Genomic DNA, 144179 nt, shown 5'->3' with positions numbered 1-144179 from the left:
TTAGTTGGTAAGTATTTTGTGAACTTGTGAATTTCTCAAGAGCTCAAGTTGTATATTATATGAGTTAAGTTTAATTGGTAAATAAACATTAAACATAGCTTTGTTGTTAGAAAGTTTTTAAGTTATGGTCGAGGTCGACATAAATTATTTATTGGTTATGTGGAGTATAATTGATCAATAACGAAGGTTATAAGATTAGAGGAATGTAAGTTGTGGAATAACTTAAAGGTCAAAGAATTTGTAGGTTGTGGAACTTATGAAATGCAATAGGATGACGCTCGTATGTTTGAAATTTAGATCAAAGGTAATTTGGTGCAGCGATAAAATTTAATTTTGAATAAGATTACTCGGGAACAAATAAGAACTAGGAATTTATAGGACAATAAGAGTTAGTTGGACCCTTGGTGATATATTGATATTAATAAGTATCAGAGTGCAAATCGAAAGCTAATTAGCGTCAACTCTTGTGGGTGCGAGGTAAGAAGATTTAGTGTTATTATGGTCTAAGATATTCGAACCTGGTTAGCAAGTTTTGAATTTTGAGGACGAAATTCCATTTAAGGATGAAATGAATTGTAGCACCTAAAATCCAATCTATTAAATTGCATGCATTAAAATAAATAAATATTATGATTATTATTTGGGCAATTTGCTCAAAAATCCCCAAATGCAAACACATTTTGCTTTGGGGTCCCTAGTCATAAAATGTGATACAAAACAATACAATATGTGGTACAAAACCATAAAAGATGTGGTACAAATTAACAAAAATTTTAGAACAAAAAAGTGTCTAGGGAGTGCAGAGCAAAACATGTTTGTATTGGGGATTTTTGAGCAATTTGCACTTATTATTTTTAAGTTTAATCGATTTAAAATTATTTATCTTAATTATTTGTTAATAAAATATTAATTATTTATTTAAGTGTTTCTATTGTACTAACTATTTAATTAATACTTTTAATTATCTAAGTTTAATTGCCAAAATGATTTTTATTGTGCAACTTATTTGTTTTAAATATTTTAAATGTTTAAGTTTGCTTAATTAAATAATTCTAATTATTTAGTTTATTCGTTTAAATGATCCTAACTGTCCCACTTATTTATTTAAAATTATTTAAGTTTATTGGATAGTTATTTAAATGATTTTAACTGTTAAGCTTATTTATTTAAATATTTTTGGATTGTCCAGCTTATTTGTTGTAAATAACTTAAGTTTAGCGCACTACTAGAAAATATGCGTTTAATGACATTTAAAAGTGTCATTGTATACTATTTATCCTGACATTTTTTATATAGTGACATTAAGTTAAAATGTCGTCTATTGTGATGTCGTCCAAAGGTTTGTGACATTTCCTAGTGTCATTATAACATAAAAATAGTTACACCACTAATGTCATGAATAATTGCTATAATGAAAAAAAAGTGTCACAATAAGATTTGTAATGACATTTGTAAATGTCATCTTTTCGTATATATAAATACACTATAAAATTTATAATGACATTTATAAATGTTATATTTTCATATATATAAATACACTATAAGATTTATAATGACATTTATAAATGTCATCTTTTCATATATGTAAATGCATTACAAATTTTTAGGTCATTTATATCTTTTAATATTTTTTAAATACATAAAAAAAATTTAATATTTAAAAGCAACTCAAAATTCTAAAAATTATAAATTATTGAAATTTATCGAAACACTTAATAAACACAATATGAAAACACAATATATTAACAACCAAAGTTGAGATACTTAAAATTCATACAACATTCTCATAATACATCAACAAACTACCTTTCCTTCTCATAATGTAACATCAAGCTAAGTACAAAAAAATCAAATGACTTAATAATAACAACAGAAACCAACGTTGTTCTTCAGAGCGTAAATCCTTCACAATCTGAACAATCTTGAGTAAATCAACTAGTTTGACCGTTCCAGAACTTTGATTACAGATTTGTTTTCCACCCACTCCCGAAACAAGCCCAAACTCTACATGACTAGCTTTAGGCTATCCATCGTCTTTCCCTGGAAGCCAACCAGCTTGTCTGGTAGCCTGAAAGACCAGTCAATAAAGCTCTGTAGACTTAAACTCTAATACAGGAAAAATGAGAACATAGTGCTAATGATATAGACAGAACACAAACCAGAAACCAAACGTTCAAACTTACTACGAAGAACATTTCGAACTGCTCATCTTGGCCAACATCAGTTACATAAATAATCCAATCCAATCAGCCTTTTCTTCATACAGTCGGTACCTGTAAAGTGCACGTAGGAATCACTAAAAAACCCATCTCACATTTGCATGGAAGAAGTACAAACATTACAGTTCAAGTTTCGAACAACAGACTAACGATTGATTTAGTTAATCACAGTTACATTTAATATACTACATCACTAAAAATGTGAAAGTAGTGGTAAAATATTCAGATAATGATCTGCAAAATGTTTCAAACCAAGAAAAGCATGGTCGTAACAAATCATCAGAAAATCTAAAACTCTTAAAAAGTTAACAAGACTCATAATCTGTAGTTCTACTATCAAACATGAGTAGCCCGAGAATTAAAACAAACTTACAAGAAAGAGCAAAAGAAATGAAACATATGAAGCCTTAAAAGTTAAAAAAATAAAATAAAGTCAGAACCAACATGGTTAAGCAAAAATAATGAGATAAAGCATCAAAGCTACCTACATGTAGTGATTTTGACACTCTGTACAGCAAAAGTAGACTAAAAATGTCCAAATTTTAAGCATTTGCATTTCAAATACCCATAAGTTTAGAACAAGGGGTTAATCAAACATAAAACCCTTTCGGTCTTCGGCATAGAAGTAATCTTATTCCTTAGTCTATTATCTATGACAACATGCTTCCTTGGAATCCCCATTTAGTCTTCCAAATGAGCTTCTCTTACATAAGCTGAGAGTACCAAAACTCGTCTGTTCAAGAGAATCGTCTTCTTGAAACCTAAATATCTGGGCAGTTTTAACAGATAACATAATCTTTATTATTCCAGATGTAATGAATCAAGCCTAAATGAGATATTGTGTTAAGTAGCAACACAAGATTTTGAAAGAATTGATCCAAGAATACATAAGAGAACAGAACTGTGACGCCCTTCAACATGTTTAGCCATATTTCCATCATAAGTGGTAACAAGTACATCACTTTCCAAAGATATAAAATAATCTAGAGCAACCATTTGAGATGAGTGGTTATTGAAAAATTTCAGGTCAAATGGTTCTAGCAATCCCTTAATTTTCTTTTTATTAATACAGTTGTACAGTTAGTTTATTCTAGAAAGTTTTAATCATTCAACTATCTATTATAATGTCTTACAAGTATACATACCCAAAGATGAAAACATACGGTGGAAAATATTAGAGTATGCATGAACAAAAATAATAATAAACAACGCAATACACAAAGAATGAATGAACAAATGAACTATATGCATTCTGATCCATAGTCTAACTGCAATGTTCGCTAGAAAGCTTCACTATGTATATCACAACTAAAGTAGCCTCATATCATTACACTAATTAATTTTACAAAAAATTATAAGTAGTTGAAAATGTACCTCGAACTCCACCGAACCCGATGCCTAACACATTAACACAAATATCAGTCAATATTAATGTGATATGATTGACGAAACGAATTTAAATCGAAGAGATTGAATTTTACCCTTGGGAAAGGTATGAAAGACGATGAAACGCGATGAAAAATTGATGAAAAGAGAAAATGTTTAACTCATAAGCCAAATGCAACCATTTTTAACTAAATTTTTATTTCGGAGCAATTCCAATCAATCTGTCTGAACAATTTCCTGAATGTATCTTCCTTAGAAATCGAAGAGAACCAATTCAAGCAGGTTTCTAATTCAAAAATAAAACACGTTGAGATTGAGATTAATTTTTTTTATTTAGTGAATATATATGAGTTCTAAAACCACTACCAAAGGTACTACAAACATTGAGAAAAACATGAGAATAAAGAAAGAAAGTTCTATCATCAATTGAGTGATGAGTTCGTAATGAAAACTCTAGCTAAAGGAAAAATAATACCTTAAACTGCATATTCAAGTATTTTGGCAAATTGATCGATTTTGACCTTAAAACACACTATAGAAGAATGAAAACAAGAAAAAGGAAAAAAAAAAAAAGTGACAGATGATCAATGGACATGAACCAGAATTCTTCAATCAAGAAAATAACTAGAATAAACAATTAAAATAAAAAATTAACAGGAATAAACGATAAAGATTCAAGACAATATAAGTTCCGATTCAAAAGACAATACCCCGCACCCATGCCCAAAAAAGAAGTCATCTTCAAGAAATGAAAACCTAACAAACCTCAACAACCCCTGAGGCATAGAAAACAAAGGGTTAAATCCAAGCAATGGATGTAGGTGCTACTGGCCGGTAAAGCTAAAGATTTTGGAGGAGAAAAGAGATTGGGGGTTTGATCGAGGGGAGAGGAGCGCTACCCTAGCTATCTCCGATATTCCAATTTCTGTCCAAAAAGTGTCTATTATCTATTATTTATTTTATTTATTTAACATTAAAATATTTTAGGAGGGAAAAAATAACTTATCAAAATTACAAAGTGGGAAAAATTCCCTCAATGAATAAAGTGACATTTATTAAAAGTGTCATTATAATTAATCTAATAAGTTTTTTTATTTTTTAAAATGAGAGTCTTTTGCCAGTGTTAGTGTAAAGTTTTTGTAACAACATTTTTTTAGTGTCATTATAATTAATCTAATAAGTTTTTTTATTTTTTAAAATGAGAGTTTTTTGCAAGTGTCAGTGTAAAGTTTTTGTAACAACATTTTTTTAAAAATGTCAACAAAAAAGTGTCACGATAGCCATTTTTTCTAGTAGTGGAGGTTAGTTATTTTAAATTATTTTAAATGTCTAATTTATTTATTTAAATTCTCTCAATTGTTCAAGTAGTTTTAAAGATTTTTATTTCGCTTGTGTATTTATTTAGGTGACTTTTAAGCAATCGTTTAATTTATTTAAATTATTTTAATCGCTCAGTTTAATATTTAAATATTTTATTTAACATTGTGACATAGAAATAACTAAATTATTGATTTTAATTTTTAAGTTAGTGTTTAAATTCCTTGAAATGTTTATTTGTTTTTGTGAAACCTAAGTTCCATAATTTAAACTCCATGTATAATTTAGCCTGGATATTTAAACTCCTAAATCCATGATGATTTAAATGCCTTAAAATTTCCTTAGAATTTAATTGCTCAAATATTTAAATTTATTTACTTGAGATATTTGAAATTTGTGTCATTCGGCTCCAGCACGCGGCAAAGGTGGTCACGGCGGAAAAAATCTCTTATTTAAAATTTGGATGGCCAAAAATTCTTGAGAGTTGAAGAAAATAAAAATAAAATTTTATTTTAAATTTTTCGGGTAAAGAAAATCGCGTAAGCGCATTCTTGCTCGTAATTTCCAATATTTCTCAAAATTAGCCTTTTTGGACCCAGACTAATGAAATTCTATTTTTATTATTTAAATTGAATATTTTAGACTTATAAATTTAAAATGAGTGAAAAATTTTAAAACATAAAGTTGCAATAATAAAAGTAGCACTTTTACTAGTGAAAAAGCACTTTTGTGCACATCCTACACTCACACCATCTACCTATACATACACCACACTTAAATATAACAAACACAATACAAAATAACCCTAAAATCCTAACCAAACAGCCGCCCCTTCCCCTTTCTCTCCTCAACTACACGATTCTCTCCATTTTCCCTTATTAAACCTCACGGCCTTCCACCATTTCTCTTCTCCTTCCACTCCGGCCACTGTCCGGCCACGTAGCCACCATCGTGCCGCCCCAAGGACCATCTTAGGAGGGTGAAAGAGCTGCTGGTCGTGACTCCTTGCAGCTGGCCGCCCTTTTTCTCCTCTTGGTTTCCAAGTCTAGGCAAGATGAAACTTCTTCTCTTTTTTAAAACCCAAGCATAGATTATAGTGTTTTCTTGGTTCCACCTCTTTAAAATTCGAAATTTCAGATTCACATGGTGTTAATATGGTGTGTATGGGTTCGGTTTTTAGCTAGGTATGAGGTGGGAGTTGATTTTATGCATCATGCTATGCTAGCTTACTTATTGAGTCGAAATGAGTGAGTTTCATGTAAATAATTGAAAGTTTGGGTGTGTATCTTGAAAAATCAGATTTTTCCCTATTGCAATTGATCCATTTTCATGTGTGTTTGATTGGTTTTAAGCCTCTCATTGTGTTAGGCAAGTCTTATAATGCATATGCTTTGAATTTTGTAAATTGAATCGAGTTTGCGGCGTTGGATTGAAATATTTTGTATGAATGGATGGAAGGAGTGGAGGGGCTGCCTTTGTATGTTCTTTGGGATTAAGCAGAGACAATTCCTAAATATATCCCTGTATCTTTTTTATTTTCCGTATTATATTCCTTTCACTTTTCATGTTCCAAATATATCCCCGATTCATTAAATAGTTTCTTGAATTTGTCCTTAAAACTAAATAATGCCCATTCTACCCTTTATTTCCCTATTTAAAATTTAAAGGCTTAATCTCATCATGCTTTCGTCAGTAAATTAAAGCAGAATACCTCTTTGACCACACTGTTGCCGGGTTATGTCCACCGGGTTTTACAGGTAGTTCCTCACAACCAAACCACGCGATCGCAACCGATGGTTCCTGACACAGACTCCTTCAGCAGTAGCTAGCACAACCCTATTTCGTTTCCTACCTTATGGCGTATAGTAAAAGCTTAGTTTTTTAAAGGGCTAATTGCATTCACACCCCCTGTGAAAAGTCTAAAAGGCATAAAACCCCCTAAGAAATATTAATAGGCTAATGCATCCCTCAGTTTTTTAAAATGTAGCACATTTCACCCCTATGTTATACAAACTCGGGCACATTTATACCCTCTCATAGGGGTTTTTATGCTAATTTTTTTAAAACATAGGGTCTAACATGCTATTAATTTTACACATGGTGTTTTATGCCTTTTAGACTTTTCATAGGGGGTGTGAATGCAATTAGCCCGTTTTTTAAATAAAATTACATTATAGAGAAGAGCTTCGGAAATTTATTCATACAACATATTATTACATAAATCAACCTCTTTGAAGAGGAGGAGATAACTTGTTTAGCTACTCATAGTAGTCTTGTTCTTGAAATACATAAAAGTAAAACTTAATACAATAGAAAGAGAAATATTACAATGTTTTATTTGTAAGAAAACTGAAGGAAATGATCGATGTCTTCAGCTTCCTTAAAATCCCGTATTTATTGCCGAAGTTTCACTCGTTTCACCGAGAAACTTCAGGGAATCTTACAGCTGTCTTGAATTCTTTATGCCATTATTGATGGCATCTTTTGCTAGTGGTAGTCACATGCCCGATGACATCTTTTACTAGTGGAGGAGTCACATGCTTGACTTTTTTTTTTGGATTTATTCTCCTCACATGCCTTCTTTATTGTTGTCGGGACATCTTTTGCTTTTGCAGTGGGCCCCTGGGAAATCACGATTTTGGTGGTCCCTGTCCACCTTTGCTTGTCTCAGAAAAATCTTTTCGATCCATTCGGGGTTTGAAGGTTTTTCCGAATTCTGGCTCCTTCTGGTTTGGACATTCTGGGCAGATATTCTCTGACCATCTCCCGATATGAGCCATGTTACAAAATTTTCGGCGAGTTTCTTTACTCCCTGGCAGCTTGTTGTTCCACAAAAAGTTCCTCTTCTTTTCGAAGAGTTCTTCCGCAAAAGCCGTAGTTTTTCCTGTCATTGTGTTTAACAGGAATGATCCTTTCACATAATTTTGATAAAATTTGAACGGAAACTTGACCTTATCCATCTCGGTGAGACAAACCCAAATACCCCATGCCCTTTGATAAGTGTATTTTATACACTTAATTTGTATATGATTTTAATTATTAATTGTTTGTTTCGAGCAGATTTATGTGGGTTTTTTGTTGTATTTGTGTTTACAGTGAATTATGGAATTTGGTGGAGAAAATAAGAAATTAATGGAAAAGAAGAATTATTGTGGAAGAAAATAACAAATAAGAATTTAGAAGAGAAAAGAAGAGAAAATAAAAGAAATGATTAAAAGAAAAGAAAGAAAAGAACGATCAGACAAGAGCAAGAGAGGTTAATGGGCTTTTTCTTATTGGGTCTTGTTAGCGCTAAAGAAGCGCTAAAGATTACTAAGTCAAGCGCTATCGCGCTTGTCAAGAGAAGCAAGAGAATTGAATATCAGAGAGCTATGCGCGCCCGCGTGAGTCTTGGAGCGGGCGCGCGTCGCTAAATTTCTGTGGGAATTTTTTATCGGGAAAGGAAAGTTTCTATTTTCTTAGGCTTTATTCGTGGGCTTTTGTGTACGATATAAAAAGGTAATTCTTATCAAAATTAGGAGAGGCCGCCACACATACACGATATATCAGATAAGAGATTTTTGGGTTTGAACGTGTGATTTTTGGAGGATTTCTAGAGCTTTAATTGATGAACGAAGACGGAGCTCGATAGACCGGACACGGCGTCGACGACGGATTTGTTCCTTTATCTTTTATTTATTTAATTCTGAATTCATGTCTAGATTTTTGAATATATTTTGGTTTTATTTGAATTCAGTTATGAACTAATTTTTTAGAGTCTATAGGTCGGATGGAACCTGGTGTAGACGCTTTCATGAATTTTTGATTTTATTGAATTGAGTTTCTTCTAGATTAATTATTTTTCTAGAATTGATTGTCTTTTCAATTATCTGATCAATAATTTATTTGTTCTATTTATTTGAAATCTGGCACTCGGGAGAGGAGATTTTGAATAGGACCATTGGAAAATACACTGTTAATTATTTTTATCGCTCGGGAGAGTGTATAATTTTAATAGAGCTTTTTTAAAAAAACATTTTTTCGAATTGATCACTGCAAGTAGATTCTTAATAGGGATATTGGAATTGAATTGTAGTTGATATATTTTATTTGGCACTCGGGAGAGGAAATAATACACTTAAGTGTTCTTGGCTATTAATTGACTGGAATTCATGAAGATTAATTAATTAGGATTGATTGCTGTTGAAACCAGGTGAAATCTAAACCTCTAGACCATTATTCTCTGATTGATTTTTTTTTAAAAGTTGTGTGTGTGCTTATCAAAAATATCTTGCTATTTTATTTTTCTGAAAAATTCTGAGATTTTGATTTTCTAGATAAAGTTTGGACTATTTTAATTACAAGCACTAAATATTTTTATTTTACTCCCTGTGGGATCGATATCTGATTTAAATCACTATATTAAAACTTGACACTCGTACGCTTGCAAGAATTTTCACAAGAAGTTTTTGGCGCCGTTGCCATGGAGTAAATTTTGATTATTTTTTAGTCTTGTTATCAATTAGTCTAGATTTTAATTTAGAGTTCTTTTTATTTTATTTTTAAGTTACTAATTAATTTTTTCTTATTTTTAATTGCAGTCTATGCGACGATCTCAAAGTGAGAATTCTCTACTTTTTGATCCTGAGATCGAACGAACTGCACGTGCTTTAAGAAAAGCTAGAAGAGAAGAAATTGAAAGAATGGCTGAACAAGAAGCACAACAAGCTCCCTTGGTGCCAATTAGAGATCACTTTAGGCCAGTAATCCAGGTTCACTACTCTGGAATAGATCGTGGAACTATCAACGCAAACAATTTTGAGCTGAAGCCGGCCTTGATCAATATGGTTCAACAGAACCAATTTAATGGGAGCACCACTGCTGATGTAGTAGCCCGTAACCTAATTGAGTAATTAAAGGATTAATGCTAATTAATTGAATTGGGTATTGGACGGATCGGAAGCTCCGAAGGCACGATCGGAAGCTCCGAATAGGATCGGAAGCTCCGATGAGCGATCGGAGGCACCGATGTTATTACGTCAGGCATGACGTGTGGTTGGATCGGAAGCTCCGATCAGGACCGGAGGCTCCGATCACCCCTATCCGGAGTCAACAAGTGATATTTTGACACGTGGCAGATCAGGATCTTCGGAAGCTCCGATGGCAGGATCGGACGTTCCGATCGGGGTTCGGACGTTCCGATCAAGGATCGGAAGTTCCGATCGTTGTCTATAAATAGAAGGCCGAGGCTTCACTTTCAATTGCCAATTCCGAGTTCTCCTTTCCTTTCTAGTCCTTTTGGAACTGTTCTAGTCTTCTTAGGCTTGGTCCGGAGGTCGGCGAGGCGTTCAGTAGTCGTAGCGGAGTTGTGCCCAAGTTCTGGAGGCACCGACATCAAAGGGCTAACGACGGACGAAGGTATAGCTTTTGCTTCCTATAAATATTTAGGAGTATGCAATAGCTTAGTTAAGGCTTTTAGAGAACTTTAATGATAGTAGTATCATTTGGCAGTGTAGAGCAGACTATAGGCGTGGACCTAGAGTTGGTAGAGCTTGCACTGTATTGAGGTACGAAAGTACTGTTCGAGATATCCTGACTGAGTATGCATGTATTATGTGACTACATGATTTATATGACATGATATTATGCTGCATTCATTTGCATCTTGCTGTATCTCTTTCGAGATGTCTGTTAGTAGGGTTGTACCCTATCCTGTTAGTGGATGGACTTCCATCGATTTGGGTCCGGCGTATCCACGGTTATCTCGGTATGGGAGCCACCTCCTAAAGCGACGGCACAGCGTGCTACATACCAGGGCCCGGTTTGTCTCTGTTATCTGATCCTTGACCTCGAATCTATAGGGAGTTCAATTTGCATGCATGTATACTCATACTCTCGCACTGAGCGTTTTATGCTCACATCTCGTACTCTGTATTTTCTGGACACCCTATCCCATGGGGCAGGTTTGCGATTGGATGAGGAGGGTGGATCCAGGAGGGGCTAGTCAGTGGTTGGCCAGCTGGAGCTTCGCTTAAGTTTTTATCACTGTTGTTTGGGTTTATACAGCTATTCGATTTGGTTGTATATTATTGGATAAATTACAGATTCCTTACTTGGGATTGTATTTGTTTCTGATTTCCGCAGTTTTATTCTGATATTTGTTTAATTAAGTTAATTGCATGCATAAGTTCTGTTTAGTAGGTGATCCGGGTAAGGGTCACTACAGCTGATCCTCACCTACACCTACACACTTTCTTGGAGATAACCGATACGGTAAAAATTAATGGTGTATCTGAGAATATTATTCGTTTACGCTTGTTTCTTTTTTCTCTCAGTGATCAAGCAAGGAGTCGGTTGCAATCATTGCCGCTAGGAAGCATCACTACTTGGGAGGGGATGGCAGAAAAATTTCTTGCAAAATATTTTCCACCTGCCAAATCCACCCAACTGAAGATAGAGATCAGCACTTTCTGGCAGATGGACACTGAACAACTATACGAGGCGTGGGAAAGGTACAAAAAATTACTTAGGCGTTGTCCTAACCACAATTTTGCAGATTGGGAACAGATCGAGTGGTTTTACAACGGACTGAATGCGCCTACGAGGATGAATGTGGATTCTGTGGCTGGAGGTACTATATTTGCAAAAGACCATGTACAGGACTATGATATGCTGGAACAGATGACGATCAACAGTTTTCAATGGCCATCTGAGCGTATGGGAGTAAAGAAGCCAGCTGGAGTGTAAGCAGTGGATCCTCTAAAATCCATTACTGCTCAATTATCTGCGCTGACTACACAGGTAGCTGCATTGAATAAAGTGAGTGTTACAGAACCAGCAGGTGTTCCGGGTGCAGTGGATGAATCTCACTATCATGAACAAGCTCAGTACATAAATCAGAGAGGTTATGGAGGCTATCGAGGTAACCCTGTCCCAAATACTTATCATCCTAGCTTACGTAATCATGAAAATTTTTCGTATGCTAACAATAGAAATGTGTTGAATCCTCCGAGGTTCATTGGAAACAAGGATAAGGGTAAGCAGTCTTTGGAGGATGTTGTTAGTACCTTTGTGCAGGAATCAGGTAAGAGGATGGCGAGAACTGAGTCTCGCCTAGACAGCTTAGAGATGCACATGGCCAACATGGGTACTGTACTTCAATCCATGGAGACTAGCATTGGGCAGTTAGCAAACGCACTGAAGGATAACAACCGCGGCCAGTTCCCTAGTAAAACTGAGGTGAATCCTAAGGAACAGTGCAATGCTATTACGTTGAGGAGTGGGAAGCAAGTAGATAGAGAAGAGTGCCAACCTGAGAGCAAGACGCCTGAAAAAGCTGTTGTTGAAGAGAAGAAAGTTGAGGAGAAGGAGATTGAAGCTGAGCCAAAACCGATGTACAAGCCTCCACTGCCCTACCCGCAGAGGTTCAAGAAGAAAGCTTTAGATGAGCAGTTCTCCAAATTCTTGGAGATTTTCGAGAAGATTCATATCAACATCCCCTTTGCTGATGCTTTGGAACAAATGCCGAACTACGCAAAATTCATCAAGGAGATGATGTCCAAGAAAAGGAGACTGCTAGAGAATGAGATGGTGAATCTAACTGAAGAGTGCAGTGCGGTGCTACAAAAGAAAATGCCACAAAAGCTTAAGGATCCAGGGAGTTTTACTATTCCTTGTTCTATTGGTGGTTCTCATTTTAATAATGCACTTTGTGATTTAGGGGTCAATATTAATTTAATGTCATTATCTATTTACAGGGCCTTGGAGTTGGGAGAGATGAAATTGACTATGATTTCATTGCAGTTGGCGGATCGAAGCATTACATATCCATTGGGAATTGTTGAAGATGTTCTAGTCAAGGTAGATAAATTCATCTTCCCAGCGCATTTTGTGATATTGGATATTGAAGCGGATCATGGTGCTCCGTTGATTTTTGGACGCCCGTTTTTGGCTACTGCTGATGCCAAAATTGATGTCAAGAAGGGTGAATTATCGATGGGTGTGGAGTACGAACGAGTGGTCTTCAACTTATTCACGAAAGCACCCAATCCACCCATAGAAGAATTGTGCTTAATTGAACCGATTGTGAAGTTGGAAAGCTGTCCAAGAGCTGATTTTGAGATTGAATCAAAGAGTAAAGCGCCAAATTTATCGATGACGAAAACCACGAAGAACAAGAAAGAAAAATTTAAAAGGCGGTTCGTGGAATTTATTTGGCGAGTGAAAGAGAAAGGAAAGATTTAACACCGGTGAAAGTCGGGCTGACGACTCTAAACCAAGCGCTTTTTGAGATGCAACCCAAAAATTTTTGTTTTTTTTATTATTTATTTAATTTATTTTATGCTTTTATTTTTATTTTTGTTCTTCAATTAATTTTTTTTTAAAATTTATTATTGGGAATTTTGGAGGCCTAATTTTATAAATGTGTATTTTTTTCAGGATTCTGGTCTTCTGGCAGCGACTTATGCGCGCTTGGCCAAAGATTTGAGGGCGCCCGCTCAAGATTTGGGAGTTGATGACAGAGGCTCATGCGCGCCCCCGCACTCTCTACGCCAACAGATATCACCAACCGCGCATGCCATAGCGCTAACGCACTCCTGAAGGGAGCCTACCTAAGCGCTATCGCGCCACCACCACCAACTCACCCTGATTAACGCATCAACAAGCGCTATCGCGCCTCAGATCTCCCCAACCGTGCAAACAATAGCGATATCGCGCTCCAACCCGCGCCCTTCAGAAGCTCTATCGCGCTACAACTCCTCCTCTGCGCTTCAATTAAGCGCCATCGCGCGTCCCACCCTCCAACAGCGCAGCAAATCTCTGCCCTCCAGCTAGCGCGATAGCGCATCCTAGTCCCCATCAGCGCAAGCCATGTATTAGCCCAATTCCAATTTACAAGATTAATTGGTTAATTATATTTTATTAACAAGAGCACAAGTTAAGATCAAGAACACATGACATGAGTAGCTCGGGTCGGTCATGAGTAGCTCGGGTCGGTCATGGTTGTTCAACAATAGCTCGGGCATTGAGCAAGAGCTCGGGCATTGAGCTAGAGCTCGGGTTTGGAGCTAGGGCTCGGGAATGTGTTAGTGCTCGGCTTGGGTCAGGGCTTAGGGTGCTCAAGAAAGTGATGTGCAAGGACAGGGTAGTGTTCGGTCATGGGAAGAACACATGGTATTCAGGTCGGGAATGGACACGTGGCTGGAGCTATAACACGATTAGTGTCCTGCTAGGTGTCATGCACTCGATTGACACCTGTCCCGGCTCATCCTCTATAAATAAGAGTCGAGGTTTCGGTCATTTTACACCATTTCATCTCACTTCTTAGTTCTACTCGAACCAAGGAGTAGCTCGGGAGCTCGGGAAAGAGTAGCTGTTTGGGAAGGAGTAGCTCGGGGCTTGACCAGGAGCAGTTCAGGTCGGGCTTGACCAGGAGTAGTTCAGGTCGGGCTTGAAGGGAGAGGTCAGGTCGGGTCAGTCTTGAGACCAGGTCGGGTCGGGACTTGGACCTAAGGCAGCTAGGGGTTGTCTTCTTCCAGCTTAGTTCAGACTTCGGTGTTAGGTACGATAGTACTGTTCGAGATATCCTGACTGAGTATGAATGTACTATGTGACTGCATGATTTATATGTCATTGATTTATGCTGCATTCACACCATATCAAAGATTTCAGTATTTGATGTACTCAGTTATTGTTGTATTGTACATCTTTCAGTGTAATCTTTTGATTAAGTTATGTATTACATGGGATTGTAATAAAGATTGTATTAGAACCTGGATTTGTGGTTCAAGTGTTGTAATCTTTGAGATTAACTTGGTTATTTTGAATAAAAGACTGATCATTGTTTTAAATGAGTACTTGGGAATTTTGCATGTTTTCAATGAATAGTTCTAGATGTTTTACCTAGAATATTCTATTAAGCCATGTGTTTGCCAGGGATGATGTGACTCATCAAGACGCATGAATGTTTGTTCTAGACGTATTTTCTTAGAACAGTTGGCTGCTTTGATCCTTTTAGGTTGTTACCTAGTGATGATGGATTTTCATCAGGATGACAGATTAACTAATACCAAGAGTTGTGGATTGTGACCAGTACTAGACATGAGGGGGCGCCACCCTTAGTCGGTTATTCCTTTGGAAGTTTCTATACTTCGGAGATTGTTTGGAGGCCTTGGTGCTCCAGGGACTATATAGGGAAGGCAACTCATTTTAGAAATTTGGAAACAGTCACAACAGGGTATGACTTTGGATAGGACAGATACCAGGTGTGGTATCAAGGTTTAGTTATCGTTTATTTGAGATAAAGATGTTCCGTTGTCAGAACAGTCTTGGAATGGATTTTTTCTTGACAAGTAATTGTTCTGAGTAGATAAGTTTTTGATCTTGATTTGTGATATCGGGATTTAATCCAGGAGATTAGTTGAATTGATATTCAACAGGATTTAATTATCAGATTCTTGCAGACTCGGGATTTGAGTTGTGCCTCTACAGAGAATTTTCCTTGACCAATGATTTTGGTCCAGAAAGGAATGATTGCATAATATCAGAGACTCAGGGATGAGTTATGCCAGGGTGCTCTTGACTGTCGGGTTCCGAGATGGTATAGTAAGTGCGACCTTATGCCGGTGTACTCTGGAAGGATTCTTTTGTTCCAGTTTGGCATTATAGGAAGACTTACCTCAGTCTCGTTGTTTGTATAGTCATAGCAATAGGTATAGTTATTAGGAAAATATTCAGTATTTATTTGAGTCTTCTGGAGTTATACTTGGTACTGGATTAGTTCCAAGGGATTTGAGGTATCGTCTGACTTCATCAGAGATTCAGACTTTCATTTTCGTGGACAGAATAGTCTTGGAAAGGATTCCTTGACAAGTGAATATTCTGGACAGGTAGTTCTCGCACGTGATACTGGGGGAGAACCAGGAGGTTTTACCAGTATTGTCTGATTCTATCAGAGGTATTTTAGTGATCAGGATCTTGATTACGAGATGAACAGGAAATTCTAAGTGATGAGTTTACTTATGTGAATTTTCCTGTAAGAATTGGAATTCAATCGATGGATTGTCAAGCAAAGAAGAATTTTATCAGGGCACTGTGATGACTTATACTAGGAGACGTGAACTGTGATCAACGGTAGACATGGGAGAGTATATTTCCATTGATATTCTGGAAGTCTTTTGTACTTCAGGAAAGGATGGAAAATTTACTCAGTCTAGAGATCATTGCAACAATTACGTTAAAAATATAGTTTGGTGTCAGTTTGATAACCTTGAAAAGATACTCGATTCTATTGACAGATGTCATGAGCCTACTAAATTACATCATGGATTCATCAGTATGAGAATTCACTTGGTTAGTGAAAGCTGGGCACTTAGGTGTTCATGTATGTTTTGAAATGGTCAGTTAAACTGGTGCAAGTTTGGTGCCCAGTGACTATTTGCAATTTTATCTGAGCCAGCTTTGTATTCGCGAATTCGAGATGCTCAGATGTCTGATTCGAAGACCCAACGTTTGGCTTGCCTAGCCAACGAGGGTAGTACGTCTGGATTTCACTATCAGTCAGATGGTTTTCTGTGTTTGTCTAGTAGGCTTGTGATTCCGGAGGATAAAGAGTTGCGAGATGATATTTTGTCTCAGGCGCATCGCACTAAGTTGAGTATTCATCCAGGAAGCAACAAGATGTAAAAGGATCTACGTACTCGTTTTTGGTGGAAAGGAATGAAACGCAGTGTGTATCAGTATGTTTTGAGATGCTTGGTTTGTCAGCAGGTCAAGGCAGAACACCGACGACCTGGAGGTTTGCTTCACAGTTTGCCTATGCCTGAGTGGAAATGGGAGTTGATCACGATGGATTTTGTGACCCATTTGCCAATGACCTCGTGGAACTGTGATGCTATCTGGGTGGTGGTAGACCGACTCACCAAGTCAGCACATTTCATTTCCTATAGCCGAGAGTATTCTGTGGATCGTATGGCACGGTTGTACATTCAGGAGATCGTTCGACTTCATGGAGTGCCTGTGAGCATTGTCAGTGATCGAGACCCCAGGTTTACTTCTAGGTTCTGAGGGAGTGTTCAGAGTGCGATGGGTACTACTCTCAGTTTGAGTACTGCTTATCACCCGGAGACAGATGGTCAGTTAGAGCGCACTATCTGTACTTTGGAGGATATGCTTCGAGCGTGTACTATGGACTTTGGTTCAGCCTGGAAAGATCATTTGCCTTTGATTGAGTTCGCGTACAACAACAGCTATCATACTAGTATTGGGATGACACCTTTTGAGGCGTTGTACGGGCGACGTTGTCGTACTCCACTCTTCTAGGAAGAAGTGGGGGAGAGACAGGCTGAGAGACCGGAGTTTATCCAGTAAGTGGTAGACATTGTTGATCAGATCAAGAAACGGATTAAGACTGCACAGGATCGTCAGGCTAGCTATGCTAACACCAAGCGTAGGCCTTTGCAGTTCGATGTCGGGGAGAAAGTGTTTCTGAGAGTGTCACCTTTTCGCAAAATTCTTAGATTTGGCCTTAAGGGCAAGTTGTCTCCCAGGTTTATCGGTCCGTTTGAAATCTTGGAGAGCATTGGCGATTTGGCTTATCGACTAACTTTGCCACCGCATCTTTCCAGTATTCACGGCGTGTTCCACGTATCTCTATTGCGATGGTATGTGGCGGATGAGTCTCATATTCTGCAGCGGTCTAAGGTTCAGGTGAGCAAGGATTTGACCTATGTTGAGAAACCTATTCGTATCCTGGATCATAAGGATAAGGTTTTGCGGAACAAAGTCATTCCTCTGGTTTTAGTTCAGTGGCAGTGTTGAGGCACTGAGGAAACTACTTGGGAACTCGAAGACTGGATGCGCACAGAATATCCTGAGTTGTTTTGATTTCATTTTCGAGTTGTATTCAGTTGTAAACATTTGATTAGAATAAAGAATGTTTCTGATTTATGTATTACATTCAGTACTTAAGATCTTATTTCGAGGACGAAATATCTTAAGTGGAGGAGAATGTAGAAGCCCAGTTCCAATTTACAAGATTAATTGGTTAATTATATTTTATTAACAAGAGCACAAGTTAAGATCAAGAACACATGACATGAGTAGCTCAGGTCGGTCATGGTTGTTCAACAATAGCTCGGGCATTAAACAAGAGCTCGGGCATTGAGCTAGAGCTCGGGCTTGGAGCTAGGGCTCGGGAATGTGTTAGTGCTTGGCTCGGGTCAGGGCTTAGGGTGCTCAAGAAAGTGATGTGCAAGGTCAGGGTATTGTTCGGTCATGGGAAGAACACATGGTATTCAGGTCGGGAATGAACACGTGGCTGGAGCTATAACACGATTAGTGTCCTGCTAGGTGTCATGCACTTGATTGACACCTGTCCCGGCTCATCCTCTATAAATAGGAGTCGAGGTTTCGGTCATTTTACACCATTTCATCTCACTTCTTAGTTCTACTCGGACCAAGGAGTAGCTCGGGAGCTCGGGAAAGAGTAGCTCGGGAGTTTGGGAAGGAGTAGCTCGAGGCTTGACCAGGAGCAGTTCAGGTCAGGCTTGACCAGGAGCAGTTCAGGTCGGGCTTGAAGGGAGAGGTCAGGTCGGGTCAGTCTTGAGACCAGGTCGGGTCGGGACTTGGACCTAAGGCAGCTAGGGGTTGTCTTCTTCCATCTTAGTTCAAACTTCGGTGTTAGGTACGATAGTACTGTTCGAGATATCCTGACTGAGTATGCATGTATTATGTGACTGCATGATTTATATGTCATTGATTTATGATGCATTCATCTGCATATTGAGCTATCTTCTTCGAGATGTATATTAGTACGGTTGTACCCTATCCTGTTAGTGGATGGACTTCCATCGATTTGGGTCCGGCATATCCACTGGTATATTGGTATGGGAGCCACCTCCTGCAACGACGGCACAGCGTGCTACATACAAGGGTCCGGTCTGTCTCTGTTATCTGATCTTTGACCTCGAGTTATAGGGAGTTCACTTTGCATGCATGTATACTCATACTCTCGTACTGAGCGTTTTATGCTCACGTCTCGTACTTTGTGTTTCTGTACACCCTATTCCACGGGGCAGGTTTGCGATTGGACGAGGCGGGTGGTTCCAGGAGGGGCTAGGCAGCGGTTGGTCAGCTGGAGCTTTGCTTAGGTTTTTATTTCTGTTGTTATCGGATTGATACAGCTTTTCGATATGGTTGTATAATCTAATTGGATTTTTACAGATTCCTTGCCTTGGGATTGTAGTATTTGTAATTTTTCCGTAGTTTATTCGGATATCTGTTTAATTAAGTTAATTACATGCCTAAGTTCTGTTTAGTAGGTGATCCGGGTAAGGGTCGCTACAAGCCATCATCAGTGTCTTCCTCTTGAGCAATCACATGTCTCAGCTGCTGCACTCATGCGTGAACAATCCCCTTGCATCCCATCTGCTCTGCCAATAATCACCAACAGCTTAACATGTGATCTTGCGCTCCTACTTAATCAGAAACATTGTGCAAACGTGCCACTTCCTAGAACCTCCACCATGCACCAAACATCTCTCCATTAGCGCAGGCCATCTTCCCTATTTATGCGCTAACCATCTCCCATAAGCACTAGAAAAAGAGCAATCGCGTCACTAGCCATCCCCTACAATGCGCAGCTTGCATGTCCAGCAGTCCCATGATCTTCTCCTTGCGCAAACAACATCCCCTGTTCTTGATCACCCATGCACGATCGTTTTTTTTCCTTAGCCATTAAGAGTTTGATATTGTATTTATTACTTTGGGGATTCACTATTGTTTCTTATCGTGTGCATATATTATTTTCAGGTTCATTTGGATGTTCATGTCGTGCTTCTCAATCCCTTCCACCATGGTATTGCGGCTGCAGATTATTTTTCTTGGTGATGAAGTTGATAACATCGAGTAGTGATGCTCGGTGTCGAAGTTATGTGTCTCGTGTTATTTTTCTAGTTTTTAATCATTAGGGACAATGATTATATTAAGTTTGGGGGGGTGAATTAGTGTTTGATTTAGTTGGTTGGTTGATAGTTGTTTCGTTGAGTTTTATTGTGCTTCATAGATAAAATTTTTGTTGAGTTTAGTAGTGTTAGTAGTAGAGTTTGAAAAGAAGTCGAGAAAGAAATGGATGCGTGGCTGATGAAAAAATATTTTTTGTGCTATAACTGAAATCCATGATTGTCTGCCTATCTGACAAATATTTTTGAAAAAATTGAACCAATTGAATGAACAATTTTCTATATACTCTATGATTAATACTTGAATCTGATTTTTGAGACATACTGACATAGATATGATTGAGGCATTGTTTGGATTTTTTTGGGCTTAATTTTCATTGAAAAAAAATTATCCTTAGTTGTCATTTGAGCTTACACGTATATTACTACTTTGAGGTACGGAAAATCTGAATTTGTTGAAAATCATCATTTACTGCTGATGATTATTCTTTTCTGCACTGATTGGATATTTGTATGAATTAATTGTGGATTGAGACTTGTCTAGAACTAGTTCGAACACTCTTCGAGGAGAAATACGGGCAAAACTGTGATTAGGAATGATTTAGGCAATTTTTCTGAATTCGTTTGAGCCTTTCAAGCTACCTAATTAATGTATTTTATCCCTAATACCTTGTTTGAGCTTTATTGAAAATCAAATGGCATGCGTGTAGACGTGTGATAAACCTCCATTCGTCATTATTTCAAGGTCCTACATTGACTACCTGAATAGCCTAAACACTATTTTCTACCTTTAAGGGAGTAATTTGAATGCTAAAATATTATATGCTCCTAGTTAATATTTGTGAAAAATGGAATGGTGTGGTGGATAAATTGAAAATATGAAAAGAGGTAGTAGAAAAAAGAGTTGAAAAGGTTGTGAAAAGAAAGGAAAATTTGTGAAAAAAGTTGAAGAAGTTGTGAAAAAGTTGAAAAATCAATGAAGTGAAAAAGAGTGTGAAATTGTGAATGAAAAGGAGTCGAAATTAAATCATAACTATGAATTACTCATTATTTTGATTTCTAATCCTTCGTTTGTAGCCATGAGCCAGGCCTTACACTATAAGCTAATTAAGTCCTATTGACCGAGTCTCAGTTGCCCAATATACTAGTGGAGAAGAGTTGCGAGAATTTAGCCTATGGACTGTTGATTGATGCTTTTAATGATTATGAATTTTGATCGAAACACGCACACACTATTATTCGTTGCATTTACCTGATTGTGAGCATTTTTTATAATTATCCTATTTTTGATCCCTAGCTACCTTGAAAAGTCCTCATGATCTATGAATGTGTGAATTGAATTTGGATAAGAGTGTTTTGAACGTGAGTTGCGGAGATTGTGATTTATGCGGTTATTTTGTTATGACTGAAAACTTTAAGTGTTATTTGGGTATGATATGATTGGATTTGAAAATTTTTTGAAATCATTGCCGAGGCCGTTGCTCCATAGTATTTCTTGGCGATTCTTGTTGGTTTTGGTGATATGAAGTTTTTTGGAATTTATTTGTTTGGAATAGTTTTGCTCGGGACTAGCAAAAGTCTAAGTTTAGGGGTATTTGATAAGTGTATTTTATACACTTAATTTGTATATGATTTTAATTATTAATTGTTTGTTTCGAACTGATTTATGTGGGTATTTTGTTGTATTTGTGTTTACAGTGAATTATGGAATTTGGTGGAGAAAAGAAGAAATTAATGGAAAAGAAGAATTATTGTGGAAGAAAATAAGAAATAAGAATTTAGAAGAGAAAAGAAGAGAAAATAAAAGAAAGGATTAAAAGAAAAGAAAGAAAAGAACGATCAGACAAGAGCAAGAGAGGTTAATGGGCTTTTCCTTATTGGGCCTGTTAGCGCTAAAGAAGCACTAAAGATTACTAAGTCAAGCGCTATCGCGCTTGTCAAGAGAAGCGAGAGAATTGAATATCAGAGAGCTATGCGCGCCCGCGTGAGTCCTGGAGCGGGCGCGCGTCGCTAAATTTCTGTGGGAATTTTTTATCGGGAAAGGAAAGTTTCTATTTTCTTGGGCTTTACTCATGGGCTTTTGTGTACGATATAAAAAGGTAATTCTTATCAGAATTAGGAGAGGTCGCCACACATACACGATATATCAGAGAAGAGATTTCTGGGTTTGAACGTTGATTTCTGGAGGATTTCTGGAGCTTTAAATGAAGAACGAAGACGGAGCTCGATAGAACGGACACGGCGTCGATGAAGGATTTGTTCCTTTATCTTTTATTTATTTAATTCTAAATTCATGTCTAGATTTTTGAATATATTTTGGTTTTATTTGAATTCAGTTATGAACTAATTTTTTAGAGTCTAGAGGTCGGATGGAACCTGGTGTAGACTCTTTCATGAATTTTTGATTTTATTGAATTGAGTTTCTTCTAGATTAATTGTTTTCTAGAATTGATTGTCTTTTCAATTATCTGATCAATAATTGATTTGTTATATTTATTTGAAATCTGGCACTCGGGAGAGAGATTTTGAATAGGACCATTGAAAAATACACTGTTAATTATTTATATCGCTCGGGAGAGTGTATAATTTTAACAGAGCTTTTTAAAAAGAACATTGTTTCGAATTGATCACTGCAAGTAGATTCTTAATAAGGATATTGAAATTGAATTGTAGTTGATATATTTTATTTGGCACTCGGGAGAGGGAATAATACACTTAAGTGTTCTTGGCTATTAATTGACTGGAATTCATGAAGATTAATTAATTAGGATTGATTGCTGTTGAAACCAAGTGAAATCTAAACCTCTAGACCATTATTCTCTGATTGATTTTTTTAAAAAGTTGTGTGTGTGCTTATCAAAAATATCTTGCTATTATATTTTTTTGAAAATTCTGAGATTTTGATTTTCTAGATAAAGTTTGGACTATTTTAATTACAAGTACTAAATATTTTCAATTTACTCCCTGTGGGATCGATATCTGATTTAAATCACTATATTAAAACTTGACACTCGTAAGCTTGCGAGAATTTTCACAACACCCTTCTGGTTGAATTTTCATTTTCTCCAAAGGTGGACACCAATGGTATTTCTTCAGATATAGGATCCTTGATAAATCTTTGATTATTCATGTCAGGTCTCCTTAGCTTGATGAAATGAAAGGGCTCGTGTGATCTTTTCCCTGTTGGTTCTGGAGCTGCACTAAAGAAGTATAACTCGAGCACATCTCCTCTGGACAAATGATCATTATTTGCCCATGTTTCTTGGACTTCTTCCTGAATCCATTTTGGTAGTTGTGATATTTCCTAGAAGCCTAGTGAAGTTGTATAAATTGAGGCTAAAGCCCCAAATTCATACCATAGCTTTACATCCTTAGGATTGACATTATTTTTTAGCCAAACCCTTGGATATATTCCTGCAACATCAACCCTGCAAGTGATTGGGTTGATTTCACTTCTTGTACTTAATTTCTCCCATCTTTGTTGATAAACCTGAAATGAAGAAATTACAGTTGGGTTAGTATCAATCTTAGATTTTCCCTTGTCAGTGTGGGGCCTAAGATTGATCTCTTCCTCTTTTACCCCAAAGGCAGAGGGTTGACTTGATGAGTTATCCTCATCAATTGTTGCTTTATCTAGATCATCAAAAGCTGATGATAGATTAGCGCTTGTTTCTTGAGTATTAGAATCCTCAACATATTGTTTTACAACCGGTGGCTGTATTTCTTGTTTTTGAGAAACCAGTGGTTTTTCTATGGCACGCATAATTGGCCCTTGAATAGCAGCCCATAGTTGAGTTTGAGCTTGCATACATCCTGTGATTCGATTGGATACTTTGATCTGATCAACTTGTTGAAACCTGCCCGTCATATCGGCACTTATGACAAGCTGGTTGAACTCGGTTTGAAGCAACCCAAGGTGTTCCCTGAGATGCCTCTACATTTTCATGATGGAATCTACGTCACTGTCTTCCATCTCTTGTTAAGAAATCTGCAAGAATATTTTCATGAGATTTAATAATAACAATATCAAAAATATAATTTTGACATAAAGCTTGCCATCTTAATAACCTAGCCTTCTCAGGTTTAGATTCAATCTTATTCCTTAGAAAAGCTTTTACCTGAGTGTTATCAACCTTTAAAGTGAAATTTTTAGCAAGTAAAAATAATGGCCATTTTTCGAAAGCCCTTTTAACTGCATAAAATTCCTTTTCGTTGATATGCCATCTGATAGCCTCAGATTCTGAAAAAAGACCGCTACAGTATCTGCATGGTATTTCTCCATCCGGAGTGATCTTAGTAAGAACTTTTGCCCATCATTCGTCACTGGCATCTGTAAATAACACCAGATCATCTTCATCCACGGGTATAGCCATTTTTGGGAGATTCTTACATATCTCCTTTAAATGGTTCACCCCTTTAGTATGTTCATCGGTCCATATAAACCTTGCATCCTTTTTTAACAAAGGATTAAACACCTTTTTATACATTGCCAGATTGTTTATGAACATCCCTGCAAAATTAACTACTCCTAAAAAACTTTGGAGTTGTTTTACATCTTTGAGTTTATCTGGAAAATTCTTTACCTTTTCCACAATATGAGGTTGTAGAATTATTCCAGTTTCATCAATCTCAATTCCAAGGAATTCAATTTTTCTTGTTGCTATGACGGCTTTCTTTTCAGATAAAACCAGTCCTTCTTGTGTACAAATTTTAGAGAAAATCTCTAAATGTTTAATATGTTCATCTATGTTTTTTAATTCTATGAGAATATCATCAATATAAACAAACATGAAGTTGAAATAATCTTTAAAAAGATTATCCTTCTTTCTTTGAAATATTTGGGGTGCATTAGCCAATCCCATAGGCATAACTTCCCAGATATAATGTCCTTGTGGTTTAGAGAAGGCTGTGAATTTCTTACTGCCTTCTTCCATTCGAATCTGGTAAAATCCAGACTTACAATCAAATTTTGAGAACACTCTAGCATTTCGTACACAACTAATTAGATGTTCTCTACTGGGTATGAAGTACCCATCAAACTCTAGGATTTTATTAATACCTTGGAAGTTAATAACTAACCTGGGTTTTTCTCTTTTTATTTTACCATGATTTCTGACCAGAAAACATGGGCTGCTATATGGTGAAACTCCTTCTTTGATTAGACCAAGGTCCAAATGTTCCTTGATAATCATTCTCATATCCCTTTGATCTGTTATATTCATTGGGATAGGCTTATATCTGACGAATTCATACTCTTTTCCTTCCTTTAGAGTAAGACTGGCTTTGAGTTGATTTATATCCCACCATGCCAAAAGATGCTCGTTGTAACTTTCTTTGAGCCTTTTTTTGACATCTTCAAGGGATACTTTATTTTCTAACTCTATATCTCTGTGATTTAGAGTTACTTTGAGAAGCTCCATATCCTCTGTTTGGAGTTCTTGTTCTGTTGTTATTTTCAACATGATTTCTCCAAACCTTCTTGGATCTTTCATTTTTGGGTGAAAAAGTTGTCCTTTATCACCACACTGGCTGCGAAATATTATCCGTATTTGTCAATAAAAAGCAACCTTGAGTCGTTGAACGATAATTTTATGATCACAAATTGTAGTGAACATAAGTCTTCTTGACTCATTGTCTTGTGTGTACTTCTTAAACATTTGTAAGAAGTTATTTCCCAACAGGATATCAGCTCATGTATCATGAAAATAGATTGGTGGTGTCTTTACCTTGTACCAAGGTGTTTGACCTGCTCCTTCTATAAGGATCTCTGCTTGTTTTATTCCTTTGCAAAGAATTAAAATTCTTCGAGAGAAATCTCGTCCAGCAATTTTTGGCAATTCTTCTTCACATTCTTCACGGAAGACTCCTCTTTTTGCTGTACAAATTTCTGCTCCCGAGTCAATATAAGCTGCAAAATATTCAGCCTTATATTGTTCATACAACATCCCTATTGGAATGTATATGGAAAAAGGACTTGTTGTCATTTTTTAAAGGGATTATTAAATGGCCCCGCCATTTTTAATAGACTGTGTTGCAACTCAGTAATTCGATTAAGACTATTTACCTTTAGTTTTCCTAAGGCCTTAGAAGGTAGAGTATGGTTACTCATTTCCACTTCTTCAATGCGTTCTAGTAAATCATGTTCATGACTTACTAATTTCAACAATTGCTTCTTCCTCTGTTTGTAAACAGAGTTTTCGAATCTGATTAAGGGATTGTTCCTTATCCAATTCTCTTAGTTTTCCATCTCGTAGAATTCTTATTGAATCCTCCAAGTCTTTTCTTTTGCCATAAACTCTATTCCTTTTTCAAGGCGTTTCTATGGTTTATGGTCCTCCAAAAACTCTAGGCCAAGAATGAGCTGATCCACTTCTTTTCCTGGAATTCCACAGATTTGAACTTCCAATTCTCCAATATTTATTAATCCTTGGTAAGTTCCTGTTACCTACTGCTCTAAATATTAAATCGAGTTACAAGGAAATTGGTTCCTGTGACTTGTAATTTCGAATACTATTTTGACTTCTTTCCATCCTTCTGGAGATCTAAGTTTTCCTATTATTGAAAACTCCTTTTCTTCTGGTGGAATTTCATGAATAGGAGATTTTTCCCACCTTCGACTTGTCATTCGGTCACCTTGGAAAGATAACCTTCGGGGTTCTATTTTTAGATCTCTGTATAGAACCGGTTTATCTTGTATTTGAATGTATGTTTCCTTAATTAAAGTAAACTCGATTCATTCCGGGTATATTGCTTGAGCAACTTTTCCAAAGATTTCTGAAATTTCAATAAACTCATTTCTAATAAATAATTCAGAATGGTGCGTATTAGAAAGAGCGTATGAAATTTGATAAGTAATAGAATATGGTCTATTACCTTCCTTCATTAATCTTTTTTCCTTGAAGTTTTTATGCAACGTCAAAGCTCGACTAAAGTCTCTGTCAGCTAAATTGTAGGCTATTCTTGGATAAATAACTCCTACAATTTTTCCTGCACATAGATTTCCTGAGATCGTACCCAGAACAGCATCTTGGATATTCCCCATTCTTTTATCACATACTACGATATCTATGGGTGAATATATTCCTTCTTTAAAAGTTGCCTTGATCATTATTTGGATTGCTCCAATATGAATCCAAGACATCGTTCTTGCTACCTCATTTTTCAGCTTTTGCAATTCCTCTTTTACTTCTTCAAAAGGAATTAACTGCATCTCTATTTGATTACTTGTTAACTCCATCGGGATTGCCATTTCCCTTCTGGATACTTTGTAAATCAAATGATGTCTTTTTTGTCTTAGCCCTACGTTTCCTAAGACCCTCTCTACTTGTCCTGCCGAAAATCCTTGGTACTTCTGTAATGTTGGATTTTCTCTCATAATCCTTTGGACCATATTATGAGATATCGTGGTTTGACTAAAAAATCCAGCCAAACTCTCATGTGTTTCATGTCAAAACACTTCTTCTTTATTCTGATTCTGATTCATCTTGGCTAAACAATATCTCTTCTTCGTATATAATTTCATCTAAGGGGATATCTTCAAATTGATATACTTGGACTAGATCTTGAAAGAATACCGCATCATCCATATCTGGTGTTGCTTCAAAGAGTTTAACTCCCTTTTTCTCGTTTTCTGGACAGTTTGTAGATATATGTCATCTTGCTCCACATGTCCAGCAGTTGCGATCCTTGAAATTTTCACTTGCTCTCGTATGAGTTCTTCTGAAAGTTCTTCTAGATGGTGTTCTTCCCCTGCCTTGTGATGAGTTTGTTGCTGGGGATGTTCTTTTAGGTCCACTTCTTCTACCTGATCTATAAGATCTGGCCTTTTGTTTGGACCAAAATGTTCTTGGTTTCCAAGAACTTTTCATTCTTTCATTGTAGGGATTATTTCTGAATTTTTTCCTTTTAAATCCCTGTAATTTATTTCCTATAACCGTAGGGAGATCATTTTCTCTATAACATAGAGGAGTATGCTTGTTAATACCCCTTATTTTCTTGTAGTTCTTTTGTAATGCTGCCATATGACACCATTCCGCCAATTTTCCTTTCAAAAAAGAGGCGCGTCTTGACAAAGTATCAAGATTACCTGGAACGTATTCTTTTATCAGCATTTCTCTCCAGGGGCTTGGCATTTTTGCGAAAAATAGCTGAATGGATACATTTTCTTCAACTCCCGAATTCCATCTGTATTTGGTGAATAACATAATATATTCATCAACTAAACAGATATCATGTAACTCGAGGCTATACAGAGCTTGAGTATATCTTCTCTTTTTCTCTGTATCTTGATTATTGAAATAGTCTACCCCTATGAATTGTGCTTTAAAAAGGGTGGCCATTCTTCCTCCAATCTCGCTAAGTGATTCTCCTGCTAAGATTGATTCCTTGGTTTCTGGCATGGTCATTTCCCAAGCTATCTTGACAGATCCCATTAGACTCATTTCCAGAAGTTTGATAAATCCTTTTTTTATTGAGATCTAAAGTTCATGCTGCTATTCTCATGGCTGATGTCCAATCATCTATGAGATCTTCTCTGTTTTTGAAGTCCAGAACATCCAGTTTTAACATAACCCCATAAGGATGTATCGGGTCTAAAACGGTTTTTCCATAAGGAGTTTGATGTATTGGTATATTACTCCTTCTTGATCTGGTTCCTGCTGGATGTGAATTTTCTCTAACATGGAACTCACTATGTGGTTCTTCTGTTTTAACCACATATCTCGGGGGATTTCCTATGGGTTTTTCATCCTCAGGAGAATTCATTTTTAGATCTACTACTTTAAGATTCGAAAAAGAATCCGCAAGATCTTGTAGATCCTCGAGATTTAATCTTTCTAAAGTAGTCATCAGGTAGTGTTTTTCTCTGATATTGTCTTTATAAGATTAATCATCAATTCATCATCAGTTAAAAGTTTTTGAACCATTTTGGTTTTACCTTTCTGATATAACCGAGGTTCGGTACCAAACGAGAGTGGTAACCTTCCTCTTGTATTTCCCTTTCTAGAACCAGAAGTATGTTCTAGATTTATAATTTTAGTTTGAATAGAGTTACAAGAATTTCTTCTTGTTTTTTAAGGATTTCTCCAATCTGCCGAGGTATTTCATACAACTAATTACTGTAATATTGTACCGTCTTTTGAATTTTTCTAAGATCTTCGGAGAGTTTAGAGGAATCTGGTGTGATCTCTAGAAATTGAGAATTAGAAATTATATTTTTTAATCTTTTCAGAGATTATAAAAGACCTAAGTCTCTTTAAGTTCTGTTGTAAAGAATCTATTTTAAATAGATTCACTTGTTTATGGGATTTCATATAAATGAAATCCTTCTGGTTCAAACTCTCGTTTGAATCCATGGTTTATTAAAAATCTCTTTCTCAACAAAGAAAAGTATGATTTAATGAATAATATAAAGTCTGAATAAAATTACCTAGGCTCTGATACCATTTTCTGAACCCAGAGGAAATATTAATTATAATTGTTAGAATAAGGGTATTATAGGCAATTTTTAGTTTGAGGGACATATTAAGAAAACTATTTGTTAAATAAGGGACATAATTAGGAACGAATAAAATGTTAGTATATTTTTGGGAAAGCTAGGAAACTTTAAAGACGTATTTGGGTTTTATCACTTTTTGTTCCTTTAAAATTATACCTTCTCTGCACTATATGAATATATTAATTAATTTATTTGTTTAATTCTCGGTAAGTTCGATTCTCATTTGGATTTCTTAAAACTAACACTTCATTCAACTCAAAAAAATTAAATAAAAAAACTAATTAACACTTCATTTGAATATTAATTTAATATATTAATAATAATAATAATAATAATAATAATAATAATAATATATTATATGTATTTATTATTATAATTATTAGATTATTAATTAATTGATGTTGTACGGACTAATTATTCATTTAAGACTTTTATATATACACTTTGGCTAAAAACTTTTCATATACAAATTTTGTAGCTATATTTATGTTGTTATTATATAATAGTTCTACCTTTCATACTAACAGTTTTTTTAAATGTCAAATCACACCACATTCTTCTCATTTGACCCCCAAGTTTAACACACATATATTTTATGTTATATCTTAAATGACTAATTTATTCTCACTTTCCTCTAACACCATTATCTCTTTTTCTTTATATTTTTTTTTTAAATTTCATCATTTATCAAATCTTATTAAATTATCCACATAAATTTGTACAACTTATTTCTACTTTATTTCAAAACTCAAATTTTTTCTCTTAAATAATTTTTTACATTTTTTCGAGCTTTTCGAGCAAGTGAAAATGAAGTGCAATCTTGTTAGTTGATATTATCTGGAAAGACATCATATACTGAAACTAATTTATTCTTACTTTGTTTTTCTATGAGATATATTTACGTGCATGACATTTCCTTATTTATTAGTATCGTTCAATGTTCTAAAAAGTGTTAGGCGGTAGGCCAGCAGCGATCCACCGCCTAGTGCCTAGCCGCCTAGGCGGAGCTTAGACGGTTTTTTAAACCTAAATAATAAATAACTTGGAATATTAATGCATGAGTTTTACTATAAAATATAATTTTATAATGTCTTATGTTTTTCAGTTTTTTGTACTGTTTATATTATCTGGAAAGACATCATATACTGAAACTAATTTATTCTTACTTTGTTTTACTATGAGATATATTTACGTGCATGACATATCCTTATTTATTAGTATCGTTCAATGTTCTAAAAAGTGCTAGGCGGTAGGCCGGCGGTGACCCACCGCCTAGTGCCTAGCCGCCTAGGCGGAGCTTAGATGGTTTTTAAAAACTAAATAATAAATAACTTGAAATATTAATGCAGGAGTTTTATTATAAAATATAATTTTACAATGTCTTATGTTTTTCAGTTTTTTGTACTAAACTCTTTATAAAATTTTAATAATAATAATAATAATAATAATAATAATAATAACAACAACAAATATTAATAGATATCAAGTCTTCATATGTAATATGAGATTTAATTTTTAGCTTGACTTTCTTTTCTGCGCTTCTTCTTTATTTTTGTGTTTGTTTCTCGCGTCGCGTCTCTCTCTTTTAGCTTTTGATTTTTAATTTTTTTTAAATAAAAAATAGTAACCGCCTAGGCGGCGTCAAGCCGCCCAGGCGAAAGATTAAGCGGGCAACGCCTAGAAACATAGCCTTGCAAGAAAGCGAGGCGATGGGCAATCGCCTAGGCCCGCCTAGGAGGCGCCGCATTTTAGAACATCATCATCATTATCATCATCATCATCATTATTAACAATTATTATATATATTTATTAATATTATCATCAATTAATGAATGCTATTCTAAAAATAATAATTAATGTTGTATAGATTTTCCATTTAAAACCTTTATATTTATATATAAATTTGGCTGAAAACTTTTTATCTACCAAATTGAAGGATGATATGTAAATTTACAATTTATTATATTGATAAAAGAATAGATGGTTCTAATTTTAGGATATAAGTGGAACGTAAAACTACAAAAATTCTTCTTTCGCTTTTGTTGTGTCTGGATATGATAATCGTAGATTGTACATCAATAAAAGTCGTTGAAATGATGACAATAAAAAATTTCAGACAAAATAAATGATTATTACAGATCTCAAACAAATTGTTGACGGAGTAAATTATGAATAAATCATGTGGTCCATGCACATAACATTATTTACGAACGACGAAAGATGTTGTAGTATCTTTCATTCATTATCGACAAATTCCCAAACCTCAACTAAAGGAACATGTGCAAGCTTCCACTCCTGCCCAGAAAGTCTCCTCGTGAATTTCTCCGACATTCTTACGATGCTCACATGATGAAGATTGCTCAAATGCAAGATGCCTTTCGGCAACTCCTCCATTCCTTCACACATCCAATCGTTTCGGATGAGGCATGCAATCCTTCTCCACTCTCACAATTCTCAATCCTCTTAATTTCCATAGAGTCAATATTTCAAGCTTCTGAAATTTTCTGCCCTCGAAAATTAACTCTTCGCCTTCATATGCAAACATACCCATCTGTAGGCATACCAGATTGGGCAAATCTTCCAGGTGTTGTAATGGATCCTCTCTTAGTCTACTCCACGTTAATTTTACTATAGTCAGCCCATGAAGCGAATACAACCACCCAGGAAACTTCTCCAAATGTCCATTTAGGTCAATTAAATGAAGAAATGGAAGAGGAAAAGAAGACAGAGAGTTATCAAAATCAATCAACTCACCCTCGTTAATGCCTGAAATGTATAGCCACCGCAGATTGGTAAGATTCACCAGCGACGAGCAAAGATCTCTTCCATCTTCTCTTCTCAATTTTGTGATGCCTAATTCTCGGAGTTGGGTTAGCTTCCCTACTTCTCGCACTATTTTAATGCCAACTGTTTCGTCTGCATCTATCCAGCGTAGCGTTGTCAAGTAAGATCCTATTTCATATGGCGCCTTCATGCCTTGTACCCAATCAAAAGACTTTGAGGTTGCAGAGTTGTTTGATCCTATGAAGAGATGCCGAAGTATGCCAAGCGTCAGAATCTCGATGGGCAATTCCATCAATTTGGATTGCTCCAGATCTAGTGTCTCTAGGTTTTGAAGATTTTTGATTGATTTTGGAATGACTTTGATATTTGTTCTGCTTAAGTCCAGATATTTGAGGTGATATAGTTTGTGTCACTCCCCGAGATCGAGACGTGTCACCGGCGTTGTTTTAAATTCACACAAATTATAAAACAATCAGTCTCGTAGTACAGTATATGCAAACCAGTCTTTTCTCATAAATAAAAGCTGCAAAAATATTGTCTTTACAACTCGATAATTTAAAAAAAACTAATAAATAATTGTGGAAGCGACTATAAACTTAAATAACAAAATATTAATGTATCAATCCCAAAATAAAATAACCAAATAAACTCTAAAAAAATATTCTTCTATCACTATCCCCAAAACATATCTTGTTCTTGCTTTTCTAAATCATCATCTGCATCATCATCTAGGAGGGAAAGCAATGGGGTGAGTATTTTGGGAAACACTCAGGAAGTGGGGGTCGATCGATCATATCAAATATATACATATATATATTTATCTCAAAACTTGTAATATTTTTCATAACACAAACATTTCTTTCATGTCCCAACAAAGCATAACATCATCATCATAACAAAATAGACATGATTTCCATATTTTGGCCAGACACCGAAATTCCTCGGCTAACTGATCAGTCCCCTATATGTAATCCCTCTAATGGGTGAGGTCATGAAACGGTTATTATTACCCACCGCATCAGGGCCATATCAAAACATGATTCAAAAATTCCCTTTTTACTCTTAATTTGAGTCATAACAGTGCCAAAACATACTTATAACAAATTTATCAAGAATAATAATTACATAGCAAAATTCGAAAGAATATCATGAATGATCGAAATTTTAAATCATACATAATATTTTAAACATAAGTTCACTTACCTTGCTACGCTTGAAAAATCAAATAACTTGAATAAATGAAGCTTGGACCGAAAGTTTTCAGAAACAAATCTCGAAAGTTGTTCTTGAATTCTCGAACAAAAAGGCTGATCCTTGGTCCAACTTCAAAAGCAATTTATCTTCTTATTTCTATTGTCAATTCTCGAAAGTTCTCTGACACAAGTTGAGCAAATTTCCCTTCCCAATTCCTAGGCCACTCACTTGAAACTTTTGAAGACAAAAGTTGACTGGCTTTCGAAAATCTAAGGAGAAAAAGGGACTCCCTATTTTGTTAAGGTGCTACTCGAAATTAAGGAGAGGAAAAGAGAGAAAATAGAGAAATTTTTGTGTGGTATTTTCCTAAGCTTTGCTCCTCTATTTATAAGCACCAAAAAGGAGTTTGACATAAAATATACTAATACTAATTATCATAAATAAATTAATAATTATCACAAAACATAATATACACTAATTATCATAAACAAAATAATAATTAAAAAATTAAAAATCTTAACCTTAACTTAGGAAAATTTACGGTCTTCACAGTTTGAGTACCTCATTTGGGATGCTTTCGATTGAACGCTCTTTGAGATTCAATACCTTCAATAGTTTGCAGTGGCCCAAAATCTTACTGAAAGCGAGTTCTGATTTTGAATCTGCAAACTCCAACCAAAACAAAGACCAAAGATACTTCACGTTATTGAATTCTTCTCTCTCCTTAATTCTACCATGAATTGCCATGACTCGGATCTTATTAGGATACGCCATTTCTCCTCCCCCGATCCGCTTGTTACTTTAAAAAGATTTTGTTCTCTTGATTTTGAAATGATGTATTCTCTTAGAATGTCGTGGATTTGAACCAAATATGGCCTTCCATCACCATATATATATGCAACCTGGATTAGACTTCTGTTTAGAAGCTCATTGAGATTGGTCTCCACCACATCTTCCTTTGTCATTCCTTCTTTTCCCTCCACAAAACCTTCTGCTACCCATAGTCGAATTACTTCCCACTTTCGGAGCAAATAATCTTCTGGAAAGATGCTCAAGTACAAGAAGCATGCTTTTAGATAATAGGGGCAAGTCATAATAACTTAGAGACCATAATCTGTTCATTCTTTTGAGTGTTGGGTTTCTCCGAAACCCGTATCGAATACGCAGTGAAATTATAAAAATTTTCGATCTATCGATCAGGAGACAATAGTGGGTTGTCTTTGATTCATAAAATAACATGCATAAAATATTAAACACATGAAAAAAGATTACCACACGATCTTCAGTCGTGGATGGTTACTCATGTCTTGTCTCAATCTGACCTCAACTATAGACTTTGCCGCGGCCGCCAAAAATCTGGTTGACCATCAATTGGATCTACCACGAATAATTAGCACTAGACAACTATTCAAATTATACGATCAAGAAATCTAATATCGTATCGAAACCAAGGTCGATACGATATATAGATTGTATATCAAGAACACGAAAAATCAAAATCTTAATTTCCAACCGGGAATTGAATTCACAATTGCAATTCTCGATTCTGGATTGTGAAAGTCTGACTCTTTCTTCAAGCCTCCATACGAGTACATATATATATATTAACTTATTATTAGTAATATATAATATAATGATAATCTCATTAAGTATTACTTAAGATAAGTTATTTGATTTTATAAATCAAATATAGTTACCCTTTTAATAACCACACGTATAAATATATATATATACACAAATTATAATAATTTAATGATAATCATATTATCATTAACAAATTATTATTAATTATTACTTAATATTATGATTTCACGTTAACCATATTAATAAGTATAATAACTTAATGATTATCATATTATCATTAATTATTAGATATCAATTTAGATAATTATTTGATTTCCATAAATCAAATATCTCATTATCTTCTACATATATATATATATCACCAAGATAAGAAATAAAATCTTTCCATTCTAATTTCTTTTATCTTGTTTGATATGATATGTATATATGTATATATATTTTGTGATAGTTTCATTAATTTTTAAATACTATCCAAATAGTATCTCAATTAAAAATTAATTAAAAAATTTCTCACAAAATATTTCATAACTCTTATATCGTAGTCCAGAAAAATAAATCAAATTTATTTTCATAACGAGCATGTTAAACTCGTTACTACAATATACATATCGATATCTTCATGGAAGCAATTCAAAAATAAAACTTTCTTGATTTTTCGTGTCTATTTAAAATTAGATCATAATCTAAATTATAAGCTTATTAAATTTATAACTATTAAATTCAACTCATTTAATTTAATTATCTTGTTCGAGTAGATCACAATTAGTATTTGTGTGACCCTCAATAGTTCAGGTGTATGCTAGTCATGGGATCACAACTTTTTGCAATTTTAGATTAAACATATTTAATCTTTTGTGGACATACCCTAATTGTCCTCATTGATTAATTAAAATCTTTTAATTATCGATGTCCGAACTCATTTCGGCTTAACCCACTGAATCGTGATTAGCGCCTAGCAACGTCGCGTCACGATCCCCTAGATACAAACTTATAGTGCCTACAAGAACCTTCAGTTATAGTTAACGTACATTACGATCCTTTCAGTTCATATGTCCTGATTGAAACTAGGGCATTGGTATGTCGAGACCCCAATTGATTTCAATAACTATGTGTACGTTCCAACATGCCATATCTCATTTGCATGTAACTAGAGAAAATCTTTTCTCTAAAACATAAATCCTACTCTGGCCAGAGATTCATTGAGATATTCATTTGATAGAACACATAGGACATCCACTATTAAAAGTGAGCAACTGAATTCCCAACTACAATGCACAAGCTCCTATCCAATTTACAATGCACTGAACTTGCCACCTTATGACCCTCAAGGAGTCGGAAAACAAGTCACAATACAGTGCTCATTAGATAGAGCTATAGTGGTGTATTGGGTCGTGAGGATTAATGGTGCACAATTGTAACTATAAATTCTCTGCTCGACCAGTGGTAACCACTTAGAGAATTTAGGGTGAGGGTTGTTCAGTGTACTTATCCAATAAGCACCTATTCGAGTATGCGGATGTCTCTACATCCATGCTAATGAAACGTAGCATCAACATGACTCGAATACTGATCTCAATCAAGCTTGTCAATATCCTTCTTCTTGAAAGCTCATCGACCAGGAACTAATTCAGAGACTACAGTCACTGAGAAATGTGTTTCATGATTACCAACAATTGCGTAATCGCATTTCTCATGGACTATAGTAATCTCAAGGTCTTTATATTAATGTTGTTACATGGGTATAAATATAAAGGTATACCATTAAGATAATCAATAAATTGAACAAAGAGTGTTTACACGTCAAAATAAATAAAACCCACAACCACAAGTTGGCTTGTTGGACATTTACTCTAACAATCTCTCACTTGCCCTATAGCCAACTACTCATGTATCTTAAGCCCCTCGTCTCACGGTGTCTTTCGAATACAGGTCCTGACAATGGCTTTGTTAGTGGATCAGCTATATTATCTGCCGAGGCGACTTTCTCGACCACTATATCACCTCTTCCAACTATCTCTCGGATCAGGTGGAATCTTCTCAGTATATGCTTGGATCTTTGATGAGACCTTGGTTCCTTTGCTAGTGCAATGACTCCATTGTTGTCGCAGTACACTGTGACTGGATCAACAACACTAGGAACGACACCCAACTCTTGGACAAAGTTACTTATCCAAACAGCTTCCTTTGCTGCATCGGATGTCGCAATATATTCAGCTTCGGTGGTGGAATCCGCAGTAGTTTCTTGCTTCGAACTCTTCCAAGATACAATACCAGCATTAAGCATGAATATAAACCTAGACATTGATTTCAAGTAATCCACATCAGATTGAAATCTCAAATCTGTGAAGCATTCAAGCTTCAATTCTCCTCCCCCATATAACATGAACATATCCTTATTTCTTCGCAAGTATTTCAGGATATCTTTCACAGACATCCAATGCGATTGTCTAGGGTTAGACTGATATCTGCTCGTGACACTCAGAGCATGTGCAACATCGGGTCTTGTACATAGCATGCCATACATTATGCTTCCAATCCCAGAAGCATAAGGTACTCGTGTCATTGCTTCAGTCTCGCTAGGTGTCTTTGGGCACATAGACTTCGAGAGTGAAACACCATGACACATTGGTAAGAACCCTCTCTTGGATTCTTCCATGCTACACTGTTTCATTATTGTTTCTATGTACAAGGATTGGGATAGCCCAAACAATCTTTTTTATCTATCTCTATAGATCCGTATTCCCAATACGTAAGATGCTTCTCCCATATCCTTCATGGAGAATTTAGTGGATAACCATAAGTTAGTTGATTGCATATGTTGAAACGACCCTAACTACTCGCTATTAGACTATAATTAAAATAAAGGAAAATTACGGATTTTTAAAAATTTTGCCATGACCTATTTGTAAAACAAATAAGCCATCAAGACTCAAACAGCAATTTAAATAAGGAAAGAAAATTGACTTCAAAACTTAAGTGCGTTAAACATAAACATGCAATCCTAGTAACCACCTCCCGGTTACAGCATAAAGTAAACTAAAGCATTTAAAATTAATTCCAATGATAATCATAAACTTGCAAAAGCGGAAAACGTACTTCGAAACATAAGTTGTAGCACAGGGAATGCACATCCTGGCTATAAATACTACAAGATCTCAAATAATACTTCATTATTACAAATTCGATAACTGTGCGGAAAAACATAAACTAAAAGGAAGCAACGGTCACTGGGCCTCGCACTACCGATGGCCTCATCCCAGTAGATCACGCCCCTCCGTCTCCTCCACAAAATCCTCACCTGCAAACATTCAAGCATAGTGAGTCTAAAGACTCAACAAGCATAACTAGGATAATAACAAGGGTTTAAAATACGTGATGCAAAAACTCAACTTAAACTGTAATATGCATTAAACTAGAAAGATATAGAAATCATGCATTAATGAACTCACACTATGATAAACTTTAACTTTCATAACATTCAACTTAGACTCATGCATAACTGAAAGACTGACATCAATGCAAAACGAGTCAACTAAAATTGTGAAACTTTAACTTTTAAACTTTTCTTTACTTTTTCCTCTTAGAAATCCGATCCCTGATTTGTGACCCTCTGTTTCGATCATGATCATGGCTGCAGTGCACTATGCCGGCAAGACGACGAGATTTCTCCCGACGAACTTAACCCCTCTATGGCAAGGAGACCGAGATGCCTCACGATCCCACATTGCCCCTCTGTGGCAAGGGTAAACAAGATGTCTCTTGCTCCTTGCCTAACCTCTATAACCTCTTGGTGAGTAGACCGAGGCATCCCCCAGCCTAGAAACACCCCTCTTGTCACAAACAGATCACTTCATTCAAAAATATTTGCTTTCTTTTCCCTTTTCATTTATAAAGACTCAACTCATACATTAAATGGCATGCAAACAAGTAAACTTCCTTTTTCTTTATTAAACTCAAGAACACGTCAAATGCACACGAATAAGCAATCTTTAAGACATGAGACTCGACTCGAAAATGTGAGTTTAAGGTGGATGAGTGGCTGCCCCTAAGTCCAAAGAAGACAACTTACCCAACAAAATCCTCAAACTTGACTTAACTCGAGCAAGTAAACCGAAAAGCCCTTAACTTTGTCATGCCTTATCCAAAACCCGTCCCGCTTGAACCGACACTCAACAAACACTTCAAATCATCCCAAGGAATAGGTGGTATCATCAAAAGATCAAAAGAGCAAATTTTCAAAACACAAAAATCGGACAGCCCCTATTCAAAGGAAAAATCTGCACCTACACCCAATTTTGAAAAATCCATAACTCACTCAATTCTTATCCGAATCGAGCCTATTTTATATCGACGCGACCACAACGACACGAACTTTACTATGGTTCAGACCAAACACTGCCCAGACCTCAGACCAGCCCTGCCCTGCCCCGTGAACAGTACTGTCCTGCACCTCACACACCTCCAATTCCAACAATTCAAACACTTAGCCCACTTTCCTCAACTTATCTCCACACCAAACACCCAAACACCTCAAATAACCTCTCTTAGGATTTTTCCCAAACACTTGGGCTACACTCAATCCACACTTTCATAACACATATCAAGAACATCAAGAATTAACCATCAAAACTCCAAAATGTTGAACAATCAATCAAGACCAATGCAAGACCATTAAATACTTCAACATCAATTAAATTTCAGCCCCTACACATGCAAAATTTCGAAATTTAGGTCCTTATACATTCTGAAAATTCGAATTTTGGCAAGAACATCCATATAAATCCATGTCATTGCACATATACTCAACATTAAATCACATAAACTCAACCCCATAACACATTTAGCAAAATAAGCCCCTTAAATGCCCAAATTTGAAACCCTAACATCACAACATCATGCATTTTCAAAATTATTGCAAGAAGTCTTAAGGGTGGGGGTAGATATTGCTTGAATGTTAGCCCAAAGAAATAGTTACACTTGCCTTCACCAATCTACCAACAAATTTCGAACAAGAAGAGGAGATGAGAGTGGAACTTCAACCAAACACCAAGCTAAGCACCTAGGGGAGCTTCTCCGGTGGCTGGAACGGCGGCAGGCGGTGGAGGACGGCGGCTGGAGGGGTTGGACGGCTTCTACAAGGGAGAGGGGAGAAGTGGGCGGCTAGGGTTTGGGAGTTAGGGTTTGAGTCTTGATTTTAATTGAAATATTTTAATGATAGTGTAAATTAAAAGTGTAGTGTATTGTGTGTAGTGTTTTAAAATTTCACTTGTACTAGCAAAAGTACTACTTGTACTATTAAAACTTTTTACCTCAAACTTTTTGCTATTTTCAAACTTCTAAATTTAAAATTTCAACTCTCAACATTTTAATTGAAATTCCACTAACCCGGATTTAATAAAATCCTATTTTATGGAAAATTTAGGAAATAACCCAAGAAAATGATAAAATTGCTTTTTGACCCCTAAAAATTCAAAATTTGCATTTTTGGCCAAAACCCCTCTTTTACCTCTAACTTAAAATCTTAAAATTAAAAATCTTGAAAATAAACCACCGAAGCCCACCGTCGTCGCCTGCCTGGATAAAAATTACTAACTAAACAGTTCAAGGCATTTAATTCAAATAAGTCAAGCAAGGCTAACTTTAACTGAAACTTAAACAATTAACTTCAAGAAATTTAAAATATAAATACTGAAAATAATTTTAGGCATGATTTTAGAATTTTAGAAGTTCTTGGCGTTACAATTCCTCCCTCCCTAATAAGAAATTTCGTCCTCGAAATTAAAACTTACCAAAAAGCTTCGGATATTGAACTCTGATATCTGCTTCTGCTTCCCAAGTGGCCTCTTCATCCGAATGGTTCTGCCATCTCACCTTGATCATTGGAATCGACTTGTTACGGAGTCTTCTCTCCTGTCTATCCAAAATCCGGATGGGCTTCTCCTCATAGGTCAAGTGAGGAGATAGCTGAAGCGGTTCCGAACTAAGCACATGGGATGGGTTCGAGATGTACTTCCTCAACATCGACACATGGAAGACATTATGGATCTTATCAAGGTTAGGCGGCAAGGCCACTCTATAAGCCAGTACCCCTACCCTATCCAAAATCTCGAAGGGCCCTATGAACCTCGGTGCCAACTTCCCTTTCTTTCCAAACCTCATCACACCCTTCATGGGTGCAATGCGGATGAAAACATGATCACCCACTGAGAACTCCAAGTCTCTTCTCCGGTGATCAGCATAACTCTTCTGCCTACTCTGGGCAGTCTTCATCCTATCACGGATCTTAGCTACTACCTCGGAGGTCAACTGAACAATCTCCGGACCAAAGTCTGATTTCTCACCTATCTCATCCCACAACACTGGAGATCTACACTTCCTCCCATAAAGCGCCTCATAGGGAGCCATGCCAATAGTGGACTGAAAACTGTTATTGTACGCAAACTCCACTAGTGGTAACCTCGACTCCCAACTTCCTTGAAAATCAATAGCACACGCTCTCAAAAGATCCTCCAAAATCTGAATCACCCTCTCCGATTGGCCATCGGTCTGCGGGTGAAAGGCGGTACTAAAAAGCAACTTAGTACCCAAAGCGGAATGAAGACTCTTCCAAAAAGACGAAGTAAACCGCGGATCTCTATCAGACACTATGGAGACTGGAATACCATGTAGTCTGACTATCTCCCGGATATACAACTCCGCAAGCTGAGTCATCGAGAAAGACATCTTCACTGGAAGAAAGTGAGCCGACTTAGTGAGATGGTCTAAAATCACCCAAATGGCATTCGAACCTCTCAATGTCTTCGGCAATCCCATGACAAAATCCATGGAGATATTCTCCCACTTCCACTCCGGAATGGGTAGAGGATTAAGCAAACCGGCGGGTCTCTGATGCTCCGCCTTAACCTGCTGGCATGTCAGGCATTCTGACACAAATCGGGCAATGTCACTTTTCATGCCTGGCCACCAATAAAGCTGCTGAAGATCCCGATACATCTTCGTACTACCAGGGTGGATTGAGTACGGCGACGTATGTGCCTCTGCCATGATAGTAACTCGCAGAGAATCACCTGCGGGAACCCAAAATCTACCTCTGTACCTCACAATCCCATCTACCACAGCATACAAACCGCTGCCTTTCTCTTCGTCCCTCTGTCTCCACTTCCTGATCTGCTCATCAACTGACTGCGCTGCACGGATACGGTCAAAAAGTGTAGTCTGCACACTTAGGGAAGACAAACGGGGAGCTCTACCACTCGCATAAAACTCAAGACCGTACTTCTGAATCTCAACCTGCAACGGTCTAGCTACTGACAAGGAGGTAAGCACTGCGGTCTTCCTGCTCAAAGCATTTGCAACCACGTTAGCTTTACCCGGGTGGTAGCTAATATCGCAGTCATAGTCTTTCACCAACTCTAACCACCTACGCTGCCTCATATTCAACTCCTTCTGGGTGAAGAAGTACTTGAGGCTTTTATGGTCTGTGAAGATCTGACTCTTCTCTCCATAGAGATAGTGTCTCCAAATCTTAAGAGCAAACACTACCGCTGCCAACTCTAAGTCATGAGTAGGGTAGTTCTTCTCGTGCTCCTTCAATTGCCTAGAAGCATAGGCAATAACTCTGTCTCGCTGCATCAGAACTGCTCCCAATCCCAACTTGGAAGCATCAGTATACACCACAAAATCACCTTGCCCGGATGGCATGGTCAACACTGGCGCTGTCGTAAGAGCTTCCTTCAAAGTATCAAAGCTCCTTTGACACTCGGCACTCCAAACAAACTTGGCGTTCTTCTTAGTCAACGCTGTCATAGGCACAGCAATGGAGGAAAAACCCTTGATAAATTTTCGGTAATAACCGGCTAATCCAAGAAAACTGCGAATCTCAGACGCGCTCCTCGGTATAGACCACTCCTTCACTGCTTGAACCTTTGAAGGGTCTACTTCCACACCGCTCTTAGAAATAATATGACCCAAGAAAGCAAATTTCTCCAACCAGAATTCACACTTATCAAACTTGGCCAACAACTTGTGCTCTCGAAGCACCTCAAGAACGGTCCTCAAATGCTGTTCATGCTCCACTCTATCCTTCGAATAAATGAGGATGTCATCGATGAAAACAATGACAAAGCGGTCCAAGTAAGGCTGAAACACGCGGTTCATAAGATCCATGAAAACCGCGGGCGCGTTCGTCATACCAAACGGCATCACAAGGAACTCATAATGACCGTAACGCGTCCTAAAAGCTGTCTTCGCCACATCTGACTCCTTCACCTTCAACTGGTGATAACCTGAACGAAGATCAATCTTCGAAAAGACGGATGCACCTTGCAATTGATCGAAGAGGTCCTCGATCCTAGGTAATGGGTACTTGTTCTTCACAGTCACTCCGTTCAAACCTCGGTAGTCTATGCACAGTCTTAGACTACCGTCCTTCTTCTTAACAAAGAGGACTGGTGCGCCCCAAGGGGAGAAACTAGGGCGAATGAATCCCTTGTCAAGCAACTCTTGAATCTGCTCTTTTAACTCCTTCATTTCGGTAGGAGCCAACCTGTACGGTGCCTTGGAGATAGGCACAGTACCGGAAACCAAATCTATAGAGAACTCCACTTCTCTATCGGGCGGAATTCCCACAACATCGCTAGGGAACACATCCTCAAACTCCCTGACGATAGCCACATCAGAAATAACTGGTCGCTCTGGCAGCTCTGTCAAAGATAAATTGGCTAGAAATGACTCGCACCCACTAAGTACAAGCCTCTGAGCTTGCAAAGTAGAAATGACTCGAGTCTTCCTCAAGCTCTTAGCAGCCTCAAACCAAAACGGTTCCTCGCCCTCAGGCCTGACTAGTACTGACCTCTGCTGAAAATCTATCATCACCGCATTCTTCGTCATCCAATCCATCCCAAGAATCAGGTCAAACTCTGGCAAAGGTAGCACTATGAGGTCTGCTACCACTGACTGACCCTGCAAAAGCAATACAAGGTCTCTCACCAAGCTCCTGGTGGATAGCTCTTCTCCTGAGGGGATAGTAACTGAGAATCCAACCTCCAATTCCTCGCTCTGAATGCCCCTCTCAAGGGCAAAAGACTCCGATATAAAGGAATGGGTAGCCCCTGAGTCTAATAAGGCCCTCGTGGCTATGCCTGCCACAACAATCCTACCTGCATAGCAGTAGTTACAACGACAAAAGGTTGAAGTTAAAACCACGAGTTCTACTTAGGCTCATTCTAATTCAACAATTCCCAAACAAGATACTATTCAATCAAAACAGTCAAAGGACCTAAGACAAACAGCAAGATACTTAGAGAAAACCTCAAACAAGCAAAGACTTAGAGTCACATGCATCTACAAATCTTTAACTGCTCTAACCCAAAAGTTAAGATATTACCTGTGAGAAGAGTAGTGTCTGGGTCGGCCTGCTCGGCCTCCATCACGAACACTCTGCCCTGCACGGGCCTCCTCAGCTCTGGACAATGGGTAGACATATGTCCTGGCTTCTTGCACTTGAAGCAAACTCCAGCATCCTTCAAACACTTCCCAAAATGCGGACGATGGCAAAACTGACAAATAGGCTTCTCCCCAGCCTTGGGAGGAACCTGTCTCTGGGCCTGACGCCCCTGCGGTGCCTGTTGTCCCTGCTGTCTCGGGGGTCCATGATACGGCTTCTTGCCATGCTGCTGCTGCTGAGAGTGGCCCTGATGAGGGAAGGGCCTCTTGCCATGCACCTCCGCGCTAATATCTCTCAGCGTCTGCTCGGACCTCAAGGCACGCCTCAGTGTTGAAGCATAATCAGATGGCTCAGCCATCAGCACATCCCTACGGATGGTAGGTCGAAGCCCTACAAGAAAGTGCTCCAGCTTCTCTTTCTCATCATCTCCAATCAAAGGCACGAAATGGCAGCCCCTCTCGAACTTCACCACAAACTGTGCCACCGACAAGTCTCCCTGTCTCAAGCTCATAAACTCCGTCTTCAAACGGCCTCTCACATCAGCAGTAAAATACTTCTCAAAGAACAGCTTCTTGAACTCAGTCCAAGGTAGAGTAGCTGGGTTCACAATCTTCTCCATACCCTCCCACCAGAGGGCGGCATCATCCTGGAGGAGAAACACAGCACATCTCACTCTATCTGGATCTCCCATCTGCATATAGCGAAAGATCACCTCTAGTGAGCGAATCCAACCCTCCGCTATCAACGGATCAGTGGTGCCAGCGAAGTCCTTCGGGTTCATCTTCCGAAACTGCTCATAAACAGTCCCCATCCCAGCTCTAGGAGCATCCACATGACGCTCGAGAATGCGGGCCAATCCCGCTAGCACCTGTCCTCCTACATCCACCTGCGGCGGCGGTGGAGGCGTAACTGCACGCGGATCACGACGACGAGCCATCTAAACGCATTGAGAAAATCCAACAATCAAATTTCATGCCTTAGAAAATATTTTTACTTCAAATTTAAACTTCTCAATAACTCAAGAAACTAATACATCAAAACTTTAAGAAAATTAAAAACATTAAACTTAAATCTTACAGACTTTGAGGCAAGATCCCCTGAGTTTCAGCAATCGGCAGTAGGCTCAGCCCAAACCAAGACCGCGCTCTGATACCAACTGAAACGACCCTAACTACTCGCTACTAGACTATAATTAAAATAAAGGAAAATTACGGATTTTTAAAAATTTTGCCATGACCTATTTGTAAAACAAATAAGCCATCAAGACTCAAACAGCAATTTAAATAAGGAAAGAAAATTGACTTCAAAACTTAAGTGTGTTAAACATAAACATGCAATCCTAGTAACCACCTCCCGGTTACAACATAAAGTAAACTAAAGCATTTAAAATTAATTCCAACGATAATCATAAACTTGCAAAAGCGGAAAACGTACTTCAAAACATAAGCTGTAGCACAGGGAATGCACATCCTGGCTATAAATACTACAAGATCTCAAATAATACTTCATTATTACAAATTCGATAACTGTGCGGAAAAACATAAACTAAAAGGAAGCAACGGTCACTGGGCCTCGCACTACCGATGGCCTCATCCCAGTAGATCACGCCCCTCCGTCTCCTCCACAAAATCCTCACCTGCAAACATTCAAGCATAGTGAGTCTAAAGACTCAACAAGCATAACTAGGATAATAACAAGGGTTTAAAATACGTGATGCAAAAACTCAACTTAAACTGTAATATGCATGAAACTAGAAAGATATAGAAATCATGCATTAATGAACTCACACTATGATAAACTTTAACTTTCATAACATTCAACTTAGACTCATGCATAACTGAAAGACTGACATCAATGCAAAACGAGTCAACTAAAATTGTGAAACTTTAACTTTTAAACTTTTCTTTACTTTTTCCTCTTAGAAATCCGATCCCTGATTTGTGACCCTCTGTTTCGATCATTATCATGGCTGCAGTGCACTATGCCGGCAAGACGACGAGATTTCTCCCGACGAACTTAACCCCTCTATGGCAAGGAGACCGAGATGCCTCACGATCCCACATTGCCCCTCTGTGGCAAGGGTAAACAAGATGTCTCTTGCTCCTTGCCTAACCTCTATAACCTCTTGGTGAGTAGACCGAGGCATCCCCCAGCCTAGAAACACCCCTCTTGTCACAAACAGATCACTTCATTCAAAAATATTTGCTTTCTTTTCCCTTTTCATTTATAAAGACTCAACTCATACATTAAATGGCATGCAAACAAGTAAACTTCCTTTTTCTTTATTAAACTCAAGAACACGTCAAATGCACACGAATAAGCAATCTTTAATACATGAGACTCGACTCAAAAATGTGAGTTTAAGGTGGATGAGTGGCTGCCCCTAAGTCCAAAGAAGACAACTTACCCAACAAAATCCTCAAACTTGACTTAACTCGAGCAAGTAAACCGAAAAGCCCTTAAATTTGTCATGCCTTATCCAAAACCCGTCCCGCTTGAACCGACACTCAACAAACACTCCAAATCATCCCAAGGAATAGGTGGTATCATCAAAAGATCAAAAGAGCAAATTTTCAAAACACAAAAATCGGACAGCCCCTATTCAAAGGAAAAATCTGCACTTACACCCAATTTTGAAAAATCCATAACTCACTCAATTCTTATCCGAATCGAGCCTATTTTATATCGACGCGACCACAACGACACGAACTTTACTATGGTTCAGACCAAACACTGCCCAGACCTCAGACCAGCCCTGCCCTGCCCCGTGAACAGTACTGCCCTGCACCTCACACACCTCCAATTTTAACAATTCAAACACTTAGCCCACTTTCCTCAACTTATCTCCACACCAAACACCCAAACACCTCAAATAACCTCTCTTAGGACTTTTCCCAAACACTTGGGCTACACTCAATCCACACTTTCACAACACATATCAAGAACATCAAGAATTAACCATCAAAACTCCAAAATGTTGAACAATCAATCAAGACCAATGCAAGACCATTAAATACTTCAACATCAATTAAATTTCAGCCCCTACACATGCAAAATTTTGAAATTTAGGTCCTTATACATTCTGAAAATTCGAATTTTGGCAAGAACATCCATATAAATCCATGTCATTGCACATATACTCAACATTAAATCACATAAACTCAACCCCATAACACATTTAGCAAAATCAGCCCCTTAAATGCCCAAATTCGAAACCCTAACATCACAACATCATGCATTTTCGAAATTATTGCAAGAAGTCTTAAGGGTGGGGGTAGATATTGCTTGAATGTTAGCCCAAAGAAATAGTTACACTTGCCTTCACCAATCTACCAACAAATTTCGAACAAGAAGAGGAGATGAGAGTGGAACTTCAACCAAACACCAAGCTAAGCACCTAGGGGAGCTTCTCCGGTGGCTGGGACGGCGGCAGGCGGTGGAGGACGGCGGCTGGAGGGGTTGGACGGCTTCTACAAGGGAGAGGGGAGAAGTGGGCGGCTAGGGCTAGGGTTTGGGAGTTAGGGTTTGAGTCTTGATTTTAATTGAAATATTTTAATGATAGTGTAAATTAAAAGTGTAGTGTATTGTGTGTAGTGTTTTAAAATTTCACTTGTACTAGCAAAAGTACTACTTGTACTATTAAAACTTTTTACCTCAAACTTTTTGCTATTTTCAAACTTCTAAATTTAAAATTTCAACTCTCAACATTTTAATTGAAATTCCACTAACCCGGATTTAATAAAATCCTATTTTATGGAAAATTTAGGAAATAACCCAAGAAAATGATAAAATTGCTTTTTGACCCCTAAAAATTCAAAATTTGCATTTTTGGCCAAAACCCCTCTTTTACCTCTAACTTAAAATCTTAAAATTAAAAATCTTGAAAATAAACCACCGAAGCCCACCGTCGTCGCCTGCCTGGATAAAAATTACTAACTAAACAGTTCAAGGCATTTAATTCAAATAAGTCAAGCAAGGCTAACTTTAACTGAAACTTAAACAATTAACTTCAAGAAATTTAAAATATAAATACTGAAAATAATTTTAGGCATGATTTTAGAATTTTAGAAGTTCTTGGCGTTACATATGTCCTACATCATTCCCAAAAAGAATAATGTCATCAACATAAAGTACTAAAAACGTTACAGCACTCCCACTAACCTTTTTGTATACACGTGATTCTTCCGCATTCTTAACAAAACCAAACTCTTTGATTGTGCTATCGAATCGGATATTCCAACATTGGGATGCTTGTTTAAGCCCATAAATGGATCTTTTAAGTTTGCAAACCTTTTGCTCACTTCCTACAGATGTAAAACCTTCCGCATGCGCCATATAAATTTCTTCTTTAATGTGTCCATTAAGAAAAGCGGTTTTTATATCCATTTTACATATCTCATAGTCATACCATGCAGATATGGCCAGCAAGATCCTAATGGATTTCATCATGGCGACCGGTGAAAAGGATTCCTCATAGTCAACTCCTTGCTTTTGATTATAACCTTTTGCAACCAGTCTTTCTTTGAAGGTCGCTACCTTCCCATCTACTCCAAGCTTTCGCTTGTACATCCACTTGCAGCCAATAGGAACAATTCCTTTAGAAGGATCTACCAATGTCCATACATTGTTTGAGTACATGGAATCCATTTCAGATCTCATGGAATCCAGCCAAGGTCCCGAATCTATATCAGATATTGCCTGCTTGAAGGTCATTGGATCAGATCCATGGTCAATGTCATCTTGACTACCTTCAAGGAACAAGTTCAGCCTCTCAGGCTTTCTCAGTGTCCTTTCGGACCTTCTAATTGTTGGTTCATCATGTACTATGATTGGTTCAGTTAATTCTGTTGTTTCCACATTTTCAGTGGTTTGTGGTTCTTGAATTTCTTCAAGTTCTATTATCTTGCAATTTTTGTCAAACAAAAATTCCCTTTCCAAAAAGGTAGTGAAACGACCTTAACTACTAATATCTAAATAAATAAAGAAAATGCGGAAAATTTTAAAAATTTTGGCATGACCTATTTGTTTGAATAATAAAACCACCTGTCTCAAATAGCAATTTAAAATAAACCTCCACCCGAGGTAAACATCCTGAAAGAGTGGTGCCCGGTGAGCCAACTTGTGGCTAAGGGCTTTTATGACTCTATGTATAAACAATCTTTTGTTTAATATAATTTACACTTTTATAATGGCATTTGCTTTATCTTTTATCATATTATTATGTTGTGACATACTATAAGATGTTTAGATGAAGACCTTGAATATACTATAGTGTATGTAAGATGTGGTGGCACATGGGGATGGCTATCATGAAACACATCTTATAGTCACTGTATATTCTAAACAGTTCCTAGTCGATTGAGCCGTCCGTTAATAAGGATAATGATCGCTCGAGATTGAGACTAGCATTTGCGATGCCGAGTACCACGTTTCATTGGTATGGAACATAGAGATGTTCAAAGCATGCAAATGGATATTCATACGATGAATGATCGAACTACCCTATCCGGACTTTCCAAGTGGTTATCACTTATCGAGTGGATAAAGTCCGCGGTTTTGGTTGTACACCATTAGTCCTTACTACTTGAAACATCATTGAGACTCTATATGCTAGTACTGTACTTTGACTCGTTTACCGACTCTATTGGGGTCATCAGGTGTCGGGATTGGGTGCAGTGACGACACATATAGGAGTCGATGCTTTGTTGTCAAGGATTCACCACATACTTGCTAGTGTGGATATCCTATGCAATCTGAGGAGATATTAGTGTGACGAATCTCTGGCCAGAGTACATGATGTGTTTTAAGAAATGGTTTCTTAGTAGCACATGCGATGTCACTATTTGATCTTCAAGATGCATTGCATAGTTATCGAATCTCAAACGACTCTCGATTTACCAATGGTTGTTGATTCGATCGGGATATATGGATGAAGGGACCGTACTGTACGCTAACCAAAATCTATTGGTTCTTGCAGACACTATCAGTGATACCTAGGGAATCATGGGGCGATGTTGCTAGGCGCTCTTACCATGATTCGATGGGCAAGTCGGAAATTGTTGTTCCGAGTCACAAGGAGTTGTGAGCCCACGGCTAGCTGTATCCCTGAACCATTGAGGGTCACACAAGTAATGGATTTTTAATCCCCGTTGAGATAGTTAAATTTAAAGAGTTAAATTTAATGAAAAAAGAAGTAGGACTTCTTATATCAGAGTAGAAGAGTAAGATTTCCTAAAATGACATAGTGATGGGCATTTTTGGAAATCACTGAATTCGGATTCAGAAAATTTATCTTGACTTTAAAAGATGCAGAAATAGTTTCTGTGCACATTGGTGAAATTGTTTTATCAATCTGAGTCACGATGAATTTTATATTAATTTCTGAACATGCGGGCTTTGCTTGTCAGGCTTGAACTTATGACTAATGGGCCCTAAGCTGTTAGCAGCCCACATTATAAATAAGTTATTGCAGTACAGAAATTAAATAACAGAGGCATAATTTTCGAAATTCACTAGGGTTTTTGAGACCTAGTGGCCGCCGCCCCCTCTCCCCTCTCTGCTTGAAAAATTCCAGCCTGTGAATTTTGAATTTGCAGTCTGGTTTAACAGATCAAATTCGTTAATTCTCTTCGTAGAAACTTCTGATAGATTTTCTAGTGCAATCTATCAGAGGGATTAAACTTCTGTTTTGATACCCATGATATGGAATCGTTCCATATAAAATTTTAAAACTTCCGCTGAACCGGGTATCAATTTTGATTGATCTGAACATCGTTTTCCAACAGTGGTATCAGAGCTAGGTTGCTCAGATCAAGCGATTAAATTAATCGATTGTACAAAATTTTTAAGCCTCGGTTTTTTGAAACAAAACAAATTTTAAAAAATTAAATTTTTTGACGGGCAAAACACGGGCAGCGATGTGATCGTTGCCCAGGGCAGCGATCGTCGCTGCCTTTTGGCTGCCCGGCCCGAGCCCCTTTTGGGGCGCGGGCTGCCCGGGATCGTCCCGGGCGGCCCGAGAAAATTTTAATTTTTTATTTTTAATTAAAATTTTAATATGTTAAAATTCTATTTTTGGTCCGATCGAAAATTGTTTTTGATTGGTCCACGAGGCGTCGGATCGAATTGTTCGAGTTCGAAAATTTTAAAATTGATTTTTGGATAAATTTGAATTTTTGGAAAATTTATAGATTTTATCCGTTAAATCAGATTTTATGAAATTAATTATTTTTGGTACAATTGATGATAAGATATGATCTTATGGAAATATTGAGTAAAATATGATTTTATGTATAAAATTGGATTTTATATGTAAAATATGATTTTATTTGATAAAAAGATAAAATATGATTTTGTATGTAAAATAAGATTTTATATATGGAATATGATTTTATCCTTTTAATTTAATTGCCATTGCATGTTATCCAATAAATTAATTTTGAATTAAATATTATTGGATAAGGATGATCGATTGCCATGACCAATTTTGTAGGTGTATGTTAGGGAATTTACATTTGTTTTTATTGTTGTTGGATTTATTAATGGGCCTGGTTTATGGCCCAATATGAATTATCATATGTAATAAAAGTGGGCCTGGTTTATGGCCCGTTCCCACCCCTTAAAATGTATCCCCTACTTGTCATAGTTATTTATTGTAAATACATTATACTTAGTGGGAGATGAAGATTGGAAGCGTGGTGGGCCCAGCAGCAATAAAGACTAAAGAAATGTAAATTGGAAGCACAATGTAATAGGATTGCATTGCATACTTGCATATTACCTAGGATTGGACTTAGACTCGTGATCGGCAACCACGGGTCGATTAGAAATGGAATCGATCATCCTATATAATATATGATATTATCGATGTATGCATGTTTAGACTAAATTGTATGAATCCCGCAAGCATACAAATTTTAAATGATGAGACAAATTTTCAAAATTAAAATCCCTCATTTTAAATATGATTTAAAATTGATATCAAGATTAAAAGGAAATTTAAATATTGTTTAAATGTTCCTACCTTCCATCAACGATCAATGTATGAGATGCTACCCGCGGATACGGTCCGGCTCATATTATTGGGGGGGCCCGTTCGTCGGAAAGCTGTACATTGGATCACACATGTTGTAAGTTGGGTGGAACTCCCATGGGATCGGCTCATATTATTGGGGGATCCACATGGCGACCGTCCATCACAACTTAATATTGATGGGTCATCTTGATGTGTCACAATAAACGGCGTCATATTATTGGGCCCTTATTGGACATGAGGTAAAAACGTGGAGGTTGCTTTGGAAGCAATTAGGCTCTACCTTTTGAAAATTATGGTTGGCTGATATTATTCGGGACCATAGTTTGTCAATTGGACTCCATGTTCCCACTAAGGAAAACATTTTTCCGTTTTCACTAGAGGGTAGTGAAATCGTTATAGTGGGAGTGAGATTCATAAAATAAATTTCTCCTATTTTATGTCTTAGTAAATTAATTAAACAATCACTGATTATTGTCTGTTTCTTTTCAGTATTTCATTAAGATGAATTCGCGCAATCCACTATTCTCTATTCTCGAACAAAATAAACTGACTGGCGCAAACTATACGGAATGGTTCCGTAAGTTGAAGATTGTCTTGACCTCGGAGAAGATGCTCTACGTGTTAGAAAAATCTCCTCCGAAGGAAGCACCAGCTGATATAAGTTCGGAAGAGTTGGCCAAACTTGATATATGGTGGGACCATGATATCAAGGCCAAATGCTATATGCAAGCTTCGATGTCTGATGAACTCCAGAGGCGATTTGAGGATACCGTGAATGCTGCTGACATTCACGTACAACTCAAGGAACTTTTTGGGGCTCAATCGAGAGTTGAAAAGTTCGCTACTGTAAAAGAGCTAATGACGTGTCGCATGCGTGAAGGGACTTCGGTCCGTGATTATGGGGTACGAGTGATTTGGCTCATACAGAAGTTGGTAACGCTTGATTTGGTATTGGAGCATGAACTCAATGTGGACTTATTACTTCTCTCTCTTCCTTCATCGTTTGACGGTTTTGTGGTTAATTTCAATATGAACAAGATAGAGGCCTCCCTTGAAGAGATGGTCAATATGCTTGTAACATATGAAGCCACTTTAAAGAAGGATAAACCGGTTCTCTTGGTGGGCTCCTCTTCTTCTGCTAAGAAGGGGCCAAGTACAAAGGGTAAGAAACGTTCTGCCCCATCCAAGAAAACCGGACCCGAGAAGAAGAACAAGACAAAGGCTTCAAACATGGAAAAGTCCAAGGATGTTTGCCATCACTGCAAGAAACCCGGTCATTGGAAACGTAACTGCAAGGAATATCTAGAGCAGTTGCGAACTGCGAAGGGTATTTTTTATATTGAAATAAATGTTTCACTTAATACTACTTCTTGGGTATTGGATACCGGATGTGGATCTCACATTTGCAATGATTTGCAGGTGATGACAAGAAGTCGCAAGCTTAGAATGGGTGAGACCCAGCTGAGACTCGGAAATGGTTCTAGAGTTGAAGCCAAAGCTGTGGGAGAAGTTTATTTAATTTTGCAGAACGATTTTAAGTTACTTTTGAGAGATGTTTTATTTGTTCCAGATTTGATTAAAAACATTATTTCTGTTTCTATGCTTGATAGAGATGGTTTTTCTTGCAATTTTGTGAATGGGATTTGCAATATTTACAAGAATGAATTGTTGGAGAACGCGGCGATCAGATCATTCAGAATTGATACACGGTGCAGCGGAAGTTTAAAAATTTTATATGGAACGATTCCATAATGGGTATCAAAACTTTACGATTAAATTGTGTGTGTAAAAATTAAATAACAATTATAAATTTTTACCTCCAATCTCGAATCGAGATTATGGACACCAACAGATTGCTCTGCTCTTGTTGTATATCCCTGGAACTAATGGACGAACTGTTCTTCAATCAGGTCCACGAACGGATAATTAATCCCTATGATAGATTGCACTAGAAAATCTATCAGAAGTTTCTACGAAGAGAATTAACGAATTTGATTCGTTAAACCAGACTGTAATTCAAAATTCACAAGATGGATTTTCCTGAGCAGAGGGGAGGGGGGCGGCCACTGTTAGAGAAAATACTTAGGGTTTTCGAAAATTTGTGACCTGTTGTGTGTAATTTCTGTACTGCAATAACTTATTTATAATGTAGGCCGCTAACAGCTTAGGGCCCATTAGTCATAAGTTCAAGCCCGACAAGCAAAGCCCGCATGTTCAGAAATTAATATAAAATTCATCATGACTCCGATTGATAAACCGATTTCTCCAATGTGCACAGAAACCATTTCTGCACCTTTTAAAGTCAAGATAAATTTTTCTGAATCCGAATTCAGTGATTTCCAAAATGCCCATCCCTATGTCATTTTAGGAAATCTTACTCCTCTACTCTTAAATAAGAAGTCCAACTTCTTTGTTCATTAAATTTAACTCTTTAAATTTAACTATCTCAACGGAGATTAAAAAACCATTACTCTGTGTGACCCTCAATGGTTCAGGGATACAGCTAGTCGTGGGCTCACAACTCCTTGTGACTCGGAACAACAATTTCCGACTTGCCCATCGAATCATGGTAAGAGCGTCTAGCAACATCGCCCCATGATTCCCTAGGTATCACTGATAGTGCCTGCAAGAACCAATAGATTTTGGTTAGCGTACAGTACGGTTCCTTCATCCATATATCCCGATCGAATCAACAACCATTGGTAAATCGAGAGTCGTTCGAGATTCGATAACTATGCAATACATCTTGAAGATCAAATAGTGACATCGCATGTGCTACTAAGAAACCATTTCTTAAACCACATCATGTACTCTGGCCAGAGATTCGTCACACTAATATCTCCTCAGATCGCATAGGATATCCACACTCGCAAGTATGTGGTGAATCCTTGACAACAAAGCATCGACTCCTATATGTGTTGTAACTGTACCCAATCCCGACACCTGATGACCCCAATAGAGTCGGTAAACGAGTCAAAGCACAGTACTAGCATATAGAGTCTCAATGATGTTTCAAGTAGTAAGGACTAATGGTGTACAACCAAAACCACGGACTTTATCCACTCGATAAGTGATAACCACTTGGAAAGTCCGGATAGGGTAGTTCGATCATTCATCGTATGAATATCCATTTGCATGCTTCGAACATCTCTATGTTCCTTACCAATGAAACGTGGTACTCTGCATCACAAATGCTAGTCTCAAACTCGAGCGATCCTTATCCTTATTATCAGACGGCTCAATCGACTAGGAACAGTTTAGAATACACAGTGACTATAAGATGTGTTTCATGATAGACATCTCCATGTTCTACCACATCTTACATACACTATAGTATATTCAAGGTCTTTATCAAAACAACAATAGTATATCACAATATAACAATATGAAGAAAGATAAAGTCATTGCCATTAATAAAAGTGTAAATTATATTAAACAAAAGATTGTTTATACAAAGAGTCATCAAAGCCCTTAGCCACAAGTTGGCTCACCGGGCACCCACTCTTTCATGAATGTTTGATTGGAAATGGACAACTTGAAAACAATCTATATAACTTAAAATTAAAAGACGTTCCAATAAATTATGTTGATAAACCGGTAACAACGAACAAAAGGAAAATCGATAGTCAAAACCCGGCAAACCTTGGGCATGCTAGGCTAGGTCATATTTCCTCAAGGAGGATGAACAAGCTAGTGGGAGAGGGCATGTTTGATATGTCTGATATTAACTCTCTACCTACCTTTGAGTCCTGCCTGAAAGGAAAAATGACTAAATCTCCTTTTAAGGGGAAACCTGAGCGTAGTCAAAATCTGTTGGATTTGATCCATACAGATGTTTGTGGTCCATTTAGAATTGGTACTCATTTTGGCCACACCTACTTCATTACCTTTACTAATGATTATTCAAGGTATGGGTATTTATATTTAATGAAATATAAGTCTGAAGCATTTGAAAAGTTCAAAGAATTCAAGGCTGAAGTAGAAAACAAGCTAGGTAAAAGTATTAAAGCACTTCGATCGGATCGAGGTGGAGAATACTTAAGTACCGAGTTTTTGGACTATCTGAAAGAGAATGGGATTCTCTCTCAGTGGACTCCTCCTATGACACCTCAGCTGAATGGTGTATCGGAGCGTCGTAATCGAACTTTGTTGGACATGGTTCGATCCATGATGAGCTTCACTGAGCTTCCACCTTCGTTTTGGTGCTACGCGCTTGAAACGGCGGTATTGTTGTTGAACAACGTCCACACCAAAGCAGTGGACAAAACACCATACGAGTTATGGAATGGCAAAGCTCCTAAGTATTCGTACTTGAGGATTTGGGGATGTCCTGCTTACGTGAAGCAGACAGTGGGAGATAAGTTGGATAGTCGATCCACCTTATGTTATTTTGTAGGGTATCCGAAGAATTCAATCGGATATTATTTCTATCATCCTACTGAAACAAAAGTGTTTGTTTCAAGGAATGCCACCTTCTTGGAGAAGGAGTTCTTATTGGATAAGAAAGGCGAGATGATGGAACTCGAAGAAATTCGAGAAGAACCCAAGATACAAAATAATGATCCTACACCTCAGGAACCATTGATGGACACGCCTATACCTAGAAGATCCGAGAGGACTTCTAGACCTCCTATTCGATATGGTCTTCTTCTTGAAGGGGATCAAGATAAACCCGACGTTGGATGTGATCCAAGAAACTTCAAGGAAGCAATTTCTGATGCGGATTCAAATTTATGGCTTGAAGCTATGCAGTCGGAAATAGATTCGATGCATACAAACCAAGTTTGGTCTTTAGTAGATCCTCCCAATGGAATTGTTCCAATAGGGTGTAAATGGATCTACAAGAGAAATCTTGGGCCTGATGGTAAGGTATTGACCTACAAGGCACGATTGGTGGCAAAAGGTTATACTCAAAGACAAGGAGTTGACTATGATGAAACCTTTTCACCAGTTGCAATGTTCAAGTCCATAAGAATCCTTATTGTCATAGCTGCTTGGTATGACTATGAGATATGGCAAATGGATGTGAAGACTGCATTTCTTAATGGAAACATTAAGGAAGAGATCCATATGACGCAGCCTGAGGGATACACATCCATGGGAAGCGAGCATAAGGTATGCAAGCTTCAGAGATCGATCTATGGTCTCAAACAAGCATCAAGAAGTTGGAACCAGAAATTTGATGAAACAATAAAGGATTTTGGTTTCATCAAGAACCCGGAGGAACCGTGCGTGTACAAGAAAGTAGTTAAGGATGTTGTGACATTCTTAGTACTATATGTTGATGACATCCTACTCATTGGGAATGACGTAGGGATGTTGCAGTCAACAAAGATATGGTTATCAGGTAGATTCTCGACGAAGGATTTGGGTGAGGAATCCTATATTGTAGGGATACAGATCTATAGAGATAGATCTAAGAGAATGTTAGGACTCGCTCAAGCAACCTACATCGACACAATATTGAAAAGGTTCTCAATGGATGGGTCCAAGAGAGGACATCTACCTATGTGTCATGGAGTTTCTCTATCCAAGTCTATGTGTCCCAAGACTGATGAAGAGATAGAGAAAATGACACATGTACCATATGCGTCAGCCATAGGTAGTATCATGTATGTGATGATATCTACCAGACCGGATATAGCATTTGCTCTGAGTGTCACGAGCAGATATCAAATCAATCCCGTTCAAATACATTGGAAAGCCGTGAAGGACATTCTTAAGTACTTACGAAGGACTAAGAATATGTTCATGGTATATAGAGGAAGAGAATTGAAATTGGAAGGCTATACCGACTCTAGCTTCCAAAGTGACGTGGATGACTCGAAGTCAACCTCTGGATTTGTGTTCATGCTCAATGGCGGTGCTGTCTCTTGGAAGAGTTCCAAGCAGGACACCACAGCGGATTCCATCACTGAGGTAGAATACATTGCGGCATCAGCTGCTGCTAAAGAGGCCGTTTGGATGAGGAATTTCGTCCAAGAGTTGGGCGTCATTCCTGAAGTTGTTGGTCCAGTCCCGGTGTACTGTGACAACATGGGTGCCATTGCTCAGGCAAAGGAACCAAGGTCTCATCAAAGATCCAAACACGTACTGAGAAAATACCACATCATCCGGGAGATCGTGGAAAGAGGAGACATCACTGTCGAGAGAGTGGCCTCTGCAGACAATATCGCTGATCCACTTACTAAGCCCTTGCCAGGACCATTATTTGACAAACATCACGAAGCAATGGGTCTACGTAGTATGACTAGTTGGCTTTAGGGCAAGTGGGAGATTGAAAGAGTGGGTGCCCGGTGAGCCAACTTGTGGCTAAGGGCTTTTATGACTCTATGTATAAACAATCTTTTGTTTAATATAATTTACACTTTTATAATGGCATTTGCTTTATCTTTTATCATATTATTATGTTGTGGCATACTATAAGATGTTTAGATGAAGACCTTGAATATACTATAGTGTATGTAAGATGTGGTGGCACATGGGGATGGCTATCATGAAACACATCTTATAGTCACTGTATATTCTAAACAGTTCCTAGTCGATTGAGCCGTCCGTTAATAAGGATAAGGATCGCTCGAGATTGAGACTAGCATTTGCGATGCCGAGTACCACGTTTCATTGGTATGGAACATAGAGATGTTCAAAGCATGCAAATGGATATTCATACGATGAATGATCGAACTACCATATCCGAACTTTCCAAGTGGTTATCACTTATCGAGTGGATAAAGTCCGCGGTTTTGGTTGTACACCATTAGTCCTTACTACTTGAAACATCATTGAGACTCTATATGCTAGTACTATACTTTGACTCGTTTACCGACTCTATTGGGGTCATCAGGTGTCGGGATTGGGTGCAGTTACGACACATATAGGAGTCGATGCTTTGTTGTCAAGGATTCACCACATACTTTCTAGTGTGGATATCCTATGCAATCTGAGGAGATATTAGTGTGACGAATCTCTGGCCAGAGTACATGATGTGTTTTAAGAAATGGTTTCTTAGTAGCACATGCGATGTCACTATTTGATCTTCAAGATGCATTGCATAGTTATCGAATCTCGAACGACTCTCGATTTACCAATGGTTGTTGATTCGATCGGGATATATGGATGAAGGGACCGTACTGTACGCTAACCAAAATCTATTGGTTCTTGCAGGAACTATCAGTGATACCTAGGGAATCATGGGGCGATGTTGCTAGGCGCTCTTACCATGATTCGATGGGCAAGTCGGAAATTGTTGTTTCGAGTCACAAGGAGTTGTGAGCCCACGGCTAGCTGTATCCCTGAACCATTGAGGGTCACACAAGTAATGGATTTTTAATCCCTGTTGAGATAGTTAAATTTAAAGAGTTAAATTTAATGAACAAAGAAGTAGGACTTCTTATATCAGAGTAGAAGAGTAAGATTTCCTAAAATGACATAGTGATGGACATTTTTGGAAATCACTGAATTCGGATTCAGAAAATTTATCTTGACTTTAAAAGATGCAGAAATGGTTTCTGTGCACATTGGTGAAATTGGTTTATCAATCTGAGTCACGATGAATTTTATATTAATTTTTGAACATGCGGGCTTTGCTTGTCAGGCTTGAACTTATGACTAATGGGCCCTAAGCTGTTAGCAGCCCACATTATAAATAAGTTATTGCAGTACAGAAATTAAATAACAGAGGCATAATTTTCGAAATTCACTAGGGTTTTTGAGACCTAGTGGCCGCCGCCCCCTCTCCCCTCTCTGCTTGAAAATTTCTATCCTGTGAATTTTGAATTTGCAGTCTGGTTTAACGGATCAAATTCGTTAATTCTCTTCGTAGAAACTTCTGATAGATTTTCTAGTGCAATCGATCAGAGGGATTAAACTTCTGTTCGTGGACCTGATTGAAGAATTGTTCGTCCATCAGTTCCTGGGATATACAACAAGAGCAGAGTAATCTGTTGGTGTCCATAATCTCGTTTCGAGATTCAAGGTAAAAATTTAATTGTTATTTAATTTTTACACGCACAATTTAATCGTTAAGTTTTGATACCCATGATATGGAATCGTTCCATATAAAATTTTAAAACTTCTGCTGCACCGGGTATCAATTCTGATTGATCTGAACACCGTTTTCCAACACATCCCACAAGGAATACATAGACAGTATCCAATACGACGTTAGACGAAAGGAATAAAATATTTAAAGTTTACATGCCAACATAATTGCAGGGAATAACACATCCTGCTACTGGAAAGAAATCAACATACGACAATGTATAATTATTACAATGACATAATGCGGAAAGAAAAGAGCGGCAACGGTCAGGGCGTGCCACCGAACACCTATGGGCCCTGGAAATCCTGCCCCTCAGTCTCGTCCGCATGCTCACCTGCACCAAGCATAGTAGTGAGCCTAAAAGCCCAGCAAGATTTAAATAATACAGCAAGGGTTCAAAATAATGCATAATACTAAAAATAGTACTCAGTAAACTAATGAATCTCACACGAAGGGAAAAAAGTCATAACATGCCTGAAGTAAGAACAATAGCAATATGCGAGGGAAATACACATTCATGAATCAATTATCCTTTACTATTACTTTGAATTTGGATCCTCGATTGTGACTATGATTTTGATCGATCAATGACTATAGTATACAATGCCGGCAAGGAAACCGAGTTCTTCTTGGCCCTACATTGCCCCTCTGATTTGTAGGGAAGTCGAGATTTCTCCCTACCCCGATCTACAAGTCTAATTTGGTAGGGAAGCCGAGATGTCTCCCGACCCCGATCTACACGTATCAATTTGGCAAGTGACCCAGGGCATCCCCTGACCCATCATTGCACGTCTAAGTCACAATCAACTCACTTCATTCTTTAACTTTTCCTTTCATTCAATATTTTCTCAATTCAACATTTTCCTTAACAAACATTCTTAAATACAAGACTTCGGGTCTAGATTATTAAACAATTTGAAGTCACACACGCGAATAAATGGGCGTTGAATAATTTAAACAACATAAACTCAAAAGATAGCATTTCTCCTTTTTACTTAAGTTTACACTCACAAGGTCCTAACTCGATCGGTTAACCCATAAAATCCATAACTCATCCTATTTAAATCCAAAGGACCTCCCGTTCGAACCGGTACCTCAAACACACCTTAAAATACTCCTATGACCAGTATTCACATTTTTAGAATGGCCCAAACAAACCCAACAACTTAGACTCCCGGACAGCCCATAGACAATAGAAAAATCTGTTCGCGTCACTCCAACTTAAAAAGCGCATAAATTAATCGATTCTTATCCGAAATAGGCTCAATTTACCCCAAAACGATCCTAACATCACATAAATTAAGAAAATCAGAGGTAGTCCCTGTCCAGGTCTTGCTAAGGAATCCATCAGAACCGTAATCTTAGAGGCTATCACGTAGGCTAAAAATTCTGTTTTGATACACTTTAAGCTAAGACTTCCCAAACTCAACCCTCACGTCCTAAAACCTCAAAATACTATACAAGAATCTTATAAATACCCCAAAATGACCAGCTAGAGTCCTTGGGCTAGTCTCTTGCCCGGTGCTAGCTCAATTTGAGTGGTTTACCTCATTCGACTACCCGGCGCCCTCAAACACTTCAATCCAAAACTTCAACCAAAATCCTATAGGACCAGCCCCTATCATGCAGCCAAACCTAATTCAAGACACATGTTTAAATCCCATGAACACCCCATGGGCAGCCCCTCCACTCCCTTCATCCATATCCTCAAAAACTTCAATTCAAACGCCACAAACTCAATACAATTTATATGATCATTTCAATGCATAAGAACCAAATAACTTTGCTAACACCATGTACAACTTAAAATCAATCAAATAAACATTCACAAAGGCCGAACACAACAGGGCACTTCTGAATTTTTGTTCAAGCCATGAAACTTTACATTTAGAAGCAAGAAATCACCCAAAAACTCCAATATGTAAGCTAGGAAATGCATTTATACAAAAAGGATCACCCCATGCCCCACCCCTTGCTAAAACCGAATCCATACACACCAAATACTCAAAATTATTTGTCAAAATGTCAAGGAAACAAGATAACCAAAAATATAGACTATGCTTGGGTTTTAAAAAAAATGGAACAAAGAAATTCTTGCCTAGTCTAGCAACCAAAAAGGGAAGAGGGATCGGCCAAGCTGGAGCAAAGGCTCGACCAGCAGTTGGAGACAGCCTTCTCAGGTGGTCCTCGGGGCGGCACGGCGGCGGTTGGTGGTGGGGAACGGCCGGTGAAGTGAAGGTAGGGGAATAAGAGAGAAGTCGACTTGAAGAAGTGGAAGAATGGAGGAATGCCGTGAGAATGAGAGGGAGAGATGATATGAATCTTGATGAGTATGATTAGCAAACACGATTACAATTTGAATCACACCCTCTAACCAATAAACAATAGATCCAAAGTTTTTGCCCAATCTTTGAAACAAGTAAAATTGATAGAATTTTGGATTTCCACCTTTAATCGATGGTACGATTAACAACAGAAATCACGACAATTGAAACCAAAGAAAACCTTCAGATAACTTGTATCTGACAATCTTCAGTGAGAAACAATCGACAAACGTTTTCAAGTAATTAAACTGAAAAAGTTTGATTTTGAAGAACAAAGCAAAGCTTTGAATAAAATTCTTGAGATAATTTCAATAATCTGTGTATAAACTGAATCTGAATTATTATTAATGAAATAAACAAAAGTATTTATAGTTTACAATCAAAAATAAAAGATAATGCAAAAATATATCCTAAAGATATCAAAGATATCACCTAAAAGGTTTCCTAGTTTAATTAAAAATCTCAAAAATAGCAAAATAACATCAAAATATCAAAAATCCCGAACACACACACAACACGCCAAATGTGTGTAAATTTTCGGAAAAACACGCTCGCTCGAGCAGAGGTGCAAGCTCGCTCGAGCGAGGAAGTCTCTGCCCCGCACTCGCCTCTGCGCTCGCTCGAGCGGATGTGGACGCTCGCTCGAGCAAGTGACACTCTGCCCAAAAACTTTCAATGCGCTCGCTCGAGCGAGACTGTGTTGCGCTCGAGCGAGACCTCTTCTACCTCACTTTGATTTTCTTCATTCTTTTGGACTCCTAGCACTTCAAGAACGCATAGGCAACCCCCAAACTGATCTTCAAGTGTTCCAACTCCATCTTCATAAGTTAACATCAACATTTGAAGTGTCTTCTTGAATTTATTAGCTCGACTCCTCATGATTGGTCCGCGTGGCAACTCCAATGGATCTCGAACTCCCCTTGCCACTTGATCCACATGTGAGCTATCCATGATCACATCCATGATTGCATCATCCTCCCCTTCTTGAAAGTGATTTGTCCTCAAATCTCGTTCGTCTCCTACATCAAACAAAGATAAGTCAGAAACATTAAATGTAGTACTTACGTTATACTCACCTGACAAATCTAGTTTGTAGGCATTGTCGTTGACTCGCTCCACGACTTGAAAAGGACCATCCCCTCAAGGTAACAACTTTGAACGCCTCTTCTCCGGAAAACACTCCTTCCTCAGTTGCAACCAAACCCAATCACCGGGTTCAAATACAATTTTCTTCCTTCCCTTGTTCGCTTGCTTAGTATACTGCAAATTATTTTTCTCGATATTCGCACGTACTTTCTTATGCAAAGTCTTCACAAACTCAGCTTTCTTCTTGTCATCTATATTAACCCTTTCACTCATAGGTAACGACATCAAATCCAACGGATTCAATGAGTTAAAACCATACACAATTTCAAAAGGCGAATAATTCTTAGTAGAATGCACACTAAGATTGTTAGCAAATTCAATAAATGGCAAACAATCCTCCCAATTTTTCAAGTTCTTTTTAATGATAGAGCGCAATAATGTCCCTAAAGTTCTATTAATTACCTCAGTCTGTCCATCAGTTTGTGGATGAAAACTAGTAGAAAACAATAAATTAGTTCCAAGTTTACACCACAATGTTTTCCAAAAGTAACTCAAAAATCGAGTATCCCGATCAAAAACAATACTTCTAGGCATTCCATGCAACCTCACAATCTCATTAAAGAACAAATCTGCAACATGCGAAGCATAATCTGATTTATGACATGCAATAAAATGTGCCATTTTTGAAAACTTATCAACCTCAACATAAATAGAATCCCTCCCCTTCTTAGACTTCGGTAACCCAAGAACAAAATCCATAGAAATGTCTACCCATGGTTCTTTAGGTACTTGAAGCGGAGTATATAACCCATGTGGTTGTGATCTAGACTTTTCTTTCTTACAAATCACACACCTCTCACGCATCCTCTCAACATCATGCTTCATATGTGGCCAATAAAAATGTTCATGCAAAATTTGATATGTCTTAGCCACACCAAAATGCCCCATTAAACCACCACTATGCGATTTCCTAACAAGTAACTCCTTAATTGAAGACTTAGGAATGCACAATTTATCATCTTTAAACAAATAGCGATCATGCAAATAAAATTTATCCTTTGGACCACGCATACATGACTCATAAATCTCTCCAAAATCAACATCTCTAACATACAACTCTTTCATATGCTCAAACCCCAAAAATTTAGAATCTAAAGTAGTTAAGAGAACATACCTTCGTGATAATGCATCCGCCACCACATTCTCCTTACCTTTCTTGTACTTGATTACATAAGGAAAAGTTTCTACGAACGCTACCCATTTGGCATGTCTTTTATTCAACTTTTGTTGTCCCTTGAGATGCTTTAAAGACTCATGATCCATATGAATCACGAACTCTTTTGGCCTCAAGTAATGCTGTCATGTCTCGAGTACCCTCACCAACACATAGAACTCCTTGTTGTAGGTAGGATAATTCAAAGACGCTCCACTCAACGTTTCGCTGAAGTACGCTACTGGTTTTCCCCCTTGCATCAAAATGTCTCCAATTCCTATACCTGATGCGTCACATTCAATTTCAAACGTATTAGTAAAATCAGGTAAAACAAGTAAAGGAGCATTAATCAACTTTTGCTTAATGATATTAAAAGACTTCTCTTGCTCCTCGCCCCAATGGAATGGAACGTTTTTCTTGATGACCGCAGTCATAGGCGCCGCCAATGTGCTAAAGTCCTTCACGAACCTCCTGTAAAAACTCGCAAGCCCATGAAAACTCCGAACTTGACCAATCGATGTAGGTGTCGGCCAATCTCGAATGACACTTACCTTCTCTTCATCAACCCTCACATCTTGTGCACTCACAACAAAACCAAGAAACACGAGTTCGTTTGTACAAAACACACATTTCTTTAGGTTAGCATATAAATGTTCAGCACGCAATGTGATTAAAACAACTCTCAAGTGTTCCACATGATCATCTAAGTTTTTGCTACATACCAATATATTATCAAAATAAACAACCACAAACTTCCCAATATATGCACGCAAAACATGATTTATTAAACGCATGAAAGTACTAGGTGCATTAGTCAAACCAAAAGGCATAACCATCCATTCATACAGCCCATACTTTGTTTTAAATGCAGTTTTCTACTCATCTTCCTCTCTCATCCTAATTTGATGATACCCACTTTTAAGATCAATTTTGCTAAACACACAAGCACCATGCAATTCATCTAACATATCATCAAGTCTAGGAATATGATGCCTATACTTAATGGTAATGTTATTTATAGCTCTACAATCAACACTCATACGCCAAGATCCATCCCTTTTAGGTACTAACAACACAGGTACAGCACATGGTGACATCGACTCACGCACAAAACCTTTATCTAAAAGCTCACTTACCTGTCATTGCAACTCCTTGGTTTCCTCCGGATTGCTCCTATAAGCTGGACGATTTGGCAATGCACTCCCGGGTACAAAATCACTTTGGTGTTCAATTCCTCTCAAAGGTGGTAATCCTTGAGGTATCTCCTCCGAAAATAAGTCATCGAATTCCTGCAATAGAGAAACAACAACGCTCGGAAGATCTCCGGCTATATCACTTGTGTTAAGGGGTATCTCCTTATAAATCATCAAAACAAGTGGAATTTGAGAAGTCGTAGCATCTCTCAACTCATTTTTTTGGGCTATATATATATTTTTTTCAGCCTCTTTCCGCTCAATTTTTTTTTCATCTACCCTTTATTTTTTATCATTTTTTTTTCTAAGGCCATCTCACTTTTTTTATCACTCTTTTTTTCGGCCTCTTCTCTCTTTTTATTTTTCATTTGATCCTCCAACACTTACTTTGGAGTCATAGGCAACAATACAATAGACTCTTTGTTCATTACAAAAGAATATTTATTTTTAAACCCATCATGAACCACTCTCCTATCAAACTGTCATGGTTTACCCAATAAAATATGACACGCTTGCATAGGAACCACATCACACAAAACCTCATCAACATATTTGCCAATAGAAAATGGCACCACAACTTGCATATTAACTCTCACTTCCGCATAGTCATTAAACCATTGCAACCGATATGGTTGGGGATGTTTCAAAAGAGACAATCCCAATTTTTCCACAAGTTCGCAACTCGCTAAATTGGTGCAACTACCCCCATCAACAATAAGACTGCACACCTTCCCATTCACAAAACAACGAGTATGAAAAATATTTTCCCTCTGGCTCTCTTCTTCCTCTCTAGGTTGTGCATGTAACACTCTCCTACTCACCAATAACTCGCCAACAACAGCCCCAAATCCATCCTCATCATCAGGATCTACCAACGCAGGCATACTATCATAATTTTCTTCCTCACTTTCAGACTCCACATAACCACAAGCATTAATAATCATCAATTTCTTATTTGGTCATTGGCTAGAAATATGGCCAATACCTTGACACCTAAAACATTTAATATATCTAGATCGAGTATTAGAAGTTTCAGATGTACCTTTACCCACTTGTTTTGGTGCCTTCGATTTGGTGTCAAATTTTGGTTTGGACACCTGCTTGTTGTCCTCCCATTTTTCAACGTTTGGATGCCAAGAAGTTGACGATCCTCCACCTGTAGGAAATCGGCCAGCTCCTCTTCTCTTGAGCTGCTGCTCCACCTTCATGTCCGTTTGCACCATCTCTTCCAAATCAAAATAGTGGCGAAGCTCCATTTGATCTTGGATTTCTCTATTCAAACCGCACAAAAATCTGGCCATCGTAGCTTCATTATCCTCCTCAATGTTGGTCCAGATCATCGTGGTCTCCAACTCCTTGTAGTAATCCTCCACGCTCCTTGGACCTTGCTTCAAAGTTTGTAAATGCCTGTACATATCACGATAATAATAGTTAGGCACAAACCGCTTCTTCATGACACGCTTCATCTCCTCCCACGTTTCAATAGGCGGCTCTCCACACCTCCTTCTAGTATTCACTAATTGATCCTATCAGATTAATGCATAGTCTACAAACTCAACCACTGCCAACCTCACTTTCTTAAGATCAGAATAGTGATGGCAATCAAACACGAACTCTACACGCTTATCCCATTCCAGATACGCCTCCGGATCATATTTCCCATGAAACGCTGGAATTTTCATCTTAATGCTACTAATATTTCCATCCTCCTTACTACCCTCTGTATATTTTTCTCGCACCGCTTCTTGCCTATATCTAGCCCCATGTACTCTTCTCTCCCCATCCCAATTCTCATCAAAACTCTCCTCATCATCATCAAAATCATTCCCCTTCCTACCTTTATTTTTTTTTCCACTACCACTACTCTCCTCCAATTTACTCATCCGCTCATGAAGGGGTTCTAACTCCGATCTCATCACCCTAGTAAATTTTCCCATCAACGCCTCCATTTGAACCTTGGAAATTCCTTGGTTCACACTTTCACTGGCATCTTTATTAGGATTCATGGTACCTGTAAGAAAATCGTTAGTAATAAATATCCTCACACAATTTCTCATAGTTCACTCCAAATGAATCACTCAATCACTCCTTTTTTCACTCAAATTTATGGAGAGGCTTTGCTTTGTAGAATAAAATTCAAACCTTCAAGTTTAAAAACTTTTAGACGCCTGAAAATTGACTCACAAATATTGCAAAAACACAAATAAGAAATTTTATGGACAACTTGACTCTGACTCGCTTCAAGGAGGAATAAAGACAAAGGAATTGGCCACAAGCTACTTTTCTTCACTTTTTTTTTCTAATTTTCGGCCCTACTATTTTTTTTGACCGATTTTTTTTTTTGAATTTATAACTTGTAGCACAAGACACGAGACTTGGATAACAAGTTTTAAAGTAAAGACACATAAATTTGATATAAGATAGATGAAGAACGAAGAACGAAGGATGACGAATGACGAACACGAAGAACAGATGAAGATAAGCTCCTTACTTGATCCAAAACCTTGGCTCTTGATACCAAATGATATGAATCTTGATGAGTATGATTCGCAAACACGATTACAATTTGAATCGCACCCTCTAACCAATAAACAATAGATCCAAAGTTTTTGCCCAATCTTTGAAACAAGTAAAATTGATAGAATTTTTGATTTCCACCTTTAATCGACGGTACGATTAACAACAGAAATCACGACAATTGAAACCAAAGAAAACCTTCAGATAACTTGTATCTGACAATCTTCAGTGAGAAACAATCGACAAACGTTTCCAAGTAATTAAACTGAAAAAGTTTGATTTTGAAGAACAAAGAAATTCTTTGAATAAAATTCTTGAGAGAATTTCAATAATCTGTGTATAAACTGAATCTGAATTATTATTAATGAAATAAACAAAAGTATTTATAGTTTACAATCAAAAATAAAAGATAATGCAAAAATATAGCCTAAAGATATCAAAGATATCACCTAAAAAGTTTCCTAATTTAATTAAAACTCTCAAAAATAGCAAAATAACATCAAAATATCAAAAATCCCGAACACACACACAACACGCCGAGTGTGTGTAAATTTCCGAAAAAACACGCTCGCTCGAGCGGAGGTGCAAGCTCGCTCGAGCGAGGAAGTCTCTGCCCCGCACTTGCCTCTGCGCTCGCTTGAGCGGATGTGGACGCTCACTCGAGCGAGAGACACTCTGCCCAAAAACTTTCAATGTGTTCGCTCGAGCGAGACTGTGTTGTGCTCGAGCAAGACCTCTTCTGCCTCACTTTGATTTTCTTCACTCTTTTGGACTCCTAGCACTTCAAGAACGCATAGGCAACCCCCAAACTGATCTTCAAGTGTTCCTACTCCATCTTGAAAATTTAACATCAACATTTGAAGTGCCTTCTTGAATTTATTAACTCGACTTCTCGTGATTGGTCCACGTGGCAACTCCAATGGATCTCGAACTCCCCTTGCCACTTGATCCACATGTGAGCTATACATGATCACATCCATGTTCGCATCAAGAGAGGTGTGAGGCGGCTGAAGTGTGAATAAAAATGCTAGGGTTTAAGTTGTGGTGTGATATAATATGTATATGTATGTATAGGTGTGAGTGTGTGAGTGTAGGACAAGTCAAAAAGTGCTTTTTGACCCAGTAAAAGAGCTAGTTTTGATTTTAAAATTTTAGCTTGTAGAATTGCCTCTAATTTAAAGTTCTAAGTCTAGAATCTTAAATTCTAAATGTCAAGAATGGAATTTCACTTGTCCGGGTTCAAAAAGGCTAAATTGGGAAATTTAAAGAATTATGCGCGAAAATGCGCCTACGCGATTTTTTTGAATGGAAAATCTAAAATAAAGATTCGAGATATTCTTTCTCAACATTGACACGTGGAAGACATTATGTACTCCATCAAGGCGAGGTGGCAAGGTACTCTATACGCCAATGCCCCTATCCTGTCCAATATCTCGAAAGGTCCAATGAACCTTGGTGCCAACTTCCCTTTCTTGCCAAACCTCATCAAACCTTTCATAGGAGCTACTCGGACAAACACGTGATCTCCCACCAAAAATTCCAAGTCTCTCCTCCTATGATAAGCGTAACTCTTGTGTTCGCTCTGAGCAGTCCTCATCCTTTCTCGGATCTTGGCTACAACCTCAGCTGTCTGCTGTACAATCTCCGGTCCTAACTCCGATCTCTCACCGGCCTCGGTCCACAACACCGGTGATCTACACGGTCTGCCATACAACGCCTCATAAGGTTCCATACCGATAGTGTCCTGATAACTGTTATTATATGCAAACTCCACTAAGGGTAATCTTGACTCCCAGCTGCCCTGAAAGTCAATGGCACAAGCCCTCAAAAGATCCTCCAATATCTGTATTACCCTCTCGGATTGCCCATCCGTATGATGGTGAAATGTTGTACTGAACAAAAGTTTCGTCCCCAAGGCTGAATGAAGGCTCTTCCAAAACAACGAAGTGAACCGTGGGTCTCGGTCAGACACTATCGAGACAGGGATACCATGAAGTCTGACTATCTCACGGATGTACAACTCCGCATACTGAGCCATGGAGTAGGTCGTCCTCATCGGTAGGAAGTGTGCCGACTTAGTGAGGAGGTCTACGATAACCCATATGGCATTCGAATTCTTCACCGTCCTTAGCAATCCCACTACGAAATCCATCGTAAAATTCTCCCATTTCCACTCAGGTATAGGGAGAGGCTTGAGTAAGCCAGCGGGTCTCTGATGTTCCGCCTTAACCTTGTGGCAAGTAAGACACTCAGCCACAAATCGGGCAATGTCTCGCTTCATGCCCGGCCACCAATATAACTGCTGAAGATCACGGTACATCTTCGTACTCCCTGGGTGGATGGAGTAAGGCGATGCATGAGCCTCTACCATGATCGTCGTTTGCAAAGAATCACCTACAGGCACCCAAAACCGTCCCTTAAATTTCACAATCCCGTCAACCACTGAGTACAAACCACTACTCCTCTCCTCATATCTCTGTCTCCACTTACCTAACTGCTCATCATTAGCCTATTCATCACGGATACGGTCAAACAATGTAGTCCCCACTGTCATTGAAGATAATCGAGGCGCTCTACCCCTGGCATAAAACTCCAAATCAAACCTTTGAATCTCATACTGCAAAGGCCTAGACACTGACAAGGAGGAAATCACTGCTGCTTTCCTGCTTAATGCATCCGCGATGACATTAGCCTTACCCGGATGGTAACTAATGTTGCAATAGTAGTCCTTCACCAATTATAGCCATCTCCATTGCCTCATGTTCAATTCCTTCTGGGTGAAGAAATACTTGAGGCTCTTATGGTCCGTAAATATCTTTCACTTTTCCCCATAGAGGTAGTGCCTCCAAATCTTGAGTGCGAAGACTACGGCGGCCAACTCCAAATCATGAGTAGGATAGTTCTTCTCATGTCCCTTCAACTGCCTGGAAGCATAGGCAATCACTTTCTCCCGCTGCATAAGAACTGCTCCTAATCCCAGTTTAGAAGCATCCGTGTAAACAACAAAGTCACCTTGCCCCGATGGCGTGGCTAACATCGGCGCTGTTGTGAGAGCTATTTTCAATACCTCAAAGCTCTTCTGACACTCCGGACTCCAATCAAACTTAGCATTCTTCTTGGTCAATGCGTTCAAGGGCACTGCAATGGACGAAAAACCCTTGATGAACTTCCTATAATAGCCTGCCAAACCAAGGAAGCTGCAAATCTCTGATGCATTACTAGGTATAGCCCACTCCTTCACTGCTTGAACCTTAGAGGGATCAACCTCTACACCACTCTTGGAGATTACATGACCCAAGAATGCTACTCTCTCCAACCAAAATTCTCACTTGTCGAATTTAGCAAACAATTTCCGATCTCGAAGCACCTCAAGGACTGTCCTCAAGTGTTGGGCATGCTCCGCTTGGTCCTTGGAGTAGATGAGGATGTCGTCAATGCATACAATAAAAAACCGGTCTAAATATGGCTGAAAGACGTGGTTCATGAGATCCATGAAGACTGCGGGCGCGTTCGTCAACCCGAACGGCATCACAAGGAACTCGTAGTGGCCGTAACGAGTCCTAAACGTTGTCTTGAATACATCTGACTCCTTCACCTTCAGGTGATGATACCCGGAACGAAGATCAATCTTCGAAAATATAAAGTCTCCTTGTAACTGATCGAAGAGGTCTTCAATCCTAGGCAATGGGTACTTGTTCTTCACAGTCACCCCATTCAACTCCCAGTAATCAATACACAGCCTTAGGCTCCCGTCCTTCTTCTTCACAAAGAGAACCGGTGCGCCCCATGGAGAGAAACTAGGGCGTATAAGACCCTTATCTAGCAACTCTTGAATATGCTCTTTCAACTCCTTCATCTCCGTAGGTGCCAACCTATATGGTGCCTTAGAAATTTGTGCGGTACCCGGGACCAAATCGATGGAGAACTCAATCTCCCTATCGGGCGGAAGACCTGCAACATCTTCTGGAAACACATCTCCAAAATCTCGGACTACATCCACATCTGTAATCACGGGTCTAACTGGTATCTCTGTCAAGGTCAAGCTTGCCAAGAATGTCTCACAGCCCTCCAACACAAGTTGTCTCGCCAGTAGAATAGATATGACCTTGGCCTTCCTCCGACTCTTAGCTGCCTCAAACCGGAAAGGCTCAACACCTTCCGGTCTAACCAACACTGATCTCTGCTAAAAATCAATAACCACTGAATTCTTCACCATCTAGTCGATCCCAAGAATCAGATCGAACTCGGGCATGGGTAACACTATCAGGTCTGCAACCACCGTCTGACCCTGAAAGAGAAGCTCAAGATTCGTGACTAAGCTCTTGGTGGTCAGCTCTTCCCCTGACGGGATAATAACTGAGAATCCCACCAATAATTCCTCTCGCTGAATACCCCACTTGAGCACAAATGCCTCAGAAATAAAATAATGTGTAGCCCCCAAGTCTAATAATGCCTTGGTGGCTATACCAGCTACTAAAATCCTTCTTGCAAAAACCACAGTTACATCGTAGCAGTTGGGGCTCCTAACCACAAGTTAAATCTATGCCCATACTAATACAATCAGCTCCCAATATTCTAAGCACGCAGATAACAACCAACAAAATCATGCAATAACACACAAACCTTACGCAATTTCCCCAATAAATCAAGAATATCTAGCACTTAGTATAACCAAATTCTCACTTAAAAATAGTTTAGCAACATAAATCCACAAATAAATTTAAGGTACCAATTTAACTTGAAAGCTTAAAGTATTACCTGTGATCAGGGTGGTATCAGGGTCGGCCTCCTCGGCCTGCATCACAAAGACTCGCCCAGTCGCGGGCCTTCGAACCTCTGGATAGTCAGCAACCACATGTCCTGGTTTCTTGCACTTGAAGCAAACCCCGCTCCCATCAAGCATTTCCCAAAATGGTGATGCTGGCATTCCCTGCAAAGAGGTTTCTTCCTAGACTTGGGAGGAAAGGGTCTCTGGGCCTGATGCCCCTGGGCTTTCTGGGCCTGATGCCCCTGAGGTCTGTGGGCCTGATGCCCCTGCTGACGCGGTGGTCCATGGTACGGCCTCTTGCCGTGCTGCTGCTGCTGCTGGCCATGAGCTGGGAATAGCCTCTTACCCTGCGCCTCAGCGCTGATATCCCTCAGTGTCTGCTCAGACCTCAAGGCCCGTCTAAGGGCAGAAGCATAGCCAGCTGGCTCCGCCATAAGTGCATCCCGACGGATGGCGGGTCGTAGCCCCACAATGAAGTGCTGGAGCTTCTCCTCCTCATCGTCTTCAATCAAGGGCACAAAGTGGCATCCCCTCTCAAACTTCACCACAAACTGAGCCACTGATAAATCTCCCTATCGTAGGCTCATAAACTCCGTGTTCAAACGGGCCCTCACATCCGCGGTAAAATACTTCTCATAGAAAAGTCTCTTGAACTCAGTCCAAGGTAGGGTAGCCGGATCCACAGTCTTCTCGACTCCCTTCCACCAGAGGACAGCATCATCTTGGTGAAGAAATACAGCACAATGCACTCGATCTGGATCTCCAAACTACATATAGCGGAAGATCACCTCTAGCGAGCGAATCCATCCTTCCGCTACCAGCGGATCAGTAGTGCCAACGAAGTCCTTCGGATTCATCTTCTTAAACTACTCATAAACAGTCCCAAGTCCAGCCCTAGAAGCGTCCACATGTCGCTCAAGGATACGGGATAATCCAGCTAGCACCTGAGTCCCAACATCCATAGCTGGTAGAGGTGGAGGCGGTGGAGGAGGTGGCGGCGATGGTGACTGCAAAGCACGTCCACGACGAGTGGCCATCTGTACGCAAGTTCAAATTCCAACACTTAAATTTAATGCCTAAAGGAAAAAGGTTTTTGTTAACTTTTACATACTCAAGGGACTTTAAAACTCTTATTCTCAACATTTAAATAGTCAAAGATAGAAAAATTTTAAATCTTACAGACTTTGAGGCGAGATCTCCCGAGTCCCAGCGTTCGAAGGTAGGCACATCCCAAGCCTAATGACCGTGCTCTGATACCAACTAAAACGACCCTAACTACTAATATCTAAATAAATAAAGAAAATGCGGAAAATTTTAAAAATTTTGGCATGACCTATTTGTTTGAATAATAAAGCCACCTGTCTCAAAAATCAATTTAAAATAAACCTCCACCCGAGGTAAAAATCCCACAAGGCATACATAGACAGTATCCAATACGACGTCAGACGAAAGGAAACAAAATATTTAAAATTTACATGCCAACATAATTGCAAGGAATAACACATCCTGCTACTGGAAAAGAATCAACATACGACAATGTATAATTATTACAATGACAAAATGCGGAAAGAAAAGAGCGACAACGGTCAGGGCGTGCCACCGAACATCTATGGGCCCTGGAAATCTTGCCCCTCAGTCTCGTCTGCATGCTCACCTGCACCAAGCATAGTAGTGAGCCTAAAAGCCCAGCAAGATTTAAATAATACAACAAGGGTTCAAAATAATGCTTAATACTAAAAATAGTGCTCAGTAAACTAATGAATCTCACACGAAGGGAAAAATTCATAACATGCCCGAAGTAAGAACAATAGTAATATGCGAGGGAAATACACATTCATGAATCAATTATCCTTTACTATTACTTTGAATTTGGATCCTCCATTGTGACTATGGTTTTGATCGATCAATGGCTATAGTATACAATGCCGGCAAGGAAACCGAGTTCTTCATGGCCCCACATTGCCCCTCTGATTGGTAGGGAAGTCGAGATTTCCCCAACCCCGATCTACACGTCTAATTTGGTAGGGAAGCCGAGATGTCTCCCGACCCCAATCTACACGTCTCAATTTGGCAAGTGACCCAGGGCATCCCCTGACCCATCATTGCACGTCTACGTCACAATCAACTCACTTCATTCTTTAACTTTTCCTTTCATTCAATATTTTCTCAATTCAACATTTGCCTTAACAAACATTCTTAAATACAAGACTTCGGGGCTATATTATTAAACAATTTGAAGTCACACACGCGAATAAATGGGCGTTGAATAATTTAAACAACATAAACTCAAAAGATAGCATGACATAAATTTTATGGATGATTGGAGTGTAGGGGAGCACCCTTGGCTTAAAAGCTTTTCTCCTTTTTACTTAAGTTTACACTCTCAAGGTCCTAACTCGAGCGGTTAACCCATAAAATCCATAAATCATTCTATTTAAATCCAAAGGACCTCCCGTTCGAACCGGTACCTCAAACACACCTTAAAATACTCCTATGACCAGTATTCACATTTTTAGAATGGCCCAAACAAACCCAACAACTTAGACTCCCGGAGAGCCCATAGACAATAGAAAAATCTGTTCGCGTCACTCCAACTTAAAACGCACATTAATTAATCGATTCTTATCCGAAATAGGTCCAATTTACACCGAAACGATCCTAACATCACATACATTAATAAAATCCGAGGTAGTCTTTGTCCAGGTCTTGCTATGAAATCCATCAGAACCGGAATCTTAGAGGCTATCACGTAGGCTAAAAATTCTGTTTTGATACACTTTAAGCTAGGACTTCCCAAACTCAACCCTCACGTCCTAGAACCTCAAAAGCCCATACAAGCATCTTATAAATACCCCAAAATGGCCAGCTAGAGTCCTTGGGCTAGTCTCTTGCCCGGTGCTAGCTCAATTTGAGTGTTTTACCTCATACGACTACCCGGCGCCCTCAAACACTTAAATCCAACACCTCAACCAAAATCCTATAGGACAAGCCCCTATCATGCACCCAAACCTCATTCAAAACACATGTTTAAAGCCCATGAACACCCCGTGGGCAGCCCCTCCACTCCCTTCATGCATATCCTCAAAAACTTCAATTCAAACGCCACAAACTCAATATAATTTATATCATTTCAATGCATAAGCACCAAATAATTTGGCTAACACCATGTACAACTTAAAATCAATCAAATACACATTCACAAGGGCCGAACACAACAGGGAACTTCTGAATTTTTGTTCAAGCCATGAAACTTTACATTTAGAAGCAAGAAATCACCCAAAAACTCCAATATGTAAGCTAGGAAATGCATTTATACAAAAAGGATCACCCCATGCCCCACCCCTTGCTAAAACCGAATCCATACACACCAAATACTCAAAATTATTTGTCAAAATGTCAAGGAAACAAGATAACCAAAAATATAGACTATGCTTGGGTTTTAAAAAAATGGAACAAAGAAATTCTTGCCTAGTCTAGCAACCAAAAAGGGAAGAGGGATCAGCCAAGCTGGAGAAAAGGCTCGACCAGCAGCTGGAGTGTAAGGCCCGGGATTATTTAATTTTAATCCGAGAATATTTAATTTGGAAATATTTAGAGTTTAGAATTAAATTCTAATGTTCTTAAATGAATAAGGATTGAAATTGAATTAAATCACTTTTTCGAGGACTGAATTGCAAATAGTCAAAAGTGCAGGGACTAAACTGCAAATATGCTTATATTTATCTTATTTCAACCTCACTTAACAGATATCTCACGTGTAAAAATCAGAAAGGAAAGGAGAAGAACAGAGTCTAACCTTCACGCCATTTTTGTACCTTAAAAGCTTCGATTTTGCGTGATCCGATCGTCAGAAACTTGAGATAAATATATATCTGTGATCACTGCTCCGAGAGCTACGTTTTGGTACAATTTTCATTCACTTTTCTCAGATTTTATTTTTATATTGAAGATTGAAATTCATGATTTTAAGATATATGCATATATGAGTTGTACCGATTATGTATTCGCAGACGGTTCGGAAAAAGACTGTCGTTCGGATTTTCTATGGATTTATGAAGCTATTTTTGAAAATATGCTTTCTGATTTTGTGAGTTTGAGCATGTTTATGGTTGATATAAAGAGGATTATGGGTTGTATTGATTGGTGGATTGATTGTGATATTGATTCGGTTGCCGGTTTTTAGCCGTTACGCCGCTGGTTTCAGAATTTGTACAAGTTTGAACTTGTTGAATGAATGATATATTGTATTGATTCGAAGCTTCTTTTAATAGTTCTAAACACTTCATTTTAGTTGTATATCAAAGTTTGCCGACTCGAGAAATTAACCTTCGAACCAAAAAAGAATTGAAGAAGGTTTGAAGTTTGTTTACATTGAGGAAGTTTCTATGAATGGAGCAGATTTTGATAGATGCTTTTGATGTTGTATTTTCATATTTGACGTGCTTTCAGACTCGACATCGAAAGGTATAAATGACAGCTAATCCAAAGGGGATAGAACACTCGAAATAGTTATTGTTTCGAGTATTCCCTGGTTAATCACATACATGATTGATTTTATGTTTTTATATGATTAGATGACTTTGATGTTTTGCTTGTTTATGTGCTTAAGTGTTCAAGATGTTTTATAGAATTTAATGCATATAGATTATATTGCATTCATCTTGAACTCCAGTCCGAAAAGCACAAAGGGTTGAAAGGCCTAGAGTGCATATGACGTTTGGAGGGCTGTAGTTGAGTGGCACGGAATGTAGACTTACTTCCAGATCTAGAAAGCTCACCATAGTTGCACCAAAGTGAGAGGAAATAAAGTATTTGACTTCACCTCGATTGGGTGAGTTGGTGTTCGTTGAAGATTTTATTTCCTAGTGATCCCAAGAACTAATATCCTATTGATATCATATTGATAGCCTCTTTTGACATATGCATTGCATTCACGTTTATTATCTCGCGCTTTATGTTGTTTATACTGGGATTTTATTCTCACCTGAGTTATCCGACTATTGCTTTGTTTTGTATGTGTGCATGGCAATAGGTGGTGCAGGAGCCGGTCAGAAGCAACAAGAATAGCTCGAGAGAGAGATTAGCATGTGGTGATTTCGGGTATAAGAAGTAGGGTTGATGTCAACCTTTGTATCTTGAACTTGAGTTTGTCTAGTACTTAGAACTTTTGAACATATAGATATGTATGTTTGTCAAGAACAAGAGGATGTAAAATCTTGTGGGTTGTATATCAAGTTCTGTGTTTTGTTGCTTGATTAGCTCATGGTTATGCATGATTTTGCTTAGATTTTGAAGCATGATTCATGTTTGAAAAATTATATGGTGTTTGAGAATCAAAACAGGGGCAAAACCTTCATTTTTCAGCTGTTTAGGAGTGAGAGCCGAGGCCTAGGCGCGCCCGCTCAGCCAGGAGGCGCGCCCGCGCCTAACCAAGGCACCTTAGGTGCCTTGGCCCGAGCCTTAGGCGCGCTCGCGCCCAAGGTGGCGCGCCCGCGCGTCAGTTTTAAAAAAAAAAAATTTGATCTTCTTGCGACGTGTTATTGTGTCGCCAATTGTCCGGTATTGCAGATTAACTATTTTTTTAGTTATAATCGTCCTATAAGATTTGATTAGCACCCGAGGTCCCCACAACAGGTGGTATCAAAGCGTAAGTTTCTGGATTTAGATAGAAGTTGATGAGTGGGGTAGATTGAGTCTGTCTGATTGTTTGATATTGCATGAGATTACATGTGGTATATGATTATGTGCAATATATGCTAGCATGCTTTATATTGCAATAATTATGTGATTGCATGATTATGTGCTTTCATTGCTACTGCATGCTATATATGCAATTGTATTCCAGATTATCCTCATTCAGAACCTGAATTCTCATGAGAACGCATGAGAATGCTTATCAGAGAAGGATGGAATAAATTGCTGCATATGATATTGTTTATGCACTAATCTGTTTGACAATCAGATATGCCTCCCCGTAAAGCACCGGTTCCTAGACATACATTGGTTGTTCCTCAGGCCGAACCAGCACCAGTACCACCGCCAGTTGCTGAACCTCAGAATGCACAGGGTAGTAAATCTGCTGATTCTATGGATGCTACTGCTACTCCAATGGAGACACTGTTGAAATGATTTAAATCGTTTAAACCGCAAAAACTGAATATAAAATTCAGTAGACTGTGAGAATTGGTTAGAAGACATTGAACAGTTGTTTGAGTCACTTGAGTATTCAGATGACCGTCGTATCAGATTAGTTATACATCAACTTCATGAAGTTGCCAAAAGTTGGTGGATTACTACAAAGAAAGCGTTAGAACATCGAGGTACGACTATCACCTGGAATGTCTTTAAAACTGAATTCTATCAACGTTTCTTTCCAGTCTCCTACAGGAAGGATAAGGGTGCTGAATTTGCCAATCTGAGGCAAGACAACTTGAATATTGAAGAATATGTGACCAAATTTTCAAGTCTTTTGAAGTTTGCTCCACATATAGCAGCGACTGATGAAGCCATGGCAAACCAGTTTATCAATGGCCTCAATCCAGATGTGTTTACTCTGGTGAACAGTGGACGACCCAATACCTTTGCTGATACACTGAATAAAGCTAAGGGAGCATAAGCAGGTTTATTGCGACAAAGAGGAACACCATTTCTTCCACAGTCATCTCCACAGCTTGTATCAGCATCAGTTCCACAGAATCTGCCACAGTTTCAGCAACCATCTCCCAGATTTGAGGGAGGAAGCAGTGGCAGAAAGGATTCTAGATTCAGGCCTAAAGGGAAGCAATTCAAGAAGGCAGGCAGTAGTTCTTCCAGTTCAAGTGGACAGAGACCATTTGGTACAGAGCAGAGATCTAGTGAGTCAGGAGTGTTTTGTGGCAAGTATGGTGGACGACATGCTACTGAGCAGTGCAGAGGTGTGTTAGGTAGTTGCAATATCTGTCGCCAACCAGGTCATTTTGCCAAGGTGTGTCCTCAAAGAACAACTGGTGCAAGTTCTTCTCAACCACCACCTCAGGTAGAAAGACAATCAGTGCATTCATTTCAGCCTCAGCAACAGACTAGAGCAGGAGGAAGCCAGACTGTGACTCAACCTACTAGGCAACAGGCAAGAGTGTTTGCATTGACTGAGGAGCAGGCACAGGCAGCACCTGACGATGTCATAGCAGTTAACTTCTCTATTTATAGTTATCCTGCCTATGTTTTAATATATACAGGTGCATCACATACATTCATATCTGAAAAATTTGTTATGATGCATTCTTTATCGTCTGAGCCATTGCCTACTGTGGTTTCTATTTCTTCACCTTTGGGTGAAGGTATTCTATCTATTCGAATTATTCAAAATTGTGCTTTGCAATATGATGGGAATGTGATTGATATAGATTGTATAGTACTTGGATTATCAGATTTAGATTGTATTATTGGTATAGACATGTTAACCAAGTACAGAGCGACTGTAGATTTTTTTCAGAAAGTGGTCAGATTTAAACCAGAAATGGAAGCTAAATAGAAATTCTATGGTAAGGGTTCCAGAGTCAAGATCCCTTTGATATCTGTGTTATCTATGACCCGTTTATTGCAGAGAGATGCAGAAGGATTTCTAATTTATGCAGTTGATGTATTGAAATCCAGTCCAGCAGTAACAGATATTCCAGTTGTGCATGAATTTGCTGATGTATTTCCTGATGAAATTCCTAGTTTACCTCCAGCTCGAGAAATAGATTTCAGTATTGAGTTAATTCCAGGTACGCAACCAATATCCAAAGATCATTACAGAATGGCACCTATTGAATTTAAGGAGTTGAAGGATCAATTGGAAGATTTGTTGGCCAAAGGGTACATTCGGCCGAGCGTTTCACCTTGGGGCGCTCCGGTACTGTTTGTACGAAAGAAAGATGGTTCAATGCGATTATGTATCGATTATCGGCAACTGAACAAGGTAACCATAAAGAATAAATATCCATTGCCTAGAATCGATGATTTGTTTGATCAGCTACAGGGTTCATCTATCTATTCAAAGATTGATTTACGATCCGGATATCATCAGCTAAGGGTAAGAGATGAAGATATTCCTAAAACTTCTTTCAGAACAAGGTATGGAAATTATGAATTTATTGTCATGCCTTTTGGTTTAACCAAGACTCCTGCAGTATTTATGGGATTGATGAATCGGGTATTTCAGAAGTACTTGGATGACTTTGTCATTATTTTTATTGATGATATCTTGATATATTCCAAGAATGTGCATGATCATGCTGAACATCTCAAAATCATCTTACAGACTTTGAGAACTGAGAAATTGTATGCCAAGTTATCGAAATGTGAGTTTTGGTTGCAGAAATTTGTGTTTCTTGGGCATATTATTTCAGGTGATGGGATTTCAGTGGATCCAAGCAAGGTAGAGGCTGTACTGAATTGGCCTAGACCTACATCAGTGCCAGAAATACGAAGTTTTATGGGCTTAGCAGGCTACTATCGCAGATTTATTCAAGATTTTTCCAGCATTGCCAAGCCTATTACGCAATTAACACAGAAAAATATGCCGTATGTCTGGACTGAAGCTTGTGAAATTAGTTTCTTGGAATTGAAGAAAAGGCTTACAAGTGCACCTGTCTTGACGATTCCATCAGGTACGGGTGATTTTGTTGTATATTGTGATGCTTCTCACAAGGGTCTGGGTTGTATGCTCATGCAGCGAGGACATGTTATCGCTTATGCTTCCAGACAGTTAAAGCCACACGAGACTCGGTATCCTATCCATGATTTGGAGCTTGCCGTTATTATCTTTGCTTTGAAGATATGGCGACATTATCTTTACGATGAGAAGTTTGAAATCTTTTCTGATCACAAAAGCTTAAAATATCTGTTTTCGCAGTCATAATTGAATATGAGACAACGTAGATGGCTTGATTTACTGAAAGAGTTCGATTGCGAGATCAAATATTATCCAGGAAAATCCAATGCAGCTGCAGATGCCTTAAGTAGAAAGGTATGTTCATTATCCTTATCTATGATAAGTGTATCTCATTTGGTGGAAGATTTTTGCATTTCTGGATTAGTATTTGAAACAGATATACAGCCTATCAGTGTTTATGCTATAAAAGCTGAGCCAGAACTTTTGATGAGGATCAAAGAAGCACAGAAAGTAGATCTGAATATTAAGAAATCAATTGCTATGGTCAGATCAGGACATCAATCTGAATATCAGGTCAGTGCTGATGATGTGTTATATGTGAATAACAGATTAGTTATTCCAGATGTTTCAGACTTGAAACAGCAGATCTTGAAAGAGGCTCATAGCAGTCGATTCAGTATTCATCCTGGTGGCAGAAAAATGTATAATGATTTGAAAATGCAGTACTGATGGAAACAGATGAAGTCAGATGTGACTGAATTTGTATCTAGATGTTTGAATTGCCAACAGGTAAAAGCTGAACGAAAGAAGCCAGGTGGTCTATTGCAGAGTTTATCAGTTCCAGAATGGAAATGAGATCACATTTCCATGGATTTTGTCACACAGCTACCACGTTCATCCAGAGGGTGCGATGCCATTTGGGTGATTATTGACAGGTTGACGAAATCAGCATGCTTTATTCCGTACAGAATGACGTATAGACATGATCAGATGGCAGAAATCTACGTCAGAGAAGTGGTAAGATTGCATGGTGTGCCTAAATCTATCGTTTCAAATTGAGACCCTAGATTTACATCACACTTTTGGCATAGCTTGCAACAAGATCTTGGTACTCAATTTCATCTGAGTACAGCATATTATTCTCAAACAGATGGACAGTCAAAGCGGACTATCCAGACACTTGAGGATATGTTGAGAGCTGTAGTACTAGACTTTGGTACTAGTTGGCAAGATTCATTACCACTTGCAAAATTTTTTTATAATAACAGCTATCAGACTAGCATTGAGATGACTCCTTTTGAAGCATTGTACGGAAAGAAATGTAGATCACGGTTATATTGGGATGATATCTCAGATGTACCAGATGTTGGGCCGGATATGATCCGAGAAATGACTGAAAAGGTGAAGCTTATACAGAAAAGAATGAAAACAGCTCAGGACAGACAAGCAAAGTATGCAAATATCAGACGATGACCTCTATCTTTTGATCAGGGAGACAGAGTTTTCTTGAAGATTTCTCCATTTATAGGTACAGTTCGATTTGGCAAGAGAGGAAAGTTATCTCCACGTTTTATCGGTCCGTATTAGATTATCGAGAAGATAGGCGATCTTGCTTATCGACTTGCTCTTCCTCCATCTTTGTCTGGTATTCATGATGTATTCCATGTCTCTATGCTGCGGAAGTATCAACCTGATCCTTCCCATATTCTTCAGCCTGATGAAGCTGAACTTGATGAGACTCTCAGTTATTTTGAGCAGCCTATTCAGATTCTTGATCGCAAAGATAAAAAGCTCAGAAACAATACAATTCAGTTAGTCAAAGTTCAATGGAGTCGACATGGCACTGAAGAAGCGACTTGGGACACTGAGTCAGATATGAGACAGAGATTTTCAGAGTTGTTCCATTGATGTGAGTTCTTATTCTGCATTTTGTTATTCCATTATCTTATGTGTAAATAGATTGCATATACATCTTGCTTATGATTTCGAGAACGAACTCATGCCTTAGTGGGGGAGAAATGTAAGGCCCGGGATTATTTAATTTTAATCCGAAAATATTTAATTTGGAAATATTTAGAGTTTAGAATTAAATTCTAATATTCTTAAATGAATAAGGATTGAAATTGAATTAAATCGCTTTTTTGGGGACTGAATTACAAATAGTCAAAAATGCAGGGACTAAACTGCAAATATGCTTATATTTATCTTATTTCAACCTCACTTATCAGATATCTCACGTGTAAAAATCAGAAAGGAAAGGAGAAGAACAGTGTCTAGCCTTCATGCCATTTTTGTACCTTAAAAGCTTCGATTTTGCGTGATCCGGTCGTCAGAAGTTTGAGATAAATATATATCTGCGATCACCGCTCCGAGAGCTACGTTTTGGTACAATTTTCATTCACTTTTCTCAGATTTTATTTTTATGTTGAAGATGGAAATTCATGATTTTAAGATATATGCATATATGAGCTGAACCGATTATGTATTCGCAGACGGTTCGGAAAAAGACTATCGTTCGGATTTTCTATGGATTTATGAATCTATTTTTGAAAATATGCTTTCTGATTTTGTGAGTTTGAGCATTTTTATGGTTGATATAAAGAGTATTATGGGTTGTATTGATTGGTGGATTGATTGTGATATTGATTCGGTTGCCGATTTTTAGCCGTTACGCCGCCGGTTTCAGAATTTGTACAAGTTTGAACTTGTTGAATGAATGATATATTGTATTGAGTCGAAGCTTCTTTTAATAGTTCCAAACACTTCATTTCAGTTGTATATCGAAGTTTGCCGACTCGAGAAATTAGCCTTCGAACCAAGAAAGAATTGAAGAAGGTTTGAAGTTTGTTTACATTGAACAAGTTGCTATGAATGGAGCAGATTTTGATAGATGCTTTTGATGTATTTTCAGATTTGACGTGCTTTCAGACTCGACATCGAAAGGTATAAATGACAGCTAATCCAGAGGGGATAGAACACTCGAAATAGCTATTGTTTCGAGTATTCCCTTGTTAATCACATATGTGTTTGATTTTATGTTTTTATGTGATCAGATGACTTTGATGTTTTTCTTGTTTATGTGCTTCAGTGTTCAAGATGTTTTATAGCATTTAATGCATATAGATTATATTGCATTCATCTTGAACTCCAGTTCGAAAATCATAGAGGGTAGAAAGACCTAGAGTTCATATGACGTTTGGAGGGCTGTAGTTGAGTGGCACGGAATGTAGACTTACTTCCAGAGCCAGAAGACTCACTATAGTTGCACCAAAGTCAGAGGAAATAAAGTATTTGACTTCACCTCAATTGGGTGAGTTGGTGTTCGTTGAAGATTTTATTTCCTCGGGATCCCAAGAACTAATATCCTATTGATATCAGATTGATAGCCTCTTTTGACATATGCATTGCATTCACGTTTATTATCTCGCGCTTTATGTTGTTTATACTGGGATTTTATTCTCACCGGAGTTATCCGGCTATTGCTTTGTTTTGTATGTGTGCATGGCAATAGGAGGGGCAGGAGCTGGTCAGAAGCGACAAGAATATCTCGAGAGAGAGATTAGCATGTGGTGATTTTGGGTATAAGAAGTAGAGTTGATGTCAACCTTTGTATCTTGAACTTGAGTTTGTCTAGCACTTAGAACTTTTGAACATATAGATGTGTATGTTTGTCAAGAACAAGAGGATGTAAAATCTTCTGGGTTGTATATCAAGTTCCATGTTTTGTTGCTTGATTAGCTCATGGTTATGCATGATTTTGCTTAGATTTTGAAGCATGATTCATGTTTGAAAAGTTATATGGTGTTTGAGAATCAAAACAGGGGCTAAACCTTTATTTTTCAGCTGTTTAGGAGTGAGAGCCGAGGCCTAGGCGTGCCCGTTTAGCCAGGAGGCGCGGCCACGCCTAACCAAGGCACCTTAGGTGCCTTGGCCCGAGCCTTAGGCTCTCCCGCGCGTCAGTTTTAAAAAAAAAATTGTTGATCTTCTTGAGACGTGTTTTTGTGTCGCCAATTGTCCGGTATTGCAGATTAAATATTTTTTTTAGTTATAATCGCCCTATAAGATTTGATTAGTGCCCGAGGTCCCCACATGGAGACATCCTTCTTAGGTGGTCCTCGGGGCGGCACAACGGCGGTTGGTGGTGGGGAACGGCCGGTGAAGTGAAGGTAGGGGAATAAGAGAGAAGTCGACTTGAAGAAGTGGAAGAATGGAGGAATGTCGTGAGAATGAGAGGGAGACAGGTGTGAGGCGGCTGAAGTGTGAATAAAAATGCTAGAGTTTAAGTTGTGGTGTGATATAATATGTATATATATGTATAGGTGTGAGTGTGTGAATGTAGGACAAGTCAAAAAGTGCTTTTGACCCAATAAAAGAGCTAGTTTTGATTTTAAAATTTTAGCTTGTAGAATTGCCTCTAATTTAAAGTTCTAAGTCTAAAACCTTAAATTCTAAATGTCAAGAATTGAATTTCACTTGTCAGGGTTCAAAAAGGCTAAATTGGGAAATTTAAAGAATTACGCGCGAAAATGCGCTTACGCGATTTTTCTTGAATGGAAAATCTAAAATAAAGATTTTATTTTATTTTTATCACCTCTCAAGAAATTTAGGTCACCTAAATTTAAAATGAAAGATTTTTCCGTCGTGCTTGCCTTTGCCGTGTGCCGAAGCCGGAAGTCACCAATATAAGCAATTTAAACAATTAAAATTTTAATATCATACAAATAAATTCTAAGGAGATTTAAATCATTTACATTACCAGGAATTTTATATTTTTAAACATTAAAAATAATTTAGGCATGAAATTTAATTTATGGATTTTAGGCATCACAGATAGCATTTCTAGAAACAAACACTTTTGTTTCTGATGGATAATAGAAATAATACCCTATGGAATTTTTAGGGTATCCCACAAAGTAGCATAAGATGGATCGACTATCCAACTTATCTCCCACTGTCTCTTCACATAAGCAGGACAACCCCAAATTTTCATGTATTTATATTTGGGTTGTTTTCCAGTCCACATTTCATATGGAGTTTTGGTCACTGCCTTAGTATGCACTTTGTTCAACAAATGTGCAGCGGTTTCGAGTGCGTAGCCCCAAAACGATGCAGTACTACAGTGAATCCCATCATAGATCTAACCATGTCTAACAGAGTTCGGTTACGACGTTCAGATACACCATTCAATTGAGGTGTAGCTGGTGGAGTCCACTGGGAGAGAATCTCATTCTCTTTAAGATAGCTTAAAAATTCAGTACTCAAGTATTCACCACCACGATCAGATCGTAGCATCTTAATACTTTTTTTCCAATTGGTTTTCAACCTCCATTCTGAATTCTTTGAACTTTTCAAATGCTTCATACTTGTATTTCATTAAATATACATACCCATACCTAGAATAATCATCGGTAAAGGTAATGAAGTATTCATAACATCCTCGAGCACTAACATTTAGTGGCCCACATACGTCTGAATGGATCAAATCCAATGGACCTTCGGCACGTTCAATTTGTCCTTTTAAAGGAGCCTTCGTCATTTTTTCCTTTTAAGCAGGATTCACAAGTTGATAGTGAATTCACGTCTGAAGATTCAAACATTCCTTCACTAATCAACTTGGTCATCCTCTTTGAGGATATATGACCTAGCCTAGCATGCCAAAGATGTGCTGGATTTAAACTATCATCCTTTCTTTTTGTTATAGTTTGAACATTGACTGGTTTGTCATTCAATTTCAAATCATACAAATCATTCATAAGTTCACCGGATCCAATCAAAAATTCATTCTTAAAAATATTTCAAATCTCATTCGCAAAATTGAAAGAGTAACCATCTCTATCCAACATAAAAACAGAAACAATGTTTTTAATCAAAACGGGAACGAATAAAAAATTGTTCAAAACCAATTCAAAACCAGTACTTAAATTTAAATAAACATCTCCAATAGCTTCAGCAGCAACCCTTGCTCCATTGCCTAGCCTCAAATAGGTCTCACCTTCCCTCAACTTTCTACTTCTTCTCAGGAGCTGCAAATAATTGCAAAGATGTGAACCACATCCGTTATACAATACCCAAGAAGTAGAATTAATGGAAACGCTTAATTCAATATATAACATACCTTTCTCAAAACGTTTCTGAGCAAGTAATTCAGTGCAATTATGGCACCAATGACCCGGTTTGTTACATTGGAAACACAATTGCCCTTCCTTTTTATTTGCCACTACCTCCTTTTTGGTCTTCATTTTCTTCTTTTTGAGGTTTGAGCGCATTTCCCCTTTTAATTTTAGGCTTAGAACTTTTCTTAGCCTTTGAAGAGGAACCAACAAGGAAAACAGGTTTTTCCTTTTTAATAGTAGACTCAAAATTTTTCATCATGTTAACCAACTCATCTAAGGTACAATCAATCATATTCATCGTAAATTTGGTAACAAATGGTTCAAAAGAAATTGGTAAAGACCAAAGGATCAAATCCACAGCCAGCTCATGAGGTATGATCATTTCTAAAGTCATACTTAAAATCCTCATACCGACGTTGGAGCTCATTTGACATAGATGCCATCATATAGCATTTAGCAGTGAGATCATTATCCCACCACTTCTCAAGTGTCTTGAGCTCCTCTTCAGTTGAGCCGGGAGGCGCTTCAGCAGGAGGCCTCCCATTAAGAGTGTAGAGCAATTTTTCAGAGGCAATGACAATTTTAAAATTACGTAGCCAATCAGGATAGTTAGTACCGATAAGTTTGTTTTGGTCAAGAATAGCAGCTAATGGGTTTCTGGAAGACATTTTCGTATACTGAAAAATGAAACAGATAAATATCAGTGGATTATTCATTTATGATTTATTCAAAATAATGAACTTTTATATTTTGATTTTACTCCCACTAAATTTTACGAATTTCTTTACCCTCTAATAGAAAAACGGAAATTCGAACTTTCTTGTGGGCTTGGAGCCCAACGAGCCCATTATAGTCCCGAATTTCATCAGTCAACTATAATAAGTTCGAAGGTAGATAAAAATTACATCATATGTAATCCCCAAGTTTTTCGCCTCACAATCGGCACAACCCCAATTTTATGACGATTAATGTCGTCTCGTGTCAAATCACCCCATCGATATCAAATAGCAATGAGCAGACCCATGAGTTTCCAATTTTATGGCGAATATTCATGAGTGTCTCATTCTATTTACATCATATGTCAATCGATAATCACAGCTTTCTAATGATTAGAACTCCCCACTTTCAGTGGCATACTGCACTAACCATGAGTAGCATCATCATGTAATCGATCGTCGATGGAAGGCAGGAAATAACAAACTCTTTTGCATTTCCCTTTCTTGATTTGATTATTAATTTTAAATCATATTTAAAATTGAGGGATTTTAATTTTAATAAAAATCTCATCATTCGCTTATTTGCCGGATTCATGCAACTATGTTTTATTCATGCAATTTCATACATATAAATAAAACATACAAAAAACATTAATCATATATCACATGCACAATAAAATAAACATGGATGATTACGGCCTTCCCTAAGTGATCCACGTGAGCCATGTCGTGGATCAATAGTTTGTCTAGGGTAATGTAGGTATGCAATGCAATCTTATTATATTTAAGCTTCCATCATACATGTCTTGATTTTTGGTACTCCATCTTCAATTCTCCCACTAAATCTAATGATTTACATTTAAATAATGCAAACAAGAGAATAGGGATACAACATTGGGGAGGGATACATCAGACAATGAATGGAGTAGGCACGCAGGCCCATAAACCAAAATCGCAATATATATAAAATATTAAAACCTAAGCATTCACCTAAACACATTGGTCGAGGCCCGTAATCATCCACCATGCAATCATATCACATATAATTACAACAAATTAAATTATCATAATTACATCACATGTAATTAAATAATAATTAATTTATTCTATCGTTTCAACTAATCGTATTATTTATTAAAAATATATTAACAAATTAAATGAAACAATTTCAATTAATTTCTAATTAACATATTAATCAATAATTTAGTAAAATCACCATTTTACTTTAAATAATATAATTAATCAAAAATAAAATCAATAAATTAAATAAAACAATTTTATTTAATTTCTAATTAATTAATTTTTGATTAATTTGTAAAATCATTATTTTACACTCAATTAATTAAAAAACATATTTTTAATAAATTAAGATTTCATGATTTTAAAATAATAAAAATAATAAAAAATTTATAATTATTTTTCTTGATGACCATGATTAGCCCATCATGGCCATCTAGCGTGCGGTGATTTCACCATGGCCGAGCAGACATCTCTGCTCGGCCGTCACTGCTTGTTCGTTGTAAGGCCATGAATGGTGACATGCTGGAAAATCCTTTTTCGGTCGGCGATGTCTAAAATTTTCGGAAATAGATGAAAATTTTATACACGATTAGTTTAAATTGGAAACGATCTAATAAAATTAATTATTAACATAAAAATAGGGTCAGATTTATTAATCAAAGCACAACCTGGCTCTGATACCACTGTTGGGTTTCTCGGAAACCCGCATCGAATATGCAGCGGAATTATAAAATTTTTCGATCTATCGATTCCGAAGACAATCGTGGGTTGTCTTTGATTCATAAAATAACATGCATAAAATATTATACACATGAAAAAAAGATTACCACACGACCTTCAGTCGTGGATGATTACTCTTGTTTTGTGCCAATCTGACCCCAACTATAGACTTTGCCGCGGCCACCAAAAATCCGGTCCACCACAAATTGGATCTACCACGAATAATTGGCACTAGACAACTATTCAAATTAAACGAACAAAAAATCTAATACCGTATCGAAACCACTGTCGATACGATATATAGATTGTATATCAAAAACAGAAAAATCAAAATCTTAATTTCCAACCGAGAATTGAATTCACAATTGCAATTCTCGATTCTGAATTGTGAAAGTCTGACTCTTTCTTCAAGCCTCCAGACGAGTACATATATATATATATATATATATAACATATATATATATATATATATATATATTAAGGGTGAATTGGTGTTCAGTTCCTAAACCAAAAATCAAATTAAGAATCAGTCCCTTGTCAGAAAAAAATTGTTTGCACTCCCTGGGCTCACATTATTTTTTTCGGATAAAATTGAAAACAAAATATTGAAAATATGGTACAATTATATGATATTTGAGCACTAATTGTTCAAGATCGAGTACAAAAAATAAGATTTTGAATATAACATCTAAACATATTTATTAATGTAAACTTGCAATATATGTTTGAGTACTCAAAAATCATATATTTGTACCAGATCTAACACATTGAGTACTCAAATATCATATATGTGTACCATATTTTTTATGTTTTGTACTGATTTCCATCCAAATAAAATAAATGTTTTATTAATATAACTATTTTTTAGTACTCAAAAATCATATATTAGTACTAGATTTGAAACAGTTGATACTCAAATATCATGTACTTGTACCATATTTTTCATGTTTTGTACCGAATTTTATCCGAAACAAAACATGTGGGTCCAAGGAGTTTAAACAAAATTTTTTCTGACAGGGACTGAAAACTAATTTTTGTTTAGGTTTGGGGACTGAATTATAAATAACCGGGGTGAATTGGTGTTCAGTCCCTAAATCCAAAAGCAAATTAAGAATCAGTCCCTTGTCAGAAAAAAAATTTTTTGCACTCCTTGGGACCACATTATTTTTTTCGGATAAAATTATGTACAAAACATTGAAAATATGGTACAAATACAAGATATTTGAGCACTAATTGTTCAAGATCGAGTATAAAAAATATAATTTTGAGTATAAAATCTAAACATCTTTATTAATGTGAACTTGCAACATGTGTTTGAGTACTCAAAAATCATATATCTGTACCAGATCTAACACATTGGGTACTCAAAAATCACATATGCGTACCATATTTTCAATGTTTTGTACCGATTTTCATCCAAATAAGATAAATGTGTTATTAATATCAATATTTTTTAGTACTCGAAAATCATATATTTATACTAGATTTAACACATTTGATACTCAAATATCATGTATTTGTACCATATTTTTCATGTTTTGTACCAAATTTCATCCGAAACAAAATATGTGGGCCCAGGGAGTTCAAACAAAGTTTTTTTCTGACAGTGACTGATTATCAATTTAAGTTTAGATCTAGGGACTGAATCATATATTAAATTATTATTAGTAATATATAATATAATGATAATTTCATTACCATTAAGTATTACTTAAGATAAGTTATTTAATTTCATAAATCAAATATAGTTACCCTTTTAATAACCACACGTATAAATATATAGATACACAGATTATAATAATTTAATGACAATCATATTATCATTAACAAATTATTATTAATTATTACTTAATATTATGATTTCACGTTAACCATATTAATAAGTATAATAACTTAATGATAATCATATTATCATTAATTATTAGATATCAATTTAGATAATTATTTGATTTATATAAATCAAATATCTCATTATCTTCTACATATATATGTATATCACCAAGATAAGAAATAAAATCTTTCCATTCTAATTTCTTTTATCTTGTTTGATATGATATGTATATATGTATATATATTTTGTGATAGTTTCATTAATTTTTAAATACTATCCAAATAGTATCTCAATTAAAAATTAATTAAAACATTTCTCACAAAATATTTCATAACTCTTATATCGTAGTCCAGAAAAATAAATCAAATTTATTTTCATGACGAGCATATTAAACTCGTTACTACAATATACATAACGATATCTTCATGGAAGCAATTCAAAAATAAAACTTTCTTGATTTTTCGTGTCTATTTAAAATTAGATCATAATCTAAATTATAAGCTTATAAATTTAATCATATTAAATTTATAACTATTAAATTCAATTTATTGAATTTAATTATCTTGTTCGAGTAGATCACAATTAGTATTTGTATGACCCTCAATGGTTATGCTAGTCATGGGATCACAATTTTTTGCGATTTTAGATTAAACATATTTAATCTTTTGTGAACATACCCTAATTGTCCTCATTGATTAATTAAACTCTTTTAATTATCGATGTTCGAACTCATTTCGGCTTAACCCACTGAATCGTGATTAGCGCCTAGCAACGTCGCGTCACGATCCCCTAGATACAAACTCATTAGATAGAGCTACAGTGGTGTATTGGGTCGTGAGGATTAATGGAGCACAACTGTAACTATTATAAATTATCTACTCGACCAGTGGTAACCACTTAGAGAATTTAGGGTAAGGGTTGTTCAGTGTACTTATCCAATAAGCACCTATTCGAGTATGCGTGAAACGACCCAAACATTCTAAAATAATATATACGGAATTTTTTTTTTTTTAAATAATACTAAGGAAAATAAATGTACATACATGCCCATACATATATGCACAAAATAAATAGATTTAGAAATAACATAAATAAAATGCAACATTTTTACTTAAATATCTGAGTCAAACTTAAATAAAATACTGTCAAACAATCCACTTAAAAGTTTGCACGCAATAAAATTATTATTTAATAAAAGTAGTACTAAAATTCATCACTGAAAAGACATAAAAGAAAAAAAATAAGAAAAAGAGTTTAACATTCTTAAAATGTTCATAAGGACTCAGCCGACGGTCACGGGGGATCACTGCTTGTCCGCTCATACGTCCTCACCACCGGTAGGAACTACAACTTCCTCTACGTACTCACCTGCATCATATAAGTGTAGTGAGCCTAGAGGCCCAACATGCTAACATAACAAGGGTTTAAAATAATTTAAATCACTGGAATACTAATACATAACATATACATGAATGAGCATGCTAAAAAATATCATGAACATAACATAAACTTAAATTAAACTTGAATATCATAATAATACATAAACATTGTTGAGCAAAGTATTTTCTAACATCGAAAGGTCGTATCCATAGTGTAACCATACATACATTAAATACTGATCAGCGTGGTAAACCAACGTACGTGGCGGTGACGAATCACCTCTTAAATTGGCAGTAAACTGCCCTTCAATAGTTCACATATGGGGACGAATCCCCTTAAATTGTCACACTATTTCAACTTCCAACATAAAAATTATTTTCTTTTGCTCAACCTTAAACATTAAATCATGCATAAAAATTTATTTCATGAATGCATGTACTTAAATAAAATGTGTGTCCTTCATATATATTTAATTTAATTTCATACTAACATATAAATATTAAAAATAACTTCCATGCATAAAAATAATTAAATATATATTAAGGACACATGCAATTTCTCATGGGTTGTACTGAACTGTTGGCCCTAACACTCAAGCCCGTTTTTCTTAAATTCTGGCCCATTAACACTGAGACTGGCCCATTAACATACTTAAGCCCAAAAATACATTTCTAAGCCCAATTAATTTATTAAAGCCCATTAATGCATTCCTGGCCCAATAACAACCTATTCTGGCCCAATGGGCCCAAAAGCCCAAAAACTGGCCCAATAACTTACATGGACTCCCAAGCCCATAAAATTATTGGGCTAACTTATTTAATTTAATTAAACCCAATAACAATTAAATTCAACCCAAATAATTAAATGGAGCCCAATCAAATTTTGGGATTTAATTAAGCCCATTTAACCCTTAATTAAACTTAAAACTTAAAAATAAAAATACCCGAGCCCGACTCACTTAACCCGGACTCGGACCCAACTAACATGACCCATGACTTACTGACCCCGACCCGAACCTATGACTCGACTCGGACCCACCTTGAAACCCAAAACCCGTTTCCCCCTCTTGCACAGCCCTCGGCCGCGAGCAGCTGCAAAGAACACCGGTGGCCGCCCTGCTCTAGCCACCCACTGGCCGGAGAACCACACCTAGGATCTAGCCCACATCTAGACCTTTCCATCAAGCCAAGAACCAGCCCAAACCGTGGTCCGAGGAAGGAGAATGAAGCCTTGCAACAGGCTGTCCCCCAGCTCGCGCCCAGCCCTGAGCGGCTGCCGTAAATTCGATCGTTCTCCCTACTCAGACCATATTTTTTTGTGCAACCACTTCTCAATCTTAGCCAACATCAAGGGGGTCCTAACCCTTCAAACCTCACTCTAAACCATAGCCTGAGGAGCCCCAAAACCTGCACGAACCGAACCTGCGCGAGCCACCCATGACAGAATTTGATTTGCTTCGTTCCAGCCCTTCTCCAACCTTAACCGATCAACTAGCCCAAGTCTAGGGACCCTAGGACACCCATGAATCTTGGCCGAGCAGCCATGCATGCCCATGCTAAATAAAAAACGTGAGATGATGACAAAACACATAAACAAGGTGCAAACATCAAACGATACCATTTAAAATCTGAAAATATTTGAGGATTTCGACACGTACACAACACCTACATAATACATAATTATATGGTGCTTAAAAAGGGAAGAAAAACATGCCTTTAAATCGTAGAAAGTAGATGGGAAGAACGTGAAGACGATTCCGGACGACTACGACGAGCAACCTTCGAAAAAGCTTCAAAAATAAAGGTCTATGGCTTCCTCCTTGATGTTGCTGTCGATGGAAAAGAATGGAGAGGTGAGGGAGACGGCTAGGGTGAGGGAGAAGTGATTTGAGCTTGTGAAGGTGGGCCTTGGGGTAGATAGGGAATAACTTTCAAGATAATGACATAAATAAAAATATATCTAGGCTTTTAAAAAAAAATTAATAATAATAGATATCATAATAAACATAAAAATCCCGAAATATTATATTAAGGGAATTTTAAAGATAATTAAAAGTCATTATTTTGGCTTAATTTGGTAAAAATGGACTCCTAAAATTATATAAAATTAAATACTGATAATTTTGAGGAAATAAAACTCAAAATAATATTTTCGGGCTCCTAAAAGACTCATAAAATAATTTGGGTAGAAAGTTGTCATCTCGTCCGTCCACGGTCTCGTCAACGCGATAAAATAATACAATATCATAAATCAGGAAAATCTCTATTTATGGGTTAAATACTTAAAAAAATCATTTAAATAAGCACAGATAATTCACATAATTATTTAACCCATAAATCTAAAATTTTAAATTAATCAAATTCCTAATTATGTATGCGGATTTACGTACTGAAAATACCGGGTGTTACAATGCGGATGTCTCTACATCCATGCTAATAAAACGTAGCATCAACATGACTCGAATACTGGTCTCAATCGAGCTTGTCAATAACCTTCTTCTTGAAAGCTCATCGACCAAGAACTAATTCAGAGACTACAGTCACTGAGAAATGTGTTTCATGATTACCAACAATTGCATTATCGCATTTCTCATGGAGTATAGTAATCTCAAGGTCTTTATATTAATGTTGTTATATGGGTATAAATATAAAGGTATACCATTAAGATAATCAATAAATTGAATAAAGAGTGTTTACACGTCAAAATAAATAAAACCCGCAACCACAAGTTGGCTTGTTGGACATTTACTCTAACCTTGAGATAGCCTCCATGTAATTCAACACCAATGGTACGCTCAAATATTTTTCAATCTTCAAAATTGTTCTTCTTGGTTGCTAGAAGTCCACCGATGACAACATGAATTGCAAGAGGCAATCCCTCGCATCTCTTTAAAATACTTTCCGTGATTTCCTTTAAATAAGGAGGACATGAGTTTCGTGGAAATGCCTTTCTGTAAAACGAATTTTTTGAATTCTCAACTGTCAAAGGATCTAAATTATACAATTTTCCACAGGTCTCGCTACAAGCAGCATTGCCTATGTTGTATGAGCGAGTAGTGATGATGATGCGGCCACAAGCACTCTTCCTTGGAAACGCATATCTGATGGATTCCCATACATCGATTTTCCAAACGTCATCTAGGACAACCATGTAAGTTTTATCCTTGATTCTTTCATTTCATCAGCATCCATTGATTCCAGATTTTGAGGCGGTTGTAGCTTGATTTCAGGAGCAAGCTGGTTAATCATGTCTCGCAAAAGACGCTCTAAGTTGAAATTTTCTGAAACCGTAACCCACACATGGCTATCAAAATTGGCCTTTACCGATGCATCATCATAGACCTTTTTAACGAGGGTCGTTTTGCCCAACCCACCCATGCCAACCACTGAAATGACCATAAGCCCATATCATCAGTATGCTTCAGCCACCTTACAAGCTGTTTCTTTGGTTCTTCAATGCCCACAACCTCTTCTTCGATCTTCCAATAGAAGCGCATCACCTCGAGTATCATACGTTTTGCTGCTAGATCCTTGATCCTTGAAATCATAAATGCCTTTCAGTGTCATCTGAGTCTTGGAAACGTACGTTTTCCATTCTCAACTTTATTTTTTGGAACTCAGACGCAATTTGGTGGCGGACCATCATTTTTTTCACCTTGGCATAAGGCTTTTTGATGTATCGTTTGTATCCATCTGCATCATGACATTTTAAACGGGCTAGTTTGAGCATGTATGTTTCGAGGACATCTTCAGTGTCATAAGAGATCTCGCGCACTTGCTTGACCTATTCTTTGAGTTGGGTATGATCAGTTTCTTCTTTCTCATCAGCAGCTCGAAGGAATGCCCTCATCTGTCCCAATTCATCTCTAATATACACTGCATTGTCTCCGATCCCTCCAAGCAATTCTTTCTCTTGTTGAAGGACGAGCGTAAGCTGATTGAATTAAGAGAAACGATGCCGCACTCTCTGCCATTCTTGTTCATTCAATTCGTTGTTGTGCTGCAAGTTATAAAGATTACATGGAACTGTTATCAAACTCATCTCGAATATTTTAACAAGAGAAATGTATAATAGAAATAAATAATATCATATAAATAATCACTACAAAAATTCTTTACTGTGGTTAAAAAGTTTAACCACGGTTTTAGCCACGGTTTTTGAAACCGTGGTTAAATCCACTGTTGCTAAGGTTAACCACGGTTTTTTTTTGAAAACCGTGGTTAATTTAGCCACGGTTTTTAAAAACTATGGTTAAATTACCAACGGATTTCTAAAAAACCGTGGCTAAATTAACAACGGTTTTTAGAAACCGTGGTTAAATCAACCACGGTTTTTTTACAAAATCGTTGATAATTTAGCCACGGTTTTTGTCAAACCGTGGTTAAATTAACAACGGTAGCTAAAAACCGTGGTTAAATCAACCACGGTTTTTTGAAAACCGTTGGTAATTGAGCCACGGTTTAAATAAACCGTGGCTATTTTTACCAACGGTTAAAAAAACCGTGGTTACAATAACCACGGTTTTTACAATTTCGTGGTTAAAATAACCACGGATTTTGAAAAAAACATGGTTTGTTTAACCACAGTATTAAATAAACCGTGGTTTGGTTAGAAATTTCAATTTATCAATAAACACACAAAGAAGAACCAACTTGCTGAAACAATATATGTTTCGATAAATACATTACAGACTATATAAAATACACAACTCTGAACAAGATAAAAGAACAGAAGCTGGAAACAAAGAAAAGACCGAAAATAGCTAAAAAAACGCAAACAACAAGAACAAGCCACACAAATCACGAACAGGGCGTAGACGACCTGTAGGCCTAGATACCTTGATATTTTTGTATTACATTGAATCCAAGAACAAGATCTTGGGCCTAACTTCAATCGGTTGCTTTCCGGTAACAAGAGGCTGCAAATCGTGGCATTGAGAGGCGGCTTGGGTTTGGGATGGGAGAAAGGGGATCGCGTATATTGGCTTTGGGTAGGGGAGAGAAGAATAATTGTGTATATGTATATATTGATATGTATATATCTCCTAATTATTTGACAAAAAAATATTTTTTTTATATGGATCAGTTGTCATAACCTTAAAAATTGAGATTAAAATACAGAATATTTCTAAAAAAAAATAATTGATTTCTTGGGCCTAAACCAACACATCCCACTAAAATAACCCGAAATTCCATTTATGTACTAAAATTTATTAACAAAATAAACAATGGATTAATTGCAAACAAATAATTGGAATGTAAATATTAATATCCTATTAATTTGAATTAATATAATTATGTTGAAAGAAAAGGTGATTACTATCCGAAAAATCAGGGGCAGCTTGTTGACAAACACATATATATAGTTATTTATTAATATAATTATTTTAAAACTAAATATGATTACTATATGTACAGGATTACTCAATCACTTTCAACGTCGAAGTGTTCATCGCTACTTTCCTGTACATATTCGGCTCGGCTGTCTGTGCTTACCGTGTCAATTTCATCGTCAAAGTCAACGGTGGCATCAACAAGGTTTTCTGAGTTCAACAGAAATTGAGTTTTGACTTCATGAACTTGACTTTCATTATTTAGAAATGCACTTGTCGCGTCATTCTGTACGTTATCGCCAGCGACGATGTCTGCAATATAAGCTCTCTGTCTCAAACCGCTTACATAAAGCCAAGCAGAAGGGGTCCTCCTCGAAGTTGGGTACTGCAAGAACACGACCTGTGAAGCTTGGGTAGCAAAGAAGAAGGGTTCATTTGTGGGAAGATGTCGTGTCCGGTTCACCTCAACAATTTTGTACTTACCGTGCACGTGCATACCTAGCCTAGGATGTGGATCGTACCTAGCCTAGGATGTGGATCATACCAACAACATTTAAATATTGTTGTTTGCTTCAAAGGAAGACCAGGGTATTCCACCTCGATGATCTCTTCAATGAAGCCATAGTATTCTGAAACACCCAACTACTAATAAATGCGGAAAAACTTTTTATTTTATTTTATTTTAATATACTAAAAATAATACTATACATATACGCCCATACATATATGTATATAAAAATAACATACTTTTCTTAAGTAACCTAAAAAAAATATTAAATAAATAAATCCTTAAAAATGTTTCATGCATCAATTTAAAATAATAAACAATACTGCTGAAAAATCTCATACGCGGAAACAATAGTAAAATAAATCATGTTTCAAAACTCAATGCAATAATCTAAATAACTGCGACGGTCACGAGGTCCACTGCCATGCTCGCTCATACGTCCTCACCACCGGTAGGAGCTACATAAATGTCATTATGCTCACCTGCACCATATAAGCGTAGTGAGCCTAGGGGCTCAACATGTCTAATCCTTTATAACAAGGTTAAAAATAATGCATCACGTAGATACTAATACATATACATGTACATGAGCATGCATGGAAACATTTTTCATAACATAAATGCTGAATCATAAATCATAAACATAACATAACTTTCTTCATCATACATAACATAATTGAGCATGTCATAAACATAAAAACTGAGTATGGTCATATCCATGAATGTGACTAATAACTGTGCCGACTGATCAGTCTAAAGAACCATCGTACGTGGCGGTGGATAAATCCACCTCTATGCTGGTAGTAAACTACCTCTGTGCCAGTGGTAAAACCACTTCTATGCCGGTAGTAGAACTACCTCTGTGTCAGTGGTAAAACCACTTCTATGCTGTCACATCACTTCAATTTCCATAAAAATATTTTTCATTCTCAATTCTTAATCATAAACACATCATAAAATATTTCATGTATGCATTCACTTAAAATATGTCCGTAATATATATTTAATTAATTTTAATAATAAATATACTTTTACTTAAAATAGACTTCATGCATAAAAATAATTAAATATATATTCCGGACTTAGTTTATTTTCATGGGTTGGTCCAGACTGCTGACCACTCACTCAAAACCCATTAAACTTAAATAAAAGCCCTATTATCATATTTTAGCCCAAATAACTTAACTAAACTTAACTGGGCCTAAATAAAAATATTTAAGTCCACTAACTTAATTAAACCTAATAAAACTCTAGACTGGCCCAAAAATCCACTTACTGGCCCAAAAATTCCCATGGGCTCCCAAACCCATAAAAATCATTGGACTAACTTAAATAAATATTTAAGGCCCAAATAAAATTATTTGGAATCCCAAATAATTTTCTAAACATTAAACTGGCCCAAAAACCAATTAAACTCTTAATTACTTAAAAATTAAAATACCCGAGCCCGGCCCACCTAACCCGGACCCAGACCCTACTGACCCGATCCATGACAACCCAGACCCGACCCGGACCACCCAGCCCAAGCCCAGCCCAAAATAAAACCCAGAACATCAAAAGTTAACCCAAGCATATTTCTGCACAGAACCAACTCCGTGCAGCTGTACTAATTCCTTTCTTTCTCTCTGATCAGACAATATTTGACCATGAAACCACTTCTAGCACTTAGCTAACATCAAGAAGTTTCCATCAAGCTAAAAATCAGCCCAAACGGTGGTTCGAGGAAGGAGAACGAAGCCTTGCAACAGGCTGTTCTCCCAGCTCGCGTCCAGCCCTGAGCGGTTGCCGTAAATCCGATCGTTCTCTCTACTCCGACCATATGCTTTTGTGAAACCACTTCTCAATTCTTACCAACATTCAGGGGGTTCTAACCTTTCAAACCTCACTCCAAACAATGGCCTGAGGAGTGAGAACTAAGCTCTGTACCAGACGCCTTCTTCCTCCTCGTGTGCAGACTGAGCAGTCTCCAAACTTTTGAGCGTGGCTTTCTCCGACCATAAAAGACCGTAAAACCACCTCTCAATCTTAGACAACATCTAAAGCTTTCAAACCCAACAAACCTCACTCAAAATGGTGTCCCGAGGAAGGAGAACGGAGTCTTCTTCCTAAGAACTCTAAACTGTCACCTCTTGACCAACTCTTGCATTAGACCAAATCTAGCCCACACCAGTCCGAACCAGCTGATCCTGCTCGACCCTAAGGCATCCTAGGACACCCCTTGACCGAGTCCTAGCCCCTGGACCTACCCATGATAAGAAATATGTGCTCATGAACATGCATCACCAACAACAAGCAATAATTCATTCAATTTTGCACTAAAAATCAATAATCAATGACAATTCTGAAACAAAAATTTATGCATGAATAATAGCTTATATGGTGGCCAAATAAAAGATTTAGACATGCCTTGATAATTATTGGACGAAAATTGATGCGTTTACGGGCTCCGGGACGACGAACGGACCAAAATCTCCAAAGAAAGTTTCTTGATTGGCTATGGGGCTGATTTTTCTGTGAAGGAGGCGTGAAAATGGGTTGAAGGAAAGGGTGGAGGCATCTGATGGGGTTTGGAATAGATTAGGGAGTGTTTTAGGTTTAAATTTTGGGTAGATAATATATTAATAATAGATATTACTCAAAATAAAGATATTATACCTTAAGCAAAATCTTTAAAAATCTTAAAAATAATAATAATCTGATACTAAAAACCATTATCCCGAAATTAAAACTTAAGAGATTTTTAAATATTAATAAAAGTCAATAAAATGACTTATTTTGGCCAAAAATAAATTATTAAATAAATATATAACTAAATACTAAAATTTTCTTGACAAAATACCTTAAAATAATATTTTAAGGCTCATAAAACTCATAAAATATTTTTGGCTCAAAAGTTGGTATATCGTCCGTCCACGGTCCCGTCTACGCGATCAAATAACTTATTTACTCAAAAATCTAAAAATACAATAATTACGGGTTAAATGCTAAAATAAATTTTAAATCATGCATATAATTCACATATTAACACATAAATGTCATTTAAACCAAATATAAATTTTTAAATAATTATTTTCCCTAATTATGCATGCGAATTTACGTATTAAAATTTCCGGGTGTTACAATTCTCCCCCCCTTAAATTGAATTTCGTCCTCGAAATTTGACTCATCAAATTCTAATAACGAAGTCTCTAAAAAATCCAATTTACTAAATCCACTATTACATATCTAGTTTCCAAGTTTCGGTATCCCAAAAGTCATGCTTCTGTTGCGCACTCTGATAAACAAAATATTTTATCCTTCCCAAATCTATTTATTTAAACGTAAATCGCAATGCATAACTTAAGGGCTCTAAAACTTTACTAACATGAAAATCTTAAATCATTACATATGCTCCTTATAATTCATAAGAAAACATTTAAAACTTACAGACCGGTAGCAGGATTTCTGAGCTTCACGTGACATTAGACACCCTCCAAGGACCGCGCTCTGTTACCAATTGAAACACCCAACTACTAATAAATGCGGAAAAACTTTTTTTTTAATTTTATTTTAATATACTAAAAATAATACTATACATATACGCCCATATATATATGTATTTAAAAATAACATACTTTTCTTAAGTAACCTAAAAAAAAATATTAAATAAATAAATCCTTAAAAATGTTTCATGCATCAATTTAAAATAATAAACAATACTGCTGAAAAATCTCATACGCGGAAACAATAGTAAAATAAATCATGTTTCAAAACTCAATGCAATAATCTAAATAACTGCGACGGTCACGAGGTCCACTGCCATGCTCGCTCATACGTCCTCACCACCGGTAGGAGCTACATAAATGTCATTATGCTCACCAGCACCATATAAGCGTAGTGAGCCTAGGGGCTCAACATGTCTAATCCTTTATAACAAGGTTAAAAATAATGCATCACGTAGATACTAATATATATACATGTACATGAGCATGCATGGAAACATTTTTCATAACATAAATGCTGAATCATAAATCATAAACATAACATAACTTTCTTCATCATACATAACATAATTGAGCATTTCATAAACATAAAAACTGAGTATGGTCATATCCATGAATGTGACTAATAACTGTGCCGACTGATCAGTCTAAAGAACCATCGTACGTGGCGGTGGATAAATCCACCTCTATGCTGGTAGTAAACTACCTCTGTGTCAGTGGTAAAACCACTTCTATGCCGGTAGTAGAACTACCTCTGTGTCAGTGGTAAAACCACTTTTATGCTGTCACATCACTTCAATTTCCATAAAAATATTTTTCATGATCGATTCTTAATCATAAACACATCATAAAATATTTCATGTATGCATGCACTTAAAATATGTCCGTAATATATATTTAATTAATTTTAATAATAAATATATTTTTACTTAAAATAGGCTTCATGCATAAAAATAATTAAATATATATTCCGGACTTAGTTTATTTTCATGGGTTGGTCCAGACTGCTGACCACTCACTCAAAACCCATTAAACTTAAATAAAAGCCCTATTATCATATTTTAGCCCAAATAACTTAACTAAACTTAACTGGGCCTAAATAAAAATATTTAAGTCCACTAACTTAATTAAACCCAATAAAACTCTAGACTGGCCCAAAAATCCACTTACTGGCCCAAAAATTCCCATTGGCTCCCAAACCCATAAAAATCATTGGGCTAACTTAAATAAATATTTAAGGCCCAAATAAAATTATTTGGAATCCCAAATAATTTTCTAAACATTAAACTGGCCCAAAAACCAATTAAACTCTTAATTACTTAAAAATTAAAATACCCGAGCCCGGCCCACCTAACCCGGACCCGGACCCTACTGACCCGATCCATGACAACCCAGACCCGACCCGGACCACCCAGCCCAAGCCCAGCCCGAAATAAAATCCAGAAGTTCAAAACTTAACCCAAGCATATTTCTGCACAGAACCAACTCCGTGCAGCTGTACTAATTCCTTTCTTTCTCTCTAATCAGACAATATTTGACCATGAAACCACTTCTAGCACTTAGCTAACATCAAGAAGTTTCCATCAAGCTAAAAATCAGCCCAAACGGTGGTTCGAGGAAGGAGAACGAAGCCTTGCAACAGGCTGTTCTCCCAGCTCGCGTCCAGCCCTGAGCGGCTGCCGTAAATCCGATCGTTCTCTCTACTCCGACCATATTCTTTTGTGAAACCACTTCTCAATTCTTACCAACATTCAGGGGGTTCTAACATTTCAAACCTCACTCCAAACCATGGCCTGAGGAGTGAGAACTAAGCTCTGCACCAGACGCCTTCTTCCTCCTCGCGCGCAGACTGAGCAGTCTCCAAAGCGTGCGGCTTTCTCCAACCATAAAAGACCGTAAAACCACCTCTCAATCTTAGACAACATCTAAAGCTTTCAAACCCAACAAACCTCACTCAAAATGGTGTCCCGAGGAAGGAGAACGAAGTCTTCTTCCTAAGAACTCTAAACTGTCACCTCTTGACCAACTCTTGCATTAGACCAAATCTAGCCCACACCAGTCCGAACCAGCTGATCCTGCTCGACCCTAAGGCACCCTAGGACACCCCTTGACCGAGTCCTAGCCCCTGGACCGACCCATGATAAGAAATATGTGCTCATGAACATGCATCACCAACAACAAGCAATAATTCATTCAATTTTGCACTAAAAATCAATAATCAATGACAATTCTGAAACAAAATTTTATGCATGAATAATAGCTTATATGGTGGCCAAATAAAATATTTAGACATGCCTTGATAATTATTGGACGAAAATTGATGCGTTTACGGGCTCCGGGACGACGAACGGACCAAAATCTCCAAAGAAAGTTTCTTGATTGGCTATGGGGCTGATTTTTCTGTGAAGGAGGCGTGAAAATGGGTTGAAGGAAAGGGTGAAGGCATCTGATGGGGTTTGGAATAGATTAGGGAGTGTTTTAGGTTTAAATTTTGGGTAGATAATATATTAATAATAAATATTACTCAAAATAAAGATATTATACCTTAAGCAAAATCTTTAAAACTCTTAAAAATAATAATAATCTGATACTAAAAACCATTATCCCGAAATTAAAACTTAAGAGATTTTTAAATATTAATAAAAGTCAATAAAATGACTTATTTTGGCCAAAAATAAATTATTAAATAAATATATAACTAAATACTAAAATTTTCTTGACAAAATACCTTAAAATAATATTTTAAAGCTCATAAAACTCATAAAATATTTTTGGCTCAAAAGTTGGTATATCGTCCGTCCACGGTCCCGTCTACGCGATCAAATAACTTATTTACTCAAAAATCTAAAAATACAATAATTACGGGTTAAATGCTAAAATAAATTTTAAATCATGCATATAATTCACATATTAACACATAAATGTCATTTAAACCAAATATAAATTTTTAAATAATTATTTTCCCTAATTATGTATGCGAATTTACGTATTAAAATTTCCGGGTGTTACAATTCTCCCCCCCCCTTAAATTGAATTTCGTCCTCGAAATTTGACTCATCAAATTCTAATAACGAAGTCTCTAAAAAATCCAATTTACTAAATCCACTATTACATATCTAGTTTCCAAGTTTCTGTATCCCAAAAGTCATGCTTCTGTTGCGCACTCTGATAAACAAAATATTTTATCCTTCCCAAATCTATTTATTTAAACGTAAATCGCAATGCATAACTTAAGGGCTCTAAAACTTTACTAACATGAAAATCTTAAATCATTACATATGCTCCTTATAATTCATAAGAAAACATTTAAAACTTACAGACCGGTAGCAGGATTTCTGAGCTTCACGTGACAGTAGACACCCTCCAAGGACCGCGCTCTGATACCAATTGAAACACCCAACTACTAATAAATGCGGAAAAACTTTTTTTTTTATTTTATTTTAATATACTAAAAATAATACTATACATATACGCCCATATATATATGTATATAAAAATAACATACTTTTCTTAAGTAACCTAAAAAAAAATATTAAATAAATAAATCGTTAAAAATGTTTCATGCATCAACTTAAAATAATAAACAATACTGCTGAAAAATCTCATACGCGGAAACAATAGTAAAATAAATCATGTTTCAAAACTCAATGCAATAATCTAAATAACTGCGACGGTCACGAGGTCCACTGCCATGCTCGCTCATACGTCCTCACCACCGGTAGGAGCTACATAAATGTCATTATGCTCACCTGCACCATATAAGCGTAGTGAGCCTAGGGGCTCAACATGTCTAATACTTTATAACAAGGTTAAAAATAATGCATCACGTAGATACTAATACATATACATGTACATGAGCATGCATGGAAACATTTTTCATAACATAAATGCTGAATCATAAATCATAAACATAACATAACTTTCTTCATCATACATAACATAATTGAGCATGTCATAAACATAAAAACTGAGTATGGTCATATCCATGAATGTGACTAATAACTGTGCCGACTGATCAGTCTAAAGAACCATCGTACGTGGCGGTGGATAAATCCACCTCTATGCTGGTAATAAACTACCTCTGTGCCAGTGGTAAAACCACTTCTATGCCGGTAGTAGAACTACCTCTGTGTTAGTGGTAAAACCACTTCTATGCTGTCACATCACTTCAATTTCCATAAAAATATTTTTCATGCTCGATTCTTAATCATAAACACATCATAAAATATTTCATGTATGCATGCATTTAAAATATGTCCGTAATATATATTTAATTAATTTTAATAATAAATATACTTTTACTTAAAATAGGCTTCATGCATAAAAATAATTAAATATATATTCCGAACTTAGTTTATTTTCATGGGTTGGTCCAGACTGCTGACCACTCACTCAAAACTCATTAAACTTAAATAAAAGCCCTATTATCATATTTTAGCCCAAATAACTTAACTAAACTTAACTGGGCCTAAATAAAAATATTTAAGTCCACTAACTTAATTAAACCCAATAAAACTCTAGACTGGCCCAAAAATCCACTTACTGGCCAAAAAATTCCCATGGGCTCTCAAACCCATAAAAATCATTGGGCTAACTTAAATAAATATTTAAGGCCCAAATAAAATTATTTGGAATCCCAAATAATTTTCTAAACATTAAACTGGCCCAAAAAACAATTAAACTCTTAATTACTTAAAAATTAAAATACCCGAGCCCGGCCCACCTAACCCGGACCCAGACCCTACTGACCCGATCCATGACAACCCAGACCCAACCCGGACCACCCAGCCCAAGCCCAGCCCGAAATAAAACCCAGAAGTTCAAAACTTAACCCAAGCATATTTCTGCACAGAACCAACTCCGTGCAGCTGTACTAATTCCTTTCTTTCTCTCTGATCAGACAATATTTGACCATGAAACCACTTCTAGCACTTAGCTAACATCAAGAAGTTTCCATCAAGCTAAAAATCAGCCTAAACGGTGGTTCGAGGAAGGAGAACGAAGCCTTGCAACAGGCTGTTCTCCCAGCTCGCGTCCAGCCCTGAGCGGCTGCCGTAAATCCGATCGTTCTCTCTACTCCGACCATATTCTTTTACGAAACAACTTCTCAATTCTTACCAACATTCAGGGGGTTCTAACCTTTCAAACCGCACTCCAAACAATGGCCTGAGGAGTGAGAACTAAGCTCTGCACCAGACGCCTTCTTCCTCCTCGCGTGCAGACTGAGCAGTCTCCAATCTTTTGAGCGTGCGGCTTTCTCCGACCATCAAAGACTGTAAAACCACCTCTCAATCTTAGAAAACATCTAAAGCTTTCAAACCCAACAAACCTCACTCAAAATGGTGTCCCGAGGAAGGAGAACGAAGTCTTCTTCCTAAGATCTCTAAACTGTCACCTCTTGACCAACTCTTGCATTAGACCAAATCTAGCCCACACTAGTCCGAACCAGCTGATCCTGCTCGACCCTAAGGCACCCTAGGACACCCCTTGACCGAGTCCTAGCCCCTGGACCGACCCATGATAAGAAATATGTGCTCATGAACATGCATCACCAACAACAAGCAATAATTCATTCAATTTTGCACTAAAAATCAATAATCAATGACAATTCTGAAACAAAATTTTATGCATGAATAATAGCTTATATGGTGGCCAAATAAAATATTTAGACATGCCTTGATAATTATTGGACGAAAATTGATGCGTTTACGGGCTCCGGGACGACGAACGGACCAAAATCTCCAAAGAAAGTTTCTTGATTGGCTATGGGGCTGATTTTTCTGTGAAGGAGGCGTGAAAATGGGTTGAAGGAAAGGGTGGAGGCATCTGATGGGGTTTGGAATAGATTAGGGAGTGTTTTAGGTTTAAATTTTGGGTAGATAATATATTAATAATAGATATTACTCAAAATAAAGATATTATACCTTAAGCAAAATCTTTAAAACTCTTAAAAATAATAATAATCTGATACTAAAAACCATTATTCCGAAATTAAGACTTAAGAGATTTTTAAATATTAATAAAAGTCAATAAAATGACTTATTTTGGCCAAAAATAAATTATTAAATAAATATATAACTAAATACTAAAATTTTCTTGACAAAATACCTTAAAATAATATTTTAAGGCTCATAAAACTCATAAAATATTTTTGGCTCAAAAGTTGGTATTTCGTCCGTCCACGGTCCCGTCTACGCGATCAAATAACTTATTTACTCAAAAATCTAAAAATACAATAATTACGGGTTAAATGCTAAAATAAATTTTAAATCATGCATATAATTCACATATTAACACATAAATGTCATTTAAACCAAATATAATTTTTAAATAATTATTTTCCCTAATTATGCATGCGAATTTACGTATTAAAATTTTCGGGTGTTACAATTCTCCCCCCCTTAAATTGAATTTCGTCCTCGAAATTTGACTCATCAAATTCTAATAACGAAGTCTCTAAAAAATCCAATTTACTAAATCCACTATTACATATCTAGTTTCCAAGTTTCGGTATCCCAAAAGTCATGCTTCTGTTGCGCACTCTGATAAACAAAATATTTTATCCTTCCCAAATCTATTTATTTAAACGTAAATCGCAATGCATAACTTAAGGGCTCTAAAACTTTACTAACATGAAAATCTTAAATCATTACATATGCTCCTTATAATTCATAAGAAAACATTTAAAACTTACAGGCCGGTAGCAGGATTTCTGAGCTTCACGTGACAGTAGACACCCTCCAAGGACCGCGCTCTGATACCAATTGAAACACCCAACTACTAATAAATGCGGAAAAACTTTTTTTTTATTTTATTTTAATATACTAAAAATAATACTATACATATACGCCCATATATATATGTATATAAAAATAACATACTTTTCTTAAGTAACCTAAAAAAAAATATTAAATAAATAAATCATTAAAAATGTTTCATGCATCAATTTAAAATAATAAACAATACTGCTGAAAAATCTCATACGCGAAAACAATAGTAAAATAAATCATGTTTCAAAACTCAATGCAATAATCTAAATAACTGCGACGGTCACGAGGTCCACTGCCATGCTCGCTCATACGTCCTCACCACCGGTAGGAGCTACATAAATGTCATTATGCTCACCTGCACCATATAAGCGTAGTGAGCCTAGGGGCTCAACATGTCTAATACTTTATAACAAGGTTAAAAATAATGCATCACGTAGATACTAATACATATACATGTACATGAGCATGCATGAAAACATTTTTCATAACATAAATGCTGAATCATAAATCATAAACATAACATAACTTTCTTCATCATACATAACATAATTGAGCATGTCATAAACATAAAAACTGAGTATGGTCATATCCATGAATGTGACTAATAACTGTGCCGACTGATCAGTCTAAAGAACCATCGTACGTGGCGGTGGATAAATCCACCTCTATGCTGGTAGTAAACTACCTCTGTGCCAGTGGTAAAACCACTTCTATGCCGGTAGTAGAACTACCTCTGTGTCAGTGGTAAAACCACTTCTATGCTGTCACATCACTTCAATTTCCATAAAAATATTTTTCATGATCGATTCTTAATCATAAACACATCATAAAATATTTCATGTATGCATGCACTTAAAATATGTCTGTAATATATATTTAATTAATTTTAATAATAAATATATTTTTACTTAAAATAGGCTTCATGCATAAAAATAATTAAATATATATTCCAGACTTAGTTTATTTTCATGGGTTGGTCCAGACTGCTGACCACTCACTCAAAACCCATTAAACTTAAATAAAAGCCCTATTATCATATTTTAGCCCAAATAACTTAACTAAACTTAACTGGGCCTAAATAAAAATATTTAAGTCCACTAACTTAATTAAACCCAATAAAACTCTAGACTGGCCCAAAAATCCACTTACTGGCCCAAAAATTCCCATGGGCTCCCAAACCCATAAAAATCATTGGGCAAACTTAAATAAATATTTAAGGCCCAAATAAAATTATTTGGAATCCCAAATAATTTTCTAAACATTAAACTGGCCCAAAAACCAATTAAACTCTTAATTACTTAAAAATTAAAATACCCGAGCCCGGCCCACCTAACCCGGACCCGGACCCTACTGACCCGATCCATGACAACCCAGACCCGACCCAGACCACCCAGCCCAAGCCCAGCCCGAAATAAAACCCAGAAGTTCAAAACTTAACCCAAGCATATTTCTGCACAGAACCAACTCCGTGCAACTGTACTAATTCCTTTCTTTCTCTCTGATCAGACAATATTTGACCATGAAACCACTTCTAGCACTTAGCTAACATCAAGAAGTTTCCATCAAGCTAAAAATCAGCCCAAACGGTGGTTCGAGGAAGGAGAACGAAGCCTTGCAACAGGCTGTTCTCCCAGCTCGCGTCCAGCCCTGAGCGGCTGCCGTAAATCCGATTGTTCTCTCTACTCCGACCATATTCTTTTGTGAAACTACTTCTCAATTCTTACCAACATTCAGGGGGTTCTAACCTTTCAAACCTTACTCCAAACAATGGCCTGAGGAGTGAGAACTAAGCTCTGCACCAGACGCCTTCTTCCTCCTCGCGTGCAGACTGAGCAGTCTCCAAACTTTTGAGCGTGCGGCTTTCTCCGACCATCAAAGACTGTAAAACCACCTCGCAATCTTAGACAACATCTAAAGCTTTCAAACCCAACAAACCTCACTCAAAATGGTGTCCCGAGGAAGGAGAACTAAGTCTTCTTCCTAAGAACTCTAAACTGTCACCTCTTGACCAACTCTTGCATTAGACCAAATCTAGCCCACACCAGTCCGAACCAGCTGATCCTGCTCGACCCTAAGGCACCCTAGGACACCCCTTGACCGAGTCCTAGCCCCTGGACCAACCCATGATAAGAAATATGTGCTCATGAACATGCATCACCAACAACAAGCAATAATTCATTCAATTTTGCACTAAAAATCAATAATCAATGACAATTCTGAAACAAAATTTTATGCATGAATAATAGCTTATATGGTGGCCAAATAAAATATTTAGACATGCCTTGATAATTATTGGACGAAAATTGATGCGTTTACGGGCTCCGGGACGACGAACGGACCAAAATCTCCAAAGAAAGTTTCTTGATTGGCTATGGGGCTGATTTTTCTGTGAAGGAGGCATGAAAATGGGTTGAAGGAAAGGGTGGAGGCATCTGATGGGGTTTGGAATAGATTAGGGAGTGTTTTAGGTTTAAATTTTGGGTAGATAATATATTAATAATAGATATTACCCAAAATAAAGATATTATACCTTAAGCAAAATCTTTAAAACTCTTAAAAATAATAATAATCTGATACTAAAAACCATTATCCCGAAATTAAGACTTAAGAGATTTTTAAATATTAATAAAAGTCAATAAAATGACTTATTTTGGCCAAAAATAAATTATTAAATAAATATATAACTAAATACTAAAATTTTCTTGACAAAATACCTTAAAATAATATTTTAAGGCTCATAAAACTCATAAAATATTTTTGGCTCAAAAGTTGGTATATCGTCCGTCCACGGTCCCGTCTACGCGATCAAATAACTTATTTACTCAAAAATCTTAAAATACAATAATTACGGGTTAAATGCTAAAATAAATTTTAAATCATGCATATAATTCACATATTAACACATAAATATCATTTAAACAAAATATAAGTTTTTAAATAATTATTTTCCCTAATTATGCATGCGAATTTACGTATTAAAATTTCCGGGTGTTACATATTCGGTTTCAACACCGTCACTTGAATGACCACGAACTTGAACGCCTGAATTATCTGTGGCTTTAAACGTTGTGTCGTGAACAGTGTAGAATTTAAAACCGTTAATACAATAACCTCTATTAAGTATTAACTTTCCGCATCGTACCTAGCGCTCTTTGTTTAATCAGTTCTGCAATGAATTCCCCTTGTCACTCGGAATCCTACGATGAGCATACAATATTATCGTTGCCACCTCGAAGGTGCTAAGAATATTAAATGTTAAATCATAAATTAAATATAATCTTACTCTAATGTAAGATTTGAACCAACCGAAGAAGTTTGCTTGTATGTTGGAGTCTAAATCTTGATGACTTATCCCAGGAATCTCTGCACACATTTGGTCCTCGTAAATACTGCACAAATATGAAAATGTTGTCAAAATGAAATACCACAAAAATGTATGCCTATCAGTAAGTTTTAAATCATGAACATAACATTGCATACCTCACGTAGGACTTCAGTTCAACACAGTTCAACAAAACATATGTCGCCACAACATGATATTCCTCGTTTGACAACCATCTAGGTTTTCTTCCACCGATATGTCTACCACGAACCGTAAATATTGAAAAAAGCTCTGACCCAATCTCGTTCACTAAGTTTTGTTGTTGGCGTCTAGTCTTTCATTGTCTTGTTTGTATCGAGTCACCAAAGTAATGCTCGCAAAATATGGACGCCTCACTGACCAAATAAGCATTACATATGGATCCCTCCACGCGTGCCTTATTACGAACCGTGCTCTTCAAACTTTGCAAAAATCTTTCGAAAGGATACATCCATCTAAATTGTACTGGACCAGCAATCCGAGCTTCGTAGGGCAGATGGACACATAGGTGTTCCATACAGTCGAAGAAACTTGGTGGAAAAATCTTCTCCAACTTACAAAGAATTACAGGTATCTGCTCATGCAAGCACATCATGTCACTCTGTTTAATATTACGAGCGGTTAGGTCTGCGAAAAAAAGACTTAACTTAGTCAATGCCTCCCAGACCTCCCTGGGTAACAACTCCTTGAATGCAACGGGTATTAGTCGTTGCATGAATACATGACAGTCGTGGCTTTTCATACCGAACATCCGCAATTTGTTCATGTCCATGCACCTGGACATGTTCGAGGCATAATCGTCCGAGAAACGGACATCCTTAAGCCATCTGCAAAGAACCTCCCTCGCACTACGCTCCAAACTATAGCTGGCCTTGGGATGTCTACCTGTAGACACGTCTGGATGTAACTCAGGTCTGATGCGCATTTCAACCAGATCCGCCCTTGATTTTGCATTGTCTTTCATACGTTCGGGGATATTCATGACTGTGTTGAAAACATTGTCAAAAACATTCATCATATCCAAATTGTGTCTGATCAAATTCGTACGCCAATACGGTAACTCCCATAAAATACTGCGTCTTCTCCAACCACATTTTGCCAGCTCACATATCTCTCTGTCTCTGCTCTCTGAGTCGAAATCATACGCAGGTAGAAAACCATAATTATCCATCTCACTAAGCAACTCATCTCCTGTTTTGGTGGCAAGAGCTGGATGCAAAACACGTCGCCCTCGTATAAACATGTTCTTCTTTCGCCGTAATTGGTGATCAACGGGCAAAAACTTCCTGTGGTTGTCGAATCACGACGTCTTACCACTGTGCACAAGTGTGAACACTTCCGAATCAGACATGCAATGAGGGCATGCTTGTTTCTCGTCTGTGCTCCAACCGGAAAGCATCGCATAAGCTGGGAAATCACTTATGGTCCACATCAATGCTTCTCTCATTGTGAAGTTAGTCTGCGAGTGTATGTCGTATGTGGCAACACCATCGTGCCAAAGTTGTTGAAGCTCGACAATCAATGGTTGCAAAAAAACATCAAACTTATCCTTCGGGTTACTCGGTCTAGGTGCAATCACAGAAAGAAACATAACCTCGTCTTTCATACACATCCAGGGTGGCAGATTGTACGGGGTTAAAATGACGGGCCAGGATGAGTATTGCTGTCCCGTTTGGCCAAATGGTTGGAACCCATCAGTCGAAAGTCCTAACCTGACATTCCGGATTTCTGCAGCGAACCACGGATGTGTTTCGTCAAAATGACGCCATGCCAGAGAATCAGATGGGTGTGTCATGTTCTCCGGGTCAGAATGGTGGTCGTGATGCCATCGCATATGTGAAGCAGTAGCGGTGGATGCATATAACCGCTGGAGACGAGGAGTGATAGAAAAATAGTACATCCTCTTGTACGGAGTTTGTTTATTAAGAGTCCGACTTCCACGTCGATGAGACGGTTTGTATCGAGGATGTTCACATATCTTACATTCGGTTAAGTCTGAATCTATACACCAGTAAATCATGCAATTGTTGCTGCAGCCATCGATTTTCTCGACTGGGAGACCTAGATCTTTGATGAGCTTCTTCGTCCAATAAAAACTTGGTGGCATGTGATTATTAGCTGGACATAACTCTGACATTAGCTGGCACATGTCGTCGAAGTTTTTTTCAGACATGTTGTGCTCATGTTTCATTTTCAATAACCTTGCAAGGAAGGACAACAAAGAGTGATCGTGTGGATTACCGTCCCAGATCTCTTTCTCTGCTGATTTTATGAGGTCATATAGTCCTTTGATGTAGTTGTTGGGGGTTTCTACGGGTTCGATGTTGGGGTCTACATATTGCGACGAACCTTCTTCTTGATATTCTGTAGAAAATTCCTGTCCAAGATTTTGATTTGCGAGGAAATATTCTTGATCATGACTAAGAAAAATGTGATCCACGTGTATGTTTTCGGATTCCCAACTTCTGTTCTGAGACCGTGAAGACGACGGAATATCTGGATTGGTATTTGGAAAATTTGGACGAATATACTCTTCTCCGTGAAGATGCCAATTGTAATAGTTCGGTACAAAACCATATCGACTTAAGTGCGTCTTCACTGTGTTGTCGTCTAAGAATACTTTATTCTGACACTTTTTGTGGTTGCAAGGACAACGTACTTTACCCGCTGATAAACATTCAACATGACTAAGGGCAAAGACCATGAATTCCTCTACACCATTAATATACTCATCATTCATATAACCATTTTGCAGTCTATGATACATCCATCCTCTGTCGGTATGATTCATATTTTCCTACAATAATCAAAGGAAGGAGATATTCATTAATGCTTACAATTATATTTATAATTATATATATATATATATATATATATATATATACATATGTATTCATTAATCGTTACCATTATATTATCCTAGTCTTATTTCATAGTTGTATTTTTTACAAATAGTCTTGTTTTATAAATTATACAAGATTATAGATTTGATAAAATTTAATATATCATGCCAAAAATAAAATTTTTTAAATTTAAATATGATAGAATTTTTTATTACAATAAATATCTATTGACAATTGCATGTTAAAATATATAATGTTCGTAAATTTGGGTTTGCCATATATAATATAAGATTATATATTTATATATAGGAATAATAGCCAAAATAGTCCTGTAAGTTTACTTGTTTTGTAATTTGGTCTTGTAAGTATTGAATTTTAAGTTTTGGTCCTGTAAGTTTAGTTATATTTTGGTTTTTAGTCCTTTTTTCATTTAAAAAATATTTTTATAATCGTACCGATGATTAAACCGATCTAACTTAAAAAACATTTCAATTGATTGGATTATTTTAACCGGATGGTCGTATCGGAAAATCGTTTATATAATATAATTAATAATATATTTTAAATTATAAAACCTAACAAATTTATATAAATAGAAAAATATATATATATCGTAGTTTGAAAACTAAACTTTAATATTTATAAATATTCATTAATTTTTAAAAAATAAAAAATATGTTAAAAAATTATAAACTCTAATATTAATAAATAATATTTCTAACGAGAAAAAAATCAAATAATCATGTATATATATAATAAAATATTAAATTAAGGTTTTAAATAAAAAACTAATTTTTCTAAAAAAATTCGAAAAACTAATTTTTTAGTTCTTGATCAATTCTGCCGGTTCAATCGTTAAAATGGTTTTTTGGAGCGTTTCGGATCAAATCAGTGACCGGTTCCGTGTCGAATTGGTTGAACCCGTTGGTACAGTCTGATTTTGAAAATATAATATTTAAGGTGTTGAAAACATAACATTTAATTGTTGATACCACAACAGACACGTCATCATTTCTCAATGTCATTTAAGCATTTTTAGCTGTCACGTCAGCATTTTCTAATGTCACGTCAACAATCTATGAAGAAAGGACTAAAATCCAATTATAACTTAATTTATAGGATCAAAACACAAAATTAAATACTTACAGGACCAAAACACAAAATAGGCAAACTTACAGGACTATTTTTACTATATTCCCTATTTAAGGTCTTGAAAACATAACATTTAATTGTTGATACCACAACAGACACGTCATCATTTCTCAATATCATTTAAGCATTTTTAGCTCTCACGTCAGCATTTTTTAATGTCACGTCAACAATCTATGAAGAAAGGACTAAAATTCAATTATAACTTAACTTATAGGACCAAAACACAAAATTAAATATTTACAGGACCAAAACACAAAATAGACAAACTTACAGGACTATTTTGACTATATTCCCTATATATATATATATACACACTTCACCGGATTTATAAAAACTGAATTTATACTTACAATTATATTATCCTAGCTAGTCTTATTCCATAGTTGTATTTTTTACAAATATTCTTGTTTTATAAATTATACAATAGTATATATAGCTTTGATAAAATTTAATATATCATGCCAAAAATAAAAGTTTTTTAAATTTAAATATGATAGAATTTTTTATTACCATAAATATCAATTCACAATTGCATGATAAAATATATATATATATATAAGGTTCGTATATAAAAATGAATTAATTAACAATAAATTAATAAAATATTATTAATCAATATCATTACGTTAAATATATTTGATAAATGCAATTCAAACAATTTTTTTTTATTAAAAAACAATTCAATCATCTAAATCAAGTATAAAAAATTAATAATGGTATAGTTGTTTCAAAGGAGAAACATATATACTTCGTGAAATCATTAATGTAAATAATTCAACATGTAATTAATCATTAATTTAAATAATTCACTAGATAATTAAATCAAAGAAAAATACAAATTCATCATGAATTAAATCTACAAAAATAAAAGCTGAATTTATACTTACTTCACCGGATTAAGAAGTCGCAAATAATTTTGTAAGCATGGACGATGGCTTCCGATCCGAAATTGGGTTCGACGAAACAAGTTTAAAAAAAATAGATACTGGAAGAATTCCCCAAACACGAGGATTCCGGATCTACTCCCCGATCTAAATTTTGATTGAGGACAAAGAAATTACTGACGGTCAAAAGTAGTGAAATTTTCAAGAAATAAAAGGAAGGAATCGAAGATGTACGTCTGGATCGAGAAAGATGGAAGCTGCACATATAATTGTTTTTTTAGCCACGATTTTAAATAAACCGTGCTTAAATAGCCACGGTTTTTCAATAACCACGGGTTTTAACACCGTGGTAAACTCCAAACCGTGGCTAAATAACCACGGTTTTTAAAAAACCGTGGTTAAATTTATCCACGGGTTTTTTAAAACCGTGGCTAAATTAACCACGGTTTTAAAACCGTGGTTAGTTTAGCCATGATTGTGAAAAAACTGTGGCTAAATAGCCACGGTTTTAAAAACTATGGTTAGGTTAAAAAACCTTGGCTATTTAGCCACGGTTTTTTTTAAAACCGTGGGTACAAATTAACCACGTTTTTTTAAAACCGTGACTCAATTTAGCAATGGTCTTTTTATAACTGTGACTAAATTAACCACGGTTTTACAACCATTGCTATTTAGCCACGGTTTTTAAAAAACCGTGGATAAATAGCCACGGTTTTTATAACCGTGGTTAAATAACCACGGTTTTATTAAAACCGTGGCTGTTTTGCCACGGATTTTGTGAACAGTGGTTTTATAAAACCATGGCTAAAATTAACCACGGTTTTAAAAAAACCGTGGCTAAATAGCCTATTTTTTTATAGTGAATGTTTATAGTAGAGTACCAAAATCAATCCTAGCTAAAAACTCGCATGGTACTAGTAAGAATATGATAGATGATATAAATTGACACAAGAAACATAAAGCTTTAACAATTCTTGGTATTATATATATGATTCAGTGGTGGCCGAGTAGAAGACTTACCGGATTTAATTGTTATTTTCTGCACAAAAGCAAAAAATAATTGAAGATCAGATTGTACAAGTGAAAGATCTATAAAGAAATGAAGAAGAAAATGAAGACCATAAAATAAGAATGAATTTATTTGCAAAAGAATCAAAGATTTGATGTATATACCAGACCAGATCATAGAAGAAGAATCATATAATATATGTACACACTACCTCGAATATTTCTGAGATCCACAAATTTATTATAAGGAGAAAATGATCATACTATAAAACAAGTTGGCACATAATTGAGCTGAGCCACAGAATTCTCAATTATGATCCAAGCTGGACCTCACAATGCAACATTAAAATCACGTGTGGACCTGTTGAATTATTGATGGTTAGTTATATGAATTTCGACTTAAATTCTTTTTTAAAGCTGCGGGAGTGCTTTTCCTTTTGTGATTCGGAAAGATGACTTTAATATAATTTTTTTAAAAATACTCGGAATCATTCATGATCATAGTCCATAGATATCTTTATTCAAAATATATATATATATATATATATATATATATATATATATATGAAACACGTGTCTCGCACGTGAACAACGTATTAGTTTATTAAATATAATATAAAATAAATTTAAATTTATTCACATTTATAATAAAAATAAAATTAGCAATAATTAAAATTTCAAATATTCTATTTGTTGATTTTTTAGATGTATTAAGTTTCTAATAGTTAAATGTTTTATGCTTGAGTCTTAAATATTATTTTTCTAGAGACATTTTTTTTTACTTCTATTCACATTTTTATAGATAGAATAGATTACGTCAGTATGATGATTTATCTAGTGCACACCAAATACGAGTTCTCACATTATTAAACAAAAAATTGAACGAAAGTGACACAAATCTCTCTAAATATTATACGCACCTCAATTTTTGAGATCCATCAGCTCCATTGTTATTTTTTCTTGACAAATAAAATGGGGTAGGAGAAGAAGAAGATTATTATACAACACTTTCTCTTGGCTAGAGGAGTTGACCCACTTCTAAGTCTTTAGTGGTTTATACGCGTAAACTGTTGATTGGACTTGTCTTCTGTTGGAAATTTATTTAAATTAAATTTTTGAATGAAAATTATGGTTCATAAATGTGAGAGTGTCTTTTGGATCTTCACATTCTTGAATTAATTTAAGATTTTTGGCTCTCCACATTCTTGAGTTAATTACAAGATTAATTGAGTTAATTAATATTATGACTCTTGATGTGCCTTTTGAAGCTTATAAATAGTGTTCTCATTTTCTCAATCCACACACACAATATTCAAGATCTCAGTCAAGTATTTTCTTGCATTTCATATTGTTTGGTTTTCACTTGACCTCCGTTAAGTTTTGGTGATAAAGTGAAGGTACAATTCAAGTTCACCAGAGTAGTGAATTTGTGCTTAATTTGTTACTGGTTTTTTCGTTGTAGTCTGGGAAACAGACGTTTGTACGTGTTGATTCTCAAGCACCTTGTGGAGACGACAAATCTGTTTTAAGGAAACTGTACTTAACTACAGGCCTCGATTTTCTTTATAGTTTTCTTATTATATTTATCATTTGGTTTACTGTTGTCTTGCTACTTAATCAGTTGTTTATTATTGTTCAGTATTTAAGCACTCGTTATACTGTTGTATTGTAATACAATCATTATTTGTTCTTAGTATATTGTTTCTTTTCAATTCGCGTTAGCATTTTGGCTAACAAACTTAAAACAGATTCGGTACTCATTACGCGAATTGTTTCAGAAATGGCTTCTGCTTCAAGGAAGACTGCTCCTGTTGCCCCTCATGTCAATGTTTCACCTCGTGTCGTTCCTCCTACTGCCCCACGAGGTGCTGCTGTTCCTCTGTCTCAAAACCACATAGAAAAGCCAGAGAAGTTCACTGGTGTGGACTTCAAGAGGTGGCAGCAAAAAATGCTATTTTACTTGACGACGCTGAACCTGGCTAGATTCCTCTCGGAGGATGCTCATAAGCTCAAGGAGGGTGAAGGAGATGTTAAATCTGTCAGTGCTTTGGAGGCATGGAATCATTCTAATTTCCTATGCCGAAAATATTTACTGAACGGATTGGCCGACTCGCTCTACAATGTGTACTGGGAAAAGAAAACGGCCAAGGAACTTTGGGAATCCCTTGATGATGCGATCATGGATGGCCCGCATGCTGATCAAGTGGCTAAGAATCCGTTGGAGATACCAAGAGGACCAGTTACGAGAGGCCGAGCTAAAAAGTTCAAGGAAACACTTCAATCGTTGATGATTAATTGTCAAGAAGGCGTTGGAATGCTTCAAGATCACTTTGGGGAATGTTAGAATATTATTGAAGTTCAAAGAAGTCAAGAAAGTGGAGAAAATATCAAAGCAAACACAAAAATAAGTGACATGGCCCGAGAAGCCCGCGCATGCGAGTGAATTTTGAAGTTGTTAGACAGACGCTCATGCGCGCCCGCGCATTTACATTTTTCACACAGTTCGGCGTTTTTGTGTGTTTTTTAGACTTTTTGATATTTTGGTATTATTTTTACTATTTTGAGTCTTTTAATTATACTAGAAAACTTTTAGGAGATATCTTTGATATCTTTAGATATATTTTGAATTATTTTGTGATATCTTTTATTATTTTGTAGTTGTATTATAAATACAACAAATATTTATTATTTTGAATAACAATTAAGATTTCAGATTATTGATTATTCAATACATAAAATTCTCTCTAGAATTTTGCTTAAGGCTTTAGCTTTAATTCAAGCCAAACTTATAAAAGTGTCAAAATTTTGTGGCGTTTGTCAATCAATTTTCACTTGGGTTGTCAAAGACAGGTTCCTTTGAAGGTCTAATTGAATTATTGATTGTTTTCTATCGTGATTCTCTGTTGCTAGTTACGGGTTCAACTAGAGGTGGAGATCCAAATCTGTTACTTGTTTCAAAGGTCGGGACAAAATATTTGATTTCTTTTGTATTCGAATTGAGGGTGCGATTCACTATAATCGTGCTTGCCTTTCATTCATAAGAATTCATATCAGTTGGTATCAAAGGTTGAGGTTTCATTGATTCAAATAAGTCGTATCTTTCTATTTGTTCTTCTTATCTATTCTTCGTACTTCTTAACTGTTCTTCGTTCATCGTTCCTTGTTCTTCGTTCTTCGTCTATCTCATATCAAATTTCTGTGTCTTTCTTTCAAACTTGTTATCCAAGTCTCGTGTCTTGTGCTACAAGTTATAAATTCAAAAAAAAAAAAAGAGAAAGATCGAAAAAGTCAAAAAAAAAATCGGTCAAAAGAGAAAAAAAATATTGAAGGACCGAAAAAGCTTCAAAAAAAAAGGAGAAGCAAAATAACTTGTGGCAAAGTTCTTGTGTCTTGTGAGTCTTTGGCTAAAAAGTTATTTCAATCTTCATAAAGTCAATTCTTGTTTTTTGTGCAATCTACGTGAGTCAATTGACAAGTGTTTACAAGTTTTGAACTTGTGGGTTTGATATTCAAAATCATAAAGCAAAAAGCCCTTCTACATAAATTTTGAGTGGAAAAAAAAGAGTGGTTGAGTGAAATTCCTTTGGAGTGACTTTTGAGATATTGGGTAAGAAATTTTATTACTAACGTTTTCTTGCAGTTACAATGTGTTCTAATAAAGAAGGAGAGGATATTTCTAGCCAAGGGTTTTCCAAGACCCAAATAGATTATTTGTCTAAGATGGTGAGGGAAGCAATGAGGGCCGAATTGGAGACAGTGTATGAGAGAATAAGTAAACTTGAAGTTGGTTGTAGTGAGGATGATGAGATTTTTGGTGAGAATTGGGGTAGAAATAGGCGAGATTAAGAGGGTGAAAGAAATAAAAGGGAAGCGAGGCGTGGAAGATACTGTGAGACCTCGGTTCTAAACAACTAATCTCGGTATTAAAACAACAATTAGTCAATCAAGAACCAAGATTAAAAGCAATAAATTTTTTTTTTTTTTTTTTAAAATGAATAGTGCTCCGCTCGATCTGCAAGATCTTGCAGATCGAGCGAGCCAAAAATCTCAAGCCTCTGTCCGAGGCAAAAAAGCCCTCGCTCGATCCGCAAGATCTTGCGGATCGAGCGAGACACAAAAATAAAAACAGAGAACAGCATAAAAAGCTCTCACTCGATCCGCAACTTTCTGCCGATCGAGCGGGGACAGATACAGGGCAAGAACAACAGAATTTATGCTAAAACTCAAGTCCAAAACCATCAACTAATAATCATGCATTACAATCATGAATTCTCCAACTAATACATGAAGTTCTAGAGTTGATCAAATGTCCAAAAGGCTAGAACATGCAACGATCATATCTCGACAAGGCTATTACAATACGAATACAAACATAAGAAGTTCGAATTCTAACATGCTACTATCTAAACTAGACGAACATGCTGACACGACTTCTAAACCGAGTCTCACTACTAGCTCTCCCTCTTGAAGCTAACCATGCCTCTTCTGACTCGGTCCTGCCCCACCTGTTGCCAAGTACACATACAAAACAAAGCAACATCCGGAAAACCGGTGAGAATGATAATCCCAGTAAAAGCAACATATCAAATAATGGATATACAACATGCTATCAAAACAACATATTCAAGTCGAAGCTAAAGATGTGCATGTCTTTAAAACCAGGATATCGATTCTGATAAACAAGGGAGTGCTGCTCTGCTTTTGGGATCCCGAGGATGAGATCACGTAACGACTCACCGACTCTCCCAATCGAGGTGGTGCCACGTGTCCCACTCCTCTAGACTTTGAGCAACCATAATGAGTATGCTAGCACTAGGCGAAATACTACAACCTAGGCCACTCAATCATAGTTCCCAAACGTCTAAACAAAAAGGGCGGTTCTGCCCGCTTAAAACAAGATTGGCTCAAGATGAATGCATAACAGAAACATAAAACATAAGCCATTTAACAAAAGCCAATACAATCAAACGAAACACAGTTCCTCATGCTAGAACAAGTGTAGATGCAAGTATGTGATTTCAAAAGGGAAAACTCGAGAACCACAGTCCCGAGTATGCTATCCTGCTACGATGACTGCTTATACCTTTCAATGCAGTAGCTCCCAAGTCTGGATACGCTACAAAGAGATTGTATCAAAGTCTAACCAATCTATACAACAACAAGGTAATGGTTCAAGGTAAACTCTTTATACCGTTCTTCGTTCAAATCTCTGAAACGATCAAACAGCTGCTAACTCAGGGCTTGAAAACTCCAAACGAATCTGTTCAGATACAAGAGATGATTGATCAATAACCATGATCAACTTACAAGCCAAGTTCATAACTCAAAAATGGTTCGAAATCTCCAAAACTCAAACCGACGACATAACGGCTATAACTGAACAAACCAGCAACGCAAACAGCAGTTCAATACCGATAACAACTCAATTCAATGCTAATACAACAATAACAAGACAAACCCAACAAATCTCAAAACCATGATTTTCGAAAATGGCTTCCAAAAATCATAACAATTCCGAACGTCGCTCTATTTCAAAACCGACAGATAATAAACGATCAGAACTCTGTCAAGAACAACATACTCGAATCTAGAACGATTCTAACAACATCCAAAAACTAGAATGTATCGGATCGAAGAAGAACTTACGATATAACAGAGCTTTCACTGCAGTGATCGATAATCTGCCTTCAGAAATAAATTCCAACGGCCGGATCGAGCTCGGAAGGAAATCTGAAAGCTCAAAACTCCAAAAGGGGCGGCTCTAATGGAGGCTCACGGTTGGAGAGGAAGATGAAGGCTTCTCCAATTAAAATCCATGTGTAGATAATATATAAAAATCAATATTTGCATTTTAGTCCCTGAAATTTCCAAAATTTGCAAAAAGGACCCTGATCAAAATCAAGTCGGCTCGTGAACTCTGCAATCTCCGATTAACTCAAATAAACTCATTTAAGATAAAAATGGGGCGTTACAGATACATTGAAGGGGGTCGAGATGATGGAAATATTAGTGGGATTAAGATGAAGATTCCTTCATTCCATGGTAAATCTAATCCAAAGGCTTATTTGGAGTGGGAGATGAGAGTGGAGTCTGTGTTTGATTTCCACAATTACAATTATTTAAAAAAAAAATTGGCGGTAGTTGAGTTTGTGGATTACGCTCTTATTTGGTGGGATCAACTTGTTATCTCTAGGAGGAGGAATCGAGAGAGGCCTATTGAGACGTGAGATGAGATGAAACAAATCATGAGAAAAAGATTTGTGCCTAATTATTATTATCGTGATATGTTCAGGAGATTGCAGAATTTGAAGCAAGGTTCGAGGAGTTTCAAGGACTACTTCAAGGAGTTGGAAGTTACTATGATTCGAGATAATATTGAGGAGGATCATGAGGCAACAGTGGCTCGATTCTTATGCGGTTTGAATAGAAAGATTCAAGACCAAGTAGAACTTCGACATTGTGTAGATCTTGAGGAAATGGTGCAATTGGCCATGAAAGTGGAACAACAACTCAAGAGGAGAGGTATGGGATGAAATCCTGCGATTGGAGGTTTTTCTACTCCTTGGCGTCCAAACGTTGCTAAACGAGAGGATGTCAAGCAAATGTCCAAACCAAAATTCGACACCAAGCAAGAAACACCAAAACAAGGAGTGCAAGGTAAATCTGAAACTCCTATTAATCGTTCTAGAGATATCAAATGATTTAGATGTCAAGGTGTTGGTCATATTGCTAGTCATTGTCCTAATAAAAAATTATGATTATGAATGTTGGTGGTGAGATTGAGTCGAAGAGTGAGGAGGAAAATTATGATGATATGCCTGCATTGGAGGATCCCGATGATGAGGGATATAATGACGTTATTGGTGAATTATTGGTGACTAGGAGAATTTTGAATGTGCAACAAAAGGATGAGGAAGAAAATCAAAGGGAAAATTTATTCCATACTAGATTCTTTGTGAATAATAAAGTGTGTAATGTCATTATTGATGGTGGTAGTTGCACTAATGTAGCGAGTTATGAGCTTGTGGAGAAGTTGAGTTTGCCTACTATAAAGCATCCTCAACCATATAAATTGCAATGATTTAATGATAGTTCGGAGGTAAGAGTGCATAAGCGAGTGGTGGTACCATTTTCCATTGGTAAGTACATAGATGAAGTGTTGTGTGATGTGGTGCCTATGCAAGCTTGACATATCTTTTTGGGTAGGCCGTGGCAATTTGATAGGAGGGCGATACATGATGGTTTTAAAAATCGTTATTCTTTTACCTTGAAAAAGGATCCTATTGTATTGTTACCTATGAATCCAAAGCAAGTGTTGGAGGACCATTTGAAAAAAAGAAAGAGAGAAGAGGCCGAAAAAAAGAGCGAAAAAAAAAGTGAGGTGGCCTTAGAAAAAAAGAATGAGAGGTAAAAAGTTGAAAAAAAAATTGAAAGAAAAGAGGCCGAAAAAAAAATATGTGTGACCCAAAAGAGTGAGTTGCGAGAGATTTTACATGTGCATACTCCACTTGTGTTTATTTTATATAAGGAGATTCTCCTTAACACAAGTGATATAGCTGAAAATATTTCGAGCAGTATTATTTCTCTCTTGCAGGAATTTGAAAAATTATTTCCGCAGCATTTACCTCAAGGATTACCACCTTTGAGGGGAATTGAGCATCAAATTGATTTTGTGCCCGGAAGTGCATTGCTGAATCGTCCAGCTTATTGGAGTAACCCGGAGGAAACAAAAGAGTTACAAAGGCAGGTAAGTGAACTTCTTGATAAGGGATTTGTGCGTGAGTCTATGTCTCCTTGTGCTGTACCTGTTTTGTTGGTTCCTAAGAAAGACGGTTCATGGAGAATGTGTGTGGATTGTAGAGCCATTAATAACATTACCATCAAGTATAGGCATCATATTCCTAGACTAGATGATATGTTAGATGAATTGCATGGTTCTAGCATTTTTTGTAAAATTAATCTTAAAAGTGGTTACCATCAAATTAGAATGAGAGAAGGTGATGAATGGAAAACTGCTTTCAAAATCAAGTATGGGTTGTATGAGTGGTTGGTTATGACATTTGGGTTAACTAATCCACCTAGTAATTTTATGAGGTTGATGAATCATTTTTGCGTGCTTATATTGAAAAATTTGTTGTGGTATATTTTGATGATATTTTGGTGTATAGTAAGAATTTGAATGAGCATGTTGAACATTTAAAAATTGTGCTAATCACACTAAAAGTTGAACACTTGTATGCTAACTTGACAAAGTGTGTGTTTTTTACAAACGAGCTTTTGTTTCTTGGTTTTGTTGTGAGTGCTCAAGGTGTCAAAGTTGATGAGGACAAGGTAAGTGCAATTCGAGATTGGCCAACGCCTACTTCTATTGGTCAAGTTCGAAGTTTTCATGATCTTGCAAGTTTTTATAGGAGATTTTTGAAAGATTTTAGCACTTTAGCGGCTCCTATAACTGTGGTGATCAAGAAGAACGTTCCATTCCATTGGGGCGAGGAGCAAGAGAAGTTTTTTGATATTAATTATATTAAGCAAAAATTAACTAATGCTCCTTTACTTGTATTACCTGATTTTTTTTAATACTTTTGAAATTGAATGTGATGCGTCAGGTGTAGGAATTGGCGGTGTTTTGATGCAAGGTGGACAACCAATTGCATACTTCAGTGAGAAGCTAAGTGGAGCAGCGTTGAATTATCCTACTCACGATAAGGAATTATATGCCTTGGTTCGAGTACTTGAAACGTGGCAGCATTATTTGAGGCCAAAAGAATTCATGATTCATACAGATCATGAGTCTTTAAAGCATCTCAAAGGCAACAAAAGCTGAACAAGAGACATGCCAAGTGGGTGGCATTTGTAGAGACTTTTCCCTACATTATCAAGTACAAGCAAGGGAAGGAAAATGTGGTAGCAGATGCACTATCACGAAGGTATGTGCTTTTATCTACTCTAGATTCTAAGTTCTTAGGATTTGAGTATGTTAAAGATTTATATGATAGTGCTCTTGATTTTGGTGAGATTTATGCGTCATGTTTGCATGGTCCAAAGGATAAATTTTTCATGCATGATGGATATTTGTTTAAGGAAGATAAGTAGTGTGTGCCCAAATCATTTATTCGTGAATTACTTGTTAGGGAATCACATGGGGGTGGTTTGATGGGACATTTTGGTATGGCTAAAACTTATGACAGTTTGCATGAACATTTTTATTGGCCACATATGAAGTATGATGTTTAGAATATTTGTAAAAGGTGTGTGACTTTTAGGAAAGCTATGTCTAAGACACAACCACATGAATTGTATACTCCACTTCCCGTTCCTAGTGAACCATGAGAAGACATTTTTGTGGATTTTGTTTTAGGATTACCAAGGTCTAAGAAGGGGAGGGATTCTGTGTTTGTGGTGGTTGATAGATTTTTTAAGATGACTCATTTTATTGCTTGTCATAAATCTGATGATGCTTCTCATGTTGCGGATTTATTCTTTAATGAAATTGTGAGATTGCATGCCATGCCTAGGAGTATTGTGTCTGATAGAGATACTCGTTTCTTGAGCTACTTTTGGAAAACATTATGGTGCAAACTTGGTACTAAACTACTTTTTTCGACTACATGCCATCCTCAAACGGATGGTCAAACTAAAGTTGTTAATAGAACGTTAGGGACTTTATTGTGTGCTATAATAAAAAAGAACTTGAAAAGTTGGGAAGAATGTTTACCATTTGTTGAGTTTGCATATAATCGTAGTGTTCATTCTACTATGAATTTTTCACCATTTGAAATTGTGTATGGTTTTAATCCTTTAACCCAATTGGATTTGATGTCTTTACCTATGAGTGAAAAGGTTAACATGGATGGTAAGAAAAAGGCAGAGTTTGTGCGAAATTTGCATGAAAAGGTTAAAGCGAATATTGAAAAGAAGAACTTGCAATACACAAATAAAGCAAATAAAGGTAAAAAGAAGTTTGTATTTGAACCGGGTGATTGGGTGAGGTTGCATTTGAGGAAGGAACATTTTCCGGAGAAGCGGTGTTCTAAGTTGTTACCTAGATGCGATGGACCTTTCCAAGTCTTGGAGCGGATCAATGACAATGCCTACAAATTAGACTTTCCAGGTGAGTATAATGTCAGTGCTACTTTCATTGTTTTTGATTTGTCTCCGTTTGATGTAGGTGATATTGATCAATATTTGAGGACAAATCCTTTTCAAGAAGGGGAGGATGATGCGATCATGGATGGCCCGCATGTTGATCAAGTGACTAAGGATCTGTTGGAGATATCAAGAGGACCAGTTACGAGAGGCCGAGCTAAAAAGTTCAAGGAAGCACTTCAATCGTGGATGATGAATTGTCAAGAAGGCGTTGGAATGATTGAAGATCACTTTGGGGAATGTTACAATATTATTGAAGTCCAAATAAGTCAAGAAAGTGGAGAAAATATCAAAGCAAACACAAAAATAAGTAACATGGCCCGAGAAGCCCGCACGCCCGCGCAATTTTCAACGAGCGCCCGCGCATTCGAGTGAATTTTGAAGTTGTTAGACAGACGCCCATGTGCTCCCTCGCCATATACATCGAGCGCTAGCGCCGTCTGAGGAATTTTGAAGATAGGATTTCCGAGAGCCATGCGCATCTGCGCCTTTACGTTTTCACACAGTTCGGCATTTTTGTGTGTGTGCAAGACTTTTTGGTATTTTGGCATTATTTTTCCTATTTTGAGTCTTTTAATTATACTAGAAAACTTTTAGGAGATATCTTTGATATCTTTAGATATATTTTGAATTATTTTGCGATATATTTTCTTATTTTTTATTTGTATTATAAATACAACAAACATTCATTATTTTGAATAACAATTAAGATTTCAGATTATTGATTATTCAATACATAAAATTCTCTCTAGAATTTTTCTTAAGGCTTTAGCTTTAATTCAAAAGTGTCAAAACTTTGTGGCGTTTGTCAATCGATTTTCACTTGGGTTGTCAAAGATAGGTTCATTTGAAGATCTAATTGAATTATTAATTGTTTTCTATCGTGATTCTATGTTGCTAGTTACGGGTTCAACTAGAGGTGGAGATCCAAATCTGTTGTTTCAAAGGTCGGGACAAAATATTTGATTTCTTTTGTATTCGAATTGAGGGTGCGATTCACTATAATCGTGCTTGCCTTTCATTCATAAGAATTTATATCACTTGACAGAAAGTACAAAACTGAGGATGCGGGGGCCAAGAATTTGTTTTAGGCCGCTTTCTGGATTTTAAGATGGTGGATTCCAAGCCGGTTATCAGCCAATTTCAAGAGAACCAAGTGATTCTTCATGAGATTCATGCTGAGGGGATGACGAGCGAATCCTTCCAAGTGGCTGCCAATGTTGAGAAGCTACCACTAGCATGGAAGGATTTCAAGAACTACTTGAAACACAAACGCAAGGAGATGAATGTTGAAGAACTCATTGTTTAACTTCATATTGAGAAAGACAACAAGAGTTCTGAAAGATGATTGTTTTTTCCAGTTGCTGCTAAAGCAAATGTTGTCGAGCATGGCCAAATCTTGAAAAAGAAACGCTTCAATCCTTCAAACAAAAGGATGAAAATGGGACCAAAAGGAGGCATTTCGAAGAAGACTTTCTCCGGGAAATGCTACAACTATAATGTACTGGTCACAAGGCTTCTGGGTGTAAGAAGCCAAAGGAAAACCGAGAGGTGAATATGATGGAGAACATATCTCATGAGGTTTAAAATATGAACCTCTGTGCTGTCATTTCTGAAGTGAATCAAGTTGGATCAAATCCAAGGGAGTGGTGGATCGACACTGGTGCCACTTGCCATGTTTGCTCTGAAAAAGAGATGTTTGCAACTCCTGAGGAATCCGAGAACAGGGAATGCTGTTCATGAAAAATTCTGCAACTTCTAAAATCAAGGGACAAGGAAAAGTGGTTTTGAAGATGACCTCTGGAAAAGAGCTGACCTTGAACAATGTGTTGTATGTGCCAGACATCCGTAAGAATTTGGTGTCTGGGTCGTTGCTTAACAAGCATGATTTTTGCATTGTGTTCGAGTCAGATAAATTAGTTCTGTCTAAGAGTGGAATATTTGTTGGAAAAGTCTATGTGAGCAATGATTTGTTCAAACTCAATGAAATGGCTATTAAGCCCGTGATCAATAAAATGAAACCTTCTGCTTACTTGCTCGAGTCTTCCAATTTGTGACATGGTAGACTAGGTGTAACACCCGGAAATTTTAATACGTAAATTCGCATGCATAATTAGGGAAATTAATTATTTAAAAATTTATATTTGGGTTAAATGACATTTATGTGTTATTATGTGAATTATATGCATGATTTAAATTTATTTTATCATTTAACCCGCAGTTATTGTATTTTTAGATTTTTAAGAATTTTATTGAGTTGATCGCGTAGACGGGACCGTGGACGGACGAAATACCAATATTTTTTAGCCAAAAATATTTTATGAGTTTTATGAGGCTTAAAATATTATTTTAATGTATTTTTTCAAGAAAATTTTAGTATTTATTTATATATTTATTTAAGAGTTGATTTTTAGCCAAAATAAGTCATTTTAATGACTTTTATTAATTTTTAAAAATACTATAAATTAGTATTTCGGGATTTTAATTTATTATCAGATTGGTAAGTATTTTAGGAGTTTAAAATATTATATTTTATGATTATATTATCTACCTAATAAATTTATACCAATTATTGACCTATATCTAACCAAAATAAAACACTCCCTACCCTACGTTGTCTCCCGTAGCCGCCTTCAACCCTCTCCTACCCTCACCATCAGATTTTCAGAATTTCTTCAACCTCCATAGCCGATTCTTCAAGGATTTTTGGTGGTTTTTCATTCGTTCGTCGTCCCGGAGCCTCGAATACGCAATAGTCCTCGTATTTAATTTAAAAGGCATGTCTAAAACTTTTATTTGGCCACCATATAAGCTATTAATCATGCATGACGTGTTTTATATCAGACTTTTCATGGAAATTTAGAGTTTATGCATGTATGCTTTGTATTGATGCATGTTCATGCTTGTTTGGGTCATGACTCACGTTTTTGCCAAGCATGGTATGGTCCAGGGCTGAGGGCTCGAGTCAGAGGGGTCCCAGGGTGCCTTAGGGTCGAGTTTGTTCAGAGTTTTAAGGTGTCATAGGCTGGAAACGAAGCTATTCACTTCTGATGCACACAGACGTGCAGGTTAGGGCTTTGGGAAGAGAGGGGTCGTTCTCCTTCCTCAGGCCATGGATTTGTGTGTGGTTTGTTGGGTTTAAAAGATTTAGATGTTGGCTAAAATTGAGAAGTGGTTTCACGGTCTTTGGTTGTTGGAGGAAGCCGCACGAACGAAAGTTTAGCGACTGCTCAGCCTGCGCGCGAGGAGGAGGAAGGCGTCTGGTGCAGAGATTCGTTCTCACTCCTCGGGCCATGGTTTGGTCTGATTCTTGTTGTGTTAGAACCCCCTGGATGTGGGCTATCCATGGGCGGTGGTGCTCTGGCCAGGGGCGGCCGGAGCAGGGCGGCAGCAGCCATGGAATGGCTGCTGCTCGCCCAGCCGAGAAGAGAAGGAGAGGGGTGATCGGGTTTGGGGTTTGGGGGGGTTGCTGGGTCGGGTTATGGGTCAGGGTTGAGTGCTGGGTCGGGTCAGGTAGTCATGGGTCGGGTTAAGTCGGTCCGGATCCGGGTTAGGTGGGCCGGGCTTGAGTATTTTAATTTTTAAATGTTTAATGTTTTAATTGGTTTTTGGGCCAATTAATTAGAAATAAAATTATTTGGACCTCCAAATAATTTTATTTGGGCCTTAAATAATTTATTTAAGTTAGCACAATGATTTTTATGGGCTTGGGAGTCCATGAAAATTTTTGGGCCAGTCAGTGGATTTTGGGCCAGTCTAGAGTTTTATTGGGCTTAAGTTAAGTAATTGGGCTTAAATATTTTATTTAGATCAAGTTAAGTTTAATTAAGTTATTTGAGCTAAAATATGATTATTGGATTTTATTTAAGTTTAATGGGCTTAGAGTGAGTGATCAGCAGTCTGGACCAACCCATGAAAATAAACTAAGTCCGGAATATATATTTAATTATTTTTATGCATGAAGTCTATTTTAAGTAAAAGTATATTTATTATTAAAATTAATTAAATATATATTACGGACATATTTTAAGTGCATGAATACATGAAATATTTTATGATGTGTTTATGATTAAGAATTGAGCATGAAAAATATTTTTATGGAAATTGAAGTGATGTGACAGCATAGAAGTGGTTTTACCACTGACACAGAGGTAGTTCTACTACCGGCATAGAAGTGGTTTTACCACTGGCACAGAGGTAGTTTACTACCAGCATAGAGGTGGATTTATCCACCGCCATGTACGATGGTTCTTTAGACTGATCAGTCGGCACAGTTATTAGTCACATTCATGGATATGACCATACTCAGTTTTTATGATTATGACATGCTCAATTATGTTATGTATGATTAGTTATGATGTATGTGCGACTGATGATGAATAATTTTTATGATGCATTTATTTTAAGATCATGCATGCATGTCCACGTAAGTTATATGTATTAGTATGATTATGTGATGCATTATTTTAAACCTCGTTATCAAGGATTAGACATGTTGAGCCTCTAGGCTCACTACGCTTATATGGTGCAGGTGAGTATGATGATGTCTATGTAGCTCCTACCGGTGGCGAGGACGTATGAGCGAGCATGGTAGTGGACCCCGTGACCGTCGCAGTTATTTAGTCTATTATGATGGAATTTTGAAACATGTTTTATTTTATTATTATTCCGCATATGAGATTTTTCAGCAGCATTGTTTATCATTTTAAATTGATGCATGAAACATTTTTAAGGATTTATTTATTTATTTAATATTTTTCAAGTTATTTAAGAAATATATGTTATTTTTATATACATATATGTATGGGCGTATATGTATAGTATTATAAAAAAAAAAAAAGTTTTTCCGCATTTTATTAGTAGTAGACGTTTCACTAGGACATGTTAATTATGATACGATTCGTAGATTAATTAATTTAAATAACATTCCGACATTCCAAATCGATAAGCAACACAAATGCGAAACTTGTGTTGAGGAACAAGATCATCTTTCAATTCCATTGAAAGATATAATGAACCAGCAAGACAAAAGTCCATATAAATTATGGAAAGTAAGGACACCTTCCTACCAATACTTGCGAGTGTGGGGGTGTCTTGCCAAAGTAGCCGTACCTACTCCGAAAACGATAAAGATTGAACCTAAAACTGTGGATTGCATTTTTATTGGATATGCACACAATAGTACCTCTTATCGTTTCCTTGTATATGAATTTCAAATACCTGATATTCATAAGAATATGATAATTGAATCAAGAAATGCCTCGTTCGTTGAACAACTGTTCACTTGCAAATCTAAGGAAGAACCATGATATGAATCTTGTGTGTAAGATTAGCAAACACGATTACAAATTTGAATTATTATTAATGAAATAAACAAAAGTATTTATAGTTTACAATAAAAAATAAAAAATAATGCAAAATATAGCCTAAAGATATCAAAGACAACATCTAAAAAATTTTCTAGTATAATTAAAACTCTCAAAAATAGGAAAATAACATCAAAATATCAAAATTCCATACACAAACACAACACGCCAAATTGTGTGTAAATTTCCGAAAAAATCACGCTCGCTCGAGCGGACATAACTCTCGCTCGAGCGAGAAGCTCTCTGGTCTCAAAATTTCTCAAGCTCGCTCGAGCGGGCACGAAGTGCGCTCAAGAGAGAAGTCCTCTGCCCCAAAAAAATGTTTATGCAACTCGCTCGAGCGGAACTGGGATGCGCTCGAGCGAGACCTCTTCTGCCTCACTTTGATTTTCTATACTCCTTTTGATTCCCAACACTTCAAGGACGCATATGCAACTCCCAAATTGATCCTCAAGTGCTCCAACTCCATCTTGGTAATTTAGCATCAGTTTTTGAAGTGCCTTCTTGAATTTGTTAGTTTGGCTCCTCGTTATTTGCCCTCATGGCAACTCCAAAGGATCTTGAACTCCACTTGCCACTCGATCCACATGCGAGCTATCCATGATCGCATCATCCTCCCCTTCGTGAAAGTGATTTTTCCTCAAATCTCGTTCATCTCCTACATCAAACAAAGATAAGTCAGAAACATTAAATGTAGTACTCACATTATACTCACCTGACAAATATAGTTTGTAGGCATTGTCGTTGATTCTCTCCACGACTTGAAAAGGACCATCCCCTCGAGGTAACAACTTTGAACGCCTCTTCTCCGAAAAATGCTCTTTTCTCAGATGCAACCAAACCCAATCACCGGGTTCAAATACAACCTTCTTCCTTCCCTTGTTCTCTTGCTTGGTATACTGCAAATTCTTTTTCTCGACATTCTCACGTACTTTTTCATGCAAGCTCCTCACAAATTCAGCTTTCTTCTTGCCATCCATATTAATCCTTTCACTCATAGGTAAAGACATCAAATCCAATGGAGTCAATGGGTTAAAACCATAAACAACTTCAAAAGGTGAATAATTCGTAGTAGAATGCGCGCTACGATTATAAGCAAATTCGATAAATGGAAAACAATCTTCCCAATTTTTCAAGTTATTTTTAATGATAGAGCGCAACAATGTCCCTAAAGTTCGATTAACTACCTCAGTTTGTCCATCAGTTTGTGGATGACAACTAGTAGAAAACAACAACTTAGTTCCAAGTTTACACCACAATGTTTTCCAAAAATAACTCAAAAACCGAGTATCCCTATCAGAAAAAATACTTCTAGGTATGCCATGCAGTCTTACAATCTCATTAAAGAACAAATTTGCAACATACGAAGCATCATCTGATTTATGACAAGCAATAAAATGTGCCATTTTTGAAAATCTATCAACCACAACATATATAGAATCCCTCCCCTTCTTAGACCTAGGTAATCCAAGAACAAAATCCATGGAATATCTACCCACGGTTCATTAAGTACTGGAAGTGGGGTATATAGCCCATGTGGTTGTGATCTAGACTTTGCTTTCTTACAAGTCACACACCGCTCACACATTCTCTCAAAATCATTCTTCATATGCGGCCAATAAAAATGTTCATGCAAAATTTGATATGTCTTAGCCACACCAAAATCCCCCATTAAACCACCACTATGCGATTCCCTAACAAGTAACTCCCTGATTGAAGACTTGGGAATGCACAATTTATCCTCTTTAAACAAATAGTCATCATGCAACTAAAATTTATCCATTGGACCACGCATACATGACACATAAATCTCACCAAAATCAACATCACTCACATACAACGCTTTCACATGCTCAAAACCCAAAAATTTAGAATCTAAAGTAGTTAAGAGCATGTACCTTCTTGACAATGCATCCGCCACTACATTCTCATTACCTTTCTTGTACTTGATTACATAAGGAAACGTTTCTACGAATGCTACCCATTTGACATGTCTTTTATTCAACTTTTGCTGCCCCTTGATATGCTTTAAGGACTCATGATCCTTATGAATCACGAACTCTTTTGGCCTCAAGTAATGCTGCCATGTATCGAGTACTCTCACCAACGCATAGAACTCCTTGTTGTAGGTAGAATAATTCAAAGACGCTCCACTCAACTTCTCGCTGAAGTACGCCACTGGCTTTCCCCCTTGCATCAAAACATCTCCAATCCCTACACCTGATGCATCACTTTCAATTTCAAACATATTAGTAAAATCAGGTAAAACAAGTAAAGGATCTTTAATCAACTTTTGCTTAATGATATTAAAAGACTTCTCTAGCTCCTCGCCCCAATGGAATGGAAAGTTTTTCTTGATTACCGCAGTGATAGGCGCCGCCAATGTGCTAAAATCCTTCACGAACCTCCTGTAAAAACTCGCAAGCCCATGAAAACTCCGAACTTGACCAATCAATGTAGGTGTCGGCCAATCTCGAATGGCACTTACCTTTTCTTCATCAACCCTCACACCTTGTGCACTCACAACAAAACCAAGAAACACGAGTTTGTTTGTACAAAACAGACATTTCTTTAGGTTAGCATATAAATGTTCAGCACGCAATATGATTAAAACAACTCTCAAGTGTTCCACATGATCATCTAAGTTTTTGCTATATACCAATATATCATCAAAATAGACAACCACAAACTTCCCAATATATGAATGCAAAACATGATTCATTAAACACATGAAAGTACTAGATGCATTAGTCAGACCAAAAGGCATAACTATCCATTTATACAACCCATACTTTGTTTTAAATGCAGTTTTCCACTCATCTCCCTCTCTCATCCTAATTTGATGATAACCACTTTTAAGATCAATTTTTCTAAACACACAAGCACCATGCAATTCATCTAACATATCATCTAGTCTAGGAATAGGATGCCTATACTTGATGGTAATATTATTTATAGCTCTACAATCAAAACACATATGCCAAGATCCATCCTTTTTAGGTACTAACAACACAGGTACAACACATGGTGACATCGACTCATGCACAAAACCATTATCTAAAAGATCACTTACCTATCGTTGCAACTCCTTAGTTTCCTCCGGATTGCTCCTATAAGCTAGACGATTTGGCAATGCACTCTCGGGTACCAAGTAGATTTGGTGTTCAATTCCCCTCAAAGGTGGTAATCCTTGAGGTAGCTCCTTCGGAAATAAATCATCGAATTCTTGCAATAGAGAAACAACAACGCTCGGAAGATCTCCGGCTATATCGCTTGTGTTAAGGAGTACCTCCGTATAAATCATCAACACAAGTGGAATTTGAAAATTCATAACATCTCTCAACTCACTCTTTTGGGCTATATATATATTTTTTTCATCCTCTTTTTGCTCAATCTTTTTTCATCTTTTTTTGTATCATTCTTTTTTTTCTAAGGCCATCTCACTTTTTTGATCACTCTTTTTTTCGGCCTCATCTCTCTTTTTCTTTTTCACTTGATCCTCCAACACTTGCTTTGGAGTCATAGGCAACAATACAATAGATTCTTTGTTCATTACAAAAGAATATCTATTTTTAAAACAATCATGGACCACTCTCCTATCAAACTGCCATTGTCTACCCAATAAAATATGACATGCTTGCATAGGGACTATGTCACACAACACCTCATCAACATATTTGCCAATAGAAAATGACACCACTACTCGCCTATTAACTCTCACCTCCGCAAAATCATTGAACCATTGCAACATATATGGTTGAGGATACTTCAAGATAGGCAACCCCAATTTTTCCACAAGTTCGCAACTCGCTACATTGGTGCAACTACCCCTATCAATAATAAGACTGCACACCTTTCTATTCACAAAACAACGAGTATGAGAAATATTTTCCCTCTGACTCTCCTCTTCCTCTCTAGGTTGTGCATGTAACACTCTCCTACTCACCAATAAATCACCAACAACAGCCCCAAACCCATCCTCATCATCAGGATCTACCAACGCAGGCATACCATCACAATTTTCCTCATCACTCTCAGACTCCACATCACCACAAGCATTAATAATCATCAATTTCTTATTTGGGCATTGACTAGAAATATGGCCAATACCTTGACACCTAAAACATTTAATATCTCTAGATCGAGTATTAAAAGTTTCAGATGTACCTTTAACCACTTGCTTTGGTGCCTCTGGTTTGGTGTCATATTTTGGTTTGGACACCGGCTTGTTGTCCTCCCGTTTTGCAATGTTCAAACACCAAGAAGTTGACGATCCTCCACCTAAAGAAGATCGCCCAGCTCCTCTTCTCTTGAGCTGCTACTCTACCTTCATGGCCGTCTGCACCATTTCATCCAAATCTAAACAGTGATGAAGTTCCACTTGGTCTTGGATTTCTCTATTCAAACCGCACAAAAATCGAGCCATTGTGGCTTCATTATCCTCCTCGATGTTGGTCCGGATCATCGTGGTCTCCAACTCCTTTTAGTAATCATCCACGCTCCTTGGACCCTGCCTCAAAGTCTGTAGACGCCTGTACATTTCAGGATAATAATGGTTAGGAACAAAACGCTTCTTCATGACACGCTTCATCTCTTCCCACATCTCGATAGGCGGCTCTCCACACCTCCTTCTAGTGGTCACTAATTGATTCCACCAGATTAATGCATAATCTACAAATTCAACCACTGCCAACCTCACTTTCTTAAGGTCAGAATAGTGATGGCAATCGAATACAAACTTCACACACTTCTCCCATTCCAGATATGCCTCCGGATCATATTTCCCATGAAACGCTGGAATTTTCATCTTAATGCTACTAATATTCCCATCCTCCTTGCTGCCCTCCGTAAATTTTCCACGTACCGCTTCTCGCCTATGTCTACCCCCATGTATTCTTCTCTCCCCATCCCAATTCTCATCAAAACTTTCCTCATCGTCTTCAAAATCATTCCCCTTCCTATTTTTATTTTTTTTTCCACTACCACTACTCTCCTCAAATTTACTCATCCTCTCATAAAGAGGTTCTAACTCCAATCTCATCACCCTAGTCAACTGCCCCATCAACGCCTCCATCTGAACCTTGAAAATTCCTTGGTTCACACTTTCACTAACATCTTTATTAGGATTTATGATACCTGCAAGAAAATCGTCAGTAATAAATGTCCTCACACAAGTTCTCATAGTTCACTCCAAACGAATCACTCAATCACTCCTTTTTTTCACTCAAATTTATGGAGAGACTTTGCTTTGTAGAATAAAAGTCAAACCTTCAAGTTTAAAACTTTTAGATGCTTGAAAATTGTCCCACAAAGATTGACAAAAAGAAGCAAGAAATTTTATGGACAAATTGACTTTGACTGCGCCCAATAATGAACAAAGACAAAGGAATTTGCCACAAGCTACTTTCTTTACTTTAATTTTTTTTTTCAGATTTTTTGTCCCACTATTTTTTTTTGACCGATTTTTTTTTTTTGAATTTATAACTTGTAGCACAAGACACGAGACTTGGATAACAAGCTTGAAAGAAACGACACAGAAATTTGATATGAGATAGATGAAGAACGAAGAACACGAAGAACAGATCTAGATGTAGATAGGATACTTACTTGATTCAAAACTTTGGCTCTGATACCAAATAATATAAATCTTGTGTGTAAGATTAGCAAACACGATTACAAATCTAAATTATTATTAATGAAATAAAAAAAAGTATTTATAGTTTACAATCAAAAAATAAAAAATAATTCGAAATATAGCCTAAAGATATCAAAGACATCATCTAAAAGGTTTCCTAGTATAATTAAAACTCTCTAAAATAGGAAAATAACATCAAAATATCAAAACTCTCAAAAGGTTTCCAAGCTCGCTCGAGCGGGCACGAAGTTCACTCGAGCGAGAAGTCCTCTGCCCCAAAAAAATGTTTATGCAGCTCGCTCGAGCGGAACTGGGTTGCGCTCGAGCAAGACCTCTTCTGCCTCACTTTGTTTTTCTTCACTCCTTTTGATTCCCAACACTTCAAGGACGCATATGCAACTCCCAAATTGATCCTCAAGTGCTCCAACTCCATCTTGGTAATTTAGCATCAGTTTTTGAAGAGCCTTCTTGAATTTGTTAGCTCGGATCCTCGTTATTGGCCCTCGTGGCAACTCCAAAGGATCTCGAACTCCCCTTGCCACTCGATCCACATGCGAGCTATCCATGATCGCATCAAACCAAGTTCATCCAAAAGATCTCATGAGACAATGGAACAAAAGGTTAACCACAAGGTTGAACCTAGACGTAGCAAGAGAGCTAGGACTAAGAAATCCTTTGGTCCACATTTCATCACTTTCATGATGGAAAGTGAACCTCAAAGCTTAAAACAAGCTATGAATTCATCTGAAGGAACTTAATTGAAAGAGGATATAAATTCCGAAATAGAATCCATTTTGCAAAATCATACGTGGGAACTAGTGGACCTTCCTTCGGGAAGCAAACCACTAGGTTATAATGGATTTTTAAACGAAAAATGAAATCATATGGAACAATAGATAAGTATAAAGCCAGATTGGTAATCAAGGATTACCGTCAACGTGAAGGGCTTGATTACTTTGACACTTATTCTCCAGTAACGAGAATAACTTCAATTCGAGTGATACTTGAAATTGCCGCCTTGCGGAATCATGAAGTATGCCAAATGGATATAAAGACTGCTTTTCTAAATGAAGATTTAGAATAAGAAATTTACACGGAGCAACCTGAGGGATTCTTTGTACCTTGGCAAGAAAATAAGGTTTGTAAATTGATGAAGTTTCTACATGGCTTAAAACAAGCACCAAAACAATGGCACCAAAAATTTGACAAAGCCATGCTAGAAAGTGGATTTAAAGTCAATGAATATGACAAATGTGTATACGTCAAAAAACACTAAAAAGTGGCTATGCCATTTTATGTTTTTACATATATGACATGCTTATCATCGGGAGAAATGATAAGATGATTAAATCTACTAAGAAATTGTTGAACTCCAGATTAGACATGAAATATTTAGGCTTAGCCGATATTATCCTTGGAATTAAAATACATTAAACATCTGAAGGGATGGTTTTATGTCAGTCAATTGCATGGAAATCTTCTGAACATACTGTAATAGCCAGATCCACTGTAGTGACCCGCACCGTGATCATCTACTAATAAGAATCTTAAGCATACAATTAATCAATAAAATAGTCTTAATCAGAGTAACTACGGAATCTTAAATAAAAAAATACCAGGTAAGCAAAACCTAGTCAACCCTGCTATCCGGCCCTGGTCACCACCTAAACTTCCTATCCATAGGAGAATTAGCTGCAACTGCCCCATGGAATAGGGCATCCAGCCAACAGAAAACAACCGGAAGTGAGCTTAACACGCTCAGTACGAGAGTATGAGTATACACTATTATATGAATGCAAATGAACTGGGTACCAAGACACGAGGTCAAGAATATCTGATCAAGAAAAAACTTGGGCCCTGGTATGTGCCACGCTGAGCCGTCGCTACAGGAGGTGACCGACATACCCAGATGCCCTGATGGTGACCTAACACAAGTACACGTGTCCAACCAATCATCAGTGACTTGACTCGAGCTCATGTGTCCAACTGATATTTGTGACCTAACACAAATCTTTGTGTCCAACCATCTACTGACAGGATAGGGTAAAAACCCTAATATAGGATACCATAAGGATACAGGCTCAATATGTTCATTTATGCAACATACAGTCATGACATGTTGTATATAAAGACATATAAAATATGCAATCACATAATCCATGCAAACACATAATACATGCATACTCAATCTGGATATCTCGAATTATACTTCCGTACCTTACTAAGGCAGATCCTAGAAGCTCCTCCTCTAGGTCCAAGCCTACCATACATCACTACATCATAAATAATCATGCATTACCTATCATGCCATATATCACCTACTAGGCTCTAAAAGTCTTAATTAAACTATAGCATACTACCTATTTCCTATAGGGAATCAAAACCATACCTTCATCCGTCGTCAGCCCGCTGATGTCGCATGCCCCATAACCTGGGCATAGCCTAGCTAAGACCCCTGGACGCCTCGCCAGAGCTCCGCCGTCTGGCTGCTACTACGGACACTGTCCGCTATAAAAACTACTACCTACTCCAACTCTTAAAATAAGATTACCCAAAAGCTCTTAAAATCAAGCTAACATGGGCCAAGGAGAGGGCATGAGTGAATCAAATGAGGCCCCCTCATCCTTTATTTATAGATGACGATCGGAAGCTCTGATCGGTGCATGCATGAAATGTGTCCATCAGCTACGATCGGAAGCTCCGATCTACACTTCGGAGGTTCCGATCTCCTACATGCAGCTACGTGTACAAAATCTCATGCCACGTCCCGGATGATACATATCGGAAGCTTTGATCTCCTAATCGGACGTTCCGACCGTTCCCAAAACTTTCGAACTGGCTTTGCTAGTTCCGATCCTAGTTCGGACCTTCCGAACGTCCCAACCCAATTAAACCCATTAAGCATTTTTTGGGTGTTCTGGACCCAATCCCATAGTCCGATTGATAATATTTAAATCTCTTAATCATATTTTATTAAATCTAAACATGATTAGCAACTTAATATTGTAAAATAGAACCGGGCTACTACAATCTCTCCCTACTTAAGATATTTTGTCCTCGAACAAACTTAAGTATTGAATGCAGTATTCACTGAATAAACATCCTTTATTCAAATTTAACATTTTACAAGATACAATTGAAATAAAACAATTTCAAAATAACTCTGGATAATCTGTACGCATACGACTCTTAATTTCCCAAGTGGCTTCCTCAATGCCTTGGCACTACCACTGAACTAGAACAAGAGGAATGATCTTGTTGTGTAAGACCTTATCCTTATGACCTATGATATGCAAAGGTCTCTCCACATATGTCAAATCTATATCTAATTGTACTTCAGACGGCTGTGAGATATGAGACTCATCTACCGCATACCGTCGTAACAGTGAAATATGGAACATGTCGTGGATACTTTGACAAATATGACGTTAAAGCCAACTTGTAAGCCAGATCTCCAACACTTTTCAAAATCTCAAATGGACCAAAGAACCTATGAGATAGCTTACCCTTGAGACCGAATCTCACAATCCTGCGAAATGGTGAGACTTTTTTTTTTTAAAAAAAAAAACACTTCTCACCTACTTCGAACTGCAAAGGTCTGCACTTAACATCGCATAACTAACCTGTTGATCCCGCGCAGTCTTAATTCTTTGTTGAAATCTAACTTGCACTACTAGATGAACAAAACTGTTTCATCCTTCTTTTGAAAAGTCCTTAAATCAAAACAATCTAGTAA

General features: G+C 37.1%; 1 protein-coding gene and 1 pseudogene across 9 annotated transcripts; both read right to left on the bottom strand.

The window, feature by feature from the left end:
• Positions 1-31642: 31642 nt before the first annotated feature.
• LOC140877692 (disease resistance protein RPM1-like) lies at positions 31643-99784 on the bottom strand (annotated as a pseudogene).
• Positions 99785-110225: 10441 nt separating this feature from the next.
• On the bottom strand, positions 110226-120233 carry LOC140880809 (uncharacterized). 9 transcript variants are annotated; one of them, XM_073285596.1, is made up of 5 exons: positions 118292-119502; positions 113529-116206; positions 113332-113437; positions 113191-113245; positions 110226-110403 (listed from the first exon to the last, which is right to left on the bottom strand). In XM_073285596.1, exon 2 carries the CDS (start codon positions 116198-116200, stop codon positions 114710-114712), a length of 1491 nt encoding a protein of 496 aa, XP_073141697.1. In that variant the 5' UTR covers positions 116201-116206; positions 118292-119502; the 3' UTR covers positions 110226-110403; positions 113191-113245; positions 113332-113437; positions 113529-114709. The 9 variants fall into 9 exon arrangements, with proteins under 9 accessions (XP_073141697.1, XP_073141698.1, XP_073141699.1 ...); XM_073285603.1 differs by lacking the exon at positions 110226-110403 and adding an exon at positions 119509-119573 and having other exon boundaries at positions 112932-113437; positions 118292-118435; positions 119309-119327; XM_073285601.1 differs by lacking the exon at positions 110226-110403 and having other exon boundaries at positions 112932-113437; positions 118292-118435; positions 119309-119327; positions 119462-119489.
• Between the last annotated feature and the right edge of the window lie 23946 nt (positions 120234-144179).

Source organism: Henckelia pumila, chromosome 2 (assembly GCF_033568475.1).
Source record: "Henckelia pumila isolate YLH828 chromosome 2, ASM3356847v2, whole genome shotgun sequence".
In the NCBI taxonomy this organism is placed as follows: Eukaryota; Viridiplantae; Streptophyta; class Magnoliopsida; order Lamiales; family Gesneriaceae; genus Henckelia; species Henckelia pumila.
This window is presented reverse-complemented; position numbering and strand designations above follow the sequence as displayed.

Bases quoted from the DNA above. Each gene is read 5' to 3' on its own strand.
- LOC140880809 (XM_073285600.1), bottom strand. From the start codon at position 116,200: ATGAATCATACCGACAGAGGATGGATGTATCATAGACTGCAAAATGGT.